The sequence below is a fragment of the Suncus etruscus genome, chromosome 5 (genome assembly GCF_024139225.1).
Source record: "Suncus etruscus isolate mSunEtr1 chromosome 5, mSunEtr1.pri.cur, whole genome shotgun sequence".
Lineage (NCBI taxonomy): Eukaryota > Metazoa > Chordata > Mammalia > Eulipotyphla > Soricidae > Suncus > Suncus etruscus.
In genome coordinates, this window is record NC_064852.1 from 73,566,038 (window position 1) to 73,710,216 (window position 144,179).

The window sequence follows — 144,179 nt, forward strand, 5'->3', positions numbered from 1 at the left end:
AAAAAAATTTAAAAGGCATGTGCTTTAACACTGCAGGTAGAGAGAGCTTGCCTTGCAAGTGACTGAACTTGGTTCAATCCACATCACCCTACATAATCCCCATAGCCTGCCAGGAGTGATTCTTGAATGCAGAACCGAGGAATAATTCCCAAGTACTGCTGGGTGTGGCCCAATATATATATAAAGTTACTGTAGTAACTTTTAATCTGTTTGGAAGTTTGGAACCATGAAATCAGAACAAAATTATCAACATAATAAAGTCAAAAGACTCTCCATCTGCCTAACTCAACTTCATAAAAGTCTGTGTTGACACCAGTCTTAATAAATTCTTCTTTCAGTGTAGTTATTATGAACAATGTTAATGTGGTTTAACAAATTCATTATTGAGTTGAATAGAGTATATGAACTGTTAGTAAAAGCACTAAATAGTGTAGTAATAAAGCACAGCAGACAAATATTGTACACTTATGTTAGTTACCATTTAAGCTCTATATGCGGTATTTATTATTTTATTTATATATTTATATGCAGTATTTAACAGTATTTATTTCAATAATTTTATCTTCATAAATTATAAGGGTTTACAATTATTTATCTTATTATAAAATCAAAGAGATGTTTATACATTTTATTCACAATTTCCCAAACTTGACAGCAACCAAAGTGTTCCTGAGTAGTTAGCTAAATCAGTAAGCTATGTTATATCATATAATTAAATATTATTCAGTATTTTGAAAAAAGTTTTAAACCTACTCAGGTTTGATTCCTAGCAGCCGGAGTGATTCCCTAAGCTCTGCCAAGAGTGGTCCCTGAGTATAGGGAGCTAGGAATTAAACCTAAGTAGGCTCCTTTATGGAAAACAATATAGAGAGTCCTCAAAAACTGGAAATTGAGCTACCATATGATCCAGCTATACCACTCCTAGGAATATATCCGAGAAACACAAATATGCCTTCTGAATACCTATACTCATTGAAATGCTATTTAAAATAACCAGAATCTGCAAGCAGCAGATGTGGTTTCAATCTTTTTCAATACTATAATAAGTTGTTATTAGAAGATTAAGCTAAATATGGTCCCATTATTGAATCTCAGTTAATATAATCCCTCCTTATAAATATTTTGAAGCAAATTTTATTGACTACTCCTTAATTAAATAAATCAAGGATTTTGAGTTACAACTGTTCAAAAAAAATAACCAGAATCTGGATACAACCCAGATGCCTTTCAACAGATGAATGGCTAAAGAGACTGTGGTACATATACATAATGGAATACTATCCAACTATCAGGAAAATAATGCCATGAAATTTTTCTATGCATGGATGGATGTGGTACATTCACATAATAGAACACTATGCAGCTAACTGGAAAAATAAAGTCATGAAATGTTTCTATACATGGATGGACAATGAAACTATGCTGAGTGAAAAAAGTCAGAGGGAGAAAGATAGATACAGAATAGTCTCACTCATCTGTGGGATTTAAGAAAAATAAAAAGACATTATTTTAATAATATCCAGAGACAATAAAGAAGAGAGCTGGAAGGATCGAGCCTCGATAAGAAGTTACCACAAAGAGTGGTGAGTGTAGAGAAATAACTACACTAACTATCATAACAATGGTAATGAGTGAGAGAATAGAATGCTTCTCTCTAAGACAGGTGGGACAGGGGAGAGATGGGAGGTATTGGTGGTGGAATGTTGCACTGGTGAAGGGAGATGTTCTTTTTATTACTGAAACCCAACTGCAAACATGTTTGTAATTATGTTGCTTAAATAAAGATACTATTAGAAAATAAAACCTGAGTAGGCTGCATGCAAGGCAAACACATTAAATACTGTATTATCTTTCTGGACCCACACAAAAATTATTTCTAACATATTACACAAGTTTATAGCAAAGTTCTATGTCACTTAACAAAAACCTCTACTTCTAAAAGCATTTGTACTGCATATAAAGCTTAAAATGTTTTGTAGATTTAGTTATTAGTATTAAAAAATTGTACAAGGTTCTCATGAAGAGCTAAGTCCCTAGAATAGCTAAAACAATCATTGGGAAAAAGAATATGGGAGGAATTACTTTCCCCAACTTTAAGCTGTACTACAAAGCAATAATTATCCAAACAGCATGGTATTGGAATAAAGACAGGCCCTCAGATCAGAGGAATAGACTTAAATACTCAGAGAATATTCTCCAGACGTACAATCACCTAATTTTTGATAAAGGAGCAAGAAATCCTAAATGGAGCAAATAAAGCCTCTTTAACAAGTGGTGTTGACACAACTGGCTAGCCACTTGCAAAAAATTGAACTTAGACCCCCAGCTAACATCATGTACGAAGGTAAAATCCAAATGGATTAAAGACCTCGATATCAGCCCCAAAACCATAAGATATATAGAACAACACATAGGCAAAACACTCCAGGACATTGAGACTACAGGCATATTCAAGGAGGAAACTGCACTCTCCAAGCAAGTGAAAGCAGAGATTAACAGATGAGAATATTTTAAATTGAGAAGCTTCTGCACCTGAAAGGAAATAGCACCCACGATACAAGAGGCACCCACTGAGTGGGAGAAACTATTCACCCAATACACATCAGATAAGGGGCTAATCTCCAAAATATACAAGGCACTGACAGAACTTTACAAGAAAAAAACATCTAATCTCATCAAAAAATGGGGAGAAAAAATGGACAGACACTTTGACAAAAAAGAAATACAAATGGCCAAAAGACACATGAAAAAATACTCCACATCACTAATCATCAGGGAGATGCAAATCAAAACAACTATGAGGTACCACCTCACACCACAGAGATTGGCACACATCACAAAGAATGAGAACAGTGTTGGCGGGGATGTGGAGAGAAAGGAACTCTTATCCACTGCTGGTGGGAATGCCCTCTAGTTCAACCTTTAGGAAAGCGATATGGAGATTCCTCCAAAAACTGGAAATCGAGTTCCCATACGACCCAGCTATACCACTCCTAGGAATATACCCTAGGAACACAAAAATACAATACAAAAATCCCTTCCTTACACCTATATTCATTGCAGCACTATTTACCATCATAGCAAGACTCTGGAAACAACCAAGATGCCCTTCAACAGACAAATGGCTAAAGAAACTGTGATACATATACACAATGGAATATTATGCAGCTGTCAGGAGAGATGAAGTCATGAAATTTTCCTATACATGGATGTACATGGAATTTATTATGCTGAGTGAAATAAGTAATAAAAATAACGCAATAAGTCACAAAAACGAGAAAACGCAAAATGGTCTCACTCATCTATGGGTGTTAAGAAAAATGAAAGACATTCTTGGGGCCGGGTGGTGGCGCTGGAGGTAAGGTGCTTGCCTTGCCTGCGCTAGCCTAGGACAGACCGCGGTTCAATCCCCGGGCGTACCATATGGTTCCCCAAGAAGCCAGGAGCAACTTCTGAGCACATAGCCAGGAGTAAACCCTGAGCGTCACAGGGTGTGGCCCAAAAACCAAAAAAAAAAAAAAAGAAAAAAAGAAAAATGAAAGACATTCTTGCAATAATAATTTTCAGATACAAAAGAGAGAAGGGCTGGAAGTTACAGCTCACCTCATGAAGCTCACCACAAACAGGGATGAGTTTAGTTAGAGAAAAAACTACATTTTGAACTATCCTAATAATGAGAACATATGAGGGAAATAGAAAGCCTGTCTAGAGTACAGGCGGGGGTTGGGTGGGGAGGAGGGAAACTTGGGACACTGGTGATGGCAATGTTGCACTGGTGATGGGTGGTGTTCTTTACATGACTGAAACCCAAACACAATCATGTATGTAATTAAGGTTTTTAAATAAAATATATAAAAAAATCAGTCAAAAAGAACCTGAACCAAAAACTCATGTGATACATAGACCTGAATATTTTCACAGCACTGGAGGAAATATAATTTCTCTTGCTACTATTTTTGGGGTATTTTTTGCTTATTAGCATCCTATAGAAACAATGTCATGATCTTGTTTCCACTACCTCTAAAGACTTTTATTTTCCCTGAAGTACCACCTGGTAGTTGTCACATGTCTCTGCTTTATTTCCGACTGAAACTTCCCAATCCTTTTGTCTTTCTCCATAGCTGTTATTCAATCTTTATTACTCATCCTTAGAATTATTTCCCTGACCTTTCCAAGCTAATCAGATATCCTTCTGTGTACTCCTATTAGCTGTGGTGTAAAACCTTCTAGAGCATCAATCATTTTCTGTGTTATAAATGCTGGTTTATTGGTCTCAGAAACTTTATTTTAAGAACTAGATTTTATAAATTTCTCTGATCTCATTACCAGCACAAAGCACCAAATGTATCACCTAATATTATGAAATAAATAGTTGATAAATTCATAATGTCTTATTTTATTATGTGTTTTATTACATTTTTGTCTAATTCGCAGTTATAAATGTAGGCAAATGAACATACATATATATATATATACACACATCAAAAGCTCATCGATTACCTACATATATTACCTACATATAAATTTTCAATCACCTGTTAATTATATGCATTCTAAGGAGTTTTGCATGCATTTCAGTCACCTGGGCTATATTCTTGAATCTTATACTTAAGATCTGTAGCCAATATAGTGTAGGATTAATAGACTTTATTTAACTTACTATATAGCAAATGTTGGGCCGAGTACTTAATATTTTATTGTTAACATTGCCACTGCTGCAGAGCCTACTCCATAATTCCATAAGTTAATATAAATGACAATCCTTTAACAAATTGTTTATTAAAATTTTAATATAAAATTTAAATTAAGCTAGCATTAATTGATATCCTAGATTTAGTAAGCATCTTGTGCCAGACACAAAGCTAGGAGACTTCCTCTTTCTTATATTCAACTTTTTCAAAAACTCTATCAAAAAAATTAACAAAGTCCACAGCTTGCACATGAGGAAACGGAATTCATAAATTCAGGAAGGAATCTGTTACATAAGTACCATCTCACAAAAATAATGAAAATGAAGTTTGAGCTTGAGTATTGATCTTCAACTGTCTGCTTTTGATTTTTATATCAAACCTTCTGCCTGCAGAATATTTCCTTTTATACATGTAGCTATTTATTTAATAATTTCTGATAAAATTTATTTATTTATTTACTTATTTATTATTTTATTTTATTTATTTATACTTATTTATTATTTAATTAAACCATTAGTATGTGGTACTAATGAACAATAAGAACGGAAGAAACAATAGAATCCAGGGTCATTCCTACACAAAAATACTCTGAATAAATCATTAGTACTTTAAATAGGCCAATTATTTAGCTACAAAAAGGTGATATATCGAATTCCTAATTTATATAAGACTTCTTCAGAAGCCAGTTAACAAAAATAAGTAAATAAATTTTTTCATAAATTAGAATTCTGAAAATATACCAGCAGAGAATGGGGTGCATACAAACATGAGAAAATAAAATTAAAGTATTGGAATTAGACATTATAATCATAATCACATCATCACTTTTGTTTAGATTTTTTTTAGGGGTCCATTTTCAATATAGTTGTGGATTTACTCCTGGCTCAGAAATCCCTACTGGTTGTGTTCAGGGGACCATATATGGAGTGTCAGATTTCAAACTAGGTCCACCAATGTACTATCTACTTGCTTCAACCCCATTTATCATTATTTTACAACTACAATATTATTTTGGGAAAGAGGCAAACCTGGCAGAGATTAGAGGTTAACTCCTGGCCCTGCACTTTATAAACTACTCCTAGAAGGCTCAGGAGACCATATGGGATGTCAGAAATCAAACCCAGTCAGCCATGTGCAAAGCAGATGCCCTAACTGCTGTGATATCACTCTGGTCACCTACAATTACAATATTATTTTAAGCATTTAATTAGTAGGCTATTTTAGAACACTTTCAGCTTCACCAAAAAAAATGATTGTATATATTATATTTATTCTTGAACTCAATTATCCACATTTTCCCCTGACATATCCATCCTCTTCATGGAAATTGTTGAGTACTAAAGCACCATGTTCTACTTTCTTTAAGACTGGTTAAAAGATACAGAAATTCTTATGTAGAGTAAACATATAGAGTAAGTCAAATAGTTCATTTCAGTCTCTTAGAAAAATATCAAGTTTAGCTTACATTTGGTTGATGTATTATTCATTGACTTTTTTTAAGCACATTACTTATATCAAGTACTATAATGCTTATTATAAATTGTGAACATGGGTGAGTATCCATGCTTTAAATTTCTAAATATAACTCCATTTTCTCTTTGTTTTTTGTGGCACCCATTACAGCTTACCTATTGCAGGTACTGATCAATAAATCTATTGATAAGAAATTAGAAAATATTTAGCATTTCTTACTTCAGATTCATAGAAAATAAAACAGACATACAATGAGGGATATCATTAACATGTTTATGTATTGTCATATATACTTGTCCCCTAGCTGCACAGATCACAAAAGGAAAGAAAGTTATTTAAATAGATAGAGCAAAATAAATAGAAAATATTGTTCATTATACCAATGTATACACTTTTATGAGGAATCTATCAAGCACGTAGTCAATCCAAATAACTCACTGCAGGCCAGACCAGAAAAACTCAATATTTATCATTTTATGTTTATTACTCCATATTTAAAAAATGTATTTGTTCTATTAATTTTATACTGCACAAAAATATATCTTGACCCAAAGCTTATATTTTCATGCAAAATGGTACAACCAGACTTCAAACTAAGATCATATTAGTGGTAGGTTTAATTAAATCATAATTTATTTATACCATAGAATATTCTGTACCTTTTTAAAAAACCTTAATTGATTAAGGTTCTAGAATTTTCAATACTGTTAATGATGGTTTCACATGTACATAACTCCAACACCACACCTATCACTATTTTGCCAATCTCCTCCCTCAAATACTCCTCTATTTTAATCCCCCTCTCCAAACTCAGGTCTGTTGATCACATGTTCATTGCTATGCTTTTGACCTTTTAATGCTGTCTTACTTGCTGTGTATTTTTAAGTTTAACATATGAGATATAATTTTGTGTCTATTCCTTTACTTATGACTGGAATCATTCAGCATAATATTCTCTATTTCCATTCATGTCATGGAAAATTGCTTGATTTTATTCTTTCTCTAAGAAAGCTCTAAACTGCACAGTATTCCACTATAAGTGTACCACAATTTCTTAACCCATTTACCCAGAGTTGGGAATTTGGGTTGTTTCTAAATCTTGGCTTATACAAAGCACTGCAATATATTTTTAAAATAACATTTTTGTTTTCTGGTGAATGTTAATAAACAGTATCAGTGGGTTGTATGAGATTTCTATTACAATTTTTGTCAGATCTCTGTTTTGCTTTCCATAGCGGTTGAACCAGATCACATTCCTATCAACAGTGAATGAGAGTTTCTTACCACAACCCCACCAACATTGACTGTTTCCAATTTTTTTATATGTGTCATTCTCACTGAAAAGATATGATAGCTCAATGGTTTTTTATTTGCATATTTATAATCGTGAGTGACAATTAGCACTTTTGTATGTGCCTATTGTCCATGTATATCTCCTTTGGTGAAGATTTGTCTGCTCAATCTCCTCTTACTACTTTTTGAGTGGAGTTATTAGATATTTTGTTGAGTTATTTCAGTGCTTTATGGATCTAAGTTATCAGTACATTATCTGATATATTGTGTGAAAATAATTTCTACTATTCAATAGGGAATTCTTTATTATAGTTTTATTTTCTTTTGCTGTGTAGAAACTTTCTAATTTTATATAGTTCCTTGTGTTGGTTTTCTTTTTTGTGTCTTTCCCTGTGTGATCATCTAATTGAAAACTCTTCTGCTGTCAATTTCCTAGAGTACTGAGAACATTTTCTTCAATGTATTTTATGAATTCTCTTCTGGTCATGAAGTCTTTAATCTTTTCGAGTTTACTCTTTTGAATGGTGTGAGATATTTACTATTTTATTTTTTACATATTCAAACAGAATCTTACTTTTTTCTTCAGTGGTTTTTATTGTCATGTAGAAAGGCTTAATATTTGATATAATGAAATTATCTCACACATTATAGGTCATTGAACATTTCTTCCCTTCTTCTGTCAAAATTCTGTCAAAATGTCAGAGGAGGTTCTTAAGCTTTGCAGCCATTAAAAGTGGTTGATTAACCCAGAACCCCTGGGCTTACCCTAGCATTAAACCACCTGGCCCCATTGGCCAAGTATAACTGGGAATTATGCCTAGACTTCCAGAGCACTTCTTCAGCAGTTTCCCTGCCACAATTTTTCCATAGTGATTTATTTTCATTAAAAGCATACATTTAAAATAACTCACATTATAGTGTTCTGCATGAAGACTTCAATCAATCAATCAATCAAAGATTGTCAAACATACTTTTTAAGCTGAGTGAGACTTGTCCTTTGCTGGATCTTTAAAGTCTCTGGGCCCACATCCTAGTGGAACACTTTTTTGGATTGCTGCTAAGCTTTGGACCCAGATAATAATCTCTATTCTGCAGTAATTTCTTATTTCTATTACAATATGATTGTTTCTAAATTGATTTTCAAACACTAACTTACATAAGAACTCATCTAGGTTAAAAATATTGAAGACTGGGGCCGGAGCGGTGGCACAAGCAGTAGGTTGTCTGCCTTGCATGTGCTAGCCTAGGATGGACCACATTTCGATCTCCCAGCATCCCATATGATTCCCCCAATCCAGGAGTGATCTCTGAGAGCATAGCCAGGAGTAACCCCTGAGCGTCACCGGGGTGGCCCAAAAACATATATAGAAGAATGGGGTTGGAATGATAGTGCGTGGGTAGGATATTTTCCTTGCACACAGCTGACCTGGTTTGATCCCTGGCATCCCATATGATCCCCCATGCCTGCCAAGAATAATTCCAGGGTGCAGATCCAGGAGTAATCCCTGAGCATCATCAGGTGTGCCCCAAAAACAAAATTTAAAAAATACTGAAAACTGGTTCTCTAGGTAATATAAAAGTTGAAAGCAGGTCTACACAAATCCTACACACATAGTATAAACTAATTCAAATAAAAATGCATATAGTTGCATTCTTCTACACAGTTTATCATTTGAAGTAAAAATAATAGCTCATGATTCAGATATTTTCTCCATCATTTTATTTTTACAATGTATATTGCTTTCACTTGATCCCTTACAGTTAGGAAGTTCAAGATTAGGCAAATAAGAAGAGAGAAGGAAAAGAGAGCAGACAACACAAAATAAAAGGTAATTTAAAAGAAAAGTAGCAAAAGCAGAAATCCAAGAAGATAATTAATTCTCTTTCGGAACAAAGAATGTTGAGTTAAGATACAGCTAAGTTACTGAATAAAATGAAAACAGTTAAAAAGTAAATTCATTATTGTATTTGCCTTGAAATGTATTTATTTATCTCAAAGAACTATTGAATCTGAAGATAGAGAAGGCTCAGCAAATGACTTCAGTCCAAACCCCCACCAGAGAGTGCCCCCTACAACTTTTGTGACAGATGGCCATACAGCCTCTGCCACATGTCATTTTAAAGAGCCGGCAAATCATTATCTACTTTTAGAAGGAATCCATGTCTCTTTTGTATAGTACTAATTGTTAGAAAGTCATTCTCATTTAGAACAGAAATCTGCTATGCTTTGGCCTCGTTTCTACCCTCTGGAACCATATGGAATGAGTTAAATTCTTCTTCCACATGATATCCTCCCACAATTATAATGAAGTAATTATATTTACTTATATTTACCTTTCCCCAAATTAATATATGCAAAACATATTATGCCCTCCCAAAAGCAGTGTACCTGGTAATAAAACAGAGATCCCAAACTCTACATTACTTCTTTTTTAATAGGATATTTTTCTTACAGAGCTCAAAATCAGCACATCTGGTGTGTATTTGTTTGGATGTTCTCTGTGAACTTCATCAATATATATGTGCATAAATATGAATATATGCACACAAACATAGATCTCACATGGGGTTGGTATGTTTACATATAAATATATAGACACATGTAAGCACATGTATAAAATAGGCACATCACTTTTCCTTTTTTTATCAAGTGCTCTTACATAGTGTGGCTTCAATTCAGTCTAACTACATAGGAAAATTAGTCTGTTTCTAGGAATATTTCATCACTCTAGAAATAAGTTGGGGAATTCGGAGCTGTATGCAATTTCTTATCCTAATCATGAGTTAAAGATGACATAAACTTATCCTGTGTGTCCAGTCTTGTTTATTGGTTAACCCTCAACTGCTAAGGAAAAGAAAAACCAACACACTCTACATATGAAAGACTAAATAACTATAAAAATACGTGATAATTTAAACAAAATTTATATTCTGTATAAACTGAAAACCTGACCAAGTTCTTTTATATATATTTCCAGTTAGTATTTCTTTATAGTTTCTCAGCTAGCTTATCACTTGTCCATTTCCAAAGAACGGGGGGAAGAGGGGCTAGAATTCCTTCTTTGATATTGAGAGAAATTACTAAAGGGTTCTGAGTTCAAGTTTTTCATTTTTCTCCCTCCAATTTGGTATTCTAACTCAATACTTTGGCAAGCCTCAGCTATGAGTTGTTTCCAAATTATGATAACATAACTGGATCCAAAGTCATTGACATTTCATCCCATAGAATGTTATTTTTATCTTTCTCCTGAGACTATGTTGATGAGGATGGTGAAGATATTTGAAATAGATTCCAGCTCTTTTCTAAAAGATTTTATTTCATCTCACATCTTCATAGAACATACAAAACATGTCCTCAAGTGCTCTCCATGGTGCATGCCATCTATCCCTCCCACAATATTTCTTTCTCATTTCTCTTCCCTTTGCTAAAAGGCAAAGGAGACTAGAGAAGAAGATTAAACAATATGAAAAGAATAGGACTGCTGATGGATTGAATATGTGTAAGGGTCTGAGTCCTGTAGCACCTAAAATAGCACAGAGGAGAAATCATCTTGGGAAGAAGGGCTGTTTTGGTGGTCAGGGACTAAGCACCTAGCAATCATTTCACTTCACTACAACCAAGCTCATCCAGGTTTTTTCTCTTGCAGATTAACTATCAGTATGTCACTGGAGCTTTAAATAAAATAGTATCAAAGAGCATCTAAGTTTATTTTTTAACTAAATTTTTTATTTAAACACCGTGATTACAAACATAATTGTAGTTGGGTTTTAGTCATAACATGAAACCCCCCCTTCACCCGTGCAACCTTCCCATCTCCTATTCCTCCATCTCTTCCCTCCCTCACCCCACAACTGTATTCAAGATAGGCTTTCTACATCCTTCACTCACTCACTGACATTGTTATGATAGTTCTCAGTGTAGTTATTTCTCTAACTGCACTCACCACTTTTATGGTGGTTTCATATCTTGAGCTGGTCCTTCTGGCCCTTAACTCTGAGAAATATTTTAATGTCTTTAATTTTTCTTAAAACCCATACATGAGTGAGACTATTCTGTGTGTGTCTCTCTCCCTCTGACTAATTTCACTCAGCATACTATTTCTAATGCATATAGTACAGAAAAACTTCATGATTTCATCTCTCCTGACAGCTGCATAATATTTCATTGTGTATATGTACCACAGTTTCTTTAACCATTCATCTGCCGAAGGTCATCTTGGTTGTTTCCAGAGTCTGGCTATTGTAAAAAGTGTTGCGATGAATTTAAGTGTGAGGAAGAGATTTTTGTATTGGATTTTTGTGTTCCTAGAGTATTTTCCTAGGAGTGGTAGAGCTAGATTAAATGGGAGCTCAATTTCCAGGGTTTTTTTTTTGTTTTTTTTTTTGAGAAATCTCCATTTTGTTTTCTACAAGGGCTGGACTAGATGACATTCCCACCAGCAGTGAATGAGAGTTCCTTTCTCTCCACATCCTTGCCAGCACTGATTGTTCTTGTTCTTTGTGATGTGTGCCAGTCTCTGTGATGTGAGATGATACCTCATTGTTGTTTTGAATTGCATCTCCATAATGATTAGTGAAGTGGAGCTTTTTTTTCCTTTTTTTTTCTTTTTCTTTTCTTCTTCTTCTTCTTCTTTTTTTTTTTTTTTTTTTTTTTTTTTTTTGCTTTTGAATCACATCCGGCAACACTCAGGGGTTACTCCGGCTCTATGCTCAGAAATTGCTCCTGCCAGCTGGGGGACCATATGGGATGCCAGGATTTGAACCACCGTCCTTCTTCATGCAAGGCAAATGCACTACCTCCATGCTATCTCTCCAGCCCCAGAGCATTTTTTCATGTGCCTTTTGGCCATTTGCATTTCTTCTTTGAGAAATTATTTTTTCATTTCTTCTCCCCATTTTTTGATGGGGTTAGATTTTTTTCTTGTTAAGTTCTGTCAGTGACTTGTATATCTTAGATATTAGCCCCTTACTGATGGGTATTGGGTGAATAGTTTCTCCCATTCTGTCGGTGGCTTTCATATCCTAGACATTATTTCTTTTGACGTGCCAAAGTTTCTCAGCTTAATATAGTCTCATTTGTGTATCTCTGCTTTGACTTGTTTAGATAGTGCTGTTTCTTCCTTGAAAATTCCTTTAGTTGTAATGTCCTGAAGTGTTTTACCTATGTGTTATTCTATATACCTTATGGTTTCAGGTCTATTATCAAGGCCTTTAATCCATTTGCATTTGGCCTTGGTGCATGGTGTTAGCTGGAGGTCTGAGTCCATTTTTTTTTTGCAAGATGCTGTCCAGTAATGCCAACACCACTTGTTGAAGAGGCTATCCTTGCTCCATTTTGTATTTCTTGTCCCTTTATCAAAGATTAATTGGTGGTATATTTGGAGAGCATTCTCTGAATACTTTAGTCTATTCCACTGATCTGAGGGTCTGTCTTTATTCCATTACCATGCTGTTTTAATGAATATTGCTCTGTAATACAACTCAAATATGGGAAAAGTCATGCCTCCCATATTCTTTTTCCCAAGGGTTGCTCAAGCTATTCTTGGGTGTTTCTTGTTCCAGATGAATTTCAAGAGTGTTTGATTACGTCTTTAAAGAATGTTATGGGTACCCTTAGAGGGATTACATTAAATCTGTACAATGCCTTGGGGTATATTGACATTTTGATAATGTTAATCCTCCCAATCTATGAGCAGGGTATAGAGCATCCAAGTTTAATCCAATTTTTTCCAGAAAGACAATAGAGGTTTTCATTATAGTAGTAATAGAATTTCAAAGGATAAAGCCTTCCTTCCATAAAAATGACAAAGGCCCTAGGGTTTAATTTCATTTCAAACCTATGGACAGTGAATTTGTGTTTTAAGATCTAATGTCATAGAAAGCACCCCATGGCATTCTTCTCCATATCACACTGGACAAACATCATCATTCCAAATCTCTTCTTCATCAATTTTTGTCAATCCACCTCTTGAAATCTGTGGCAATTGTCCACATCTCAATTCTGCTTTATTGCCTATCAATGTATTTTCTTCTGAATTAACAGCACTGGTGCAAATATCCTTAAGATTCTCAAATAATTCTGATTATTGTTTTAATTACCAGCATTCACTTTAATTTATAGCAACTGATTATGACCTTTATCAAGGAAATTGGTGGATCTTCAATTCCTTCAGTCCCTTCTATACCATCTGCCTATATTTGTGTAAAAACAATTAAAATCCACTAATAACAAACACTGTGAAATGTCTTTCATCACTACTCATCCTAAACTTCCTTAGAACATGAACAATTTCAAAATAAAATGTGCCTTTAGTCTTTCCTAAAATAATAATCTGTATTCTTAAACCTATTTCCTTTTGCAGTAGATCTTTATTATTATCTAACACATTATTCTATTATTTATCTTCTATGTAAAACTTGTATACTTCCTCTTACAATAACAATAAAAATAACTAGCATGACAATGTTAAAGAATGAGAGAATTAGAATGCCTGTATTGAATACAGTCAGGGCTAGGGGAGGAGGAGGAGCAGGGGTGGTGGGAATGTTGCACTGTTGTGTATGTGTGTGGGGTGTTCTGTTTATGACTGAAACCCCACTACAAACATACTTGTAATCATGGTGCTTAAAGATTTTATAATAAAAAACATTTGAAGTAAAGGAATAAAACTTGCAGGTATCCAATCATCCTCTTAACTACAAAGGCCTATAATAATGTCTTAATTTATTTATCTACAGAACCAAGTGAAGAATAAGATGGGAAGCCAGAGACTCTAGCTACAGTGATTACTAACAATATGTTTTAATGCCCTAATATTACCACGTATAAAATAACCTTTCAGGGACTGGAGCAGTGGTGCAAGTGGTAAGACGTCTGCCTTTCCGTGCTAGCCTAGGACAGACCAAGGCTCAATACTCCAGCGTCCCATATGGTTCCCCCAGCCAGGAGTGATTTCTGAACACATAGCCACGAGTAACCCCTGAGTGTCAATGGGTGTGGCACCAAAAAAATAAATAAATAAAAAGAAACAAATAAAATAACCCTTCAAACCTTTAAGCTTCTTTGTCCACAATGGTTCTTGGGAGAAAAAGCTAGAGAAAAAGCAAATGTTAAAAGTTAAAAAAAATTCAAAACTACTTTCTTTTTTACTTTTATCAGTGACTTATAATGGTGTGTGAATTTTGATTTATCTGTTTCAGTAAGTTTAATAATTTTTGTTATTTTTTATTTAAAGAAAAAGACATGTTGCTATATCTTCCACTTAAACATTTAAATATTATTATGTAATGATTAACTTTACTTCAATATTTTTGCTTCAAGAAAATTTTGCCCCAAGAAGAGGAGTAAAGAATGGTGAACTGGCTATTTTATTGGATTTTTTTTTTGTATTGTTGTGGTGTCTCAATTCCTTTTTCCCTTCCCTCTCTCAAACTGAGGTGGAGAGCCTCTAGAAGGATTCCCTCTGCCCATTTTCGGCTTATTTGAGTTTTACCCCATTTTATTGCTTTTCCTTTCTTCAACCAAAACCACATAACTTGAACTATCTAGTTCTGCCTCTCAAATAGAGGGGAAAATATTGGAGGGTACCAAGACCAAACAGTTGTTTGATCCCTAAGTAGTAAGCTAGACACAGAGGGAATCACTCATTCTAGTGGCCTAGGGAGAGGATGGGGGATATGGGATGCAGGATGGGAACGGGGATGGAGGGAGGTTAGGTTTGGTAATGGGAATTACCCTGATTCAATGTTAACATGTACCTAAAATATTACTGTAAAAGATGTGTAAGCCACTATGGTCAAAATAAAAATTATATACCGTATTTTCCAGCGTATAAGACGACTGGGAATATAAGATGACCCCCTAATTTTGCAGTTAAAACATAGGTTTAGACCTATATTCGCTGTATCAGACAGAACATTCCTATGCTGCAACTGTATGTACCCAGTGAGCCAATCACAACAAGCAAAGGTTCAAAGGTTATACTGTAATAGACTTCCTCTCTGACTCTGGCCAATCTGAGCAGGCTTTTTACAGTGTAGATTTGGGTCCAGAACATTGTCTAATTTGCATGCATAAAAAGCCTCCTTGGATTGGCTGAGCTAGAGAGGCGGTCCAAGCAGCCTTGCAGTGATTGGTGCAGGATCAAGTTGTAAAATTCTTTTTGTGGCAATATTCAGACAATTTTCGTTTAGCAGCATATTGAAAGATTTTTCGGGATATACTCTGCATATAAGATGATCCCCGATTTTTGGTTGACTTTTTTTTGTTTCGAAAGTCATCTTATATGCCGGAAAATATGGCATTAATTAAAAAAAAAAAGAATGGTGAATTGATGGTCAGTAGAATAATCAGAACATGGAAACATTGTTCTTCTTTCTTAAATAAACATATTTGTGCTATTCCAAGACAACAATTATAATAGTAACATTCATGACCACTAATGTTGATTACTATAGACAGGATAATAGCATAAAAAAGTTTGAAATGGCTGGAGGTGGTTGTACAGTGTAGTACACTTGCCTTGCATGTGACCCACATAAGTTAAAATACCGGCATCCTATAATAACTTCACCCCTATTATGAATGATCCCTGAAGTAAAGACAATGAGAAATAATCTATAAGAACCACCAATTAGGCCCCAAATGCCATCCTCCCATCAAAAAGTTTGAAAATTTTCAGGACCTATTACGAAGTAGAGGTTAAAATGTATGCTTTTTATCTATTTTAAAATGCCAAAAATAGATGTGGTTGATGTAAAATTGCTATACATCCTTAATTTGTTTTAAAAAAAATCTAGTTTAAAAGTTTACAAAATGGGGCCAGAGCAATAGTGCAGCAGGGCATTTGCCTTGCATGCAGCTGACCTAAATTCATTCCCTGTCATTCCTTATGGTTCCAAGAGCCTTCCAGGAGTAAATTCTGAGTGCAAAGTTAGGAGTGATCCGTGAGCACTGCCAGGTGTGGCCTTTCAAAAAAACCTACAAAATGAAGTGCAATAAATCAAGGTGCCTTTACACAAACAATGAAATATTATTTATTTATGACATAAAACAGATAAATTGTAATTATATAATTAAAATTTAAAGACATTATACTTTATGAAAGAAGAAATATAGTAAAGATCACATCTAGTATTATCCCAATTATGAACAGATATAAAAAATATAAAATTGGTTATCAAAGAAAACAAAAGTTTACAGAAATTAGAGGGAGGAAAACACAGAAAATAAGTATGAGTATAAGATTTCATTTGAGAAATCTTAGACAAGAAAGGTGATATATGTCATATAACATTGTGAATATACTGAATGATACCAAAAGGGTCACTTTCAAATAAGTGGTTTTATATAATCTGAAGTATGCCTCCATGAAAAAATTGTATTTAATGCAACTAAAAGAACTCTTCATGACAAATTATAACTAATGTTAGAATATTTTTTAATTTATAAGCATTATTAAATCCTGTTGAAACTTTCAACCACAGTGAGCCTTTTGTTTTGTCCTTATTCTGTTCCAATCTTCCTCTTTTCTCACTGTTTTTTCTCAGTCTTTTTTAAAAATATATATGACCTCTACCCTCTCATGTTAATTTCCCAGTCAATTTTTTTGTGTATGTCTGTAAATACTTCAAACTCTGGCTTCTTTCTTAAAATCAAGCCAATTATTTTTTTTAATTTTTATAATTTTTATTTTAATCATTGTAGCTTACATATCATTGACAATAATATTTTAGGTACATATTAACATAAAATCAGGAAAATTCCCATCACCAAATTGTCCTCCCTCCACCTCCATTCCCGTCCTGCTTCCCATATCCTCTACCCTCACCCCCTGGGCTGCTTGGATGAGTGGTCCCCTCTGTGCCTCGCTTACTACTTAGTGATCTTACACCTGTTTGGTCTTGGTACCACCCTTACGTCCTCCTCTAATTGGGAGGTGGGACTAGATAGTTCAAGTTACGTGGTTTTGTTTGAAGAAACGAAAAGTAATAAACTGGAGTAAAAGTCAAATACGCTGAAAATGGGCAGAGTCCTTCTAGAGGCTCTCGTCCTCAGTTTGAGAAAGGAAGGAAAAAGGAATGTGAAACACAACAGCAGTGCAAAAAAGAAGTGTTGAATTAAAAAATCCAGTGAGCACTCCAACAACAAAGATAAGCACCACATAAAAGTCATAGTCTTGAGATGAAAAACAGGTCTTAGTGCATAAAAGAAGAGAAAAGAAGAAAAATAAAATAAAATAAATAAATAAAAATGAGACAACAACTTCAGTAACCACACCAAAACAGAGAGATCAACAAATACTAGATAATTAAATATATATATAAAATAATAAAATAAAATAAAACGTTTTGTGCTTTTTGCCTTTTTTTCCCCCCTCCTGTACAGGCACAGTAAATATTGGGGTCATTCGAAAAGGAATTCCCTTGGCCTAAGAGCTACAGTGTTTCTCCCCTCTTGAAGTATACTGTCATGGACTCAATTATAGACTCCTTTCAGGTTCATTTAATCTCCCCTTGGTGCTTTTGTGGTGTATGGAAGACTTCTGCTTCATCCTGGGTGATAAAGTCAGACCTCTGTATCTAGAGTTCTAGGTATCTGCACCACAGGTCAAAGAGTGGAACTTATGATGAAGTCTTCGTGGTTCTAGAAGTTCTGCTTCCTCAGTGTCATTTTAATCCGTCTTCTGTGGTTGGTGGTCTTGGTCTTTGTGCTGATCCTAGGATGGAGCCTGGGGTCACCTCTTTCGTTATGTTATCAGAAGACCCATTCAGTTGCTATTGTCTCCGTCAGACCTCTGGAATTAGAGATCATGGATGTTGTCCAGGTCGTAGATCAAATCCTAGACTAGGGTTTTGGTTTTTTTTTTGGTCTCAGGATAAATACTGCCTGGTCATGGTTGTATCAGCCAGTCATCTGTAGATCGCGATCTTGGCTTTTGCACAGACCAACGGGTGACTAGTCTTCTCATTTTGTCTTATCGTTAGCAGGTGAGGTAGGATAACCTGCTCTTAGGTCACGTTGTTCCCAAGTTGTTCCCAAATTCCTCGTTGTCAGGATATCATATTAGAGCTGTCTCTTGTTGGAGTCCAAGCAGTGTTAAGGATGTTCCAGATGGGATGTTTTCTGTAGCTGTTGTGAAGAACTGTGTCATTTCTATGTCTGGGATCCAGGGTTCAAGGCTGGATGGTTGGTGTCTAATCACCTGGGGTATAAGTTGGGTCCACACGACATATTTTCAAGATGGGAGATGCCCCTGTATTGTAAACAAGTATGAGTTCTTATCCCTAGTAGATAAGAGCTTGTTTTTATATGTAAGATTTTCCCCTTTTTTAGTGTGCCTTTCCAGGGAGAAATGGTGCTAGATTATATTGCTGGTGCATTTGTGGGTGGAAAGAGAAAAAAAATAAAAACAGGTCATACCCTCAAAAAGGATAAAAATAGAGATAAAAATATATGTGCTCACATATATATAAAGAAAAATATTTAAAAATGAAATAAAAAAGTAATTAAAGAAAAAAAAGTGATGCAAGAGACTACCTTACATTTTGAGCAAAGCAGTTAAAGAGGTAGTGTAATACAGGGCTTGTACTTATGATGGGAGTTTAGGTTTCCCCGTTGTCTTTTGATATTTTCTTGTGGTGTGTGGGTTTCAGGGCGCCCTTTCATCACACATCCTGACCTTCTTGAGATTGGCAAAAGATTTGCAGCAGGGGGGTTTTGTAAGAGTTCTTGCCTTGGGGATCCTTTTAGAGCTAAGTCCGGTTTCAAGTAACAGTCCATGTTAGGAGGAGTTGGTAAGAAGGGCCACGTAGCATGAGTCAGCAGGGGAGTTGGTTGCCTTTTCTTGCTGGGGACAAGGTGTGGGTTGACTGGGTGTACCTTCGTTTGGGTGCTGGGTACTGGATCGTTGGGGTAGGAGGTCAGTCTTGATGCCTAGTGGATTAAGAACTGAGGGTGAAGAGTTTAATAAGGTGGGAAATATGGATGGGATTGAGGGGTGAAGGGATAGTCAAATTTCCAAAAAAGGGGGGAAAGTGGAAAGTGTATGGAATGATCAGGAAAGAAGAAAAGAGAAAATAAATAAATAAAAAAGTAGTGGGAAGAGAAGAGAAAAGAGCAAGGGAATGCTAGTTTGCTTGGCAGTGTTTGATGAGTAGAGCCTATATAGTATAAGTCTGTAGGTCACAGTTGCTGCTTCGGTGGTCTGGCTGGTCTTGCGCTTCAAATTCTAAGAAAAGGTATAACCTAGAGATAAAGGGTATGTTGAAGAGTTTTATCGGGACATTTTCGTGATGCAAGCTGGGTATGGAATCTCGTGTGACTGAGCTCTGAGATGCCATCTTAGTGTGTCTACCCTTTGTGGACAGAAAAGCTGAGAGGTTATTTTACAAATAGTAATATTAAGGCATTAAAACATATTGTTATGAGATGCTTCCATTGGATTCAGTAATTTCCCATGGTATTCTTTACCTGTAATCCTATATAAGATCCCTAAGGGAGTATTGTGGGCCTTTGTAATAAAAGACTGATTATGTACCTGTTCTCTCTATGCTGCTATTTCTGCTGTTGCTGGTTTCTTTGTGATATAATGTGTAGTCAAGAGTTTGTGTTGTTCCTTTTTGCTGTATTTTGGGTACTGCTCCCCGGTATATGTTGATTGTTACAGTGTTTGGAGTTTATACCCTGTTAAACCCTGTTATTTGATTGTTGAGTATTAGTTGTATATTAGGTTATGTTTTTGGTGCTTCAGAATAGTGCTATCATTCTGTGTTTATCTTTCATCTTCTTGCTTGCTTCATTTAACATACTATGTTCTAGGTCCATCCAAGTTGCTGTAAAGTCTGTGATTGTATCATTTCTGGCTGCCATGTAGTATTCCATTGTGTATAGATTCCACATCTTAATGATCCATTCATCTGTTGTTGGACACCGAGGTTGGTTCCAAGCTATTATACTGAATGCTGAGATAAATAGTGAGGTGCACACGTCCTTCCAACTTGGGGGTAGATACCTAGCAGAGCAATTGCTGGGTCAAATGGCAGCTCAATTCTGAGTTCTTTGAGCACTCTCCAGACTGTTCTCCATAGGTGTTGAGCTAGGGGGCATTCCCACCAGCAGTGGATGAGAGTGCCTTTCATACCGCATCTCCACCAACAGAGATCTTTCACATTATTTTTTATGTGAGCCGTCCTCACTGGTGTAAGGTGGGACCTCATTGTTGTCTTGATTTGGATTAATGATGAGTGAGGGTGAGCATGTTTCTATGTGTTTGTTGGCCATCCTTCTGTCTTCCTCAGAGAAGTGTCTATTCATTTCATCTCCAATTTTTTATGGCTTTATTTGGTTTTGGGGGACTCAGCTTTCTGAGTGCTTTGTATATTCTAGTATCAGCCCTTTATCTGGCGTTTTGAGTAAAAATATTTTTCCCATTCAGTTAACTGTCTTCTTGTGTTAAGTAGGGTTTCTTTCACAATGCAGAAGCTTTTTAGTTTGATGAAGTCCCATTTGTTTATGTTTGATGCTAAAGTTCTTGCCATTGGTGCTCCATCCTCAAAGACCTTTTTGATCTATAGGTCTTCAAATGTTCTGCCTTTTTTATTCTCAATAAACTTTATAGATTCGGGTCTGATTTCAAGGTCTTTGATCCATTTTGAGTTGACCTTTGTATAAGGAGTGAGGTATGGGTCAATTTTCACTTTCGTACATGTGGTTTTCCAGTTGTACCAACACCATTTGTTGAAGAGACTTTCTTTGTTCCATTTCAAGTTCTTGGCTCTTTTGTCAAATGTTAGTTGGCTGTATATCTGGGGGTTTATGTCTTGGAATTCTGTTCTGACCCACTGGTCTGAGGTCCTGTCTTTGTTCCAGTACCATGCTGTTTTGATCAGTATGGCTTTATAGTATAGTTTCAGTTTAGGTAAAGAGATGCCACCCCACTTCTTGTGTTTCAGTATGTGTTTGGCTATCCTGGGTATTTTGTGGTTCCAGATAAATTTTATTATTTATTTTTCTAATTCTTTAAAAAATGATGTCTAAATTTGGATAGGTATGACATCAAATCTATATAGTAGTTAGGGTAGGATGGTCATTTTGACTATATTGATTCTACCTTCCCATAAGCATGGGATGTTCTTCCATTTCTTTAGATCCTCTTCAATTTCTTTCTGAAGTGTTTTGAAGTTTTCCTGGTATAAGTCCTTCACTTCCTTTGTAAGGATGATTCCTAGGTACTTGATATTTTTTGGATACTATTTTAAATGGAATTGTACTTTTAATCTCTCCTCAATTTTATTATTTGTATAGAGAAATGCTACTGTCTTTTGTGTATTGACTTTGTATTCAGCCACTTTGCTGAATTGGTTAATTGCTTGTAGGAGTTTTACTGTGGATTCTTTAGGGTTTTCAATGTATATTATCATATCATCTGCAAATAGAGACAGTTTGAATTTCTCTTTCCCAATTTGGATTCCTTTGATTCCCTTCTTTTGTCAGATTTCTATTGCTAGGACTTCTAATGTTAAATTGAATAAGAGGGGAGAGAGTGGACAGCCTTGCCTAGTTCCTGACCTTAGTGGAAATGCTTTTAGTTTTTTGCCATTAAGGATAATGTTGGCTGTGGGCGTTTCAGTATGAAAGGGTGTTGGATTTTGTCAAAGGCCTTCTCTGCATCATTTGATATAATCATGAGATTCTTGTCTTTCTTGTTGTTGTTGTGATGTATGATGTTGATTGATTTGCATATGTTGAACCAACCTTGCATTCCTCGGATAAAACCCACTTGGTCATGGTGTATGATTTTTTTGATGAAGTACTGAATTCGGTTTGCTAAGATTTTGTTGAGTATCTTTGCATCTATGTTCATTAGTGAGATTGGTCTGTAGTTTTCTTTCTTGGTGGTGTCTTTGCCATCTTTGGGAATGAGTGTGATATTAGCTTCATAGAAGATGTTGAGGAGGGTTCCTGTTTTTTCAATGGTTTGGAAGCATCTATGGAAAAATGGTAGTAAGTCTTCCCGGAATGTTTGATAGAATTCACCTGTAAATCCAACTTGGCCTGGACTTTTGTTCTTAGAGTGTTTCTTAATTACATCTTCAATTTCCTTTGAAGTGATTGGTCTGTTTAGGCTTTCTAGGTCTTCCTTTTCCAGTCTTGGAGGATGGTATTTTTCCAGGAATCTGTCTATTTTTACTGGGTTCTCTAGTCTAGCTGAGTAGCGTTGTTCATAATATGATTTCATGATATGTTGTATTTCTTGGGGTTCTATTGTAATCTCTCCCCTTTTGTTTGTGATCCTATTGGTTTGGGTGTTTTCTCTCTTTTTTGGTGAGTTTTTCCAGTGGTTTGTCTATCTTGTTTATTTTTTTTTGAAAAACAAACTCCTGGTCTCATTGATTTATTGTATTGTTTTATTAGTTTCTATGTTGTGTATTTCTGCTCTGGTTTTTATTATTTCTTGCTTCTGGTTGTGGCTGGGTTTCTTTGCTGCTGTTGTTCCAATTCCTTGTGATGAACTTTTAAATTGTTGATTTTGTTATTTTCCTCTTTCTTGACATAGGCCTATATTGCTATGAGTTTCCCCCTAATTACTGCTTTTGCTGTGTCCCACATCATCTGTACCATCTGGCTAGTGACTCTTTTATTTCTTACACCATGGCTTGCATTTCCTTTCTCATGGCTTCTTTTAACCCTTCCTCTGTGGGGTCTGTGTGTTTTGGTGGGCTTGGAATTTGGTTAGGATTTCTCTCCAGGTCCTGCTTGTGTTGAAGTCTTCCTTAGTTTACCCATATTTCTTTTCATTTATTGGTTTGGCTTGGAGTGTAGCTTCTTCAGATTTCAGCTCACTTTTGAGTTGGGTGAGGTCAGTGAGGTTTGGCCCTGTCATGTCTTCTAGTGCAAGTGCAGCATCAAGTACCCTCTCCCTCTACCTGTGTAGTTCCACTCCTGGGCACAATGGATGAGGGCGCTGTTGAGCCTAACTCCCTCTGCTCCTTTTCTACCTAGGAGTCAATGGAGCTCCTCCCCTCTGGAAGGGCTAACACCTACCCTCCGCCCCTTGGGGTCCAAGCTCCAATTGAGGGTTCAGGAGGGCAAGCTATCTTTAGTGTACCCACAGTTTCCAGGTGGAGAGGCATGCACACGGGGTCGTGGGATGGGAGCAGACCCTCACTCAGCTGTATTGCCCGTCCACAAGTCCTGGTGGCTTGGCGACCAGGCTCAGAGAACTCAGGTACAAGCGCTCCCTGGTTCTGGGAGGGAGGGAAGAGGGGATGGCTCTCACCTGTCGGTCTGCAGGGTCCTAGGCAACCACTACGCAGCTGTCAGGAGAGATGAAGTCATGAAATTTTCCTATACATGGATGTACATGAAATCTATTATTCTGAGTGAAATAAGTCAGAGAGAGAGAGAGAAAGAAAGACACAGAATGGTCTCACTTATCTATGGATTTTAAGAAAAATGAAAGACATTCTTGCAATAATAACTTTCATACACAAAAGAGGAAAGAGCTGGAAGTTACAGCTCACGTCATGAAGCTCACCACAAACATGGATGAGTTTAGTTAGAGAAATAACTAAGTTTTGTACTATCCTAATAATGAGAATGTACGAGGGAACAAATATACAACAACATGTGTATATTTAATTTACTTCAAAGACTGTATCTGAACACTGGGCAAATAAACTTTCACAGAAAATAAAAACTAGGTAGGAGGCAAGTAGGAGAGACCAACAAATGTTATTGACAAGGAAGAAATTCATCCTGGTTGTAGCAACTCACAATTTGGAGAGGTCTTAGTCATAAACTTCTCCATGAGAGTAGCATGAAGGGTTGGCCCTTTACTAGGTACTTAACCTTTTGACCTATAAGTGCTTACTAGAAGAACCAAACAACTGTTGGCAATAAAGAACTCATCCTTAAAATGCACTTGCACCTGCAAAAACATACCTGAATCATAGGTGAAGAAACCTCACCTAACCATTCTAATAGTCTGCCTGAGAGGCAGGAATCTTTTAATCAGAAATTCTGGTGGGATCATATTAGAACCTTCCTTTTGCCAACTCAAGCATGTGAGTGCCTTTGCATTGTTCCTGGGTATTTAAAGATAGATGAGTTGCTTATAAACAACATCTATCAATCGCAGGGACTGTTATAGACTTAGCTGGATAAGGGCAGAGTACAGAATGATACTGAGAAGTAGGTAACTATTTTATGTATAACATAAGATTGTTTATATATATGTACACACACATCTATCTATCTATATATATATATATATATGTGCATACACACACACACACACACACACACACACTAAGGGCTATTTTGTAATTTAAGCCAGATCTAGCCAGACTTTATTTAAAAGACTTTGGATAATACTTTTCTCTTGGGGCCGGAGAGATAACATGGAGGTAAGGCATTTGTCTTTCATGCAGAAGGACGGTGGTTCGAATTCCGGCATTCCATATGGTCCCCTGTGCCTGCTCAGGAGTGACCCCTGAGCACTACCAGGTGTGACCCAAAATCAAAAAAAAAACAAAACAAAAAACAAAAAAAAAAACGAAAAACCGTTTCTCTTCTGTATCTTAATAGGGATTATATTGATATCACATTTTTTTTTTTTGGTTTTTGGGTCACACCCGGTAGCGCTCAGGGGTTCCTCCTGGCTCTACGCTCAGAAATCACTCCTGGCAGGCTGGGGGAACCATATGGGATGCCGGGATTCGAACCACCAACCTTCTGCATGCAAGGCAAGCACTTTACCTCCATGCTATCTCTCCCGGCCCCTGATATCACATTTTATCATGCAGTATCAAAGATCAAACATAGGATTTTGCACATACAGGCATGCACTTTAGGATTTTATTTATATCCTTTTGTACTTATGATATCTTATCCTCAGGTCTCAGTAAATAAAGGACAGGCACATAAATACTGACAACTAAATTGGAGTCGATGAATACTCAGAGTAATTATGTCAAAAATCTACTTGTTTTATTTACATTTTCAGTCTCATTTTGCAAGTAATTTGTGGTTATAGCTAGTGTGAAAGAGATATTTGAGAGGTATTTCCTTTGATATCAAATGAATATACAAGACTCACTATAATATTCAAGCAGTGTTTAAAAACTGCCAGACATAGTAGAGATATAACAAGTGTTAACTTCTAACAGGAGTGTGAGTAATTCCATCTGTCATTTGGGATAGGATTGTATTGGACAAGACAAATCTTGCAAGATATTTTAAATAATTTGTTTTTATGTTTAATATAACATGGGAATTCAAGAAATTTATTCCTCATACTAGAGGAATAGTTTCTGTTTCTATCAGACCATGAAACATAAATAGACACTTCTGTTCTGTATTGATAATGTTCTTCTAGGTAAAGGTTTAGGGTAATTAGAGATAAAAATATTACCTATTTTCGACCATGTAGTAAGTTCTGAGTGAAGAATTGTTTACTGATTAAAACTTAGAAAATGGTTGATCAAAAATATCAATAGATGTATAGGTTGTCAAAATCATATTTGATTGGCAAGGGAGCAATTGTACATGGTTTCCCATGTGTTTTCCCCTTTGTTCAAAAAATGTATCTTCAGTGGTTATTATGTGTAAGACACATTTAGTAAAACAGAACTTTGAATCTTTTTCTCTTACCTTCACATAAACTTGTCAGACAAAAGTTTTTATTGCTGAGTAAACACATAAAATCAACTAATTTGCAATTCTCAACCAAAGCAGAAAAAATGCTGGCTGAAAAGAAAATGCCTTTTAATTTTTGGTTTTGAACACTGCCTGTAATTTGTGAAATTCCTTCCCAGTCAGAGTCTCAGAATATGGTACAATCTCAGAATACATAATTTAGAATCTGTGTTACTTATATTCCTATATCTGTGTCCCTAATATGTCCTTCTATTCCTGCTCCTCAAAGTCTGAGCCAAGATTTGTGGTAATCTACAAATTGTATACTATAGATTGATGATGATATAAACTCTAAAACAGAAAGTGCTTCGTTTCATAACAAATGAACTTGATGTCTATTGAATTGAATCATAAAAATAGATTTACAATATTTTTAATTGACTTTGAAAACATTTGGATACCCTTCAAATAGTACTTTTGAATAATTAAACCCCCACTCCCTATGCAAGGGCTACATGAGGCACAATCTGAATCTATTAAATATTAAAGCAAACAATATAGACATTCCTTAAAAAGCCAGATATTGAGCTTTTATATGATCCAGCAATACCACTCCTAAGGATTTACCCTAGTAACACAAAAACACAATACAAAAATGCACTCTGCACAGAGCAGCACTCTTTACAATAGTCAGAATTTAGAAACAATCCAGGTGCCTGAAAATAAATGCATAGCTAAAGAAACTGGTACATTTACACAATGGAATATTATGCAGTCATTAGGAAAAATTAATTCATGAAATTTCCTTAGGCATAGATGAACATGGAAATTATATGCTGAGTGAAATAAGCCAGAGAGAAAGGTGTAGACAGAATAACCTCACTCTATGGGATATAAGAAAACAAGAGATAATATGGTGATAATATCCAGAGACAATAGGGATAAAGGTCAGGAGGTCTAGCCAAAGTAGAAAGCTTGCCACAAAGAGCAGTGAGTGCAGTTAAAGTAGAGATGGATCTACTAGGACAATGATAGTTGGAACTAATCACTCTAGACAAGAATTCTGTGATGAAGGGGGATAAAGTGATAAAGGCACCCCTCTATTAACAATAATGCAAAATACAGTGTCAAAAAAGAAGAGAGAGATGTAAGAGTGACAGAGACAGAAAAAGAGAAGCAAATCGTCTGCTTAAAGACAGGCGAGGTAAGGGGATAAGGAGTTGGAGAGAAACGGGAGATATTGGTGGCGGGAAGGGTGGGAAGTGTATACTAGTGAAGGATAGTGTGCATTTTATGACTGAATTCCAACAAGGAACAATTTTGTAACCACGGTGCTTAAATAAAGCAATTAAAACAATTGAAGCAGAAACATTAAGATCAATGATTAGTTGTACAGACAGATCCTTCAGAAACCTGGGTACCACAGGGTTAATGAGTAGGAATGGGGGTAGGTGGGGTTACAAACCAGGAACATATGCCCTCTAAGTTAAATAGCTTACTTTCCATTTAATTGCTCCTAAAACACACATGCTCTCACATAACACAGAAGGTGAGCGTTGGATGAAGTTTTCTGGGTAATGACTTGGAATGTTTTTCTGAGAAGCGGTGTTGAGTTACAGCTTTAGACCGGGAACTGGGAGGAGAGAAGCCACAGCTACAGTTCAGCGCCCCCACCTTTCCTGGGCTTGTAGAAGGTGAACATGGGCTCCCAGAGACAAGACCAGTGATTTGTTGAGTTGACTAGTGGTTTGAATGGACTGCTACTGGAGTGGCCTCTGGACAGTGTGTAGCAGGGCTTAGCCAGAGGCCAGCACAGCAGGCACAGATGCTGTGCTGTGAAATGCCACGCAGGCAAAGACTGACAAGCAGTAAGAGCTGAGCTTTCCCCCTTAGATTGCTGTTTCCTGCTGTGCTCAGGGGAGGACAAGGCGCTTTCTGGCAACTCTGCTGCTGCTGCTGCTGCTGCTCCTACTGCTCCTGCTACTTCAGTGCCCTCTCCATTTAAGGTAAGCTGACTCAACAGGAGGGCAGGCTGCAAGGGAAGTCTTTGTACCATGAGCAAAATCCGAAAGTTTTTTAGAGGAAGTGAGCGCATCCTGGCTTTCATATTTGTAACTTCTGTTATCTGGCTGCTCTTTGACATGGCAGCTCTCCGCCTCTCATTCAGTGAGATCAATACTCTCATCCTTAAGGAAGACATCATCAGGAGGGAGCAGACAAAATTTAGACATCAGCTCGACCAAATAGAGACAGAGACATTATACAGCAGCAAAAGAGAAGTGAAATTCCCAATGAGGGGCTACAAGAAGAGTGTGTGGGGCAAAAAGAACTTTAGAAAGGCTGAGAAGAGAATGATGAAGGTCGAAAATGATTTGTATCAGACCCAAAGGGAAAGATATAATCTGAAAAACCTAGGAAGGGGTCAATTTTCTCCATTGTGGTTTCCAACACAAGTGCCATCGCTCCCTGTAAGTTTCACCAGCAGGAAACCAGAGGAGCTAGTGAGCATCTCTCATCAAGGGGATCCAAAGAAAATAATTAGTCAGGGGGCTCAGAAACCGCCACTTGTGGCACCAAGAGGGACACCATTGGCCAGAATAACTGCACACACAGGATCTGAGGGAATAAGTCACAAGGCCCTCAAGAGTCCGCGACCCAAAAGTAACACATTAAAACAAACAGCTGAAAGGAACCAGGATGCCATTAAGAGTCCTCATGCTGACAGATCCAAGAAGCATTCACCGGTAAAGGCAAAAGCACAATTTCCTGCTAACTCTCCAATGTCAAAACCCAGGGCCACTATAGCCTTAAATAAAACTGAGACTCAGGGCAAAGACCTGCATACAAATAAACAAAATTTTAGTCAAAGCCTTCCTATTTCCAAGCCTGTTGCCAATTTAAATCACTTAAAGAAGCAATATTTTAATGAAACACAGATCAGAGACTTGCTGGAGAATGATGGAGCCAAAGTGGCTGGTGAAAAGAAATTCAATTTCTCTCAAAATCATGTTGTTATTATAACCAAAGAGAAGGACCTAAAGATGGGCTCCAAAGAAACCTCCAGTCTTAAAACTATATTTCCTATAACTCTGGATAAATTCCAAAGCAAACACGTTTTGGAAAATAGACGTGAGGTCTCTGTTCCTTCACTTACTCTACAAAGAACAGCAGTATTGCAAACCGAAACTGGTCGAGCCTTAGCTGGTGGGCAAAAGCCAACAAGAATCAACTTAACTGTCCAGAGCCAATCTATGGGATACAATCAAAATCTTATCAAAACATATTTATCAGAAGACCAAGGAATGCATCATGTTTTAAAAATAGATATGACACTCTCTCCAAGAGACCCCAAAGCTCCAGGACAATTTGGACACCCTGTGTTTGTTCCACCTGAAAAGAAGAAAGAAGCAGAAAAAAGATGGAAAGAAGGTAACTTCAATGTCTACCTTAGTGATCTGATCCCAATAGATAGAGCCATTGGAGACACAAGGCCTGCTGGGTAAGAACCACTTCCCTTCCTTTTTTTCTACATTGAGTATTTTGGCTCTAACAGAGATTTGTTTCTAGATAATATTCATCTGAATTTTTAACTTTAGAATCACAGCAACTTTTATTATTTGACATAGTTCAAAATATTCTACCATCTAATCAGAGAAACATTCTGATATTAGTGTATCACTTTTCTAAGACTTTGGATCTTATACCTATTTGCTTGTCTTCCATGTCCTTCACTCTATTGAAAACCTATTAAAATTATTAGATGAATTTAATTCTTAATATAATTTATTTTTAATTGAATCAAATGTAATCCCATTAAGATAGTCACAAAGAAGTGAATTCATCATTTTAAAACTTTTTATTATTAGCAAGTTTGTAAGGAACATATTTGGGAATGGACCATGTGAAAAAAAAATTTCTGGGCTTCTCAGAACTCATATCTTAACCATAATCCTGCATAATAGTAAGTATTGATCACCATAATCACAAGAGGAATATGACTTTACTCTCTAACATTTAATGTTCTTTGTTTAGTGAAGATAATAGACATTTCAGTTCAGTTATATAGGAATAATAATGTTAGAAGTTAATCAACAACTAATGTGCAGAGTTACAAAAATATGATAAAAAGTTCATATTTTTAGCTTTAATACATACAAAGAGCACACATATATAGTAGATGAGATTGATCGAAACTAGAAAAAAAGGCAGAAAATCTTATGGTTTCCAATTAACAGAGAAGGTTACTGAAAAGTTGTGTTACTTTACCAAGGTCACACCATTCCAAAGCTGTCTAATGAGCCTTTCATAAACTCGTTCTTCATAGAATTAAATTTCTGGGCTTTAATGATAACTCGGGAATCTGGGTACATAATTTTTATGATCAAGAACCAGAGACTACTGCCACTACATGACTTTTAACAGACATCCTAAGTTTGAATCCTAGGATCAACACCCAGAATTGATGTTGATCAACATATAAACAGCTCAAATCTTAGCATTTAAATGTCTTTCCTCATTGACTCAATCCGAGGCATTGCCAGGACAGGCTCTAGAATGTCCTGAGCAGTGCTTGGGGGATCTTCATTCAGAAACAAAGAATGAATTTATTTTCATAATGTTACCAGAAGGTAGCTAAGTTGTAAATATCTGATCTGATTCAAATATAGATTAGTGAAGATACTTTGTAACCATATGTTCACTATTTGTCAATTGATAAGACAGCCCATCTATACCTTGAAATTCAATTCCTGAGCCAATATTTGCCTGGAAATGGAAATTATGGGGTGTACAGTTCAGACTTATCATACATGGTATGAGAACAAAGGCTTTGTTTGGCCTCTGTAAAGAACTCTTATTTGTGATCTAAATAATATTTTAAGAAGTAGCAGATATCGAGGTATCTGCATTCATGTTAGTTTGAGCTCTTTGCTGTGATGTCAACTCCAGGGAAGCTATATCTTATATTGATAGCCATTGGCAAATAGCTCTTAATTGTTCTTAGATATAATTAAAAATTGTGTCACTCATGTTCTTCACCCCTTTGAAATGAAAGCTGTAGAAGCAAAAATTCACAATAAAGATGAAAAAATTGAAGCCCTCTGAAGTTAACTTGTCTTGATCTTAGAGTAGATAACTACAGAGAAATTATTGAAATCTATGTTCACAATTATGCAGTGCTATTTGTCTTTCACTTCTTCAGGGATTGATCCTAAATATTTATTTTAAAATTATGGATCAGCACTGATCTGAAATTCTTTAAAGCACATATCTTACACACACACACACGTGTGTGTGTGTGAGAGTGTGTGTGTGTGTTATTTATCAATCTTGAACACAAAATCCCGGGACTATAGTAGTAGTTAAAGCTGTTTGTTTCTAACATCCTGTGAGAGGCCTGACAGACTGTGAAAATGGAGGAATGCTGCACTGAGCAACCTACAGTTCTGAATCAGAGAAAAGGCAATTGTATGAGTTTCAAAACATCATGTTGTTATCATGTAGATGATTTATTAAGACTCCTAGAACTTGTTACTTTCTGAAATTTGATCTATGCAAGTTAATGGTTGCAGCCCCAGAAAGTTACAGGAAGGCTATCATATGAAGGAAACCTTCCAGACTGTAGGAGAAATGGACATGCTTGCTGGTGAGGATGAGTCATTCTGCTTAGGGCCAGGTTCCCTCCCTCTTATCATACAACCCACCTTGGCTAAATAAAGGCACTCTCAGCAATCAACTTCCTGATGCTCTTCTCTTCTAGTAGGGTGGATGTGATACTTTAACTGCCTAGTATCCTATGTTTTGGGTCCCCACAAATTATTTTCAGCCCTCTTATTACATCATTATTTGAAAGTGAATAATGAATTTATTTTTGCTTTTACCCAAACAAGTTTGATCTAATTAAAAGTATAGGGAAGTTTATGTATTTATGGTTATAAAAGTTATAAGATCACAAATAAAAATTATTTGATTAATCATGTTGCTAGGACTTGATTTTCTTTAAGTTTAGCTCCAAAAGGTGGCTTATAAAAATAGATGCAAGATTTTTTAAGATAATAATTTTAAAAAGTAAGCATGAGAGGGAAATTGTTAAAGAACATGATAAGAAAATGTGTGTATGTGAGAGAGAAAGTAAGAGGAAACTGGAAGGAAGGAAGGAAGGAAGGAAGGAAGGAAGGAAGGAAGGAAGGAAGGAAGGAAGGAAGGAAGGAAGGAAGGAAGGAAGGAAGGAAGGAAGGAAGGAAGGTAGGTATAATGAAATGAAGGAAGGGTAAGTGGGAGGGAGGGAGAAACAATAATCTATCCAAATAAAGGAGAACTGGAGGCTGGAGAAATAGTAATACCATGGATAGGGTGTTTGTCTTATTTATAGTTCAATTTGGTTAAATTCCTGGCAGTCAATATGGTCCCCTAAGCCCAGCAGGCATTATCCCTGGGTGCAGAGCCATTAATAAGACTTGTATATAGTTGGGTGAAGCCCCTAAAAAAGACATAGGAGAACTAGCCTTATATAAGTTACACTAGCAGCTTGCTGAAACCCTTAAATCATGAGCTCTAGGCATTGTCTCCCTTACAGTTTTTTCATTATACACCACCAAATTTATCACTAGATTTGAAAAGTCACTGGAATAATATAGCTTCCAACTGACAATTTATCAATAACAAAACCCTCACAAGTTTGTTAATACGCTGGTTTGGTTTCAATTTAATTCCTGAAGTTTGAGAGATAGTACAGGAAGATTGCTTGCCTTATAGGTGACTGATCCTAATTTAATCCCTCTGAATACAGTCAGGGGTCACCCCTGAGCACAGAGCCAGAAAGTCTGTGAGCAACCAGGGGTAGCCTTATTCCATAGATAATCTAACAAACAAATTTCATAAACAAACTAACAAAAAGTTCTGGTGATGTGACTCAAACAGTAAACCATGAGCCTTACATGTGGGAGAACTGAATTTAATTCCTATTGTATGGGGGGGGGAGGGGAGTGAAAAAGTGGAAGAAAAAAAAAGAAAAGTGAAAAAATGTATTTAATTTCATGAGTAAAAATAATAACTGGCTACTACTAGTTAATAAGTTCTAACTTCATAAGATTTTATTTTATGTCTTATCTTCCTTTACATTTCCTTTGTTACTATTGCAACAACTGGGGTCACACATATGATTACAGTGTGTAAGTCAGTGTATGCAATCAGTGTTGGGGTTAACACTCATAGAATCATGCTTACAAGGCAAATACTATAACACTGAGCCACCTATGTGTTCTGAGTATCTTCTTAAGAATGGCTTAACAGAAATCCTATGAGGATTTTGGCACTAAGGAAAGGAGATAAGTATTTTCCTTGTATAAGTTCACCTGTTCTGATTTTAAAGTCAAATGCTAGTTTCCGGACTTGCCTGTTCCTCCTTTTCCTCCAGTTTTCAAAGAACCATATCTTTGTTGAGGTGCTTACATTGCTTTTTTTTTTAAAGAGCAAACATTTTTCACAGCACAATAACTCATTTTTGTCATCTCCTTAGTCCCTCTGTTCTTTCAATATTTTCCCTGTTTCTGCCCTACTGTTATAGCTGTAAATTTCTCCTATGATATTGTTCCCAAGGTAGTTGATTCTTCTAAATAAGAAAATTTTGCCTTATTACCATTTTCTAGACAGTTTATTCCCATCAAGTGATGTTTGTTCTTTCCCACAACCTTCCACCATCCTCACCTGTGTGATCCTCATCCTTCTTCTCCCACATATCTTAATTCTTCATTGATCAATGACTAACTGTAGTATATCTTCATCTGGTCCATGAGTTTACTATGACCGATAAATTCTAAGGACCCTAATTCAGTGTTTCTGAAAAACTCCTATTGTATGTTTTTCACTAACTATAAGAAAAGATAAACTGTTATCCCCTCTGAGTGAAATTATATTTTGTAACTCCATTGGTATTGGCACAAGTTTGCACAATACTATTATAAAAGTTCTGCTTTTTTGAAATGATTTTGAAAGTTGATATTATGTAAATATTAAATGAGTATGAAACTTTCATACTTCAATAAAGCTTTCAATGAGTCATCTTATAAGAATGACTTCTGAATTTTTTTTTTTTTTTTTTTGGTTTTGGGCCACACCCTGTGATGCTCAGGGGTTACTCCTGGCTATGCGCTCAGAAGTTGCTCCTGGCTTCTTGGGGGACCATATGGGACGCCGGGGGATCGAACCGTGGTCCGTCCTAGGCTAGCGCAGGCACCTTACCTCCAGCGCCACCGCCCGGCCCCGACTTCTGAATTTTTTAATGTTACATATATGCAAAATTATATAGTTTAAGTACATGTATTAAGTATATAGGTTAAGGTACATGTATTCTATTCTACACTATGCTTTATATATTAATTTATGCTTTTTAGTTGATTGATATTTATGGTTGCTGATTGCTTTTTTATATTTTGACTTTCAAGAAAAGAAATTGTTTTTCTTTAATTACAAAATGTTTTATGTCAGAAAGTAAAATTCATATCATTTTGCTTGGGAATTTGCCTATAACATATGTTTTAAATAAATACTGTTACTAACAGTAACTTTAACATTTTATATTTAGTCTATATTTTAATGAAAATTAACTGTAGTCCTTACTGCAGTTGATCTTTATGTTAAAGTCTATTTCATTCAATCAATATATATACACAGAGGTCTTACTCAAACTTACTCAAAGCCTATCTAGTAAACTGCAGCTTGCAGTATGTGCTTGCAGCTAGAGTCTCACTCCAAAAATGAACTTATTTTTTTGTTTGTTTGTTTTTTTGGGGGTTTTTTTGGGCCACACCCGGCGGTGCTCAGGGGTTACTCCTGGCTGTCTGCTCAGAAATAGCTCCTGGCAGGCACAGGGGACCATAAGGGACACCGGGATTTGAACCAACTACCTTTGGTTCTGGATCGGCTGCTTGCAAGGCAAACGCTGATGTGCTATCTCTCCGGGCTCAAATGAACTTATTTTAAGAGTACACTTTCTGAATCTGTATTCATAAAATCAATAGAGTTAAACAACTTAAAGAAATTTTTGTGGACCACACCTAGTTTTGTGTGTGTTAGTAAAATTACAATATTTTTTAGTTGTATGGAAAAAAATGTAAGACTTTTGTTTTGACATGAATGAGAAGAACTTGAATAAAATCACTTTGTTTTTGCTTTTATTTATATGTATATAAAATCTTTACTTAAGCACCATGATTACAAGCAAGATTCACTAGGGATTCACACCTAGTTTTTGAAGCACAGTAAGAATTGCATGATTTTTTTTTTACCACTATGCTGTTATGATGTTGAATTTATTGCTTTATTTAATGCTTTGTTTTTTAAATTTGACAAATTTAAATTTAATTCCTCGATAAAGCAATTAAAATTATCTGCATTCTCTTAGACCTTTAGAACTTTCACGCAATAATTTAGTTCTTTCCTACACAACTAGAGAGTGCTTTTATTTATTTATTTTTGGCCATAAACAAAAGTAAAAGATAGCACCATATATTTGCCACTAACCAGACTAAATTACAGAGAGAAAAAGAAACAAAAATATTTTACTGAAAATAGCAGCAATAGAAGTAGATAGGAGAGAGTAAATGAACTGACTGCATAATCTTCCAAATTTTGGACATCTAGAAGTACGTAAGAGTGACAAAAAGAGAAACTTTGAAGTAAAATGAAGTTTGTGATTTTACTGTTACACAAAACAAGTATTTTAGTAGATGCAATGAAGTTGCTTTGAGACTAGGGGCAGGTGAAAAATACATAAATAGATTGAAGAGGGCTCCTTTCAACTTCTCCTTTCGGTTGAACACAATACAGTTTTGCCTTTGAAGTGTAAATGTATGTAATTGTTCTGCGTGCTCTCAAGTCTGTTCACTCAGACACTTGTAGAAACATTTGTGTGATTGTATGTGGTAAGAACACAGTTTGATTTCATTGAGAAACCATGAATGAAAGGAAGGATTAAAAAAGCAAAAATTTTAATAAACACAATAAAAATGGTTAATAATGGGCCAAAAGATAATCATGAAGCTTTAGATATTTTTATTTATCACACAATTTCTATATCTAGAAAAATAATGAGAAAGAATAGCTTACCTAAAACACATTTCTGCTACTAAATCAAAAGGTACAAAATAGTCAAGTACTGCCTAGTTAATAGAAAACTAAAAAATGTTAAAAACATATTAGGTATTCTTTCTCCTAAATATTGCCAAAGGCCTAGAAATGTTTCTAAAAGTAGGTAATTAGTACTTTCAGGAATTCAAAGATGTTTACTTACATTTTATACATCTAATCTAAGAGACCGCATTTAAAAATTAGCCTAATTTTATAAAATATTTGCCATAATGTTGTCCTGGATACTCTTGGCCAGAAAATTACTTCCTGCTCAACTCTTCAAAGCTGATCCATTCAGAATAGAACTTCTCAAGATGGAAATATATTTTTTCAAGGATATCAATAATATATAAAACACTGCTTTGTTGTTTACTTTCAAATAAAAGGTTTTGCATCCTCTCTAAATTTTAAATAGATATTTGTGTATATATTATTTTAAACTTAATTTTCTATAAATTAGTCTTGTTTCTAAGATGATGACACATGTATATGCATGCATAGGAATACAGTGGAACATTTATTTTATAAGGATATTTATTACTTGCCTTCTTCTTAAAGCTCATTCCTAAAGGCAGGTTCTATAGACCATCCAGCTTAACCTATAGAGTAATGGAAATAAAATGGAAACTAAGATTTCAGATTTTTGCAGATAATTCAGATGATGGCAATTGATTTCACTCTGTTTTCTAGGTGCTCGTGGTCTTTCATGAATACAGCATATGCCACAGAGCTGGGGTCTTTGATAGTTCACACTGTTTTCTTTGGTCCATAGGACAACTATGCTTAACTAACAAAAAATGTTAAGTCTCCTTATTAATAGAGGCAGAAAAAATATAGGCAAAGGCAGAGTCACTTCCTTAAGCTCTCCACAACTACTAATAAGTAACAGACATGGGGCTGAATAATTATCTTTGGATTCTCCTTCACTTAATAGTATTAATTCTACCATTATTACTGTTCTCTCCCTGGCCTCTACTGCTTTAGTGACTACCTTTACCTCCTTCTGGGCTTGTCAAAAATTTTTCTGAATAATGGAAATCTTTCATGGTGGTCTTGCCCAAAATAGTATATTTTGTTCTGAAAAATGATAGGGGGCGGGTTTGGTGTATGTTATATGTGTATCTGTGTTTTCATTTATAAGTCATGCTCAAAGCAAAACTATGAATGATCCACTACCACACAAATGTTTTACAGATAAGAAAGTGAAATAATAGAAAAATTAATGCTGCACCTGTAATCCTAGCTAGTCAGTAGCAGATTTAGAATTTAACAAAAATTGTCTGACTTCTATGTTCACTGCAACTTCAACCAGATAAAGTTTCTAATTCTTTTTTTCTTGTCATGTGACTTTGGTTGGAATTAAAAAATCTCTTTTTATACATGGACTATAAATGTATGATGAGTTACTTCATGGCAGATATCTTGTCAGATAAAAACATATATATATATATAAAGTCATTTTCTATAAACACTAAAAAAAGATGCTTCTTTAATATTGCTCAATAAACCCACCTCAACTGTACACAAAAAAATCAGAGCTTTTACTATGCCTTGTTACTTCAGAACATGGAACCTGCTTTGTTAGGCAAAATATGCCAATGCACAGGACACTTCTACTAGCATGAGGAAAATAAAGACCATACTTGGAGTGCTGAGATGTGACCTGATAGAGAGGGAATGAGAATGTGTGGGCAAAAGTTAGAAAAATAAAAGATCCCTTAGAAAATTAAAAAGAAAATTAAAAAAAAATTGAGGCAAGTTTTATTCAGGTTAATGGGGAGCTGTGAGGGTAAAAACATGGCTACTGAAGTTAGCAGAGTCCTTGTTAATATTCCTCTATCAGTGTGTAAACAGGAACAGTATAAAGTTATAGGAAGAACAACTTCATTTTCCTTTCTCTGAGGTGGTCTCATGACTCAAAAGGGTGTTCATGTGGGTAGATGAGGTTAAGGAATAGTTTAGAGAATCCCAAAATATAAACACCAGAGGAAGCTTCAAAAACTACCTGATCTGATCCCTCTGGACGATCATTCTCTGTTAGAGAAGGAAATTGACTTTCCCTTCAGGTTACACACTGAGATGGTATCTGAGCAAGAGTAGAGCAGGTAAGGTGCTTGATTGGCACATCGCAAGAAAAAAAAAAATAGTTTGATCTCCAGTACCCATATGTTTCCTCCAGCCCACCAGGAATGATCTCTGTACACAGAGTCAGGAATAAGCATAACCAGATGTGCTCCTGCAAAAAACAAAACAAAACAAAATAACCCTGTAATAAAAACTTACCCCTACAAAAACCCTAACTTCCATCTTGTATTTTTGTGACATTATACCACCTTCACCTCTCCTCCATCCATCCTAATTTCATTCTGACAGCTGCCTGCTCAAAATAGACAATTGTTAAAGTGGTGAATGTTGATGCTAGTGGTTTCTATTTCCTAGCATGAGTCCATTAGATTTGATTGGTTCTACTGTTACTTCAGCTGGCTGAAACCATTGGCATGCATGGAGGCTGTGAGTGACTGACCTTCTAAATTAGTAGCCAGGCAATTCTGACTGAATGTCAGGTGTCTATTCTAGAAAGAACAAAACATAAAAACTACATTTTTTATATAACTGTACCCTTTCATTAGTGGGAGGAAAAGAAGCACCAATAATTATAAGGTCTTAAAGAAAAGGATATAACTTTGGGCAAAGTATTTCAGCTAGAGGCTCTATTCTCCTTTTGATGTGCCTGAAGATACCAGCCTTTGGGGACTGACTGCTTCCGAAGACTCTTAAAGAGACCTTAGTTGAATTGCAAATAGAACTTGAGAAAATATTCTCCTCGACCTTCTGTTCAAACCTGAGGAGACTGAGACTTGACCCACATAGTACATTTTGACTGTCTTGGAGTAAAATGAAAAATTCATAGAAATGAGAGAATGTTATCATTCTCTCGATTTTCTGATTTGACATCTTCTTTATTTGATAGGCAACATTAAATCAGGGTACTGCTGAGCATTCAACTCACACAGCTAAGAAGTTGAAACATACCACTTCCTGAGTCTTTTGATAAAAGATGGGCCTTGATAGAATTGGATTTGAAGGGCTGCTTAGGCAAAGGGCAGAGATTCCTGTAAAATGTGTCTATTTTCATTGTGCTTTTATTCACATGCTTTTATCATGGAGCTTACAAAGTAATTTTATTATATCCAATAATTTACCAAATTATACTTTGTGATAAAGGTAACTTTTATCCTAAAAGTATGGGATCTGTGTTTTGGGTAAGTTGTATGATTTGTCCATGAACACACATCCAGTAATGCCAGAAAGGACACATGACTAATTACTCTGCAATCCTCTTTCAGCCCAGGGTTTTTCTTTTCGGCCGCAATAATATATTAACTCAGTGCAACATGATAAAATTCTAATGTTTGGGGTACAGAGTGATAGCACAGCAGAGAAGGCATTTGTCTTGCACGCAGCCAACCTGGGTGGCCAACATCTCATGTGGTACTTTGAGCACCACCAGGAGTGATTGCTGAGCATAGAGTCTGGAATAAACCCTGAGCACTGTCAGATGTGGCTGGCCCCAAAACAAACAAACAAAAATTTCAATGTTTGGGTCCCCATTCATTATAAGTACTTGAATTTGTTACAATAATCAAAATCTAGACCTCCTCCTAATAAATGATGCTGGGCTAGTTTTTAATGACAGGATGGGTCCTGCAGACTATAAACATATAAAGTGCGTAATGAATGCAAATATACAATAAAACTTTGAAAACTTAACTTCAAAAATTATTATAATTAAAGAAAATTTTTATTTAAAGTCTTTGGTTTTACTTACATCTATTTCCATAGAAAGAAATGTTTCCAATAGATATACTGGGGAAAAAGAAATTTGCTTCAATTGAGACAGCATACGATAAGTTGAAAAAATTTTATAACCTGTAAAAACTAGATGATTTGGGACATTGGTGGTGGGAATGTTGCACTGGTGAAGAGGGGTGTTCTTTACATGACTGAAACCTAATCACAATCATATTTGTAATCAAGGTGTTTAAAGATATTATAAAAAACGCCAAAAAACCTAGATGACTTTGTTTTGTTTTTTGGTTTTTATGCCACACCCGGTGATGATCAGGGGTTACTCCTGGCTCTGCGCTTAGAAATCGCTCTTGGCTCGGGGGACCATAGAGGGCGCCTGTTCCTTCATCAGCTGTGTGCAAGGCAAGCAAACCTATTGCTTCGCCACTGCTCCGATCCCCAAACTAGACGGCTTTTGAATAGTAAGAATGAATGGAAGAATTAACAACACTGAAATCTTATTTGGTCTGACTTACTAAAGAAAACAAAGTAAAGGAATTGAACAGCAGCTAAGATGTTTGCCTTGTACATGACAGACCAGTGTTTGCTTCCCAGCATCCGAAATGCCTCTGAGAATTCCAAGAGTAATTTCTGAGCACATAATCAAGAGTAACTCCTGAGCATCTCTGTGTGTGATACAAAAAAGAAAAGAAAGTAAACATGCTGGTAAACTTGTTTTACCTATTTAATAATACCAAATACCAAAGAATGGTAAAGTGGTATCTTATCTTGATCAACCGTGTTAAGGTTTACCTGAAACAATGAATTTTGAATTTTTTAATTTTTTCCTAATCTCTAGATAAAGCCATTATTGAATGTGATATTGTGTTATGATGTGTAATGGAATAATAATCAGATAATTTGTAAAATGAGGAATCTTTACCATTTCTCAGAGTGTATTACCCAGATATTCCTTCTATCCTAGTCAACTCAATTGCATTAGTAAATGATCTATTTTCCAGTGTGAGCTATGGATTCTTTCATTTCTTTCCCAAAACTCATAAATTTATTTGTACATACAATGCTTTTATTTTTCCTGTATCAAAATAAAGTTCACCATTTAAACTTTTGATTTAAGAACATTCCATCTTAAAAAGAACATTCCATCTTGATGAATTTATATATTTAATAGATACTTAACAGATATTTATTACACACAGCTATACTGGAAGCTTATAGCACTGGAGTAAGCAAGACATTTGTTCTACATTTAAGAAATTCTACATGCAGAAGATAAGGACATAAAATCATTAATGTCATGACAGAAAAACAGGTGGTGGTAATACTAGGATTAGCTATATTTTCATAGTTTAGTAATAGAAGGCTTTTCTGTGTGGCAATATTTGATCTAAGAATGAATTAAAGAAGGCAGCTATAAACTGCTCAAGGCTATGTGTTGTCAATTGAGTCAATATCATTAGGGAGATTAAAGCAAAAAAAGAGACTTTCTTCCACAAACCATTTTGTCAATGATCAAGTTTTTTCAAATCTCAACTCTATGTCTTCTCTGAAAAACCATAAATATAATTCTTCCCCTTTCTACACAAGAAAGATAAAAAAAGGTCCTGGAATAATAAATTTGTCACGTGTCCGCCTACATTTCCATGACTGTCAATTTTAGGACATCCTAAAATAGTGTCAAAAAGTGTTTCTAACCAACCCCATTATTCAATCTTTACTCTAAATTTGCTTTTATTCTACCTCCAAGCATTGCCCCCTTGGGTAACCTTAGTTTCATCTCTCTGATGCTCACCACCAAAGTTTATGAGAACTAGAATCGCCAAAAGACATTTTTCCTTGTGGAAACAAATAAAAACAACAGTTTGAAGTATTCAGTATCAAAATGGTCCTTCAAGTAGCTGGAGCAGATAGGGCATTTGTTTTGTATGCTGTTGACTTGGGTTCAGTCCTTGGCATTTCACATGGCCCCTAATCTTGCCAGGAGTAATTTTAGAGCACAGATCCAGGAGTAATCATTGAGTGCCACAGGTGTGACACCCCCCAAAAAAATAATCCTTCACTTGTGGTATTTTTAACTAAACAAATGTTACTGTAATATCATTTAATGATAAGGACTTCTTTTTCTTTTATTATTCAAGAAAATTTTTATGATCCAAATACATAATTTTCAAACTTCAGAGATACTGCAAATGTAATTTAATGATTTTTCTGTAATAATTCTGTTAACCTAAATATATTATTTGTATTAAAATAGGGAAGGTAATGAACTATTCAAAAACTACATTGTCTGTTTCTCTTTCCCAAACATCTATTTCTTGTGGGCATCGAGGGTCCTTGTCTTGCACACTGCCCACCCAGACTCAATCCATCACACTACATATGGTCCCCAGAACTTTGACAAGAGTGATCCCTGCATGCAGAGCTAGAAGTAAGCCTTGTGCACTGTCAGGTGTGCTCCAACCCCCCATAAAAGAGCCACAACATGTTTCTTAAAGTGTTGAAGTTTGGGAAAAGTAAATAAAAGGCTCCCCAAACATATATCCATTTATTTTTTTCCTTTTTGGGTCACACCCAGGAGCGTTCAGGGGTTCCTTCTGACTCTAAGCTCAGAAATCGCCCTTAGCAGGCTTGGAGTACCATATGAGATGCCCGGATTCGAACCAATGACCTTCCGCATGAAAGGAAAACGCCTTACCTCCATGCTATCTCTCCAGCCCCCATATATCTATTTTTAATCTGAAAAATTAGTGAACATGACAATATTAGTCATTCAGTTAATGACCTTAATATTTTTTTATTTGTTTTAGGAACCAGGAATTACAACACAGTTAATGATATGAGTTTCTGAATGAAATATTCTAGAGTCACCTCCACCACAGTGTCTTCTTCCTTCCACATATCCCAGTGTTCTCCATCTTATTCTGCCGCCCTCTTCTGCTCAGTAATCTTCCTACTGAACACCAGATCTCAGGTTCTGTTGCCTTTAGAAGTTTTCTATTTCCCTACTCTATTTCTTTATTTCCCCATTCAGAGAGATCATTCTTTATCTGATTCTCTCCCCCACTGTCTTCACTCATCACAATACTCTCCAGATCCAACCACATTTCAAAAAAATTCACGACAAACCTTTTCTTATAGCCAAGTAGTATTCCATGTGTAGATAAACTGTATTTCTTTTAAAATGTAGTCATCTGCTCTTAGACACTTGGATTGTTTCCAGATTTTGCTATTTTGAGTAATGCTGCAATAAATATAGTAGTACGCATATCTTTTCTACATAGAGTTTTTAAAGACATTGGGGTAGATGCCAAAATGTAGAATTGTTAGATCATATGGAAGTTTAATTTCTAAATTTTTACAAGTGTCCATGTTGTTTTTCAAAAAGGTTGGTCCAGTTGATATCCCACTAGCAGTGACCATGGATCCTTTATTCCCACAACCATGGCATTGTAATGTGTGCCAATCTCTTTGGTATGAAATGATATCCCACTGTTGTTTTGATTTGCATTTCTGTAATAAGTTATCTGTTCAGATAACTGTTGACAATATGTATGAATTCTTTAAGGGAGGTTTTTGTTTTATTCTTTTACCCCATTTTTTGGATGGGGTATAGTTGTTTTTAATTTGTAAGCTTTTTAAATTACTTTATTTAAACTCTGTGGTTACAAGGTCATTTATAATACTGTTTGATATTTTTTTCACAGTTTCAAAGTTGTTAATAATTGAATTTTAGTCATACAAAGTATGCCATCCTTCACCAGTACACATTTCCCCCACCAATATATGGAGTTTCCCTCTCGTACTGACCCCACCTTTAGGGCAGATATTTTTCTTCTCTCTCTCTCTCTCTCTCTCTCTCTCTCTCTCTCTCTCTCTCTCTCTCTTTCCACTCTCTCACCTCTCTGTCTCTCTCTTCTCTCTCTTTCTCCCTCTCTCTTCATTTTAGACAGTGTGGTTTGTAATATTGTTACTGAAGGGGTATCATGCATATCAGTTTATATCCTTTCAGCAACCAGTTCTTATCCAAAGTGATTATTTCAACTGTCATTGTTATAATAGTCTCTTCTCTGTCTTAACTGCATTATCCACTCTTTGTGGCAGGCTTCCTACCAAGGAGTAGTCTCCTGGCCCTTGTCTCTATGTTACCTATATATTATTACCATATTCTCTTTTTTACATACCCAAAATGAGTATGATTATTATATGTATATCCCTGTTCCTCTGACCCATTTTTCTCTGCATAATGTTAATATGTAAGCAAATTACATAGCTTCATTTTGAGGAACTGCATAGTATTCCATTCACTTGTTTACTCTGGTATAGATATACCACAGTTTCTTTTAGCCACTCATCTGTTTCTCTGGCACTTAGGTTGTTTCCAGTTTCTGGCTATTGTAAATAGTTCTGCGATGAAAATAGGCATGAAGAAGAATTTTATGAATTGTGTCTAGGTGCTCTTAGGGTATATTACTAGGAGTAGTATTTCTGAGTCACATGAAGCTCAATTTCTAGTTTTTGAGGAATAATCCATAATATTTTCCCAAAAAACTAGATCAAGTCTACATTCCTACAAGCAGTGAGAGTCCCTTTCTCACTGCTATCTGTTCGAGCACTGGTTTTTCTTGTTATTGTGATGTGTGTCAGTCCCTGTGGTATCAGAAAATATCTCACTGTTATTTTGATTTGCATCTTCTTGATGATTAATGATGTAGAGTATTTTTTCATGTGCATTTTGGCTATCTGGGTTATGTATTTTTTTCTCATGTTATCATTCATTGTAGTGGTATTTTTTAATGTGTACATAATTTTAAACTACTGAATCTCAATTAAATACATCAATTAAGGAAACCACTTCCCAAGTACCAGTAAGGCATTTTGATGCATACTATATGGAAATTTGATTTGTTACTCATTTTAATTTTTTTCTGTTGAACCATTGATTTAAATATTGCATCAGGATTTAGATGTGGTAAATATACCATAAATAGATTAGTACAAATGCCTTTGAGCTTTCCCTAAATATAGTTGACTTTAAATAGAAAAATAAAATACCAGTTTCAAACATAGTCAGAATGTGAGATCTCTACATTGATTATGTTTTTGCTTTGAGTTTTAAGGCTAATTTTGAGAATCTGATCAGAATCATAAATATATTTTCTGAGGCTAAGATTTTCTAAGGCTGGATAGGTTTTATAATAGACCACTTATTTAAATTATCACTGAAATTACAGGCTACTGCTGAATTTACTTACCCTTAAGTATATATATTAGTACCTTCTAATGTCAGGTATATATTAGATTAGCGTTATATAGTATTTTAATTTAATTATACAGTAAGAAGATTTTTAAACTTTGCTCTAAATTGACAAATTGAGATTCAAAGACAGTATACAACCTTTCCAAATCAATAACTAGAGCTACTTCTATTTGACCACATGTCTATTTGATTCTGAAACCCAAGTTTCTAGTATAGAAAAGTTAGCATAGAGCAATGCAATGAAACTTATCTGCTCACATTTACATATCCATACTTCTAGGGTAAACAATATTGGATAAGCTGTTTAACATTTTTTTTATCCAACACCCGGCAGCACTCCGGGGTTACTCCTGCTCTATGCTCAGAAATTGCTCTTGGCAGGCTTGGGGGACTGTATGAGAAGCTGAGAATTTGAACCTCAGTCCTTCTTCATGCAAGGCAAACGCCCTACTCTCATGCTATGTCTCCGGCGCTCAAGTTGTTTAACTTTTAAGCTTCAGTTAACTATTTGAAAACGAACTTACTATTTCCTCAACCATTGTTATAAAGATCAAATTTAGCTGTGTTTATGATATTTTAACCAACTGTAAAATCGCATGTACATGTGCTTCTACTGTGATTTTTTACTCTCATGTAATTTCTATAAAGCCTGCTCCCATGAAATGCTATAATATAATGTGAGCTGCTTTTATGTTGTGAATTTAAAACCAGATCCATAAATATGTTGGGAGCCAGACTGGATCAGAACTAGAATCCCCACTCTTTTGTTAACTAATAACATAATTGTAAACTAATTCCATATACCTTTTATTATTCATCTCTAAAAAGAGTAAGAGATGTTATAGGTTGAGATTAAAGCAATGGGGCCGGGTGGTGGCACTCAAGGTAAGGTTGCCTGCCTTACCTGCGCTAGCCTAGGAGACGACCGCGGTTCGATCCCCGGCGTCCCATATGGTCCCCCAAGCCAGGAGTGACTTCTGAGCGCATAGCCAGGGTAACCCCCTGAGCGTCACCGGTGTTGGTGGCCCAAAAACCAAAAAAAAAAAAAAAAAAAGAGATTAAAGCAAAAAGTTCAATGGGCTTATAAGACTGATGATCTTCAAAATTTAACTTTACATTTCTAACAATAGCTATATTAGAAGGATGGAAGTACTCTGTGAGGTCCCACAAGCACCATCCTGTGAAAAGCAACAAAAGCAGGAGAGGGAAGAATGCCAAATGTGAGGCAATATGTATTGCAGGGCATGGAAATACACCAAGGCCAAATACAACCCACACTGAATATCAACCCACAGTAGGCTTATCCCTTTTCCATGCCAGAAAAATGATTCCAAGTGTGTCTTATGAATCACTTCCGTGGCAGAGTATCCACAAAGACCCCCTTAAATAGTAAAGGTGAGGTTTAACCATTTTGATATATAGTGTGCCAAAAGACAGAGAGATAGAATGGGGGCCAGATGAGATAGCATGGAGGTAGGGTGTTAGCCTTGCATGCAGAAGGACGGTGGTTCGAATCCCAGCATCCCATATGGTCCCCTGAGCCTGCCAGGAGTGATTTCTGAGCATAGAGCCAGGAGTAACCCCTGAGTGCAGCCAGATGTGAGCGAAAAACAAAGACAAACAAACAAAAAAGACAGGTTTGTATGCAGACAGGAAGAAGACTATTTCCTTTGCCATCTCACAGGCTTGTTGGAGGGTCAGTGAAACTAATTTCAACACTAAATTTATATACTCTACACAGATAATAACTGCTACATAGTAAAACTCCCATCAGAAAATACTCTGGACATTTTACGAAACTCACGGAGGCATTGAGAAATTAACTTATCAATGAATAAATATCTGAGAAAATTAATGGTGAGATAGTACAATTATCTGCACAACCCATTTTTAAGTATAATTTGATTTGATACCTTCCTTCTCATGAAATTTTTCAAGATTTGAATTGAACTTCCATACATAAAAATACTGTTAATTGCCTGTTCCCCTGCTCTTTTACTTTTCTTACTCCCCTCTGCAAGAGCAAACACATAAAAAATGATCATAACAGATAAGCATAGGTGGTTGGTATACAAATAGATGGGTGGACATATAAATAGATGGTAGGTAGTAGACCAATAGATAACTGATAATGTAAGTGTATATGATAAATATATATAAATTACACTGAATTTTTATATATTTTATTTAAACACCTTGATAACCTACATGATTGCGTTTGGATTTCAGTCATGTAAAGAACACCACCAATCACCAGTGCAACGTTCTCATCACAAATGTCCCAAATCTCCCTCATCACACCACCCATCACCATGCAACGTTCTCATCACCAATGTCCCAAATCTCCCTCCTCCCCACCCGACCCCCACCTGTACTCTAGACAGGCTTTCCATTTCCCTCATACATTCTCATTATTAGGAAAGAAACTCATCCCTGTTTGTGGTGAGCTTCCTGAGGTGAGCTGTAACTTCCAGCTCTTTTCTCTTTTGAATTACACTGAATTTTAAAACTATCTTATTTATATAATTGGTATACTCTTTGTACTCTTCTTGTATTCTGACCCAGGTGTGCAGAGCAGCTAGTTCACAACACTCTCCCAAGCACAACTGTCATCATGTGCTTTGTGGATGAGGTGTGGTCCACTCTCCTTCGATCTGTCCATAGTGTTCTCAATCGCTCTCCTCCACACCTCATTAAAGAGATTCTTCTGGTGGATGACTTCAGCACCAAAGGTAAGAAAAAAAAAACTTCCTGGAAATGAGTGTGTGATGTGTGACAGTAGCAGTTCAGATGTTCAAAGAATCTCAGGGTAACTTGACGAAGCCAAGAACACTTATAAGGGCCCGGAGAGATAGCACAGCGGTGTTTGCCTTGCAAGCAGCCGATCCAGGACCAAAGGTGGTTGGTTTGAATCCCGGTGTCCCATATGGTTCCCCGTGCCTGCCAGGAGCTATTTCTGAGCAGACAGCCAGGAGTAACCCCTGAGCACCACCAGGTGTGGCCCCTCCAAAAAAAAAAAAAAAAAGAACACTTATAAATAAAAAGTAATTAGTTCATTTGGAACCTTACAAGCATAAATATGAAAATCTATGGGCCTAAATGCCAGTTCTGACTATCATCACTAACCATGTGTTGTTAGTGCCAGAGTTCACTTTATTTATAATTTCTCTTCCACGTAAAATGATTGTCTAATTATAGATCCTGAAGTATTAGTACATTGAATGTGTAGCTATCAGAAGATGTTTTCTGCAATTTTATCATATATAATAATACAATAAACAAATGCCCCATAATAGTTGAATGCTCTTTCTATGGATTATACCAGGATCAAACTTATACTCTGAGATATATGAAAACTTGTCCTCTTCCTCAAAATAGTATAATATGTTCAGTTAAGTATTTAAAAGACAATTTGCCAGTCAGAATCAAGAGAAAAGGTTACAACTGATTTCAAAGAACAATACAACATAGTTTATATTTATTTTGGTGTGCTACATTTTAGAAACTTCCTCTTTTAGTTGTCAAATAACTGTGTGCATGTAAATGACCCCATGTTAACTAGAGACCCCTTGCCACTATATATTATTAATTGGCAAAACTATAACCCACTTAAAAATCATAAACTAGTCAATTTAATAAAATTCATACAGAAGTTTTTCTCTCACCATGAACACAATTACAAAATGTCAAAAGAAAACTAGATTAAGCTTTGATGTTTGTAAAAGCATGAGCAAAAACAGAAGGTAGTTACTAATCACATATAAAAATATAATTTTTGTAATAAGTAAAGTTGCATTTTGTTTATGTCTGAAACTGAAATGATTTTAAAAGTCTTCCTTGAAATATGAACACAATATTAATAGGAAAGTTACCAGCAAAAATAGTCCTGAAAGTTGTTCTATGTGAAATATTTTTCAAGATATTCATTATATATAAAGATGAATATAAGGGGCCAGAGAGGTGCCGCTAGAGGTAAGGTGACTGCCTCGCAAGCGCTAGCATTGGACAGACCGCGGTTGGTCCCCCCAAGCCAGAAGCGATTTCTGAGTGCATAGCCGGGAGTAACCCCTGAGCATCAAATGGGTGTGCCCCCGCCCAAAAAAAAAGATGACTATAAGCTACATCAATGTAGCCCAGGGCCCCTATCCCTTATATGTAGAAACAATGTTCTTTAGCTGACTAATCTGCAATCAGTTAAGAATAGGGCAAATGTGGTGACTTAGCTGTTACAGTAACTTAGCCAATTTTTCAATTTTTACACTATAATTAGCCTCTTCCCAAGGACATTTGCAAGAGATGGAGTATTGTAAGAAAAATGGTGGGTTTTTTTTTTTCACTATACATTTTCTCCTGTCCAGATGAATATTCAGCAAAACTCTTCCCTCTTCTCTGTAACATTGTAACATTGAAAACAATGTTTTGGGGAACAGGAGATATTACGGGGGATAGTATCTTGCTTGCAGCTGACCCAAGTTTGAAACTCCAGAACCACGGTCTTTTGAGCACTATCTGGGTGGGATAACTCCTGAACACAGAGCCAGAAATGGTCCCTGAGCAATGCTTGGTGTGGCTCACTTCCCCCAAAAGAGAATGTTTTGAGATTTAAGACAACTTTGACATTAAACTAAATCCAAATTCTACAAAAGAAAATAGCATGAAAAAATAGAATCAGGATCAAAGTAATAAAACTTAGTGACTCTAGAATTGGAATTTCATAGTGAGGAGTTGTTAAAGTGTATCCTTATCTACCTTTATTTACTTACAGACTACCTAAAAGATAAGTTGGATAAATATATGTCTCAATTTCCAAAAGTCAGGATCCTTCACCTCAAGGAAAGACATGGCTTAATAAGAGCCAGGCTGGCAGGGGCACAGGAAGCAACAGGTAAGGTGTGTGTATGTGTGTGTTTATATGTAATGTATATATTTTTTAGGTTAATTTTACTCAAATGTAGAGCAAACTTGAAGTATGGTGAGAACCTACATAGCCCTCATTTAATTTCAGCAATTTTTATCTATTTGAAATATTACTTTATGACACTCATTCGCCAATATTTTATGCATGCCTGTAAGCTAGCACACAGAGACACTAATACACATCCTTGTTCATTGAAATAGAATTTACATACAACATATAGCTGTACACTTAACTATCTCATAGGAAACTTTGAGGAACAGACATTTTAAATAACCATAGCTTTCATCTATAAATGTCACCTGATATATCATCTAATATATACTCTTATTGAATTGCCTCTCAAGATATTTTAGTTGCGCATTTATTTTTAAGTCCGAGAACTGAATTTTATGCACTATGATTTCTTATTCACCTTAATCTCTCAGGCTGCAGTTGCAAAACCCAAACATCTTCATTTTTTTTATTTTTAACTATTTCCTTCCATCCTTGTTTTTGGGATGATTGGGCTTGGCTGTGGTGTCCATTTGGGGCTATATATCAATTTTCAGTTTATTTGCTCAACTTCAGGTCATCCTTGATTAAGCACCTGTAGTTAGTTAGCATGCTTTCCTACATGCTCTCTTAGCCTTATCCCCCTGAAGGTGGCTGCACATTTTTCAGCTGTGGTGCTTGCAGATACCTAGCTGCTATGTATACTTATCATACTCTATTGCAGAAGTGCTGGGTGCATAGAAAAGCATGTGTGTAGCACTTTGGATTCAAACTTGAGAGTTCACATTTGTAAGGCAGATACTGTTGTTACTGATTCATGAACTGATTTTTGCTAAGTACAAGTCATTCATTTGGTTTGTTTAACTGACGTTATTTGAAAATATTTTTACTACTTTCTCATAGAACATAAAGAAAGAATTGTTTTTTTTTTTACATAAAAGACCCTTAGAATTCCATTACTTGAGTTATAGGAATTCTATAGTTACTATTTCAATTTAAGCCACATGATGTCAGGGTGTCCATTGTTGGCATAATTGTTCCTACTGGTTCAGAAGACATCTACTGGAATTTTCCTTTGGGTGCTAGAACTGATTTCTGTGACAATATTTTTCTGATTCATGAAATGTCCTCTTTTCTTCACAACATTATATCTAATATGTTACCACCCATTGACTATTAAGCTGTAAATCAATTACTGCAATAGAGGTAAAATGATGTTTTTCTGATTGTATTAGTCTTTGTAAGATGGCATACACTGGCAAAAATTTTTCTCTTCTTCCCCCATACTTCCCTCCCTATTTTTCTCTCTCTTTCTTATCTTCCTCTTAGCTACCTATCTTTAACTTTATCTCTTCCCTTCTTACTCATTTGCTTTTATTCACCATCACTATAGATTTCTGACTTAGCAAGTTAATACAGGGTCAGGATACAGTGTGGGGGGGGGTTGTTAAGATGCTGTACATGACCCCTGAGCAATTCCAGCAATGAGCCCTGAATACAGAGCCAGGTACTCCCCATGAGCACCGCTGAGTATGGCCCAAATCCCACTCCACCATTAAATACGTGCATGGTCAGAGCTGTTTTAATTAATTATACATACTATTTAATTTAAAAATTAAATTTAAAAATGAATTCTCCCCAAATCCTTCCAGTTTAATGAGAATATTTAATTTTTCTCTTTCCTGATCTTTCATTTCCTTTATATCTTCTCAAAGAGCAATGAGCCTTCTTTTTCTCACGTCTTTGGAGTGCATAGGAATTGGTCAGTCGATGAGAAGAGGCAAATATTTGATAGCAATAAATGTTTCAAGAATTCAAAACTGTTATTAAATTATTTGGCTGATTTTTACATCTTTATGTGAAACAGCCCATACCCATATTAATAACTTGATGTTATATATTATGCCTCACTATAAATACTTACATTCTAACAAATTTAATATTCACAATCATTTGCTCATTTTAGATAAACAAATAAAGGCACAATGAGGTTAAAATTTGCCCAAGTTCTTCCAGCATATAAGTAGTAGATCCAGAATTAAAATGTAGAAGAATTTACTCCGGAATTATAACTGTTATTTACTATATTTTATTGCATGTGGATATTTAGACACTACTATTCTCATACAGACCTCTATATACTTTAGTTACAATACATTCTCATAATCTCAACTTCCTTTAATAGGATCCCTAATGTGGAATTCTCATAACCCTTTAATTTACAAATACATTTTCTATCTTTTTAATAAAATCAAAGTATAAAGTAGCATCACACACAAGTTATGAAAATTTGATTGCAGTGAAAAAGAAGATTGTTATGATAGACTGAATTCAGAAAAAAATAAACAAAATGTCATATTTGACCTGTTCTGGGAAATTAGCCACAAACAATGCAAAAGTAGTATACTCAATCAATAGTTCAAAAAGTCACTTTTTTTGTTTTATTTTATTTGGTAACCACACCTGGCTTTGCTCAGGGATTATTTCTGACTCAGAAACCAAGGATCTCTTCTAGCTGACTCAGGGGATGATGATATGAGGTGCAGAGAATCAAAACTGGCTCAGATATAAAAAAAATAAAGTATCTTTAGGCTGTACCATCTCTCCCTGCCAAGAAGATAACTTCTGAAGATATTGATGAAGAATACTCCTAAGCTAGTAGAGAAAAAAATTCTTTTTTTTTTTTTTTGGTTTTTGGGTCACACCTGGCAGCACTCAGGGTTTACTCTTGGCTCTATGCTCAGAAATCACTCCTGGCCGGCTCAGGGGACCATATGGGATGCCAGGATTCGAACTACTTACTGTCTGCATGCAAGGCAAACATGCCTTACCTCCATCTATCTCTCCAGCCCCAGAGGGTAATATTTTGATGCAGAAATATGCATAATATCTTTCAAGAAGTTTATAGTGTCTGTTGTGTGTAGATCATTGAGAGTGGTTGAAGATTTATTGGTGGTGGAAGAAAAGAAGAATTTTTTAACGCTTTTACATTGTTTCAGGAATGTAGTCACTACTTTTGATATACTATGAAATACTATAAACCAATGAATGACAACTTTAAAAAACTTTTAAAAAGTTTTTAAAAAAACTTTTTGAGCATGACAAAGTAACAGGGGTCACTTCTGGATCTGCATTCAGTAATAACTTTTTGGCAATAATGATGGATCATATGGGAAGCCAACCAAGGTTGGCCACATGCAAGGCAAGTTCCAGACCCACTATGCTAACACTCCAACCCCTGATATATATATTGAAAACTTAGTCTATCTCTAAAGAAGATAATGTATATTATTAGTTTATCAAGGATATAGGTAAATAAAGTAAGAGTTTATTAAAGTTGTGCAATCACTAGGTAGGTAAAAAGAGATGAAGAGAATAGTCATATTTAGAAAATACTCATATTGGGGGCATGATACCTATAATACTTGTCTTCATATATGATGTGAAGAGAAAAATGAGAGAAATCTTACCTGTCAAATAATAGGTAATTTGTTTATTGGTGGGGTCAAAGAAAGAAAAATGAACTTGGTATAGGAATTAAATGTTGACTTTATTTATGTATATTTGAGACTAAAGATAGAAATTTATATAAATATAACTAATGTGTGTAAGATTAAAAATGTTACTCCAGGGGCTGGAGAGATAGCACAGCTGTAGGGCATTTGCCTTGCATGCAGCCAATCCAAAATGGATGGTGGTTTGAATCCCGGCATCCCATATAGTCCCCTGTGTCTTCCAGGAGCGATTTCTGAACACAGAACCAGGAATTAACCCCTGAGCACCACTGGGTGTGACCCTCCCCCCCAAAAAAAACCCCAAAATTTTCTCTCTGTTTGCATGGAATAAAACACATGATAATTGTTTATATCCAAAATAGCACAAACTATTAGATATCATAGATTTCCTCAGATGCAATATAATATACTAATATATAGCTGTTGCTGCTTTGCCTGATTAAGCATATATAAATATAAACACAAAACTAGATAATTTCTTGAAAATCAAGGTTATAATAAAAATTTGCTTCTTGATGATTCCTTTACATCCTTGGTCATATTAGTCCAATTTTGATTTAGTTACTGTCAAATTACATTAATAACAATTCACACTAATAAATTTTATATTATGATCTGTGATAAATATAGGTGTATACTTATAGTTATATTTATTCTATACTTTAACTTCAGTAGTCATGTCACATAACACATATTTTTATATCTTAAATTTATTTTTCACAGTCTATTCAATACCACTAAATTGCTTTAATGACTTATTAAATTGTTACAGATTAGTTGGAAACATCTGTTTTATTAGTAACTTATTAAATTGTTCAGTTTTAATTTGAAAAAAAAATCTAGCTATGGGGCCGGGAGGTGGCGCTAGAGGTAAGGTGTCTGCCTTGCAAGTGCTAGCCAAGGAAGGAAGGACTGCGGTTCGATCCCCCGGCGTCCCATTGGTCCCCCCAAGCCAGGGGCAATTTCTGAGCCCTTAGCCAGGAGTAACCCCTGAGCATCAAACGGGTGTGGCCCGAAAAAACAAAAACAAAAAAAAAAAAGAAAATATATAGCTATCCACATATGAAGTATTTGTCATTTTCTGGAGAGTTGCTTTCAAATTATCATAGAATATTATTTAAAACAAATTATCTTATAAACTATAAAATACATTAATATCGTGCATATAAATAACTATATATACAGCTCAAATATGCATAATAACATGCTATATGTGTATGTATCTATTACATAGTCAATAGATGCATAAAAACAATTCATTCGGGGCCGGGCAGTGGCACTAGAGGTAAGATGCCTGCCTTGCCTGCGCTAGCCTTGGATAGACCACGGTTCGATCCCCCAGTGTCCCATATGGTCCCCCAAGCCAGGAGCAACTTCTGGGCGCATAGCCAGGAGTAACCCCTGAGCGTCACTGGGTGTGGCCCAAACACAAACAAAAAAATTCATTTTTGTAAATTGCTATAAAGTAGCAAAGCATTTTTTTTCTAAAATTCTATTTCAGGCCGGAGAGATAGCATGGAGGTAAGGCATTTGCCTTGAAAGCAGAAAGAAGGTCTTTGGTTCGAATCCGGCATCCCATATTGTCCCCTGAACCTGCCAGGAGTGATTTTTGAGCATAGAGCCAGGAGTAACCCCTGAGCGCTGCCAGGTGTGACCCAAAAACAAAAATACAAACAAAAAAATTCTGTTTCTTTCTCCTGTAAATGGTTGAGCCCATAGTTCATATTCTAGTGTTGGTGGAAGGCAGATGCTTGAGTTCTGAATAATAGAAAACTGTGTCTCGGGTCCAGAATGATGGTGCAAGCGGTAAGGAGTCTACCTTGCCTGCGCTAGCCTATGGCAGACCGAAGTTCAATCCCCCGGAGTCCCATATTGTCCCCCAAGCCAGTAGCGATTTCTGAGTGCATAGCCAGAAGTAATCCCTGAGCGTCACTGGGTGTGGCTGAACCCCTACCCCCCAAAACAACTGTGTCTCAAAAACTTTCATCCAAGGACACATTCTCTGTTCTGAAGAGCACTTAATACCTTTCAGGAATTCAAAAGGATTTAAGAACATTTAACAGCTTTACTGGAAGATATAATTCAGAAATCCTTTAGGCTCTAACACTGATCAGGGCTAGAAAGCCTGGTGAATCCTCACAGGCCAAGCCACCTCTCATTCTCTAGCTTTAAAAATTAGAGCAAATGCAAGAGACCCTCTAGACATAAAAAATAATCTATAATTATAATCCCTAAAACTAAGAAGTTAGATTGTTTCCAAGACCTTTAAGCCAAACACAGAGACAAAAAAAATCATTGATCATTTGGTAGATGATACTTCCCTTGGGTTGTAGGAACAAATAAAAGAAAGCTTTGGTAAAAATTAGATAGGCATATGAACATTTAGTCGAAATAAAAAAATGAGCAGACTTGAACACCAAAGCCAAAGTCAACGACAACAAAATCGATACCCAATCTACAACAAGTTGTACAAGAGGGGAACAGTTACACTAGCATTACAGGGCGTAAAGGAGAGAGATATGGGATGCATGCTGGGAACAGGGGTGGAGGGAGGACAACACTGGTGGTGGGAATGCCCCTCGTTCATTGTCACTATGTGCCTTAAATATTACTGTGAAAGATTTGTAATTCACTTTGACCACGATAGCAGGGAACAGCTGCAGTAGCATTAGGAGGGTAAGTGAGGGAGATATGGGATATATGCTGGGAACAGGGGTGGAGAGAGGACAACACTGGTGGTGGGAATGCCCCTCATCCATTGTTACTATGTGCCTCAAATATTACTGTGAAAGAATTGTAATTCACCTTGACCACAATAAAATTAAAAAAAAAAAAAGAATTTGAACCAGATGAAAAATTTGAAGAACCATCCATCTCTCAGTGAATACTGAGGATTTTAATTTCTTTGGCCCCATTATGTCTCTACTAGACAGAAGTCTTGTGGAGCTATCACTAAATTTAACCCTGGGACAGTAAGATAGGAACAATTATTTGTAATGCTGTAATACTGTAGTCTGTAATACTAGTGAAGTAGACACTTGATAGAGCATGATAATACACCATACTTGTATAGATAATCCCTGTGAGCAATAAGAAGGCTATCAAGAATATACCATTAGGATACAATGGCCTTTCAGTAGCTATAATTCCCTGAAGATAGGATTGCCTCGGAATAATGAGCAGACATAATTGTCAATTTGAAAATAAAGTACTTAGGGAAGGGGTACATAGGTAAGGAGCTTCTACATAGCACAGCTTGATTCTGTCTAAAGAAACTGCTTCAAAACACTTTCCTCCAAGGTTGCCCTTTATTTATTATTTTTTGTTTGATTTTTAGCCACACCCAGTGACACTCAGGGGTTACTCCTGACTATGAGCTCAAAAATCGCTTCTGGCTTGGGGGACCATATGGGATGCCAGGAGATAGAACTATGGTTCGTCCTAGGCTAGCACCCTCACTCCGGCCCCTGCCCTTTATTTGTAAGCAAAATTCCGCTGTTGACTAGGGCAGTGGATCCAGGTTAAATTCCCTGCACTGAGCCAGGAGTAACCCTCCATTGCTATCCACAGAACAAAACAAACAAGTATAAAAGACAAAAATATTCCACCACTGTTGAATAGGTAGCTATAAAACTACTGAATACCAATAACTGAGATGTATTTCATATATATACATATATATGTGTATATGTATGTATGTATGTATATATATATATATATATATATATATATATATCTCAAAGGAGGATAGAAAATACCTCTCACTTGGCCCAGGCGACTAAATCCACCTTATTCTTTGCCCACTATTATTTTTTACACCAAGCATTTTGATACTTAAAGGTCTATTTGTTTATCACTATATATTTTAGGAATATTATCAATAGATTACTTCATTTTCTTTCTAATATTATACTGCCTCTCAGTTACACAACTTTGGACATATTGCTGAAGTTCTTTGTCCCTCTTAAATGGGAATGAAAATTAGACTTAAGGTTTATAGTAAAGATCAAATATGATAAACATTATTTCATCTTATTATAGAACACATTCAATATAGAATTATAGAATCCTGAACTACAGTAATGATAAGACTATTATAACCACTTATCTAAATTGATTCCCCAAACTTTTAAATATAAAATATACACATTTAAATGTTGGGTTTTATTACTTGTTTTTTTTTTGTTTGTATTTTTTGTTTCTAGGTGATGTATTAACATTCTTAGATTCTCATGTGGAGTGTAATGTTGGTTGGTTGGAACCTCTTCTTGAGAGAGTTTACTTAAGTAGAAAAAAAGTAGCCTGCCCAGTAATTGAAGTTATCAATGATAAGGATATGAGGTAATATGTCTCGATAACATACTTCTAAAGTGACTCTTTAAACATCAGGTGCAAAAAGTGGTGGTAATTCTCCTAATATATATATTTTTTCAAAATTAATAAATCTATTTAAATAAATAAAAATATGTGATAGCTATATTGGAATCAGAACAGGCCTGCACAGCATTTTAACACCACTGCACTTTTTATTATTATCATTAAATTCTAATAAGCTTTATTTAGTTTTCTACCACTTTATTTTAAGCTAAATGCAAAAAAATCTATTTTACTTAAGTTTAGTTCTCCCCTCTGTTAAAAATATTATACATATACATATACATTATTGGTGTTTTATTCTCAAAAATGGTTAGAGCAATAGTATGAGAAAAGTGTAAGTTAAAATAAACATTGAATAGTCAATCACTATAGAAATATTGTACTTAATAATTTTCTTGAATGTTATTTTTAAAGTTGTTATGATCTAAAATCATATGCATACAATAATCTGTACCTGTTTTATTCAATAAAACAAGACATAGCTTTGAGTTGGTGAAGCATATAAAGATGTTCATAATCTCAGGACACACTTTTTCTTCCTACATTAGTTACATGACAGTGAACAACTTTCAAAGAGGCATCTTTGTGTGGCCCATGAACTTTGCTTGGAGAACAATTCCTCCAGATGTTGTTGCAAAAAACAATATTAAAGAAACAGATATAATAAGGTAAGCATTCAAAATTTAACAATAGAAAGTAGTTATATATCTTCTTATACATGTATAGAAAGCACCTCCACCATAAAATTTGTATCATCATTCAGCAAAGTATCAAGAATATAGTTATATGAAATAAATAACAAACAAAAAATAATTTTTCTGAAAACTGTTTCGCTCTAACAAAACTTATATAAAAGAACCAGCTGTAGATTATTCAGTCCTGAATTCAGAAAATCACTAACAATATTGTTTTCTCTGAAATTTAACCCTCAAATTGGTTGATGTGACACATTTTATATAAATATATATATAGTATTAAAATCCTATTAATAAGCTTTCTTATGGATTTTAGTATTGAACTATAAGATGTTAGATGAAGATGACATCAATAAAAATATTACGACATTAATAACTACTATTATACTTTTCTATTAGAGTCAAATTCTACTTTTTCTATTGGAGGGGAGTCAAAATCTGTAAATAGATTAAGAAATAGACATAGGACAAAATAGTTTAACAAATTGATCTTTATTGCCAGGAAAGCAAGAACAAAGAACAAAAATTGACCTTGTGCCTAATGGAAGTTTCCTAATACTTCCTCAAAATTCTAAGTCTGTGGAGCAAGCATGCAAATGGCTCCACTCTGAATAGCAGGAGTCTTGCTCAATAGGTAACTTGACTAGAAACAAGTAAACAACCAGAGATCATTCATTTGTAACAAAGTTTACCTGAATTTAGCTCACATAGATTATGATTTACCCATTACTATGAATTATTCTCTTTAGATTTGAAACTCCTAGAAAATAAACCATAGAGAGATGTGGAGGTCAGGCTTATGAATTAAGACATTTCCCAGGGTATGAGGTAGCAAAAGAAGGAATATGGGGCTTAGGAGGGGATGTTTAGACAATGGTTAAGGAAAGCAGACACTGGTAGAGAGTGTGGAATTAGAATGCCTTATGTAGGAAACCCTGTCAGAAAGATTATTGTGAATGATGGTAGGTCAAATTGAAATAATTTATTTTCTATTAAATCCATTGAAATTATTTACTTATATTCTAAAATAGTACCTAATGTTAGTTTCCTTTCAATTTTTAAGGAATGTTACTTTCTGATGATTTTGGAATATAGCATTAAAATTTTAATATTTAAATAGAAAACTCAGAATTCAAATTCATATCTGTCTTAATTGAATAATTCTATTCTAATACTATACCTAAGGACATACTTTGCTTTTTTATACTTACAAATATCAATGGTTGATTATTTTTATATTTTTATACAAGTTTTTATACTTATGAACGTAGAGGTTGAGTTTGAAAACTAAAGGATAAAATAATATTCATCTTTATCTTATTTTTGCTATACTTAATCATGTGCTTACCCAAGAATCAGGAAACTTTTCATTTATTTGCTATCTACATCTCCTATATAAGACTATTCCAGAATTGATAGCTATGTTGATATGCCTCAAAACCTCACACAGTTGTGCAGAAGCTCCACTTCAAAAGTTGATCTCCAGTGAGAAACAAGTTTTTTAAAGAAAATTTTTTTTCTGTAGGTGTCCCATCATGGCAGGTGGATTATTTTCTATTGACAAAAGTTACTTTTATGAACTTGGAACATATGACCCGGGGCTTGATGTTTGGGGTGGAGAAAATATGGAACTCTCATTCAAGGTATTTCTAAAATTCTCTTTACAATCAAGAATTTTATTTTTTTAATTTGTTAATGACCAACAAATGACAAACTAAAAATAAATATCTTACTAATAAAATAATTAATAACTTAAATTTAAATTTAGGGTTAAACCAATTAAATAAGTTAATTTTCCAGTATAATCACTACAAGGAACTTTCATAGAAATTGTCCTTTGGGTATTAATGTTTCTTTATCACAAACTGATTTTGTAGACGTGGTAGCTCTCATAAATTTTATTAGAGTTCACACACAATTTCTCATCTAAATGTGGGAGAAAACTAGGGAGTGACTCCCTTATAAATTCCATGCCTTGCATGCATGAAACCTGGGTTCAGTCCCCCAAGCACCAAAGAAAAAGGGTAAAGAGAAAGATAATAGCACATGGGGTTAATTAAGGTGCTTTCCTTACTTGCAAAGAATCATAATTTGATCTCTGAAAACACAGCAAGGATTCCCAGTGTTTTCTGTTAGTGTTAATTACACTTTTAATTATGTTCAATTATTTTAAATCAAATAATTTGTGGACATGTTATGTAATGGTTGTGTATTATTCAGACTGTTCCAGGTGTGGATGTGTGGTGGCGAGGTTGAGATTGTTCCCTGCTACCCGAGTGGGCCACACTTATTCAGAGATGATACATCCATATTCCTTCCCCAAAGACCCAGTGAAGACGGTGGAGCGGAACTTGATGCGGGTAGCTGAGGTTTGGCTCGATGAGTATAAAGAATTATTCTATGGCCACCGGGATCACCTCTTTAGATCAGGTGCCAGATGCTGGGGACCTCACGCAGCAACGGGAACTTCGGCAGAAACTCAAATGCAAAAGCTTCAAGTGGTACTTGGAAAATGTTTTTCCTGACTTGAAGGCGCCCCTCATGAGGGCTAGTGGTGTGGTAAGTTTCAGAAGCAATTTCAAATCTTATTCCATAACAATATACCAGAAAATATTTTCGATTATGTGCAAACAATAATAAATTATTACTTTATATAAACCTACTACACATGCAGACAGCTTAAAGGATGGTTGAGGATCAAATATAAGTAAATAGAAGGAAGTCTTAAGCTAAGCGTGGTAAATTCAGAGACAGGCAGTATTTTAGTTAGTCTCGATGCCTTATTTGTGGGAGATAATAATTTAGTAGAAAAGAAAAAATAGTAAACCATGTACAATTAAAAAAAAAAAAAGTATTCCCTGGAGAGCCTTCTCATTGAGGCAACTGACCACAATGGATACTGGATAGCTATATCCTGAGTGTTCTATTTGAAGAGAGAACATTGAAAGAAAGATTTGCAAATGAAATTTGCCTTCTATTTACAAAGAAAAATCAGTAGAAAGATTCCTTAAATTGTAAAGGAAAAAGTATGGGTAGGGTTTGAAGACACAAGAGTAGCTTAGATCATGCAGGTCGTTAAAGACAGAGTAAAGGTTTTGTTTTTGTTTTCCTCTGTCTATCTGTCTGTCTGCCTATCTGTCTTTCTCTATTTCTCTCATTTCACACACACATTTCTAAATGCAATGTGAACTTATTGAATAGGGTTAAACAATAAGTGACTCTGATTTAACTAGCTTGTTTTAAGTTTTAACAGGAGAATAACAAAAATAGACAATTACAAAGAAAATTTAAAAAATTCCAGAGTGCAGAGTACCATATCAAAAGAGAAGGAACCAAGCTAGCTAGGTTAGAGTACAAAACTGAGAGGAAAAAAAATCAGGAAGAAGAATCAACATGAAGGTCACTTTTAAGCCCATGTAAGAATGAAGATTTGAATAGGAGGCCAGACATGAGGACAGCGCCCAGAAAAGGGTTTCAGAAATGTTAAGGCAAGACTTGTCCTGCAGCTCTCTCCCTGTCACATATTAAAAAACTCTTTTTTTTTCTATACATGGATGCCGCATGGAATCTATTATACTGAGTGAAATAAGTCAGAGAGAGAGAGATAGACACAAAATAGTCTCACTTATCTATGGGTTTTAAGAAAAATAAAAGACATTATTTGAATAATGCCCAGAGACAATAGAGATGAGGGCTGGAAGGACTGGCTCACCATTTGAAGCTCACCCACAAAGAATGGTGAGTGCAGTCTAGAAAAATAACTACACTGACAACTATGGTGACAATGTTTATAATAAATGAGAAAAGTAGAATGCCTGTATCAAATAATGGGGATTAATTTTTATAACTGAAAACCAGCAGAAAAAGTAAAAAAAAAAAAAAAATAATACATAATAATAATAATAATAATAATAAACAGGTGAATACCTACATTGAAATAAATAAAAAAATTAAAACATGGCAAAAATTTACAGATTCCCCAAAAAATTAATATAAAAAATAAAATATATATCTTTTATTTTTAATTTCTTATTTAATATTTATGGAGAGAAATAGAGATAGACTGATTAATATGGAGCTAAAGATATTATTCCCTAATGACATATCATTTTATAAAATATTTTAAGAAAAATGTTTTTATTTTCATTCAAATATTTTTTATTTCTTCATAAGTGTTCACACCTATCCGTAACGTGTTCTTTTAGACTAAGTTTTTCTCATCCTGTCTAGAATGTGGATTTGTACAATATCAATGATTCTTTGTTACAACAAGTCCTCCAAAATACTAAAACTTAAAAAAAATCCATGATGATGTAGCAAGGAGTATAAGGAGAGGAAAACTGGTCTGAAAAAGACCCTTACTTTTATAATATTCATCTGACAAACATGAGCACCTTAACAAGGATATTATAAAATAATAAATGTAAAATAATATTAGTCACACTGATTATTTAACTGGTGTTTATCATAGGTAAGCTCATCAATCATAGTGAACTCATCAATCAGAATTACTCTCTGGACATTACATACTGTTAAAGTATGATATTGTTTTAAAAATTACAATTTTTAATTATATATCCTGTACAAAAAAAAAAAAAAAAAAAAGGAAAGGAAAAAGATCACCATACTAATTCATAGCAACTTTTATTCTTTCCCTAAACGCAGAATCAAGTGCATTACTAATTTTTTGTCAGCAGAGGGAACTAAAAAACTATCTTTTGATTTCTTGCAATGCAATTTCTTAAATAAAAAATTTAAAGAACTCTTGAAATGAAGTAGTCGGTATGCTTAAATCTGAATATTTTATTATCGACGTGCTTCTGCATGTTTCTCATTTTAGAAAATCATTTTAACAAATTCTATATATCCTCACTTTCTTAAACAAATGTTAACAAATGTTAACAGAAGATATAATTTACCAAAAGTAACCAGTAGGGAGCACTATACCCTTTTCTTAATAAATGGATCTTTCTGCAATTAAATGTTAATCTTATGATTAATCTTATAATTAATCCTAAACTTAATTATTTTCATTAGACAATCTAAAAAAAATCTAAGACTGTTAACTCCACAACTTATTATTGTTACTTCATATTTTTTCTCTTTCAAAGTATGTACTTAGGAATTTAAATCTTGTCAATGTTTTGTTCTAATGAGGGACAAATCATATTTAATTAAACCCAAAATATTGGAAACTAATAAAAGAAATTCACAAGTGATGTGCTCATGTGCGATTAAACTATTGGCAAATAACCTATAATTTATGTTTAATCATCTTTGATAAGATGAGGGGAATTAACACCTCCAAATTTTGAAAAGCAAAATAATTCAAGATATGTAATTTAAAATGTTTTCAAGTTCTGGTTGAAATCCATGCTTCTTTAAAAGCATGAAAATAAAAAATTATATTTAAAAATTCTTCATAAGTAAATAAAAATAAATGAAAATGAAATCATATTTAAAATTCTTCATCAGGGCCAGGAGATGGCTTAGGTCAGGGGTACATGCCTTGCTGTGGAAGACTCCAAAAGTGATCCTCAGCACTTCAGGGTCAGATCAGCTTCTAATAACCTGAACATTTATTGAACTTTTCTTCTCTCTTCCTTTCTGGGAAGTACTCCTCAGGTTGTTTGGGAGCTGCTTAAGTGGATCTCTCCAAATACATTTCTTTAATATAAAAAGAATATAATTTTTCTTACCACTTTATAGACTCTGACTAAATTCTTTAAAAAAGAAGTACCACATATGTCAGGAGTAATCCTCTGAGCACAGAATAGGAGTAAGTCCTGAGCACCTCTGGGGTGTGACCCTCAAAAAAAAAGGGAAAGAAAAGAAAAAGTAAGGAAAAGTAGAGTGTGTGTGTGTGTGTGTGTGTGTGTGAGAGAGAGAGAGAGAGAGAGAGAGAGAGAGAGACAGAGACAGAGAGAGACAGAGAGAGAGACAGAGAGAGAGAAGAGAGAGAGAGGAGTAGAGCAGGTAGGGACTCTTGCCTCCTTGCTTTGAATGCATCTAACTCAGGTTCAATCCCCAGCAAACCACATAGTCCCCCCAGCTCTGCTGGTAATGTTACTTGAGTACATTACTAAGCACAGCTGTTTGTGGCCCAGAAAGTAATAAAAATTTTAAATAATAAAATTGTTTAGAGTGGTATATGGGGGGGGGTGTAGGGTGTTTGCCTTGCATGGGATAAAATGAATTTAGTCTTTGGAATCCCATATTGTCCCAGAGCCTGGCAGAATTAATTCCTGAGTGCAGAGCTAGGAGTAAGCCTTGAGTACCACTGGGCATGGCCTCAAAACCAAAAATAATATAAAATAGGACAGAAAAGGGTCCTCTAGGACAATAATAGTTGAAAATTATCACTCTGGACTAGAACTAGGTGCTGAAAGAAGGTTGATAATGTATTATATCCTTCAGTAATAATATTGCAAATCACCGTGCCTAAAGGAAAAGAGAGAGTGAAAGAAAGAGAAAAAGAGAAAGAAGGAAAATACTCACCAAGATAAAACTGAGGACAATTGTGTTGGGGAATGTGCACTGGTGAAGGGACAGACGTTGGAACATAAAATGACTAAAGCCCAGTCATAGACCATCTTTGTAACTTGGTGTCATGTGGTGATTCATTAAAAAATTTCTTAATAAAATAAATAATAAAATAAGTGTCTTCTCTAATTTCTGGTAAGAGTAAAGGGAAGCCTCTTAAAATAAATGGGGGAAAAAGTAAAATACGAGGACATTTTTTTTCTAATAATTACTTTAGTGCCTTGAAGTAGAATAGTGAAAAATAAATACTAAAAATAGTTTCTTAGAGATTTCCAACACTATCCTTAGCTAAGTTCATATTTTTCTGCCCAGTAGGATAGAATGTCGATTCTAGTTGACAAACCTTGCACTAGAGCTTGTTAGACATCAACATACTGAAAGTTCTGAGACAGACAAATTAGGACACTCTATTGGAATGTGTTGGAAGAAGAATTTTCCAAATCCATTTCATAACAGAATATTTTTTCTTTAGTACACCAACATAGAAATTAATATGTATTTATATTAAATACACAAAAATAATAAAACACTATTTCCTGTTTTAAATAGTAGGAACATTCTATCTTTACACTTATCTATTAATTCTGTTCTATGAATCTATGTTTCTTCCCATAGTTGTCATTTTATATTTTAATTATCATTTTCTTCAAGAATTTCTGAGCAATTTTTTTTCTAGAAATTATTTTCCATACCAGGCACCTAGTTTTAAATCAGGTGTTATTTTTGCTTGATTGTTTACCTGTGGTCTGTGAAAGTTCTGTCCCCAATAAAAGTAGTATAAATTTGCATCTCTACTAAAAGAGCATGGTATACATTTTCAAATTGTCATTATTGTTATTATTCCTTGTGCTCTGGGTAAACTGTTCTCCTAGTAGCCCATTCCAATGAGAACTCTAACCAGTTTTCCAACATTTTGTGAAAACTTCAATTCCAACATTTTTATTTGCCTATGCTCTGGCTTTATCTTTTGTCCTTATATAGGAATTAAGTTCCACACTGCTGATTACCATTTGTAGTTTCCTCTTTTAGTTTTAATGGGTTCCTTCTACCCAATGTTTTTTTTTGGTCCCTGAAGATGAGTTTTACTTTCTTGCAAGCTAAGCTCTGTATCTAACAGTGAGGACCAGTCCACTCAGCATCCTGCTGTGGTTTTGCAGCTCTCTTTGCTATGCAGTCTATAGCACAAAGCATGCCAGTGTTAGAGGTTTTGAGGAGACGCCATGGAACAAGAAGGGAAGGCCACAAGCATCCCTGGCAACAAAGACTAATAGCTCCAAGCTCAGGAAACATTCCTGAGTGTAGACAGGGCTCTCTCTACACTACTCATTGTAGGCTCTCTCTACACTAGTCTTGTGGAACTCTGAGAAATTCTAAGTTGCACTATTAACCCACAGTCTCATTAGCCTGGCCCACAATGTCAAAGACGGAAAAGATCAGCATTTTTTCTGTATTAATGGTGACTTATAGAAAACTGCCTCCATAGTTGACCCTGCAGATCCATTAAAAACCTGGGGGACTGCCAGAAAGTGCCTTTAAACTTGGCTCAGTGTTAAGTTTTCGTGACTTTACTATAATGAATTGTAGTTTGCCTGACTCATTAGAAAGATTCTGACAGGGAATCAGTTGGAATCTGCTATTCTTTAAAGGGCTCAATTTATCTCTGATTCAGTGTCTAAAGCAGTCTAATAGCTTGGAGGGGTCAGCCAGAGAACAAAGCCAGTGACAGTTGGTTTGATTAAATTCAAAGTATGTGCATTGACTTTTAATACACATCAAACTTGAGACAAGAAGATAAATACTTTTCATACCACCTTTTGCTCACTCCCTATTCAATATTCCAGGCAAGGGTTAATTAAAAGCTTCTACTTGTTGGCTCTGTGACTGAATCACAGGCTAAATTGACAGATTGATGCTGTACTTTAGCAAGATTACATTATGTCTCTGTTAGAGATAGCAACCAATAAAATTGGGTAGTGCTAAGTAATGCTAAGCTATTAACTTAACTATCCTTTAACCTTATTATAGTTCTGTATTTTGTGCTTTCTGATAGTGTGTGCATGTCATATTCTCCTTCAATATATTTTAAAATGCATATTCCATACTTTGCTTTCTAGCTTGTTAATGAAGCCCTAGGGAAAATGCATTGCTATTGAAAAACTCTACGCTGTTTTGGAAAGCTGTGATGGGAGTAGCCAGGTATGTTAAATTGAGTTTTTTCTGTATAGAAGAAATAATCATTAGTTTAGAGATAGCGTGATGGGCATGGTAGACAGTATACACATTCGATCTCCACTTAGAAATTCATTTTTACTTGCAGAGATAATAATGAAACTTCTAAATAAGATTAGTGAGACTAAGGTCCCAAATACATATGAAGACAGTGAGTAAAGATGTGATTATTGAGTCTTCCATCTTCCAGAGATTCAGTTCTGAAGCAGGAAAAACAAAGCAAGTCTGCAGCACTGAAGGTTATGTGCAAGAGAGACAGGACAGCATGTGAGGTTCTTGCATTGCATGCAGTTTGTCCATCCTTAGCACAATATATGGTCACCTGAACCCCAGTAGGAGAGATTTTAGAACACAGAAGCAGGAGGAAACTCTTAAAACTTCCAGGCATGGCCCCAAAGCAAGCAAACAAAACAGTATTGAAGGTGAGTTCCAAATAATGGCACTTTACTCTCCATTCCAGCATAATGTAGACTTGTCAAGATTTCAATTTTATCTGATTTAGACATATGCTTTATAGGTACAGAATATCCCATCTCTACCTTTTATTGCACAACCACTAAAAGAAAAGGCATGTTTGCCGTCTCCATTGCTATCATTTGACTGAGGAGTCTAAATTTGAAGAGAACTAAATTTAAAAGCAAGAAAAAGATAAAAATGTCAAAAAAAATCTTTTGAAAGAAAATAACTCACATTAAAATTTCAGAGAAAAGTAGTCATAACTTGTAAAACAAAATCACAATGGGTTCAAAGTGATAGAAAAGTAATATATTAAATAATAGCGCTCATCATCGTATGAATTTGAACCTAATTTCCAGTGTTTATCTAAAAATTTCAAGTTCTTCCCTTAATAAACTATTGAATATTTCAAAGCTAGAGTTCAAGAAAAATATTATGGATAGCAGTCTCTGCTGTCCAAAAAATATTGATGTCCTCTTTTATCTTATTGCTCCATTTTACTTCTTGCATCTGTGATTTGGTTTGAGTAATATGAAATAACACCAGGAAGTTATTTTGGAAGTTAATGACACCTAATAATACTGATCCAGTGACTATAGTTTTCATTCAGAAAAAGTTTTCAAAAGAAGTCAATCTCTATACCTTATGGCAGTGGTCCTCAAACATTTAAAACAGGGGGGCCAGTTCAGCTGTCCTTCAGACTGTTGGAGGGCCAGATTATAGTAAAAAAATTATGAACAAATTTCTATGCACACTGCTTATATCTTATTTATAAGTGAAGAAACAAAATGGGAATAAATACAATATGTGGCCCGCGGCCGTAGTGATCTCACCCCATTCATCACTAGTGTCCTACTAAGTGCCTTCCATCTCCCCATGTAACAGTTATATAGGAAAAAATCCCTCAATTTTATTGATTTGGCCTTTGATGTTTCCTTAGGAAGTTTCTTATATCCTCACATATGAGAGATTTTTAAAAATTTATTATAAAGATGGCATTACCTACACACACATGGATATTAAAGCTAATATTTGCCTCTCAATTCCAATGCACGATTGGGGATTTTTTATGATACAGATTCTGATTCAATGGGGTCTGTTATAAACTGAAGATTCAACATTTTCAACTACTTGGGTGTTGTTTCTGCTATTGGTTCAAGGACACACTTTGATTGGTTGTGTTGAATATAAAGACACTCTAAGTAATCCAAGATAAATCTCATAATAAATGCAAATAGTTTCTTGGGTTAATAATTTACATAATGTTTACCAGTTCTATAATATAGTTTCTAAAATGTTAGCATTGATGCAAAACAACAAAGTTCCAATAAACTCAGGAATTATGAGTCAAGTGAACAGGATAAGAAAGTTTTTCCTAGCCCTCCCTCTTTATTGCCATTGTTTTTGTGATAATAATAGAGGTCACATGGGGTTTAGCTGTCATAATTGTAAACCTGGTTTTGATGTTCACCAGATATCACTGCAGTATATACATACAAGTTTAGGGATCACAGTTCTGTCCTTAGAGCTCCAACACCTTTTTAGTAGCGGTACTTGTCAGGAGTTTCACTTTTTCCTATTTTTTTTGTTTGTTTTGTTTGTTTTTTGGGGTCACACCTGGTGACGCTCAGGGATTACTCCTGGCTAAACTCTCAGATATAGGCCCCTGGCTTGGGGGACCAAATGGGGTTGCTGGGGGATCAAACTGTGGTCCGTCTAGGCTAGTGTGCGCAAGGGAGACATCTTAGGGCTTGTGCACTGCTACGGCCCCAGGAGTTTCACTCTTCCATTTGGTGCTCATACTGCAGGGCTGCTGTGAGCCATAGATTGTCAAAATTCCTAGACAGCAGAGCTGCCAGGGTGCTTGATTTATGTGAGTGGTACAAGGAATTAAACTCATGACTTCATGCTTGCAAGATGGTGACTTATAGCCACAGAGCTTCAAACCCAGCAAATAAAAAAATTTAATTGATTGAAAAATAGAGTAAAGGGATATGATAAGCCACCTTAACTAAGGAAGTATAATGATTTTGACCTCTCTACATGCCCCTTCAGGTAAATTAGGACGATGGCTTGAAATCCTGTAGTGCCACTAGCTTAATCATACAACAGGCTGAATGTTCCAAAACTTCAGTAGCGAGAGTTTCCTGGATTTCAGAATGCCTGAAGTGCTATTCATTTGCAGCTGTATTCTGGAAATGTCCTAAATCATTTATTATTTTTGAAACAAACATATTGAGGGTTTATCTGTGTGCTAAACATTTGACTGTCATTATCCCAGATCTCTCAAACACTACTGCTATGCAAATCTAATTTCTTTTAAAATAGAGTTTTAAGCAAGATTAATAACTTCCCTATACCATAAAATGAAGTGGGAAGTTTAGGGAGATTTAATCTCCCTAAAGAGATTTTTAATAGAATATTTTTAATATAATTTTAATATATATTCAGACCAGAGTGTCTATTTTCATAACCATCATTTAAAAAATGTTTGGCAAAAAAACCCTACCTGAGCTTGCTGCCAAGAATTGACCTTCTCCTTATTTGTTTTCTCTCACAGCTTCAACAATTTAATTACACCTGGTTAAAACTTATTAAACATGGAGAATGGTGCTTAGCTCCCATTCCTGATAAGGGTTCCCTGAGGCTGCACCCTTGTGATAACAGAAACAAAGGGCTGAAAATGGCTGCATAAATCAACATCATTCTCTCTCTTCCAGGACTGGTAAGCAAAATGTTGTTACCTGTTCTTTAACACAAATTCAACTTTCAATTAAATTGGACGTAAACCTGCTTTGTCAAGTCACTCAATCAGAAGCTTTAATGATTTTTTGACAATAGAGGTAGTTTAAAAGTTCATAAAGGAGCAATAAAGAGATTTTATGTAAAATGGGGAAAGTGTTTATTATTTCACAGGATTTATGTCAAGTAAGTTTTTGATTTGTTGTTTTCTAATAAAAGTCACCAAGTTTTTGGTTTATATTACTCTCATCACCTTTGTTCTAAAAATCATGAATCTTTGCTGGAGATATAATACAGGACTTAAGAAGCTTGTCTTGCTCTTAGTTCCATTATCAGACATTGCGGAAGTTCCCTTGACACTGCCAGAAGTCATTCCTGAGCACACAACCAGGAGTATTTCTTAGCATAGCAGGGCATGGTCCAAGCTCACCCTCTCCCTTCTAAAATGTCACTTGCCTTGTTCCAGTTGACTAAAAGTAAGTTAAAAATCAAGAGTAAAACTAATAGACTATAACTGGTCCTTATTTGTTATCAGAAAAACTTATATGAAGAATGACTAAGGTATGAAACTGATTTCTTATTTGGCCTTTTTTTTTTTTTAAACCAAGATACATTTCTCATACCCTCTGGTTTGCAAGCACCTAAAATCTTAGAAGCTAAAGGTAATTCTCTCTATTGCAGGAATGAATTGCACCTGTTATTTCCTATCTGTTTGGTTACCCTTATTTTACCTAAAACAAAGATCATTCCTGATCCCTTTTTAGGTTTGTTTACAATTTGGAATTATCCCAAAACAGAGATTGTCTTACTTGTAAAGCTGGGTGGGACAGGCTCAGGATAGCCCGAGTTATCTGTCCTTACTGCACTACCCAGAGGGGGATGTCAGTACTCAATAAAAACAGCATGTTCTGGCAGGCAGCTGTGGCGGAGATATGAGGAAGAAGAACTGCCAGGCTATATGTGCTTGACCCTCAGTCTGGTGTTAGATTATTACATTATAGCGAACCGATTGAGATTGTCCACCTGAGGTTGGAGATATGGTGTGCAGGGTGATTTTTACACATATCTCATGTTCAGTGATATGACACTGGGGTAGTTGGAAAACTGTTATTGACAAAAATATTTCACCCATGCTTGGCAAGTTTTTGTGATAGATCCAATTGTTAATATTACCAGACACTTTCACTATATTCTATTCACTTTCAAAGTTTCTTTCATTTTTTCAAATTCTATTATAACAGGATTCAGGGGAAATCTGATGCATTCAGAGTGTATGACCATAGATAATTTTCCTGTAAATCTTGGGTACAAGAATATTTAAGTCAACTTCAATTTTCTTCTCACTGAAAATAGATACAAGAAATTATTGTGGATTTTTTTTTCAGGATTAGGTCCAAAGCAAGTGTACTCTCCATCACTCCAAATGTTTCTAATCAGAGTGTGTGTATGTGTGTTGTGTGTGTGTGTGTGTGTGTGTGTGTGTGTGTGTGTGTAGTAGGAGACCCATGGTGCTTCAGACCCCATGGATTTGTGATCTGGAGTGCCGTCCTGCTAGTGCTCAGAAGACTATATGTAGTTTCCAAGGGCCTATTATAACAGTCAGGTCACATTCAAAGCAAATGTCTAAAACTATGGTACTATTGTCTTGTTCTAAACTTGTTCCTTTAATACTAGACTCAATGAATATCCCATCAAAATATATTTTTTAGGGCCTGACTCTACACTGGGTAGAGTGTATATCTTGCATGAAGGCACCCCTTGATTAAATGCCCACAATTCGTATGTTCCTCTGAGTCCTATTAGGAGTGATCCAGTAGGTACAGGAGCCAGGAGTAAGCAGGAGTAATACTGAAAGAAATCAAAAGCACAAAAAAAAATTTTCTTTCCCTTTTGGCTGAGAATAATTAATGTCCAGAATATCATATGTAGTGTTTGCTGTTATGCTTTAATTTATGCCAGACATTATTTCCTTTTAGTGGTTGATTTTATTATTACAAATAGTTAGAAAAATTAGAAAATATTAATTCTTAATGTGACTTTTGCATTGCACAGTGTTGGGGAACTATACAAGTCTCTATTAACCAGTTATGACTTACCCTCTTGGTTTTTTTAACCTGGGTTTCATTCAGAAAAAATGAGTGCAAGACTGAAAACACATTACTTCTCTCTAGAAGTGAGTCTCTTCCTGGAAATGATTTTCAGATTGGTTGTAAATACATAAGAGATGGCAGTCCATAAATCATTCAGAGCTTCTTTACAACCTGGATTAGCCCCAAGTTATAAACTAATTAAACTTTCATTAGTTAAAGATTTTTTTATTAACCAAAATTTTGCTTCCTCTAACTGACAAATCAATTTGTAAAGAAGATAATTTGACTCATAGTACAAAAGCAAGACAGCACAAAGAAATAGAGCACATACAAAGGATGTGGTAGTCTGGATCATAAGATACCATGGTAGTCCCCTGGCAGAATGGAAGTAATACCAGAGCACAAGGCAGAGGGTAGCCCTCGGACATGACTAGGATATCAAAACAAAACAAAAGGGTAATTTAAGATGGCAAAATTTATAAAACATTATCCTCATCTGTCTTTGACATTGCATCATGTTACCTAGTTGCTCTCTTTCCATTTTATGATTTCATTTTGTTAGATTTCATCAAAATAAGTATCGTTTTGTCTTGTTTTGTTGTTTGAACAATACCCAGTTACTCTCTACATTCTATACTCAGAGATCTGACTCTATCTGACTCTATCCCAGGGATTATTCTTGGGGGGAGGGGAGTTGGAGTTGGGAGTGATGAGCTGTGCAAGAGATCAAACTGGGAGTCAACCGTGTACAAGGCAAATGATTAACCAATATACTATCTATTTGGCCCTAAAAATAAGTTCTTGACAGTTGTTCTTTATTCCCTTTGGACTTTTGATAATTTATCATACTAAGCCCACTAAGTTCTTGAATAGTTTTAGGGCATTTAAATCTTAAAAAATAGAAGAAATGAAGCTTAAGAGGTTATACAAGAGTTACAATATTTACATTTCTCGCAGATAATGCATGTTTGATCTCCAGTACTTGATATTGTCTTGAACACAGTCAGGAGTGACTGTGGAAAAAATATCAGGAGCTGTAAACTCTTGAACACTGGGATGTATTGTTCATCCCACTCCTCTCCCCCAAAATAAAACTAAAATGGTGACTAGGTTCATAAATAACAAATTTCTCCCTTACACAAGCAATGAGGATTTAGAACAATGAGGATTTAGAATGGGAAAAGAAAAAAGTATTAATGATACTGGCTGTAGATTTTTATATTAAAATAATTAATCAAGCACTGGATTTCCAAGTCCAGACCATCATATAAAAGGTGTCCTTGACTTCACCTTTCCCCCCCAAATGCTCTGAATTGTTGTTTTCTAAAGAGAAGTATGAAAATGAAGCTGGTGAATTCAGATCCCAAGATATAGAAGTCACTGGATATAGAGGGAGGTCATATCCTGGCAAGTAGAATACTGACAAAGAAGCATAACACCCACCACTTCTGGAAAGTAACTCGGTATATTGTAGGTGAGAAATGGATAATTATATTAGGAAAATATAGGGTGTGGACTCTGTGTTAGCCAACCAGGTAGAATGTGATAGGGGATTAAAACAGGGTATGAGGGGCTAGAGAGATAGCATGGGGTAAGGCGTTTGCCCTTTCATGCAGAGGATTATTGGCATCCCATATGGTCCCCTGAGCCTGCCAGGAGCGATTTCTGAGAATGGAGACAGGAGTAACCCCTGAGCATGGCCGGGTGTGACCCAAAAAGCAAAACAAACAAACAAACAAAAACAGGGTATGAACTTCTATATTTAGGGAAGATGAGTAAATGGGATTAGGGAGAGTAGGGTGTGAGCTCTGGGTATTAAAACAGGATGTGTGCTTAAGGAGATTAGCTACAGAACTAATGTCAGGGGCGACTTTGAGGAGTTGGAACATGGAATTCCCTCCACCATTATTTCCCACTTCATTTGCTCCTTCTTTGGAAACAAATATTTCCCAAATATTTGAAAATACCTGGTATATCTTTGGTAACTACCAACAATGCAGGTAACCCAGATTGATTCTGTTTAAATTTGGTAGTTTCAACACAAGTATCTTTGATACAATCTTTAATTGTTGTTGTTGTTGTTATTGTTTTGAACCATACCCTGTGGTGCTTAGGGGTTACTCCTGGCTTCGGGAATTATTTCTGGCAAGCTCTGGGGACTATATCAATTTGCAGGATCCAGTATACAAGACAAATGCCCCACCTGCTGTGCAATCACTTTGACTTCTGCCACAGGCATTTTTGCTGTAGCTATTTTGCTCAATTGTTAGGAACAATTTTGAGGCAAAAGATGAAAACCAACTTGCAGCACTCAAAAGAATGTCATGAAACATTTTTATCTGTGTGTTTGCTCCTAGTGATAGTATACAAAAAAACCTTCTTTTTTAGGTCCGGAGAGATAAGAAAGCAGTGTAGCTAACTGGGGTTTGATTCCCCAGAATCATAGGTGAACCCCAGAGCCCATCTAGGAATGAATACAGAACCAGGTTTAAACTCTGAGCACAGCTACATATAGCCCCCAAAACAAAATAAACAAATTTTAAAAAGAATTTATTTACTTTTTTGGTTAAAAAGAAAAGAGGGGCACTCAAAGGGACATTAGAAAACATTAGAAATACAAAAATTTAAATATTAAATATGAATATATTACAAAATACAGGATATAATGTATTCAAATATATTATAAAGAGTATATAAAATATTCGAACATATTTTTGAGATAATTCTATATAAATGACTGATTTTATTTTCAGGTATGTACTTGTCTCCCAAGTCTCATTGTATTATATATTTATTTTTCTTTTAGGGGATCAAGTCTTTAAATTGCCAAATTACTTAACATAATGTCACATCCATACTACCAGACTAAAATACAATAAGATATCAGCTTGCAAAGAGAATGCCTCTTATTTAATCAGTAGGAAAAATAAAACAAGATTGTCATCCAGTTAATCCTCTTTTTCATCTACATAAAAAAAATCCTCGTGGTCACTTAGTTATGGTGCTATAATGTTTTTTTGCAAAAGTACATGTAATGAGATTACAACTTATGACTGACCTTACAATTATAAGCTGGAACTTAAATAAATTGACCATATTCAAGCATCATTTCCCAGGTATTCTAAGGGTTCTTGAAGGAGCATCTTTAAAATTGACTACCATATAATTTATAATAAAGTTTAAAATAAATTTAGTTTTTATTTAATGCTTTTGGTCCACATCCCACAATACTCAAGACTTAACCCTGGCTCTGCACTCAGATTTTTTCATGGCAGTCTCAAAGGATTTTAGATTATGGATCTACACAGACCAACATTGTTTGTGTTCAAGGCAACTGTACTTGTGTGTAATATACTATCAATCTGGCCCCCAAAATATTTTAAATTTAAAAAAATTCTACAATAAATGACTGATCTAATAAAATTTTGTATTTCAAAAAGAAACAAATGTAGAATAATAATCTTCTTAGTAATATATATTTGAGAATATTTTTAGGCAAAAACTTTGTAGGCACAGAAATAAATGGAGGAGAGGGAGGGATGAGTAAAAAGAGGAAAAGAGAGAAAGCGAGAGCAAGGAGAAAGAGAGAGAGAGAGAGAGAGAGAGACATTAGCAGGCTGACACCTAGCATTGCATGCAGCTTCTCCTGGGTTCAATCCCCAGCACCCTATATGATCCCATGATCTCAGTCAGAATTGATCCCTGAGGACAGTTCCATTAGTAAGCCCTGAGCATCTCCAGGTGTGGCTCAAAGACATATAAACAAAACATTTGTAAGGCTAGTGACAAGTTTGTATACAGTACATACATTTTTCTAGACTATCAATAAATATTAAGCAACAATAAATCACCCTAAACTTTTGGCTCTTTTTCTAATTACATTAAAAATTATGTCTTACTCCGATATGATCCAGCTATAGCACTCTTAGGGAAATACTCTAGGAACACAAAAAATGCAATATAAAAATCCCTTTCTCACACCTATATTCATAACAGCACAATTTACAATAGCCATACTCTGGAAACAGCCAATATTCCCTTCAACAAATGAATGACTAAAGAAACTGTGGTACATATACACAATAAAATATTATGCAGCTGTCAGGAGAGATGAAGTCATGAAATTTTTCTATACATGGATGGACATAGAAACTAGTATGCTGAGTGAAATAAGTCAGAGGGAGCGAGACCACGCAAAAATAGCTCACTTATTTATGGGTTTTCAAGAAAAATAAAAGACATTATTGTAATAATGCCCAGAGATAAGAGTTGGACAGGACTGGCTCATGATATGAAGCTCACCTCAAAGAGGGGTGAGTGCAAGTTAGAGAAATATACACTTAGAACTACCTGACAATGTTAATGGGTGAGAGAAGTAGAATGCTTGATCTGGAATATGTCTGAATACAGGCAGGGGGTGTGGGAGGAGGGTGATAGGGGGCATGATGGTGTGACTGCTGCACACCGGTGAAGGGGAGGAGTGTTCTTTTTGTGACTGAAACCCAAGTATAGTCATGTTTGTAATCACGGTGAAAAAAAATTATGACTTACCAGACATTGTGGAAAATAAAATACTTATTTTTTATTTAATTTTATTTTGTTTTAGAGATCATGATTTACACTTTCAACTACAAGGGTTTTCACACATAAAACATTCTCAACACACACACACCCCTTCACCTGGAGCTTTCACTTCCCTTTACCATTATCCTAGAATACCTCACTTTCACATTACTCTCGAATTCCTCTAGCATGGAAAGCTTCCTACAGAGAATAATTCTCATCACTTTGTGTTCTCACTATGCATTCCAAGATGTAGGGCTTAATTAAAATGTTAAGTTTTTCAGAGACAAAAGAGGAGAGGGCTGGACGTTATAGCCGACCTCGTGAACCTCAACCACAAAGAGTGATGGGTTCTAGTTAGAGAAATAACTACATTGTGAACTATCCCTAACAATGAGAATATATGAGGGAAATAGAAAGCCTGTCTAGAGTACAAGTGGGGGGCAGGGAGAGAGGGAGGGATATTTGGGTCATTGGTGATGGGAATGTTACACTGGTGATGAGAGGTGTCATCTTATACGACTGAAACCCAACCACAATCATGTTTGTAACCAAAGTGTTTATATAAAAATTATTATAAAAAATAAAGTATAATTGGGGCTGGAAAAAATGTTAACTAATTTACTTTTTAAAAATATGTATTTATCTTTCCACTGTAGTATATCATATATAGAAATTCCATCTAGGATTATGTTCTTTAAATTATGTATTTTCAACCAAATTATCAGATAGTTCACCTATAGTGATTTGAAAACTTGTATGTATTATAGTTTACAGATAAATAACAACTTAGTTTGAGGTAGAAACAATAGTCTCAAAAGCCTTTTTTTTTTTGTTTGTTTTGTCTTTCTTTGATATCAAGTGGTCAAATTCAAACTGTTGGTAAATTCCCAGATTTGTTTTCTCTCCAGGTGAATCACATTGTTTTTGACACCAATCATCAATTATTATGCTTGGAAGGGAATTTTTCCTCATAAGAGCATGAAAGTTGTAACTTGTGACCCAATGAAGCTTAATCAAAAATGGAAATTTGGAAAATATTATGAAGATTGAAGAGGAGTCGATGCTTTTATTTAGTAAGCCCATTAAATACACTGAAATGAGAATTAGCTTGGTATGTATTTGTACATAATAGTTCAAAGTTTCAAAATTAATTTGTTTGAGGTGACCTTTTGATGACCTGTTTCCTGACTTATGCCCACATGCAATCTTGCAAGTAAATGGAAATAAAATACAAAACTACTTGGGGAAGCACAATGACATTAATACTGACAAAGTAACTTGTTTTTCTTTCTGAGAAGATATGATCAATGCAAATCTCTTTATTTAATTGCCATCTTATAAAAATTAAAAATGAGTTTCTATGACTAGAAAATCTCAAACACATATCACCTTAGTAAAAACCTTCAACTACTATGTGTATTTATTTATAACTACTAATCTAAACACTTATTATTATAAAGCTTGCATGACAAGGTTTTGATCTTGATTATTGTATGATTTAGGTTGAAGTTTTGGTTTATATTGCTATACAGAACTATTAGAGAAAAATTCAAATAAGGAACTTAAATGCTTATTAAACTCTAGATATGGAAATGTAATATTCTGTGCATTAAAAATGACTTAAAGGTAAATGAAAAGAAATTGTGCACTAATGCAGGATGACAATAGGATTCTACTAGGAAGACTGAAACTAATAGAGAAGAAATAGAGAACTGAAAATATTACAGGATTGTGTATATAAAAATGATACATTTTATTTAGCAACATTCACAGAGAGTAAACATGCTAAATAGTTTAAAAAGCTTAAAAGTGGAAAATAAAATGACAGAAACATAATTAAAGGCAGAGGACTGAGGTAAGCAACCTTCTAAATGATAGTTAAGAAAACTTGCCCAAAATTTGGCCATAAAAGAAAGTGGATCTCATACTGTTTAGGAGAGGAAAACAAAACTTAGATATGGACTGAATAAAAGCATTGATTAACTTGAGAAGTAGTATTATCTAAATTGACTCTCTAATATTAGGAGCTCCAGTATGTTTGCATACAGAGAGAGACTGGTAGAAATCCTGAAATCTTTTATGCCCAGGACTGGGAGACAACAACAACATGAAAATGGACAGGTGTAAGTGGAATATGAATAATAAGGGACTGGACACTTTGTAGATAGGCACCTAAGAGCAACCTTCATTCACACATTGAAGCTCTTATATACTGTTAATCACTATGCAAGGCTTGTAGAATTGTTGCAAAGCCACAAATCGCCAAGAACTAACAGACGCAGCAAGCCAAGAATAAGGAAGTTGTCTTAGCGAGTGATCTGGGGTCAAAGCCTGGACAGAGCTTTCTCTGCCTTTTCAACTGTCCGATTGTGATCTGCAATCCAGCACCATTATCTAGTTCTTTGGCTACTCCTCACAGCTTAGGCGATGTGAGGGCTGGTGTGGGTATGAGCATTAGAGTTAAAAATAAAATAAAATAAAATAAAATAAAATAAAATAAAATAAAATAATCCTTTTAAAAAATAGAGCCATATGAGACATAAACTACAAATGAGTTGCCAAGGACTAATTGAATTGCTGAACAAACTTAATACACTGTGTATATTCACATCATTCATGTTGCCGATAAATACTTAAAAAGGTTTTTATTTAGGTTACCTTTTTTTATTTAAAAATAATTTTTAGCGGGGCTGGTACAATGGTGCAAGGGGTGCAGGGGCCGAGTGGTGCAGGGGCTGGAGTGGTGGTGTGGAGCGGTAAGATGCCTGCCTTGCCTGAGCTAGCCTAGGACAGACCGCAGTTCGATCCCCCGGCGTCCCATATGGTCTCCTAAGCCAGGAGCGATTTCTGAGTGCATAGCCAGGAGTAACTGCTGAGCGTCACCGGGTGTAGCCCAAAAAAAAACCAAAAAAATAAAATAATAATAATTTTTAGAATTCATGAGAAAACATAACAAACTTGGCCTATGCATTCAGGAATCCTAGATTCAATCCTAAGCACAACATTGTCCCGTGGGCACTACTAGGAGCAATCTCTAGACACCACCAGGTGTGACCTAAAACAAAGAAAGGAGAGTTATCACCAATAACATCAATTCTGTTTAATAAAATAAATTGTGTACCTGGATATCATTCTCAAATAAAATTTGTTTGGTTCAAAGAATGCTTTCTATGGTTTCCCTTTTGTATACTTATATAAGAATCTTTATTTGAATTATTCTGTCAACATAAAAATTAAATTATTTTTATGTATCACATGTCTGTTTTTATTTATTTATTTATTTATTTGGTTTTGGGGCCACACCTGGTGATGCTCAGGGGTTACTCTTGGCTATGCACTCAGAAATCCCTCCTGGTTTGAGGGACCATATGGGACACGGGAGAATGGAAATGCGGTCTGTCCTAAGCTAGCGACAGCAAGGCAGACACCTTACCGCTCCACACCACCACTCCAGCCCCTGCATGTCTGTTTTTAGATATTTTTCAGTAGAAAACTCGAGAAAAGAAAAGGAAAGGAGAGTAAGGTAATGAAGCTCCTAGATTATGGGAAAGGTTTCCTAAGGCAGGATTCCCTTAGGTAGATTTTTAAAAGTAATATTTAACATGCATTTGCTCATTTACTCTATGATGTAATTTACAAATCATCAATTAGGAAATGTATATGACTTTTCTTAAGATTACTGTTTTTGAAATCTGCTACCAACTTTTTAAAATAAGATCTATTAAGGTAAAGTCCAAATAGTATAGTAATTAAAGTGCTTGCCTTATATGTGGAAGACCCAACTTGATCTTTGGGCCCTGGTTCTCAAAACACCCCAGGAGTAATCCCTGAGTATAAAACTAAAATAAGCAGCGAAAGCAGACAGGTGTAACCAAAAAATAAAGATTGGGGACCAGAAACGTAGTACAAAGTAAAGGCATTTGTCTTGCATATGGCACTGCTTATAGCTCTCCCCTGGCACTGCATATGGTTCTCTGTGCCCTATAACGGATGATTCTGCAGCACAAAAGCAAGCCTCTGAGTATGGCTAGATGTAGCTCAAAGACAAAAAAGCCACTATCAAGTATAAATATTAATAGATTTATATATATATATATATAATATATATATATGTTTTTTGGGTCAACACCGGCAACTCTCAGGGGTTACTCACTGGCTCGCTCCTGGCAGGCTCAGGGAAACATATGGGATGCCTGGATTTTGAACCACTGTCCTTCTGAATGCAAGGAAAATTCCTTACCTCCATGCTATCTCTCTGGCCCCCAGAGTTCTATTATTTTTCTTTAAAAATGCCAATGCAATATACTATCTCGAACTTGTGTACTTTAAAAATATAAATTTTATAAGGCTTAATTTAAAAGTAACCAAATGGCCTGACTATTTCTGAGCTTTTCAGAAACATTGTGGTTATGAACAGCTCTTTTCTCTATTTCTATTTCTAGTTACCCTGACTCCCACCTAATTTTCCCCAATGGATGGCACAGCTGTTGTTGGAACAAACCATGTTTCATCACCACATCAATTTCATTCAATTCTGCTTGCCTGACATTTCAATCAGCTGTCTTCTCACAGGGCCCAAAAACCTGACATGTGACACAATCATAATGTATTGTTAGCTCTCAACATACCAATTTTAGAAATATTCTCTTAAATATTAAAACACCTTGATAACTAGAATTACCTTAGGGATTGTATGAGGAACAAAGGAATACCAATAATTGATAGTGTATAGGAATCCACTTTCCTCAATCAGCTCTTGATTTCCTCAAAATGGTTTTAAACATAATTTGTAAGAAGCTACAAAGCAAAAAAAATGGGGAGAATATCTTTATTTGTTAAACACCTTACTCTTTGCTGTCAAACACAAGAAAAAATTTATGCATCAAATGAATGCCCAAACATTTTGAATAATATTCAAGGAGCAAAAAGAAAGGTATGGGAATGAATCATTTTTATTTCCTCATCTAGAGCTGGACACTATTTATATCTCACCTAAATTCAGTAAGGTGGATATCTAGGATCTTTATTCTGTAGACTATGAGGAAAGCTGAAAGGAATCACCCCAACCACTGAAATAAAGGGACATCAGTTCATTAGTTTCTATTCTAACTGCTTAAAAACAGTCTTTCACTATATACTATGCTAGGATTATATTCTTTTGAAGTAGGATTGTGAAATGCATTAATTCAGTTAAATTCCTTTGAAGTGAAAACTCTATGGTTTCTTTTGTGGGTACTCAATATATAAAATATAGAGGACTGTGCCCTTTCTGTTAATCCACTTACTTACTAATAGTCATATCAGTAACAATTCTGAGATGCTTTGACTCCCCAGCTTCACTCAGGACACATTTTCCCCCCTCTAAAACAAATTATGAGGGAAACACATAGATTATGAAGATTTATAGCCAATCTCTTCTAATAAAATTACCAACTCTTCCATCCTTAACTATTTATCACAGTTGACAACTCAATTGGTAAAAATCTTGAAAGTGAAAAACTTTGAAGACTGAAGAAATTTAAATTGTTTTTTATTTCAAACAGAAAATAAGAGACTAACGAGATAGTATAAGTGAATAAGTTGGTTTCTTTGCATTAAGCCAACCCAGGCTCAATTTTTGGCACCACATATTGTTCTCCAGTTTCAGCCAGGAATGGTTTCTGAGCACAGAGCAAAGTAAGCCCTGGGAACTACCAAGTGTAACCCAAATTTCAAAAAATAAAATAAACAAATACAAAATAAGAATTTCAACTTTATCTTCATTATATAGATTGTAACCATAGTACTTAGATGACAACTTTTGCACAAGCTGTGCAACAAATTTGCTTACCACAAGCTAAACTATATATATAATACATACACACACATATATATATATACACATATATATTAATCTGCATCTGGCCCTTTGGATAAAAGTACCTCAGGATATCACAATTTTATTCTGAATATAGTATTCCAAACTTGAAAGAAGTATACAAACTCAATTATCATGATGCTAGTTGCTTGGTGTTTGATAATGAACAAGACTTTTTATTTCTCCCTTAAATATCTTCTCTGTTGTTGCCAGTTTCATACATATTCACATATGTATAACAAGTCATAACAACAAGTCAGACTAAGGCACCAGAATGATAGTGCAGCTGATAAGGTGCTTGCCTTGCATGTGGCAAACCCAAATGGTCCCCATGCAATATGAGAAGTGATTCCCGAGTACAGTGACAAGAGTAATGCCCGAGTATCGCTGGGTATGGCTCTAAAACAAGAAAAAACAAAAAGAAAATAACTAAAACAAGATCATGGCAATTCCGTGGTGCATATCTTTATTGCTGCAGTGCTCACTGGATATCTTATTTGATACTTCTTTTTGAACTGTTGTGGTGTTTCATCTTCTTTTTTCCCCTTCGTCTCTCAAACGAATGAGATGAGACCCTTCTAGAAGGACTCTGCCCATTGTCGGCGTAGTTGATCTTTACCCCATTTTATTACTTTTCTCTTCCTCAAACAAAACCACATAACTTGAACTATGAAGTCCAGCCTCCCAATTAAAGGGGGAAGTAATGGAGGTACCAAGACCAAACAGTTATAAGATCACTAAGTAATAAACTAGACACAGAAGGGACCACTCATTCTAGCAGCCCGTGGGGTGAGGGTGGAGGATATGGGAGGCAGGATGGGAACGGAAGTGGAGTAAGGACAATTTGGTGATGGGAATTCCCCTGATTCAATAATGTTAATATGTACCTGGAATATTACTGTGAATGATATGTAAGCCACTATGATTAAAATAAAAATTATATTAAAAAAATCAGGCTAAGATAAAGGTTAAAATAATATGTTGAAAACATATGTTAATAGAAGATCTCACTTAAGACTCTAAAGTAAAAAAGAATTAAAGTTACATTTTTAAGCAGTTTATTTATATATGTATTGGTTTTTGGGCCACACCGGCAATGCTCAGGGGTTACTCCTGTCTCTGTGCTCAAAAATTACTCCTGGCAAGTTTGGGGGACCATATGGGATGCTAGAAATTAAACTGGGTCTGTCCCAGGTCCACCGCATGCAAGGCAAATGCCTTACCACTGTGTTATCTCTCCAGTCCCTTAAAAATAATTGAATTGAAAGTATTAAAACATTTTAAAGCACTTTAATTTCTATAAAAGTGTGAAAGAAGTTATAAAGGATAAATTTAGTATTCAATTTTGTTTTCAAGTAAAAATTCTACTTCCAAAATCACTTCTAAATGCCTCCTAAGCTGTCTTTATTTGATTTTGTAGTTTTCCATGTATCTGAATAATTTCCACAGCTAATTGTTACCTGTGTACTGTATTTAGGATAATGATAAAGCCTAGTATCTTTATGTTCTTCATGAGCTGTCTACATTTTTAGTTCTCATATTTATTATGTTATTGTATTCTATTTTAATTTTGAAAATATTAGCTATAAATTTGATATCAGCTATTGCAATCATCTTGTTTCTATAGAGTAATCCAAGTTCAAACCTTAAAAGTTGTTGCCTTTCTCATATGATAAAATATATTTCTTACCTATGATGCTTGGATATTTTATATTTTCCATAATTTTATTATTACATTTAAACACATTTCCTCATCAGTTTAAAAACTAAATGCACATTCTCCATTTGAAAGCATGCCAAAAGTATATCCCCATGCAAATACAGTGAAATAATTTCTATAAAACTGTTAGCCTGATTAATATGTGTTGTCTTGATAACAACAAAGATAATGTTGGGACCTGAGAGATACAGCACAGCGGTAGGGCATTTGCCTTGCATGCAGCCAACCTGGGAGGGACCAGTCTGATTCCCAGCACCCCATATGATTCCCCAGCCTGCCAGGGGCGATTTTTGATTGCAGAGCCAGGGTAGCCACTGAATGCTGCTGGGTGTAGCGCAAAAACCAATAAATCAATCAATCAATCAATAAAGTTTAGAAAAATGATATGTTTTTCAAGCCATTAGAAATTAAAATTCGGGCCCAGAGAGATGGCACAGCGGCGTTTGCCTTGCAAGCAGCCGACCCAGGACCAAAGGTGATTGGTTCGAATCCCGGTGTCCCATATGGTTCCCCGTGCCTGCCAGGAGCTATTTCTGAGCAGGAGTGACCCCTGAGCATTGCTGGGTGTGCCCCCCCCCAAAAAAAAAACAAAAAAAAGGAAAAGAAATTAAAATTCATATGAAAATACTTTGTAACTATAAACTATGAAGTCATGAACATTACATATCAACTTAAAATAAAATTTTTTGCAGATTTAATAAAACAGTAAAAAACTTTTTAAAGTAATATAAATAGATTAAAACAAGGTGAAGTCAATTTTAGAAGTAGCACAACGAATATTGTTAATAGTAATAGATATGTAAGGCTTGTTTCTAAATTTTTGGGGGGAAGCCACACCCATTGACTCTCAGGGGTTACTCCTGGCTCTGGGGTCAGAAATCACTCCTGGCTCAGGAGACCATATGGGTCACCGGGATTGAACCCAAGTCTGTCCTAGGTCACTCAAGTGCAAATTCCCTATCACTGGGCTATTGCTAAAAGAGCCATAGGCTAGAGAGATTCTACAATGAACAGGCCACTTGATTTGTACTTGGCTGATCTGCGTTGGATCCTCAACACTCTATATGACGTATAGTCCCCCAAGTACCACTAGAAATGATCATTGAATGTAGAGCCTATGTCGTGAGCACCATGGGTGTACCTCCCCCCCCACCAAAATAAAATTTAGTTAATGAAAATAACATCTAGAAACCAAAAACAAAAACACAAATAGAGAACAAGTTAGACAGATAGCTCTTTATTTTTAGATAGATAGATAGATAGATAGATAGATAGATAGATAGATAGATAGATAGATAGATGATAAAGAAGAGAAAGAAAGAAAGAAAGAAAGAAGAAAGAAAGAAAGAAAGAAAAAGAAAGAAAGAAAGAAAGAAAGAAAGAAAAGAAAGAAAGAAGAAAGAAAAAGAAAGAAAGAAAGAAAGAAAGAAGAAAGAAAGAAAGAAAAAAGAAAGAAAGAAAGAAAGAAAGAAAGAAAGAAAGAAAGAAAGAAGAAAGAAAGAAGAGAGTCACATTTTATGAAAGTTAAGTTTTATTTGAGGAAAGAAATAGAACTGTTCTAGTTCTTGTTCACTCAGGACCTAAAAGAATAAAGTCACTTAAGTCAGAAATATCAGCATTCTCAGAAATAAAAAATTCATTTTTCTCCTATTACAATCCAGAACTTCAACTATCTGAAAATCTTGAATCACAAAAGTAGAAAACCTTCATGTAGACATGAATATTTGTTCTTATATTTTCCTAATTAAGTTTTAATATGTTAATGTCTCTTATGCCAGATACTTATCTTTTTTAAATTAAAAAGTTAGATAGCCACACATCACCATAATGATCACTAAACTGTGGCCTATGTGAAAAATGACAGCATATGAACACCAAAACCAATTTTCAGTACTTTATATAACAGCATTGCCTTATCCATAAGCACTATGCATTGAACATATTTTGAAATAATTTTTGTTGACATACTTTGATAATTGATTATTCATCTGAAGAATTTAGGAAGAGTTAAAAAGACAAGAGATCTATGCTGAGATCATATAAGAGCAAGTTACTTGACAATGTTGACCACCCACCATACCACAAGTTTAATATCTGTGCTAGAATAATTCTAGGATCCATTGATGATCTGGGTATATGTTCGTATCTAGATGGATAACACAATGAATAGCTACTTTAAAATTAAGTAGAAGTGCTTTAAAATTAAGTAGAAGTTTGTAGAGGTAATAACTAATCCAGAAAAGACAATAGATTATCTAGTAGAAGATTTATATGATCCATATAAACTTTAGGTTATCCCTATTCATCTGTCTTCTACTTAAGATTTTCAATAAAGGCATCCTTTCCTAATCTTATTCTGAAAGCTAGTATTGTCAAGAACAAAATCTATAAGTTCTAATATATAATATAACATGACTTTTGTATAGTCTGCTTAAAATCTATTTTAATATTTTTAAATAGAATAAAAGAAGCATTTTAATGTTGAATTCAACATTGAGTCTTGTTAATGCTAAAACACTATCTGATAATATAGAAATACAAGACCAGAAAGAATTAAATAAACTCATTAGAATGTGTGGGTTTTGTTACGCATAAATAAGCAATAATCGAAGAAGGGCTAGCCCTAGGTTTTCACAAAAGGAAAAAAGAAATAAACAAAAGATTGAATAGTACAATGAAGACTGTATTACATTCAGACAATAAGGGATTGTCTTTTTATTTTCAGCCCAGTAAAATATCTTTATCTATGGAGACAGAAAACTCTGGATAATTATATATATGAAAGCATAAAATAAAAAATTATGGAACTATCTAAAAATATAAATATGACTCTCCCCTTTCATAAATATTCAATACACTATTTGACACATTGGTTTGAGTGAAACTACACAAGCAAATTTTGAAGCATCTATCTTGATTCGGGCTGAAGTCCAGTAAATTATATATTCCCAACAAGTATCAGTTCCTTCTTACTAAAAATACATGCTCACACTCTACTTTGAAAAAATTTAAAATAATTACTCCCATCTTCATAGTAGTGAGTACAGTTATGATTAAAGTCCCAGGTTTCTTGGGAAAAAATTATTCTGAGATATTGTAAATAAGGCAAAGGGGGGGGTAATGAAGAAGATCTATTCTTAAAATAGTGTTAAAGCTGTCATTTTCATTTTAAGTGTGTCAGACGAGATTTCAAGTTCAGCCACAGAAATAAAACTGTCCAATATGACTTTTTAGACGACCGCGGACCAGTCTTCCAGCCTCTCCCTGATTCATCCTCACAATGGATTTAATTCATTACAAAAAACAAAGTCAACATTTAGAAAGCAGGACTATCATGACTGATAATTGTTCAGGCCCTTTCTCTGGTAAAAATAATTCAGTGAAGAAAACCTAAAGAAATTCACTCTTCTAGAAGCCAAAGGAAATTATTTAAACTTTTTTGAATGTAATAGAAAGGACAATGTATTTTGGAGAGTTTATTGCCAATGTCTATAAGAGAAGTTTAATAACAAACTTTCTATCAGCTTTAATGCACAGGAGGAAGAAAACACAAAAAGGAATATAGAAATTATTTAAAGTAGTTCTCTCCTTCATTTGACAACTACATTTGCCAGCATTACTACTATAAAGTCAAATGCCAGATTTCCCAGTGGGTCTGGATGTTTAGTGCTTATCACACATATTAGTGAATGCCTAGAAATGAATCTGAACATTTTTTGATTTGAGGTTACCAGATGAAATTTCATCTAGGGTTATGTTACATTATTCTATAGTTAAACAGCATCCACCGCATAAATGGGATGACTCAAATAAGGCATACAAGATGTATCTCAAGATAATAGAATTAGCTTGCTTTAGTGGGCATGAGTACTTCTCAGTCCATTTAGTTTATAAATTCATCATCGACTCAAACTCATCAATTCTTTGCTTTGTATTCCCCTTCCGGATTTTTCGATAGGATATTGTATTGTATCTTGAATAAGAATTTCTGGGGATATCACTTTTCTTCCCAAAAGTAGGCTGCTCATCCGGTGTCACGGATGGAGAACGAGGGCTAAGTGGGGAATTCTCATTTGCATCAACTACTGTAAAAGGAGAACTGGCTTCATTCTTTTTCTTGAATTCTATCTCTCGGACTATATCTTCTTCTTCATCATCATCACCACCACCATCATCATCATCGTTGTCATTTTCTTCATCCCAGACCTCTTGCTCTTCATCATGTTTAGAACGTATGATGTCAATCTGATGAGATTTCTGAAATCCCAGCCACTCAATTTCAGTTGCCTGGTCATCTTCTATCTTCTTCCTATCCTCATCTTCTCCCTCTTCTAGATGTTGTTCAGTAATTCTTTCCTTTTGTCTATTTATTTCCTGATTACTGCCAGTCAGAGGAATCTTCTCCCACTGAGGCCCTGTAGTAAAATCAATTGGAATTGAGTTGTGCAGGGATTCCATATTATCCAGTTGTTAGACTCCAAATCATTATTTTATAATTATTTACCAACCTGAGTTTTATCAAATGTTATTCTGTGGATTATAAATGTGCTTTAAGCAATAAAATGAGCTTCAATATAAAAAAACTTGAGAATACACTATTCTAAATGCAGTTAACCAAAGTTTCTCAGAATTCGTCCAACCCTCTAATATTAAAACAAATCATGTAAAACTCTAGGAAACTCAGCAACTCAACCTTAATCAACTATAAAAAGGTTTTTGATATCTCTAGTGAAACTAAAATTCCCTAAAACATAGTTTTCAAAACATCTTTTATAGATAATCTTTTTAATATATAAAGTAAGTTATTTGAACTTATTTCTTATATATACACATAAATAAACACATGTATACACTACACAAATAGTCTTGAAGAAGGAAAATTAGAAAAAACCTCACAGCATAAAAAAGTTTCTTCCCATAGAAACATGATAACTTCCAATATCTGTCCATGCACAGGGAAAGATATTTAGTCTATACCATAATGTTCCTCAGTTACACTATTGGGGAAAAAGGGACGAGCAGGCACTATGAATGGTCAGAAATCAGATCCTGGACCAAAAGAGACACCAAGGCATCAAAGCACACAATATAATCTAGGCTCTGTGATTTCAGAAAGGAATATTTTTAAATTATATTTAATATACTTTTAGTTGATGGGTTCATTTATCATTTTAGACTTATCCCTAAAGACAATTAATTCTCAAGTTGTTTGGAGATAGTCATTTCTGATGAAATTTGTAGTGATTTAAAAAAATTCTTGATTCTTCAAACTGATAATATCAACAATCCACCAGATTTCTTAAGTGCACTAAAAGTAACAATAAGAAGGTAAGTATTCTTTGGGCTTCTACCCCTAAAAAATATTTGTGGGAAGTTTCATTCTGTAGACAATGCAAAAATATTTTCTAGGTAATAGCCTTGACAAGTCAAGGTTTATTATTCAGTTACTAATATCTTTAAATAAGATGATAATATTGCACATTCATTTCCAAGATGTTCTGCTCTCATGGCCCCTGCGAAGATGTTTAATAATTATCTTCCATTCGAGAATTTTTTTCTCCTATCTTCCATTTTGTTATTTTATTTTCTCAGTTCTAGGAATCAAACTGTAATATTTTATAAAGAGAAAAAAATTAAAGAGAATTACTTCTAACTAGTTAGACCACTATTGCCCATTCAATATTTTTGTATTATACACCATATACATGAGCATACTTGCTTTCAGTTGTACTTCTTTTTTGTTTATACACCACAGGAGCCAAATAACTTGCTCTTTTTTTTCAGATTTATAAGTTAGAAGTGGAATTATCATGCATAATATTTCTCCATGAATTTAAATTGAAGTATTGTTTCTTTAAGCTTCAGAGTATCTTCTTTTTTTTTTTAACCCAGAAAAATTATCTAGATATAGTATTTCTGGATACTATCCCTTTTGTAAATAAAGATATGAAAGTGTGCACTGCTACCTTACAGGATAAAATAATCTGCACCACAATTCAGCAGGTTAATTCAGAGAACCTTTCATCTTGAGAACATCTACTTGGAACATACTTTTTTTTTCTCTTTTTTTATTTGGTCAAAATAAAAAATCCTAAAGAATTGTGTTCTGCAGTGGACTATTTGATTATAAATTTAAAAGATTCTCTAGATAAATGATTGAGATTCTACCTCTTAGACTTTTCTATGTTGGGAACAAAATGAATGGAGTAAAATTCATGCTGTGAGATTCTAGGTTATAAATTATCACTGATAATGTAAGAGCTTAATATGACTGTTGTTTATGGTCTTTTTTCCTTAAATTTCCAAAGTGGACCACTGCATTTGCACACTAGTTTAGAGATGTTCAGGTAAAACAAAAAAGTCCAACACGTTGTCAAGAAAATAGTCTTCCTTAGAATTTACTTTATATACTTTCAAATATTTCAAAGAATATCTTTAATAATTTTGTTTTAATATCCTATTGAATACCAGTCACTTGGGACTAAAAAGCTGGATTCAATTTTGACATGTTATGTGTGTAATCAAGAAAGTAAATATGTGATTAATTAATTTTAATCCTTTATTTATGAATTCCTTACTTAAACATATCTCCTTAATAAAACTTGAAGTTTCATACCTTTTAGTAATAAGTTTATTTAAAATATATAATAATTTAAAAACACTTTTTATTGTCTCCTTTTCTAAAAGCATGATTACTTTTATCATATGTGAACCTTCTTCAAAAAAGGTCTTATGCTCACATCAGAGGCTCAGCAGTTTCTTATGCAATTAATACACTTAAAAGATTATCTTACTCTGAATGTCAATAATAATATTCTAGGCATAAATTTATTCATTCAGACATTAACATTTCTTAAGGTGAATGATTAGAGACACTAAAAATAGTTAATTTAATGAACTAAATTATGGTCAGCTATATCATCAGGTCAAGGTATATCAATCTGCTACACCAAATTTATCATTCTCAATCTTGAATTGTTTAAAATACAAACTAAGGTGGAACTCACAGATAAATCAAAACTCCCTTTTCTACTTATAGCAGCTTTCTGCTTTGCAAAGCATTATCTACTAGGTTTTCTTTTTTCAACATCTCACTCACACAACATTCTGTATAAATATTGTGATCAATCTTCAGCCAAAATAGTTCTGTGCATAAAATGGGAGTCCCCCTTACCTTCTCTAAAAGGCCTTTCATCAACACCCATTTCTTGAAGAGAAAGATCTGTGATGGCCTTATGAACAATAAAGACATTCTCTTCAGGATTTTCTGGGGGGGAAAACCATAAGAATCATATTAAAATAGTTAAAGAGCTTAAAATTGGTAAATTTATACTCTAGATAGATTTATTTGATTTTTGAATGGAACCACTAAAATATTTACCACTTCCCATTAATTTTTATTAACTCATTTTTCTAGTAGCATATTGATAATATATGAAATCTTGTATTCAGATAATAGCAAGTAAAGTTTAGTAGGAAATTAGAAATTTTTAATTTCTTTTATTTAAATAACAATGGGTTATCTTTTAAAATAAAAAATTTTGATATTAAAGTAGTAGCAATCCTCACCAGCCTACAAATATAATAACTATTATTCTACCTTTTTTTAATGTGAAAACTAAAGATTTAGAAAACTAGAATAGTAGGCAAGAATCAGAGATTTCAAATAAATTTGGTTTCAGCAGAGGCAGTGGATTTATCCTTAAACATTATAGACCCAGTAGAATAAGGGCAGGGCAGAGGTTGGGAAAAATAAAGTTTCTTTTTTCTAATAGCAGTTTATCAAAAAAAAAAAAAAAGCTATGCATTCACAACTAAAATTTAGCAAACTGAAGAGACTGAAAATGCTTTACCTTCTAGAATCTTCTCCTCCATGGACATATTAAGATGCATATTGTCTTGTAAATTTTCAATTTCCTCCTGATTTTCCTCTGTGTGTAAATCTTCTGGATTTGGGTCTACCTTGTAGTATGGTGGGCTGCCATCCATGTCACTTGTTTCTTCATTGATTTTAGTTAGTGTTTGTTGACTGCTTTCAGGTGATGTATCCCCATTACATTCAGCTGGACTGAATGTCCCTGGAATATCCGTCATGATGTCCAGTTGAGATGGATTTGGAGAGAGCTTTGGAAAAATTGAAAAGACCCAATTCCAGCTCCCAATCTAGGAATAAAAAATATTTACTTTAATACATAATAACAAGCTTCTTTTCCTAAATGTGTCCTGATAGATCTTAGTACAAAAACATTAAGGTTTGTCAGATTTGCCACCAGACCATGGACAAGAATCTGGCCAATCACTGCCTTCTTTGTTGTTTAGCAGGCTCACTTGCAAAATTAATGGCTGCCTTTGGGTTCACATAAACAATTGAGGCAATCAGGCTTTTGTGTTGCCCTGTACAGGGGGACTTTCACTAGTCAGTCCCCCTCTGGGAACAGAGATTTTTGTCCCTTTGCATAAAGGCTCTTTGTCATTTTCCTTGTAACAGGAGTCACAATTGTTCCTCAGCTTTAATCCAGAGAGAATGACCACCTTGAGGCATATTAGATCTGCATAACCAGCTTAACATTTCCAAACAGATTTTGTTCAAGTAAAACCTCAGCTATTTTGTATGGAACAATAGCATTGTTTCTTATTTACTAAGGAATAAAAACAGCTTATCAAAAACCTGTATTTAGGACAACTTCATTGTAAGTAGTTCTGACTGCAGCTTTCGTACTATTCTTTCTGGAGTCCAGAAAACTGAACTAAGAAATTTTTTTCTAATATCTTTCTAATTCCAAAAGTTTTATCATTTCAGCTATAGCTTTCTTTCTATCCACTGGTTTACTTGTGTATATCAAAGTCCAATTCCCATTTTAAAACCCTAAAATGTCTTCCATGAATTGTCCCCACCCATATTTAGAATTATTCTCTAATTTCCCTCTTTTTTGTCAAATTATATAACACCAATAAAACCTTAAAGAAAATGTCGGGATTTATACTTAAAAAATTTGACATTAGATCTAGGGATGTAGTTCAAGAGTACATTCCTTCTCTTGCTCTTGTGAGTACTAGAAATAATCTAAGTACTACTAATAATAACAACAAATATTATCTCTTACTAAAACTCACTTTCTTCTTAAGGAATGATATTAATTGTGGTTTTTCTTTGTGAATATCACATAGTGCTGAATAATTTCAGACCCTTTATCTTGCTTCCTCTGCTTAAATATCCATTACTTCCACAGTGCCAGACCCTTACTCTAATCAACCAATCTATATCCATCCATAAGCTAAAATACATATTTTTAGTCAAGCAAAGCAGCTTTCATTTAAAATAAATACTTAGAGAAGTATAAGAGAGAATTAAAATATATGTGTTCAAGAGAGAACATATTTTTTTTCCATAATGGAAAAAGCCTAAAGTATAATCTCTTTAAGGATACTTTCCCTGACTCTCAGAATTAGAGCCGGTGTCCAGTTACAGATTATTTTGTCCTCCAGTGTAATTATCACAGTTGTTATTTAGTAAGTATACAGTTGTCTGACACTACTTCTTTTACTATGAAAAAGATAGGCTTAATCTGTGCAGGGACTGTGTTTAATTTACTAGTACACATTCCCAGCCATTAGTATTTGCTTTTTAGATAGGAATTCAATATTTTAAAAATTGTATCTTCAAATGATATAATAGAATATAACACATTTCAGATCTTTTCCAAAGGAAAGTAGGGGTAAGAAAGTAAATGTAAGTGTATCTTTACATGTGATCTTAGGGATGATCCCTAGAATCTATGGTGAATATATGATATTTTGTTTGTTTGGGTTTTTTTTGTTTGTTTGTTTTGGGCCATACCCTTTGGTAGTCAGGTGTTGCTCCTGGCTCTGCACTCAGAAATTACTCCTGGTAGGCTTAGGGGACCATATGAGATGTTGGGGATCTAACCTGGATCAGCCACATGCAAGGCAAGTTCCCCTACTGCTGTGCCCCTTAACACATGACATTTTGGACTAATATCTACTCTCATATACTTGAAAGAGATCTCTAATGGACCCTATAACATTTCCTTTAGCATCATTACCTCTTCTCTTCCAAGTATATTAATATGTTTGATTAAGTGAGTAAAGTATTTTTTCTATGAACTTGAGTTCTTCCTTAGACTCCTTTAACTAAACAATTTAGCAAAAAAAAAAAAAAAGAAACAGAAAGAAAAGAAACAAGTTAACAGGCATACTTTAAATACATACAGAAAGAGTCACTCATAGAAACAGCAACCATCAGCTCTAAGCCAGCAACTTCAATATAGTCTTTAGCTAAAGACAGTAAAAGCAAAGATACACTGGGATCATAGTTTTTAAAAGGTCAAGAACAGCTTTTCATTTGAGTAGCACCCCCACTACACTCCCTTACTCCAGCATTGTTGGATATGCCTCCCCCAAATAGAGTTAGGGAATAGTATTAAAGTAATAAATTACAAAAATTTATAAGCAAAAATCACAGAAAATAAGAATAAGACTAGGATCTGTAGGCTTCTTCATTCATAAAAATGTCTCAAAATATTTGGGGGCCAGAGCGGTGGCACAAGTGGTAAGGCATCTGCCTTGCCTGTGCTAGCCTAGGACAGACCGCGGTTTGATCCCCCAGAATCCCATATGGTCCCCCAAGCCAGGAGTGATTTCTGAGCACATAGCCAGGGGTAACCCCTGATCATCACCAGGTGTGGCCCAAAAAACCAAACAAACAAACAAAAGAATGTCTTGTAACTTAGTCATTCTTCTATTCCTTGTATAGATAGAAGACACACAAATGGAGACTTGCCTTTTAAATACCACATAACCTTTTCAAAGGTAATTTTGTGACTAATTTTCTAATTAAAGGGACAATTCAATTTCTACTCTTTTTTAAGATCTTCTTGGCAGTGTCTTCTATTTCTCAAAACAACAACAACAACAACAACAACTTAAAATCATTTTATGTCAAAGAAGCATATTTTGAGGCTGCATATTTTTCTACTCTTCCTTAGTTTCTCACTTATTAACAAGCACAACTAGAGCAGAGTCTATGTCCCAGATCCTGGTCTTATTCCTTCACTTAATAGTACATTTAATCTTCATAACAACACTGCAGGTTGGTGCTAGTACTTTCATTTTGCATGTTAGGACAATGAAGCTCTGTCAGAATGATTAAAGAGCTTTCAATGAGCCTACTGTTGAGAATTTACAGCATAAATGAAGACAAGTGCTATCCCTGGTTAGTGGGTTCTAGTCCTGGGGCCAGAGTTTAGCCTAAAGAAATTTATACTTTGATAGAAAAATGAAATCTTGTCAGCAGAGTACAGCATATATGTTATCCAGGATCTGAGGTGGTATGAAGGCATTCCCCAGACAACGTCTTTGTTAAGGATACTGTTTGCAGAAACAATCCAAGACTGTTGTCTGACCTAGGCTAAAAGGACTATTAATAAACTCAAAAGTCAAAAATTAAAATAGTCAAAAATTTTGAGTAATAAAATATTGAATGGAATTAAATGTCAAACCAAGACCTTAGTTATATGGTGAACACAATAAATCTTGAAGTCACATAAAATGGGACTAGTAATTCAATTGAACATTCATTTCCACTTTAAAGACCTGTCTTTATTCATTCAAATCCCTTAAAGCTATCACTTCCAGTCAGAAGTATGGCTGGCCTTAAAATATAGTTCATCTTAACAATACCTTGATTTCTATAACTCTGTAGAACTTTAATTTTATTCTTTTTATTTTTTTTGCGAGAGAAAGAGAGAGATGGACCACCTTAACAATGCTCAGGATATTTATCAGTGTCCTCAGTCAATCTTTTGCACCAGAAGATTCAAAGCTAAAGTCCTGAGATGTAGCTGTAGTACCCCAATGGTACTGGGGGGCACAATCAGGATTAAATTCAGCAGTGTCAGCAAGTTAGGTGGTGCTAGGGATCAAACTTGGAGTGCCCAGAAAGAGCTTTATTCCTTTGATTCACATCCCCAGCCACTTGCATCTCTGGCCATATTAATCAATTAATTAATAATTTCATAATAATAAATTAGCATTTATTAAAACCAATTAATCAATATTATCTTTTCACATCTTTTGACTTCAGAAATACCTTATATATAGGAAGATATAATAATAATTCAGAGTTGTTCATTCTCTCAGCCTTGTTCACTCTATAAAAAATCATTGGTTTTATACTGTCCTACAGAAGAAATACAGTAAATGGTTTATAAGTTGTATTATGTTTCCTTCAAGTAGACATGATACAAAAGACATTTAACATCAAGGCAAATCTATCCAATGACCAAATAAAACAGGGAATTTTATCCATAAACAATTAAGTTCTCATACAGTTTATAATAACATGAGATATAATTAGAATTTTCAGAAGTTATTTTTCTAGTTTAATAGAGAAATAGTTCATGTATCACTGTATAATTTTAAGTCTTATAAATTCATGATTTGTTTGTATATTGATAAATGATTATTTATTTGGTTTAGTAAAGTCCAACTTCTCTTAAAGATGCAATAAAATTGAAGGAAATAAAAAAGAACTTTTAATTTTTTTCCTTAAATGTGAACTCTTGGCATACACTCTCATAACATTTATATAACAAAATATTTCAGTGTTAGCCAGAGAGTGGGGCATTATAGTCAACATGTTATATAGTATCTCTAAGATTTAGTGATTTAATAACTAGCACTATGTGCCATTTGACTTCCAATTTCTTTTCTCTATCTCCCATTACTGTATCCATAAATCTGATCTCTTTTTTAATGAATTTTAGATTTGATGGGATGAGGTGATTCCACATATGAGAGTTCATGGACTATTTTTTCATTTTCTGATCGATTTTATTTAACATAATTTTTTAAAGATTCATCAATGTTGTTTCAAATTAAGGTATTTCTTTAGTTTATGATTAATAATACATATATATATTCTTATGTATTAATGGACACAGGTTTTTTTCTAAGCATTGGCTAATGATTATTATAAATAATTCTGAAATTTTATATAATCCAATTTTTCTTTTTTTTTGTTTGTTTGTTTCTGGGTCACACCCAGCAGTGCTCAGGGGTTACTGCTGGCTCTGCACTCAGAAATCATTTCTGGCAGGGACTGGGACCATATGGGATGCCAGGATTCGAACCATCAACCTTCTACATGCAAGGCAAACGCCTTACCTCCATGCTATCTCTCCGGCCCCCAATTTTTTAATTTTTAAAGAAATTCCATATATTCTAGTTCCTAATAGTATCCTCTATTATATTACAATCAGAACATTATTTTCACTATGTATTATCACAGTATAGTATATACTATAATACTATTCAATCCACATTTTCACAAATATTACACAGGACTCTTTTTTCTCTATCTCCAGAAAAGCAGTTATTTCTTGTCTTTTTATAATGCCTATTCTAATAGATTTCAAATAATAGCTGATTGTCATTTTAATTTGTATTTACTAATAACTAGTTATTACACCTTCTCATAAAATAGACCTTTTGCATAACTTCTTTGAAAAAACTGTCTATTCAATCCTTTGTTCATTTTTAAATTAAGATTTAAAAAAGCTCGGCGTGGTGGTGCGCGCCTGTAGTCCCAGCTACTCGGGAGGCTGAGGCTGGAGGATCCCTTGAGTCTAAGAGTTCTGGGCTGCAGTGCGCTATGCCTATCGGGTGTCCGCACTAAGTTCGGCATCAATATGGTGACCCCCCGGGAGCGAGGGACCACCAGGTTGCCTAAGGTGGGGCCAACCGGCCCAGGTCGGAACGGAGCAGGTCAAAGCTCCCGTGCTGATCAGTAGTGGGATTGCGCCTGTGATCTACATAGCCACTGCACTCTGGCTTGGGCAACATAGCGAGACCCTGTCTCTCTCTCTCTTTTTTTTTGGGGGGGGGGCACACCTGTTTGATGCTCAGGGGTTACTTCTGGCTAAGCGCTCAGAAATCGCCCCTGGCTTGGGGGGACCATATGGAACGCAGGGTGATCGAACCACGGTCCTTCGTTGGCTAGCGCTTGCAAGGCAGACACCTTACCTCTAGCGCCACCTCAGTGGCCGAGAGAGAGAGAGAGAGAGAGAGAGAGAGAGAGAGAGAGAGAGAGAGAGAGAGAGAGAGAGAGAGAGAGAGAGAGAGAGAGAGAGAGAGAGAGAGAGAGAGAGAGAGAGAGAGAGAGAGAGAGAGAGAGAGAGAGAGAGAGAGAGAGAGAGAGAGAGACCCTGTCTCTTAAAAAGGAAAGAAGAAAAATAAAGATTTAAAAAAATATTTTTTCTAGTTTTTTTCATGTATTTCAAGATATTAACATCTTACCAGCTTATATATTTACTTGGCATATGTTTATTTCTATTCCACAGGTCTTATTTTCTCATTTTATTATTTTTTTGCTATGCAAATGATTTTAACTTGATGCAGTCATATATCATTGTATTTATGTTAATTAATATCCAAAATATTATTACTAAGATTCATGTCGAGACTTATCCCTATGATTTCATATTAAGTATTTATGGTTTAACTTTTTTTCTTTTTTTGTTTGTTTGTTTGTTTGTTTTGGGGCCTCATCAGGCGAGGCTGAGGTTTACTTCCTTCTTTTTTTTTTTTTTTTTTTTTTTTTTGGGTTTTGGGTCACACACAGCAGCACTCAGGGTTTCTCCTGGCTCTCCACTCAGAAATGCCCCTGGCAGGCACCAGGGACCATATGGGATGTCAGGATTCGAACCACCGTCCTTCTGCAATCAAGGCAAATGCCCTACCTCCATGCTATCTCTCCGGCCCTGACGGTTACTTCTGGCTCTGCTCTTAGAAATTATTCCTGGCAGGCTTGGGGGACCATATAGGATGCCGGGATTGAACCCAGGTCCATCCTGGGTTGGCCCCGTGCAAGGCAATGCCCTACTGGTGTGCTATCTCTCAGGCCCCTGTGGTTTAACTTTCTGTATTTAAGGACTGTTCTGGTACCCCCACTTAGATTAAATAAAAAATAAATATATGTCCATTGAAATATTTACTCTATTTGAGTTGATTTTTGTGAGTAGCATATTGATCTAATTTAATTTTTCTACTTGTGACTATCCAAGTATTACAGGATATTTATTGAAGTCAGTCTTTTCTTCATTGAGTGAATTGGGCTCCCATGTCAAACATTACTTAACTATATATATGTGTGTGTGTGTGTGTGTGTGTGTGTGTGTGTGTGTGTGTGTGTGTGTGTGTGTGTGTGTGTGTGCTTGTGTTTATTTATGAACTCTTTACTTGGGGGTGGCACACTCAGGTATACTCAGGTTTTACTCCTGAATCTGAGCTCAGGTAAGACTTCTAGTGGGGCTTGAGGAACTACATGAGATGCCAGGAATTGAACTCAGATTGACCATGTGCAAGGTAAGTGCCCTACTTGCTGTGCTATAACAATAGCAGCTATAAAAATTCTAGCTCCTATTTCCAGACTCTTGAATCTGCCTATTCTATCTATTTGTTTCTCACAGTGCTAATACATATTTGGATGACTTTAGCTTTATAGTTTAACTTGAAAATTAGAAATATGATTCCGCTTGAATAGTTGTCATTTTTCTCAGGATTTCATTGACTAGAGATTTTGATGGTTCTAGATAAACTTTAGGTTTGTCTTTCTACTACTCAATAAATGTTACTGAAATCTTCCACTCTCTCCCAACCCCCAATTCTCACCAATAACCCAGATATTTATTCTCTAGAAAACAGAATAATGCCTCAGGAAATGTTTACCTCTGGAAGAACTTGAGTACCCAGGACAATATCAATTGTTCATTTAAGGGATTAACATTCCAGTTAAAGTAATAGCCCAGCTAAAATGTACTGTACGCCTGAGTAGGTCAAGGCCTACTATCCTATAATACAGGATATGCAAGTGAGAGCCCCAAACTCTTGAACCTCTCCAACAGAGGCACTTATTCCCTTCCTCCCAGAGCAAAACTATGAGTATCTTCTAAACAAAAATAAAAACAAATAACATTAACAGTTGCAGAAATGAATGATATTATAGTATGATAAAAATGTCAATCTTCCTATATTTGTCTTCATAAACAATAATTACCTAACATAATAAGATTAAGATGATCAAAGGACAAGTCAAGATGAACAAATAGTCAGTTCCTTTACTAACATTTTCCTGGTATTGTGCTGAAATAGACACCAAAACTTGAGTAATGACAGAAAAATGTCTGAGCATTTTTGTCACGTGAGAGCAGAGCTCCTTGTCAAGGAACAGAGTCAGAGGGAGTCTATAAGCAAGAAACCTTGAAACCTCTTTCAAAACAATAACCAGGCCAAAGGAAACTGTAAAGGTCAGAACCCCACACAGAATAACAGGCCTCATTCTGAAGGTACCATTCTAAGGTACACCATAATGCAGGGTGGAATTGATCTTTCAGTACCCTGGTACTCAACTTTACATTTTTTTTTTTATAATACCATGTAAGGAATCTAGAGACTAGGTTAAATGTAGGGCTCAGAATCAGTGACAAAAATCATCTTAGAGGCCTTTCACATCCCTGCCAGGGAGACTTGTTCAGCCTAGCCAGATCATACCTAACTCCTTTCAGTGCACAGCATACTGTCAGCACCTAGAGTATGCTGCCAATGCATAGCCATTTAAAAAAAAAGGTGGGGGGGACTCTTGCCTATTGGGTTTTTATTCACCCCAGAGGGGAATATTCTGTGACTGAATACCCACCAATCCTTTAAACCTGCCACATCACCCAGACCTGTGTAACCAAGCAGAGAATCCTGTTCTGGACAGGAACTGTCAGGCTCTGGATGCCTTGAATCCCAGCTTGAGCTGACACTCAAGTCCTCTCAATATTGCTGTCCAGATGTCTCACAGTCTTGAAACCCAGGTGACACCCCCCCTCAAGGCTGAACAAACTTGTTATATTCTGGCTCAAGCACTTATAAACATAAATTACTGATCACTTCTACCTCAGTCCTTGAATCTTGTAGCAAAGGAACCAACTGCTACACTCAAATTTTGTTTGAACTTGTTATTGCACACCTGTGATTACCATCCAATTCTAATCAAACATGTTCACAGGTGCTTTGGGGCACCTATAGTTTTGAACAGTTGGTGGCAGCTTAGGCCTACTCAAAATTTGTGCTATAGACGTTATCAAGCACTCATAGTATCACACTACAGGATGTTCACAAATAAGTTAAACTTTGACATTCCAGTTGAAGTGAGGTGCTGGCCAGTGAAAAACTATCTGTTTCATAGCAATAAGTTGAGTTCAGTGCAGCAGTTACTATCTAGAATTCTTAACTATAATTTCGTTTAACTACCCATGTTAATTGGACTTTGACACCATAGTCATGACTAGGCACCAGTGACTTTGCATCTTGGCTCATAATCTAGGCCAGTTAACATGGTACTATAATGGCTACCTGGCACTCATGACTACAAATTCCCAGTGTTTACCTATGTATAGACAAACATAGAGTTATAGTCACTGTCCAGAATTTATGAATAAAAAACTCCTAATCATTCTCCAAATTCTTCTTGAATTTAGACACTTAACCTTAACCCTCATATAGAACCTTTGATAATTTTAAAAATAATAATAATTTACCTACATTGGTGAGTGAATATCAAAGCCTGTGAAAGATCTCAGACACATGAGAACTTTCTAAAAAACTAAAGAAGTATTCAAAGTAATGGTTATAATTACTGAAACCAGGAAATCAGTGGAAGAAAACATTAATAAAGACTGTGAAAGTATGATAGAAAATAAGAGAATCAAACTAATTGCTGAACTTAAAAATATAGAAGCTCACCACAAAGAGTGATGAGTGCTGTTAGATAAATAACTACATTGAGAACTATCCTAAAACTAACAATGTGAATGAATGAGGGAAGAATAAAGCCTATCTAGAGTACAGGCAGGGGTGGGGTGGGGAGGAGGGAGATTTAGGACATTGGTGATGGGAATGTTGCACTGGTGAAGGGGGTGTTCTTTACATGACTAAAACCCAAGTACAATCATATTTCTAATAACAGTGTTTAAATAAAGATACTAAAATTAAAATAAAAAAGAATATAGCAGCTGAGGCTGGAGCAATAGCACAGTGATAAGGCATTTGCCTTGCAAACAGCCAACACAGGACAGACCCTGGTTAAAATCCCGGCATCCCATATGGTCCTCCAAGCCTGCTAGGAGTGATTTCTGAGTGCAGAGCCTGAAGTAACTCCTGAATGCCGCCAGGTGTGACCCCAAAACAAAAGAATATAGCATCTGAATTAAGAATCATAATAGACATCTATTGTAATTTACCTTTATTCTGATTTTTTGTAAGTTGAACTCCCAAATAAAATTTGAGTAGAATTTAAGTTGAAATGATTTTTCTCTTTTTCTCTAATTACATATATGCATTTATATATGTGTAATACTTATTACCTGATCATCTTTCAGTCCTTAAATTTATAGCATTCTATGACTTACACGAAGTGCTCAATAAGTGTTTATTTGATAAAGATAAATATTCAAATAATATTTAGATTTCATTTAAAGAACAGTAATGAAACTCATTTTCAGAAGAAATTTCATTTTATTGATAATTTATTTAAATGCTGTATTTACTTGCCCATCTACCTGAGCATATATAATTTATTGAAAACAATAAAACAATAAAGCATAATGTTTAAAAAATAACAATAGAGGTATACAACAACAGAATAGAAGAAATTCAAGGCTGAATCACTATGATAAAGAATAATGAAAGGCAAACCATATATGAAAAATAACAGCAAAAATAAAAAGACTTTATTACTTGTTTTGGGACCATATCCAGCAGTACTCAGGGCTTAGTCCTGGCTCTGCATTCAGAGATTACTCCTGATGGGATGTGGGGAGCCTTATGTGGAACTCAGGCAAGTACCAGTTCCACAGGGCAAGCCAAGTATCCCACCTACTATGATAATATCTAGCTAACCAGACTAATTTTTAAATAGATAAAGCATAATAATTTTATGGATCAGTCTCAGGTGAAACAGTATTTGCATCATAAGGCCTCTAGAGAAAGAAAAATAAAAAGAGTGAGAATTGTTGTTTGAATATATGATAGCTTAGAACATCCACAATCTGAGGGTGGAAAAATATCCTTAGACTCAAGAAGTTTAAAGAATCGCAAATAGATGAACACTTGGATATATATGTCCAGATACTCTTGTATTCATTATAATTTGTATCCAGAAATTATTTTATTTCTTCTTGTATTTACTCCAATCCTTTTACTGAAGATCTAAATGGCAAATAGCTCAGCCAAGGCCTTAATTATTGAAGTTTAACCTCAAGAACTGAAAAATACAAATTATGTGGTTTGATGTCACTATATGTGAGGTGATTTACTACATTAATTATAGGAAGCTAATTACTAAACCTTTCTGTCTTCAATTTTACTAACCACAGGCAAAATTTTCTGTTTTTCTTTTCCTTTCTTTTTTATTTTTTGATTCTGGTTCTTGGGTCACACTCGGTGACACACTGGTTACTTCTAGCTATGCACTCAGAAATTGCTCCTGGCTTAGGGGATTGTATGGGACACCGGGGGATCAAACCAAGGTTTGTCCTGGGTCAGCTGTGTGCAAGGCAAACGCCCTACCACTATGCAATAGCTCCAGCCCCAACATTCATGGGGCTAGAGAGTAAGTAGATTAATATAGATATATGTACATATTTAAGTATGTACATATTGCAGTCTGAGCAATCTTGAATTTCTCCTTATTGGACAAAAATATTTCTCATAAAAAGGTATATTTTCTTATTATTTTCTTTTTCCAATGGTACAAGTTTGTCTAAAACTTATTGCAGTTTATTAAAAGCTATGGGAAAAATGCAAGCATTCAGGTATCTTAACATATTATATTTGTCTCTGAAGAGTCAGTTTTTACTAGTAAAAAGGAAATCATCTAATAAAAATACCTTAAGGACAATTTACAGTTATTTACAGTTTCATAATCAGGAAGATGCCAATTCTCAGTTTTTTTCTAATGATCCAACCATTTTTTAGATCAATAACTAAGATAACCCCTCCTATTATTCGACACTATCCTTTTCCTCCTTCTTTTCCTATGCTTTTTTTTTTATTTCTTTTCTCTTCTACTTTCATTTATATTTAACTATTTTTTCAAGCACACTCATTCGAGGTCAAAACAAATATTTTGCTGTCCAGACCTAAGCTCACATGATCAAGATAATTAGTAACATTGATAAACAAAGAGTATTTCTTTTTATATTAATTAGAACAAAAACTTCTGAGATAACTGTTACTGGAGTAGACTAATCTTCCTTCCTATTTGTGGAATGGTGATATAATCTTTGAGGTATAACAGAAGGATGTTGAGAACAACACACTAAACCCACCATTATTGACCCAGAGTAAGGGCCCATGAAAATTTTAACAGATTTTATTGTTATGTAAAAAGAAATGCTTACTTTGCTAGTATTAAATAAAGGACGGAACTAAATATACAAGCCATAGAGTTAACAACAACAAAATCATGAGACCCAAACTTTGACAATCAAAATTTAAAAGTGCCTACTTTGATAATAAGCTGGGGCTGGGGTGGTGGTATAGAATGGATTCTGGAAACATTAGTGAAACCTGCCAGGAGCGATCTCTGAGCGTAGAGCCAGGAGTAACACCTGAATGATATCAGGTGTGGCCCCAAAACCAGAAAAAATATATTTGGCTTTTATGACATTGAGGTCAGATTTCAAAAGATGTATTTTTATAACAGTAGGAGATGGGATTGGCTAGAATGCTCTATGTACTAGTATTTCAATGTGATTTTAGTCCTACCCTTTCTGTAGTGTTATAGTTACTTGCACCTTTTACAACTTTTACAATGGCTTGATATAGAGAACAATTGCCAAAAAATGTGTTATCATCCATCACACACCAAATTGAACACTATGATTGTTTTTCTGAAATTAAAACGTTTTGTGAGCACTTGTCTATGATCCTAAAAAAATGAAGAAATCAAGAGAAGAACAAGAACAAGAAGAACAAGAACAAGAAGAACAAGAAGGAAGAAGGAGAAGGAAGGAGGAGGTGGAGGAGGAGGGAGGGAGAAATATCCATTAAATGTATTTCTTTCTCTTGCACATACAGTCATGAGTACATGTCTGAAATGCATTCAAGAATATTCTTAACAGTTGAAATCTCCAGAGCATTTAATTTGGCAATTATAATTCTCTTACAAACAGTGGTATTTTTAAATTCATTTTAAGAGAAATAAGGTGTCTCTATTATGGAAATGCTATAGTATTATTTGGATAAAAATGCAAATTGTGCAGGTATTTATAAAACCAAAGAAATAAAAATTTAAGCTACATATGCATAGTCACTCTTTGGTAGTTTGAAAGCATTTTATAATCCTCCTGGGGGTTCTGAGCCATATGAAAGTAATATCACTGTCAGCAATTTCCCTCCAAAGCTATTTTGAATGTCATTAGGAGTTTCAGACAATGTTTTGTTATTTAGAGAAAATAGGCATCAAAATAATTAAACACATTTTCCTTAAGAAAAATAAACATTGTAAGTCTTTGCTTTTGTAGCAAGATAGTGCTGTGACCAAGAATAAATATAATTTATTCCCAAATGTGTCTTGTAATTTAGTAGAATATACTTTTATTCAAAAAATCCATTTTCAACAAGCAAAATAAATCTATGGTTCTTATATAAACTCCAGTAAAACTATTGTGTTGACTCCAAGAAAGAAATATTGGATTACTCTGCAAGCTCTTTCCTTTAGAAAGTAAAACAATAATTTTATAACTTCATATGTAGTTAGCTTGCTCACTGCCAATAACTAGAAGTTAGATAGGAAATAAACTTTAGGAAACTGTCAATTCAAAGACACTTAAGAAGGAGGAAGAGCAACATTCTCATCTTTTGGGGTCTATACAATAAATAATTGTAGGTTCTCAGAGAACTTCATCTGGTTTATGGTGATAGACTTCTAATTGGTCGTCCACTTCCAATCCTTTGATTCCACCCTCTGTGTTGAGATACTATAAATTTCACAGTACATTATCTGATTAACAGTAGATATTCAATTAATATTTTAAATTTAGAATATTATTTTCCATAATCTAAGACAGACTGGCATCATTTACTGATTGCTCTTTATTTGTAATATTAAGTACAAATTATTTATAAAATGATCCAACTACTTTTTGTATTTCTCATCCAAAGTTGTCCCATTATTTTGTACAGAAAAAAAATTCCATGTTACCAAAAATGATTTATCTTTATTTTTCTTAGCTCATTAATTTCTAAACATCTGCCACTTCCTCCCATTCCTGGTATCTCAGGATGCTCTCTACTGAAGCTAAAAACCATGTTTCAAAGCCCCTGTTAAACACTACAGCTTATCCAAATATTTTGACATTTTCACCTAAAAGCTCAACTTGTATATTTCTTAAAAATCCCCTTACAAATTTATATTTATGTTGTTTTAATTACTTAGTCTTTTAACATTTTCATTATTTTGTATCACTGGATTGCTTAACTACAGAAAAGTTTATAATTAAAAGAATGTCATTTAGGGGCTGGAGCAATAGCACAATGATAGGGCTTTTGCTCTGCATGCTGCTGACCCAGGACAGATCCTGGTTTAATACCCCAGCATCCCATATAGTCCCTCAAGACTGCCAGGAACGATTTCTGAGCACAGAGCCAGGAGTAACCCCTAAATGCCACCAGGTGTAGCCCAAAAACAAATAACAAAATAATTAAAGAATGTAATTTAACTCTTTCTTCTGACACTGTAAAACTACATGGACTTAGTAAAGTACTTAATTTTCAAGATTTTACTGCAGGATAAATGTGCATTTCATGGATATATTTTAAAGATTAAATTATATTAGCAAATTAAAATAACAAAATATCTGAGAACACCTTGCATAGTGTCTGAAATGTAGTAGGAGATGAATAATAATTAGATATCAGATATTTATTAATATCAAGTACTTGTGGGCTTTTGTGAGTCATTTGTATTTTTGTACACAGATTCATAACACATGATTCATGGCCTATGTTATATACATAGGCCTTGAATGTGCAAATCACTAGAGATTCCTATATTATAATATAATAGTAAAAATTATGTGAACAGAACTACAACACAAATTTTCATATTGCTTGATAAAATCTATTTTCATCTTTTAGTTTAATGTTTTTCACACTTTGATATTTATTATTTTGCATAACTTATTTTATTTTTTTGCAGTTACAAATTTGTTCATGATTGAGTTTCAGTCATACAATGTACCACACTCATCCTTTCACCAGTGCACATTCCCTGCCACCAATGTCCCCATTTCCCTCCAATCCTCCCCTGCTCTCTCCTCTGCCTGCTTCTATGGCATAACTTTTTCTTCCTTTTATTCTTTTTAGACACTGTGGTTTGTAGTAATGTTACTAAAGAGGCATCATGAAAATCACTTTACCTCCTTTCAGCACCCAGTTCTTATCTTTGAATTTGATCAATCTATGTCTATAACATCACAGAGACTGGTACACATCAAAAGAAACAAGAACAATCAGTTCTTATATGGATGCAGGAAGAAAGTGACTCTCATTTACTGCTGGTGGGAATGTTGTCTGGTTCAGTCTTTTAAGAAAACAATATGGACATTTCTAAAACAAACAAACAAACAAAAAAAACTAGAAATTGATCTTCCATATGATTCAGCAATTTTATTAATAGGAATATACCCTAAGGGCCCAAAAGCACAATGTATAAAGCCCTTTGCATCCTCCGTTCATTGCAGTACTATTCACAAAGCAGAAACTGGAAACAACCGGAGAACAGACGTGTGAGTAAATAAACATTATACATCAACAACATATGGAATACTATTCAGCTGTTATGAATAAATAAATGTAAATATAATATATAATAAATATAAATAAATAATAGATAAATATAAATAAAATAAAGTTATGGAGTAAATATAGTATATAATAAATAATAATAACTATAAATAAAGTTATAAAATTTTCTTATGCATGGATGGATATGAAGAGTTTTATGTTAACAAACTGAGTCAGAGGGGGAAGGATAGACTTAAATATGACTGAGGTGTAAATTCAGAGCATGCCATCTACTGGCAGTAGGCAGAATTCAAGATACAACATGATAGGAATAGCATGACTAGGAGAAGGGAATTCTAAAAGCCTCCTCATTCTTTCCCGCCTTCTGTTTTGAACTGACTCTCTCAGTAGGTGATAATAAGCTAGGCCAACCCTCACAGGGATGTTTCTAATCAACCTTGAAAAGTAGTGGATGTTCAGAGTCAGATTTCCCAGAGCACATGTCTCAGCAGAAGAGGAACCTGTGAATAAACAGGAGGCGATTTGCTTGACAACAAATTTAGGTGACATAGAACCTACCCTATTCTTTCATGTCTCTTCTAGAAACAAATCTTTGGAAAATTACTTAACCCTGAAAAACTGCAACTCCTGATCTGAAAAACTAATTTTCTGATAGTCCAAGTCGTCAATGGTTTTGTGATGTTTAAATAAGGTTCAGCACAGATAGTTAGGTAGGAAGGGTTTAAGATAAGTTCTAGAATTGAACCTGCTGCTTTGAGTATATGAAAGAAGATTATGCTTTTTTTATTTAGCAATATTTCTACATTAATGTGCCTTGAAATATTCTGTGCACTTCACTCAAATCAGAATTCAATATCTTTTTTGGATAAATCCAGAATATGCATCACAAACAAAACACCTGGAAGATTCATATTCACTTTATTATCTGCAACACACACTAAAAATAAAATGCCATCAATTTCTTGGTAAATGAACTATTCTTTTTCTCATTCAACTCATTTATAAACTTTAAACCAAGGGACTAGAGAGATAGCATAGCAGGTAGGGTGCTTGCCTTGCATAAGGATGATCCTTGCATACTCAATCCCCAGCATCTCTATGGTCCCCAAAACACTGTCAGTAGTATTTCTTAAATGCAAATATAAGAGTAACCACTGAGCATTGCCAGGTATGGCAAAAAAAGAAAAACTAAAATATATATATAAATTAAAAAAAGAAGAAGAACTTAAGGCCTAGGGACAAATAAACCAGGCATCTCAATGAGTTGGCCTACTTAATAAAAATGAGAGTAAAGAGTCAGGAGTCAAGAAGTCAAGAGGGAGATTTGGGACATTGGTGATGGGAATGTTGCATCAGTGAAGGGGGGTGTTCTTTACATGACTGAAATCCAACTACAATCACATTTGTAATCAATGTGTTTAAATAAAGATATTAATTTAAAAAAAAGAGTCAGGATCTGAACCTGGGTAGTCTGGCTGCAGAGCATATGCTCTTAAATAAAAACTAACGCTTTACTAAGAATGTAAAAATATTAGGGGGCCGGGCGGTGGCGCTAAAGGTAAGGTGCCTGCCTTGCCTGCGCTAGCCTTGGACGGACCGCAGTTCTATCCCCCAGTGTCCCATATGGTCCCCCAAGCCAGGAGCAACTTCTGAGCACATAGCCAGGAGTAACCCCTGAGCGTTACGGGGTGTGGCCCAAAAACCAAAAAAAAAAAAAAAAAGAATGTAAAAATATTTACTACTGTATCAAAACAAAGGAACTAAATGATTCTTCCAAACAATGGCCAAGTTTACTACAGTACTTTTCTATCTAATGAAAGTTCCTTGGGAAGTTACATAATTTCCCAGCATATAAGATGACTTTTTAACCCATGAAAAACTTCTTAAAAGTCAGGGGTAGTCTTATACATCAGTATAAGGCATGCAGGAACTTACTCCAGCTTCAGGGATGAATGATCCACCCCCTTCTTATTGCCACATCCCATCCAGCTGACAGGCATCATCACTCAGTCCTCTGCTTGTCCTGATTCATCCTTCAGGACACACAAAGAAGCTGAGTTACGGAGCCCTGCATCCCATCCAGCCGCCGAGTGTCATCACTGGTATGCGGCTTTCAGGTGCTCAGTCCTCTATTCAACTTTTATGGGACACAGAGGAAGTACTCTGTCTCCCTTTAGCTTTTCTATTAATCACTGCACCCCAACCAGCTGCTCTTGGAAAAGCCCACTCTCCCTACAATTTAAAAAATCAGTCACTTGTTACAAATGACAAATGCAAAATGACCGTTGGCACTCCAAAGTCAAGCTTTATTAAACATTTACTATTAACTTTTGAGAGTTCTGGTCTTTTTCTCTTACGGTTTTTAATTTTCATTTGGTGTATGTTAAAACAGAGGTAGTTTTATATGGCAATTATAGCCCAAACCCTATATTTTAACAGGAAAAGTAGGGGGTCATCTTATATGCCCAGTCTTCTTATATGCTGGAAAATATGGTATTACAGATGTCTAATACTGAGTCATGGTCAATCTGTTATAATATGCTACTATCATGCATTTATTGGTCATAGTTCTTCTTAATTAGGTCTTCACTTTTAATTTATATTGAATGACCATTCCTAACGTTTTTAGTCTAATATTCAAGAATATACTTATAACTCTCTTTGCTTTATTTACATTTGTGTTTAATTGAATTCTAATGTAAAAGATTTCCTAATAAAGACAACCCATCATTACTAAAAGTCAAGGTAAAAGAGATTAAAGAAAGGATTAGTTCTAGGTAAACTTTTTAAAATAGTTTTGAACAAAAAGCAAATACTGGGACTGGAGAGATAACATGGAGGTAGTGCATTTGCCTTGCATGCAGAAGGACAGTGGTCCAAATCCTGGCATCCCAGATGGTTCCCCCCGAGCCTGCCAGGAGCTATTTCTGAGCTTAGAGCCAGGAGCAACCCCTGAGCGCTGCCGGATGTGATCCAAAAACCAAAAAAAAAAAAATAAAAATAAAATAAAATGCTCACTTAAAAGCCAAAAGGTTATCATTCCTCTTTTTTTTTGTTTTTTTTTTGTTTGTTTGTTTGTTTGTTTTTTGTTTTTGGGCCACACCTGTTTGATGCTCAGGGGTTACTCCTGGCTATGCGCTCAGAAATCACCTCTTGCTTGGGGGACCATATGGGACAACGGGGATCGAGCCATGGTCCGTCCTACGCTAGCGCTTGCAAGGCAGACACCTTACCTCTAGCACCACCTTCCCGGCCCCTATCATTCCTCTTTTCACATCTATTGTAAAGACATAATCGAATGAGTAACGTCTCCATTGCTATGTTCTCACATTCTATGACTTAGACTATGTCTGCCAATGACTGACTTTAGTAATCAATTTTAAGGAACAATTGCCACTCCCATCTAAAAATCCCAAGGAAAAGAGAGAATGAGTAAGAGAATGAAATGAATCAGAACTCATAGACATCTGAAGAAGAAAATTGGGGGTCATTTGACAGTGATTTGTTTTTTTTCTCACCTTGAATATTTGAACTCTTATGCAAAGGCTTCTGGATAGTAATATGTATACAGAAATATTTCTAGAGTTCACAGTCATTCATCAGATGGAATTGATATAAACCATTTCAAGTTCAACTATGAAGTGAGTTTTTGTTTATTTGTTTGATATTTTGTTTTGTGTTTTTTTTCCAAAGAATTACTGGAAGTCCAGTATCACAGATATTTCATGTGATTGATATTACATGGGTTTAATGAACATGAAGGTGACTTAAGACTGACCATTTGTGCATCAAAAAAATGGCTAGCACAATATGTATTAGATTCAGAAATATCTGTTGATGGAAGAAACAGAATATCTTATCCAAATTCCTCTTTTTATAAGTAAAAATCTTAAAAGCAAGAAGTTATGAAACATAGAATAAAATATGAGATCAGTAAAGAAGTCATAAATAAAAGGCATCCTTTTTTTTGCCAATTTCACAATCTCTTCTTTTTTTCCTTTCTTATCCCTCTGTGTATGTCTTTGAGATTGCTTGTTAATGAGATTCATGGGAATTAATATAACTAAACCCTGTTATGTAAATTAATTTAATAAAAAATAAAATATGAATAAGATCAATAGTACAGCAGGTAGGGTGCTACCTTGCACACCGTTCATCTGGATTAGCTTCCTGATACCACATATGGTTCCTAGAGCTAACCCAAAAGTAAGCCCTAATTATGCCAGATGTTATCCAAAAACCACCACCATCCCCCAAAATTAAAATTAAATAAAAATAATTCTTGAGGGGTTGGGATAGGTTCTTGTTTAAACTGTAGGCCGTACTAAAGGTTATGAGTTATATTCCCAATGCAATTCACTTTCATCAAACATGACCCTGACGTTCACACCTAGCAGTTTTACCTGTGACACCAGAGTCTGAAGTAATTTCTGGCCACACTGTAGTCAGATGTGTGTAAGTACCTCAAATTAAAAGTACAAATCCTGGCTAGCACCAAACTGAAAAAAGAAATGAGCACCATACTCTGGTGTGACACTACTACCAAAGAATTTAAGCATTGTCTAGCTCTACAGTCAAAATGATTGTAACACCACTAAAGAATGTAAAAGTTGGGGCCCGGAGAGATAGCACAGCGGTGTTTGCCTTGCAAGCAGCTGATCCAGGACCTAAGGTGGTTGGTTCGAATCCCGGAGTCCCATATGGTCCCCCGTGCCTGCCAAGTGCTATTTCTGAACAGACAGCCAGGAGTAACCCCTGAGCAATGCCGGGTGTGGCCCAAAAACAAACAAACAAACAAAATGTAAAAGTTGATGACCACAGTGCAAAGGTCACATCCAAAGGACTTCAAACCTGGAATGTATGCTACCTCTCAGAGTATATCACAAGCTCTGTGTTGGAGCAACACAACCAAGGCTTAAGGCTCACAAAATCCCTGTGAGCCCTTGTCACTGCAACAACAGCAGAGGGAAGAGCTGGAAGATGCTCCTTAAAATATAAGAATCTTAATTAGGTTTGAATTGTTCTGTTTTTCTCTTTGAAAGTGAACTGCTTTTATGTGTCTCTTTAGGTTAGAAGACCTCAAGGGCAAAGAGGAGCACTATTCATAGCTTACTTAACAGCTACTTATCTTGTTAATAAACATATGCAGCTGTCAACTCTCATTACTAGGAGTCTAAACCAAAGAGTAAAATTGACATTATAAATAAAAGCAGATTGAGAAAATTCAAGAATTTCTGTTGAAAATCGATGCTTTTAGTCATAGAGCCAAAGATGTTCATAGAGGCAGAGAATTGTGATGGGAAAGTTGCACTGGTGAAGGGGTGTGTGCATTTTACAAACATGTTTGTAACCATGGTGATTAATAAAATATTAAAAATAAATAAATACAAGGAGCAACTACTAAATTTTTTTTTATTTTATATCTACTCTAAAATAACCTGTGATCATCTCCAGGGAGTGTGGCCTGGACTGTGGCCCCAAACCAAGACTCAAACAACCAAAGATCCATTTTAAGAATTTTCCTATTTTCTTTACCTTTGAATATCTTTAAATAAAGAAGAATTCAGCACTTTATGGGCATAGTCATATTGTTGCCTTCTCTGAGTTATCCTTGTGGGGCCAGAGAGATAGCATGGAGATAGGGCGTTTGCCTTGCATGCAGAAGGACAGTGGTTCAAATTCCAGCATCCCATATGGTCCCCCGAGCCTGCCAGGAGCCATTTCTGAGCACAAAGCCAGCGGTAATCCCTGAGCGATGCTGGGTGTGACCCAAAAACAAAATCAACAAAACAACAACAACAAAAAACTTATCCTTGTGTGGAATTGAACTTTCATATTCTAAAGCTTTCAGTTTTTTTGATTAAACTCTTTTGAGTCACACAGAACAAGTTTAGTGTCTTTAGCACTATAATATTTGTTAGCTATTTGAAGACAATTATTTTTTAGTATCTTTGAATTGGTAAGTATTGAATATTCTCTCTGCTTATGAACAAGGTTCACAGAGAACAGCTATTTTCTCATACAGACACTCTACATTTTGAATTATTTAAATAGTTATTTGATAATTGATTTTAAAAATTCACTATAAGTTTATCCCTGAATGTATGTGCTTTGCAGCTCTCTTTCTTTATCACCTGAAACTCTCACAATATGCCTACAACAATTAACTGTCTTAGGACTATCTTATGCTTTCTTTGTGCTCAATGGTCACTCCTGCAGTTTTCAGAGGGCTTTTTATATAAAGTGGGGACCAAACTGGGATCAAATACATGCAAGGCAAGCACCTTAATACAAAATCTCTCCAGACCCAGTAGTCAAAATTTTTCTAAAAATAAAAACAAACCAAGAAACACAAATCTAGGAACATCAGAGAATACCAACCAGGACAAAACAAAACAGCAAAACAAAACCCCAGTCATAAAATAGGAAACTTTTTTTTTACGAAGTTCTAATACAAAATAAAAATTATGAACAAAGTCAAAGGAGCCTAAATACCTTACTTGTACAGAAAAAAAGATTAAGATTTGCCACAAATTATTATAAACCATTTAAGCAAGTAAAGAGTGAACTACTTATATTATTTTAGAAGAAAAAAGTCTACCAGCCCAGATTCTACTCATGACATTATCCTTTAAAAGATATGAGGAAAGAAAAAACTACCAATAATTCAAACATATATACAAAGCTATATTTATAGTATGATTGTGGCAAATAGTATGATTGTGGCATAAAATCATATACAAGGATCAATGAAGCAATTAATAGCTAAGGAATATACTCATGCATATAAATACACATAATCAATTAATTTCTAACAAATGGATCAAGAAATATGATGTAAATAAATAGCTTTTCAAAAAAGACTTTGGGAAAACAGTCACATGAAAAAGTAAAATTGGATCATATATTACACTAAATTAAAAAATAACTCAAAATGTATTAAATATTTGAACACAAAAATAGAAAATATAGAAGTCCTTAAGAAAGTGTAGGTGGGGCCCGGAGAGATAGCACAGCGGTGTTTGCCTTGCAAGCAGCCAATCCAGGACCTAAGGTGGTTGGTTCGAATTCCGGTGTCCCATATGGTACCCCGTGCCTGCCAGGAGCTATTTCTGAGCAGACAGCCAGGAGTAACCCTTGAGCATCGCCGGGTGTGGCCCAAAAACCAAAAAAAAAAAAAGTGTAGGCAATCAATCTCTTGGCATACTTTTAATATTTTAAATTTAATGAGCTGGAGCAATAGTACAGCATGTAAGGTGTTTGCCTTGCATATATAGTTGACCCAGATTTGATGCCCAGCAACCCATATAATCCTCTTAGCACTGCCAGGAGTAATTTCTAAAGGCAGAGCCAGGAGTAAGATCTGTGCATCACTGGGTGTAGCCCCAAAACAAAAACTTTCCTTAAAACCAAAAGTAAAAATAAACAACTGTGTCTACCTATGGCTAAGTTCTTTAGTGCAGTAGAAAAAATAAAATTAAAAACAACTTTTGAAAGTAAGTTATACTTTCAAATGATATACAATGAAGGGTACCTCACTCAAGATACCTAAAGAAATTATCTAGCTTAATTGTCAAATAACTTTTAAAAATTTACCTGAGATTTTAATTAAACAGTTTCTAACATACATATGAACAAAATGTTCTCTATTTATGACAAGTAATATTGGTTTCCAATTTTCTAATTCTGTTTTAAAAATAAGTAATATGTTTATTTGTTCTAACTATTAAATAAAAAACAAAACCATAATCTTGGTACCAAAATTATATTATAATGTAATATGAACTTTTATTTTGTATTATGTTGACATTATCAATAAAGTGGTAGTCTTATTCTTTATTACTAAGAAAAATAATTTTTAAATAATTGGTTTAAATTTTCAGTCCAAAAACTAGTTAGCCAGAAAAATAATTCTTTAAATAATTGGTTTAAATTCTCAGCCCAAAAACAAGTTAGCCAGGATTGGTTTTTAACTTATCAATTAATAATAAAAGTGTCTCTAGCATTTGATACCTGATAAATTAGTAAAGACAAAGGAAGTCTTTATCTCTCTTATTTTAAGGTGGTAATAACATCATAAGTAAATATCCAAATGTGTTAAACTGACACATATAATATGAAGAAAACTTAGTCTGAGCTATCAATGCTTGCAAGTCTCCTCAAGTACAACATATGTTAACTATCATGATAATTTCCATTCCTAATTCTCACTTTCAACTTTGAAGTTAAAATGTAATGCAGTGATGAAAGAATCCTGAGTCACAGAATCTTTAACTATCTATTGATATAATAATTTCTGCAAGTAAGCAGTTTGTGATATCCAGATCTAGAAGAATGAACTATGTTTTCATGTATGATTTATGTCTACTTAACCTTTTAAAAATCTGATACACCTTCACTACTTTTTTTTTTTCATTTAAACCCACCACACCCATATATTACCTGGCAATACATGCTTCTAAAGAAAGCTTTTATCTCAATGTCATACAAGACCTTTTTCCTCATGGATCTCATCCATTTCCATATTCTCTGCTTCTGGTCTACTGAGATTTTAATGTGTAAGTACTAAATAAGCAACCCATGTAAAAAGAAATCATGCCTTGACATTTTATCACATCAAAGTCCTAGATCAAAAAGGAATGCAAAATATTTCTAGGATATTTATCCAAAGTATTTAATTGTTCATGAAAATTATTATTCACCATTAAATTATCTTTAAAAAAAGTCTGTAGAAGTGGATATCCAGGGACAGAGTAATAATCTTTTGCTCTTAAAACCCCAAATAGGCATCATTTGATGCTGGGGATCAACTTGGACCTCCTACTTGCAAGGTATCTGATCCATATCAGTGAGCTATCTCCCTGCCCAGAAATGACTTATAATATTAAAAGTAGCATTTATTTTTATCACATACAATATTAGGTTATCATTTACCTTAAGAAGAAACTAGTCTTTCTATTTGTTCAAACAAAATTCATCTCTCTTGGCTGAAAAAAATATAGAATAGAATTTAAATAAGATATAGCACAAGGGTTTAGATGCTTGCCATGCATGTGGCTGACCCCAGTTTGTTCTCGGGCACAGGGTATAGTCCTCTGAGCACTGCCATAATTTAACCCTGAGCAAAACTGGGTGCGGTCAAAAACAAAAAATATTTAAAAAAATAAAATAATTCATTCCTCAACAGATATTTAATATCCTTTCTGGAAACTTGATGATAAAGTAACTCTGTCTTAATTATGTTTCTAGAAACTTTATATATATAATTATAATATTTTATGCACTATCATTTACTTTTTAAAATCATGAAAAATCACTGTATTGCTCTCAATGTATAAATGAGGAATATGAAGCCTACTATCTGGCCCAAGAACTTTGTTCCAATTATGAACTTACTTGACTTTAGGTTCATTTCTATAAACTTTATATTGCTTGTAATTATTAATAATTAATTCATTATTGTAATTCCTATAAAACTTTTATATATCAAAGCAAGGTTCCTAGAATATTGAGAAGAAATAAATTTCTAATAAAAATAAAAACAGAAAGCTATAGAGACAGTAAAACAGCTATGATATGTGCCTTACTTAAGGTCATCCCAGTTAATCCCCATCATTGCCTGTGGTCTCAGAGCACTGCCAGGAGCAACTCCTTAACAAAGGCTATATTGGTAGTATACAGTGAGTAGCTACTAAGTACTTTTCTAATGTGGCCCACAAAAAAGAACCATGAAGAAAACAAAAAGTAAAGGTATAGTATTTTTCCTTTTGTTCCCTAATTTCCCCCAGAGTCTTCAGGGTTAGTTCCATCTCTTTGGAGTTCAATTTCTGACAAATAAACCAGACATATATTTTCAGGCTCTGATTCCTGCTCCAGACTCCTTGACTCCTTGACAGGTTCCAATCAGTGACAACATTTGTCCTCCAAGGATTATGGTCATGGATCCCCTCCCATGGTCATCTCTGAGCTATCTTACTTTCAGTTCTTCCAAAACCCTTATGACAAATAACTTGAAATAACTTGTCTGGGTTCATAGTTATTTTTATATTTCTGGTTGAACCTTGATTTATATAATAACACAATTAAATAGGAAGGAAGTTTATAACTTAGACAGTGTCTCTTAGTCCCATATGCCTACCACCAAAAAATAAAGGGTACATTCATGGATGTAAGGAACTTTCTGCCATGTTATATCTGTGTTATCTGTGACTAGCTGGAGTTTAGCATAGTACTGCATTTCATTTTAGAAGTAATTCTAAATACAGGGATTAAGGCACTTGACTTACATGTGGAGAATTCCAGTTCAATTCCCTGTACTATATGTGATTCTCCAGTCACTACCTGGAGCCACAACTGTAACAGAGCTAAGAGTTGCCCCGAGCACTGTCGATGTGTCTCTCTAAAAAAAAAAACAAAAAACAAACTAGTCATTACAGTCCATTGTTCTCTTACAGATGAAAAATTAGAGGTCCAGAATTATTCTTATACATTCAAAAAAAAACAAAACAAAAAACAATATAGAAAGTGGCATAATCATAACATGAACACAAATTTTTGTACCACATAAAATAAACTGATTTTATGAACCCATTTATTTTATAAACAGAACAATCATGCAACTTGTCTTAAGAGGGATACACAATATGGCCTTTTTAAAATGGATGTGTATGCAAATTACGGAAAACATTATTATGTATGGGTGGAGAAGATTAAGTATTAGAGTGTCACTTCCAATTTTAGACTACAAAATTAATACATAGCAGTGATTGATACACATGTCTATTAATGAGAATAAAATTTGAAGATTAAGACAGGCTTTGTAAAAATGATTTTTATTTAAGCACCGTGGTTACAAAATTGTGATTGGGTTTCAATCATTATCAAATGTAGTGTAACTTTCCTGCCACCAATGTTCACCATTTTCCTCATACCCCATCCCTGCCTGTCTTCAAGACAGGCATTCTATTTCTCTCTCACTATAATTGTCATGGTAGTTATTTGTTTAGTTATTTCTCTCATTGCACTTATGTTCTTTGTGGTAAGCTTCATATCATAGGCTAGTACTTCTGGCCTGCATCTCTATTGTCTCTGGGTGTTATTAGAATACGGTCTTTTATTTTTCTTAAATCTTACAGATGAGCTCTTCTATTCTGTGTGACTCTATTCTCCCTGACTCATTTTACTCATCATTGTACTCTATGTCCAACTATGTGTAGGCAAATTTCTTGACTTCATTTTCTTAACAGCTATATAGTATTATTTTATGTAGATGTAGCATACTTTTTAGTCTTTCAATTTTTTTATCAGGAATCTGGGTGGTTTTAATATTCTAGCTATTGTAAATAGTTTTGCAATGAACATAGGAGTGCTGAGAATATTTTTGTATTGTGCTTTTGTGTTCATAGAGTGGACAACTTCCAGTTTTTTGAGAAATAGCCATATTGTTTTTCAAAAAGGCTGAACTAGATGGCATTTCCACCAGCAGTGCTGGCATCCATGCCAGCACTGGTTGCTCTGATTCTTTGTGATGTGTACCAGTATCTGTGGCATAAAATGATTGTTGTTTTGATTTACATCACCCTGATGATTTGTGATGTGGAGCATTTTTTCATGTGTCTTTTAGTCATCTGTATTTCTTCTTTGAGGAAATGTCTGTTTATTTCTTCTCCCCATTTTTGATGGGGTTAGATGATTTTTTTTTCTTGATAAGTTTTTCCAATACCTTATATATCTTAGATGTTAGTCCATTTTCTGATAGGTATTGGGTGAATAGTTTTTCTCATTTTGTAGGTGGTGTCTCTATCATAGTCATTGATTCCTTTGAACTTCAGAAGCTTCTCAGTTTAAAGTAGTCCCATTTGTTTATCTCTACTTCCGCTTATTTAGACAGTGGTGTTTCCTCCTTGAAGATGTCTTTAGTCTCAACATCATGGAGTGTTTTATCTACATATTTTTCTATATGCCTTATAGATTTATGTCTGGTATCAAGATTTTAATCTATTTTGATTTGACCTTTGTGAATGGTATTAAGAGTTCTGAGTTTGCTCTTTTTGCATGTGGCTGACCAGTTGTCCCAACACCACTTAAAGATGCTTTCCTCGCTTCATTTACATTTCTTTTCCTTTTTTCAAAGATTAATTGATTGTATGTCTGGGGTCATTCTCTGAATTCTAAAGTCTATTTCATTGATCTGAGGGTCTTTTTTCCAATATCATGCTGTTTTGTTTGTAGTACAATTTAAAGTTGGAGAAAGTGATGCATACCATCTTTTGTTTCCTAAGGGTTGCTTTAGCTATTTGTGGGCATTTTATTGTTCCAAATAAATTTTAGGAGTGTTTGATCCACTTCTTTAATGTCATTGGTGTTCTTAAAGGAATTGCATTAAATCTGCATAATGCTTTGGGGAGTGTTGCATTTTAATTATGTTAATCTTCCCAAAATGAATAGGGTATGTATCTAAATTTCCTGTGTCCTCTTTTATTTCTTCAACCAGTGTTTGGTAGTTTTCTTTGTAATGGTCCTTCCCCCTTCAGTTAAGTTGACTCCATGATATTTGAGTTTCTGTGGCACTGTTGTGAATGGGATTATTTTCTTCTCATGTCTATTTCTTTCTTATCATTATTTATGTACAAGAAGGCTATTAATTTTTGTATGTTAATTTTGTAGTCTTCCTTTGTTTGGATCTTTTTTAGCTGGTACTCCTTGGGCATGCAGGATATGATTGCTTGTACTCTTTAGCTCTGGGACTTTCTTTGCAAAGATGCCCTTGACTGTTGATTCTTTATGGGGATTTTCTTCCTGGGTTTCTGGGTCTCAAATAATTCTTATATTATTTCTGTTAAATTTATCAAAGACTTCTATTTTCATTTTTTCATATTTTTGACCATTTTTTTCATTGTATGATCATTTGTTTTAAGGCTCTTTCTAACTTCTTCTGTTGTATGGAGTCATTCATTATATATCTCATCTTCCAGATCACTGATTCTGTCCTCAGCCACTGTTATTCTGTTTGAGAGAATGAGGGTTTCATTTTGCCTACCAAATTATTCAGTCCTGTTATTTCAGTTTGGAGTTTTCTCATTTCTACTTTCATATCCTCTTGATTCTTATTTGTGGTTTGTTCAGTTTATTCCATGCTTTTTTTTTTTTTTTTTGAGTTCTATAAGCATCCTCCATCTTGCATCTCTAAAGTCCTTATCTAATAGGAAAAATAGATGGTTGGTATTTTTCAGGTCATCAGAGCTACCATTTTCATTCTCTAAACATGGTGGAGACCTGCTCTGTTTCCCCCATTGTCACATTTGCAGTGTGGTGTTTTCTATGTACTGTGATGGGGTTCATTTACTAGGATAAGTGCAAAATTGCTGAGTGGAGCTGCTGCTTACCTTTGGCTCTGTTCCTCAGGGTGGGGTAATGTGCTTTTCAGGTGCCTCCAGAGGAGGAGCAGGCTCGACTCCTTAAGACTGGGTCTACTCACTAGAGGTGTCAAGCGACCACTGTAAAATAAATCCACATGCTGTATTTATAACCCCGGGTCAGCTGGTCTGAAGCAGGGTCTCCAAGTGAATTAGTAAACCAAACCACAGAGGAGAGAATCATGGAGTCTTGTGGCTTCTCACATCATGGTTTCTTCTTAAGAAACCATAGACTTTCTTTTTACGTTAAGAAATAATCCTTTTTTTGAAGTCATAATAAACAGTACAGGACATGAAAGTATTCAGATACTGATTTCCCATACAAGCTTCAGTTCCATCCATTAGCAACAAACAAGAGGCAAACACAAAGAAAATCATAACATAATTTTTTCTAGATTAAGATTTATCAGAAATAAGTTGAAATTTAAATCATGAAATGAAATTGCTTCTCACGTCATGGTTTCTCTGGGCCCACCAAACAGAAACCTCTTAATTGAACAGTTCAAATTCAAGCTGGAAGTTAAGAGTCACATGATAGACAAAGGTACTTTTCCAGGTGAACTTTTTAAGTAAATGGGTTTAGTGAAAAGAAAGAGTAAGTTGGGAAATGCCTTTGTTTTGGGTAAAAAAAGGAGGTGTTCCAACACTCCTTTGGCCATTCATTGACTTATTTACATTAAAGGCCTTGTTCCTTGCTGGGCCACTCCATATCACAGCTAAAAGAAGTGAGGTCTTTTCTCAGATTCCTCTAGAAACTTGGGGTTCAGAAGACTTGTGGAGAGTGAGAAGAGGAAATATGGAGGATAGTGTGCTATATAAAAAGAGAATCCACAAAAACAGATGTCTCAAGTATGATCCTAACCTTTATCTCTCTTATTTTTTGTTTCTTTTATTACTTTCCCTTATGAAAAATTTAGAGTATATAATACTTAAGTAAAATATTTCAAACATTAGCTCTGATTATGTTGATATTTAACTCTGACTTCAAATAATTACTTTATCCAAACCACTATTCATTTCAGTAGGCTAAAGCTTGATGTCTGATTTAGTGATTGAATTGAGACCATCTAGAAAAGTGTAAACCCCAGTTTCTTTTAAAGTTCTTATAAGTAAGGTGACTATGATGCAAAACATGATGACAAACTAAAACAAGAAAAACTGTGGCAATATTTTCCCCTCCCCCACCCCAGCCTCAATTTGTGGCAATTTTATTGCCTATAAAGAGGGCAGTTAAAGTGTATATGTCTGATACTGGAGGAAATCTTGAATAAAATTCTGACAGAGAACCAGATTGACAATGAAATTAAAAGTTCTGCTCTTATGTCATGTGTTGTCACTGAGGATTTGAGGTTATTTTAACTGGTATTTGGTTGGAGGTTTGAAGTTGCTAATTTGTGGTAGGTGTTTTCCATAGTTAGCAGATTGTCCTAAAGATAATAGCACAGACATTGTTGGTGTTTTCTTGAAGTCCTAAGATGGTACTAATAAATTATACTTATGTGGAATTAAGCTTAATTTAATATAATTAAGGCTATAAAAGTTATCATAAGATAATAAACTGATGAAAGATTAGTGAAATCCAAAGATCTGTTAGATTGTCTCTTAGGGTGTCTAAGGAACAGAGGCATTTTTTCAAACTCTCACATAAAGGGATTCACTTTAAAAATTCTTTAGTGAAAAAGGTTGTCTCATGAATCTCATAATTCGTTTTTTTAAAGAGTATTTCATTTTGCTGATGTTCAGAATTCAGCAACATTTTGAATTGCCAAAGGCCTTCATGTTATCTCCCGATTGTGCTCTCATTATGCTACCCTCCCCCCCACATGACTCACATAGCTCATTTGTATGTTAAATAACTTCTTCTAGTCAAAGATTCTGTGCTTCAACAAAGAAGAATCTCCCCTATGTCTTGCCCTCACTAGTTTCTTTGTTTTGCTTCTGACATCTTAACCATGATAATTTTCATTTTTACTTTGGAACCTATAAAAACATTTTCTGAGTTTGCCCATCAGACTCATAGTACTTCAGTTATATTCTATTCCTGGAACACCTCATGGATTGTTGTCTCCAAATAACTGCCTAAGGGACGTATACTCAGCTATGACCACTCAACATGATTGCTTGAAGTGAACAAGATAATGTGATCACTTAACAGCAAATTCTGGATCCTGTATTGAAAGCACCTCTTTGTATGTGTTTAGTGTTTGGATAATAGCTGCTGATGCTCAGGGACTACTCATATCTCTGTGATTAGGGTTTGCTCCCACAGTGCTTGGGTTGGGGATCATGAGAGACCCAGTATAAAACTATGTTACTGCATGGCAAGGCAAGTGCCTTAGACTGTGTACTGTAACACTGAAAATGAAAAACGATTGTAAGAGGGAATATAAGTAATTTAGAACATTTGTCTTATATCTATTAGCCATCTATATGTATTCTTGGAAAATGTATGTATTTATCCCAGTCCCTGGTTATTAAATAGGGTTTCTTTTTTGTCATTGCTGTTTCATAACTTTTATATATGTTATATATTAACCATTTTTCAAATGAGTAATAGATAAATATTTTATCCTAGTTTGTGGGGAGTTTTTACCTTTTGTTGTTGTTTTTTTTCTTTTAGTACACAAGTTTCTTAATTTGATATAGTCTCATTTATTTCTGTTTGCTCCAAGTTGCTTGGCCAGTGGCATTGATTCATTGAAAATGACTCTAGATTCAAAGTTTAAAGTATACTGCTATGTTTTCATCAATGTAGTTTATGGATTTGTATTTTATATTAAGATTTTTCATACATTTGAATTGACTTTTAGATAAGGTGTGACATAGGGACAGGGGTATGAGAAAAAAAATCTCTGTATCTTTTATCTTCATAGAAATGAAAATCAAAACAGTAAGATAGCATCTTACACCAGTGAGAATGACAAACAATATCCTCCTTAGAAAACAATATGGACACATCTCAGAAAACTAAAAATTAAGTTTCTATAGGACTCAGCAATTTCACTTTTGAGGCTACTGTAAAGTCCCCCAGATATATTTTTAAAAAGAAATTTGTACTTCTGGTTGTTTTTGTTATGTTTTGCAGTATTCTTCACAATAGGTTAAAAACTAGAAACCATCTAGGTGTCCAAGAAAGGGTGACCGGATAAAGAAACAATGAACAAAGAACTACAAATCAGCTATATGAAAAGATGAAAACATTCAATTTACTGTTACATGAATGTACCTAGAGTATTGTGCTGAATGAAGTTGGTAAAAGAAAAAAAAAATAATAAAAAAGAGAACAGAAAAAATTAAAGATTTGTCTTATAATGGGATATAAAGAACTATTATATAAAATATAGGAAATACAAAATGTCAACAGGACATGAAAATTGGTCTACAAAACTGAGTTTACCATGATGGCAGGACCCTGACAATAGTGGAGGGAAGCACTTTATTGGGGTGTGTAGTGTTGAAACATTTTTTGTATGAAATCGTTTTAGTAAAACTATTGTAAATCAAATTGTCTCAATAAAAATTATGAAACAAAAGAGGAAATAGAAATGGTACATTTTAAATGGTCTAACAACATGAACCTTTCATAGAAATGCAGTAGAGTGCTCGCTTCGGCAGCACATATACTAAAATTGGAACGATACAGAGAAGATTAGCATGGCCCCTGCGCAAGGATGACACGCAAATTCGTGAAGCGTTCCATATTTAAAAAAAAAAAGAAAAAAAAAGAAAAAAAAAAAGAAATGCAGTAGAGGTGTTTCTATTTAAATGAGAAATTAAAATTTTCCTTCATAGGAACCGGAGCGATAGAACAGTCATAGGGCATTTGCCTTGCATGCAGCTATCCAGAATGAACTTTGGTTCAACCCCTGGTATCTCATATGGTCCTCCAGTCAGGAGCGATTTCTGAGTACATAGCCAGGAGTAGCCCCTATGCATCATCATGCGTGGCTCCCAAAAGCAAACAAAAAATAACCAAAAAATTTTTCTTTATAATTCTTTGCTATCAATATTCTATTATGGTATAGTTCTAAGTAATTACTACTCCTCATGCTGATGAACTGTAATTTATGTCCTATGAATAAAGTAAATTTAATGGCACCCCATTTAATGGAAAAAATAATTAAGTACAATATTAATTTATTTAACAGATGCCTCTATTCACAAAATATTAATGAAACAAAGAGAAAAACAAGAATAATATAGAAATGTAAGCACAAGTATAGTGTTTTCAATGTTCTGCCCTGAATTTTATATACTAAATTTAATTTTTCTAAGAGTTAATTTTTCTAAGACTCCATTTTCTGATTAAAATGTAATGCTTTCACTTAACTTTCAGGAACATAGCAAAATCTCATAAGTATGATAATTTTTTTTTTTTTTATAAATTCTTGGCTTCTGTGCACTGGGATCACTTCAGGCAGTGCTCAGGAAACCAAATAAGGTACTGGGGATCAAACTTGAGTGAATTGTTTTAAAGGTAAGTGCCTTAAACCTCAGAACAATTCCTCCAGCCTCTACCAATTTTAACTTTGGCCTGAAATTAACTGCAGTCACAAGATTTTGCTTACTTCAGAATTGCCAGTTAGTGAAGTAGTTTGTTTCCAAAAACTGTCCTGTGTACTATTAAGAAGAAATATGGACAACCAGAATTTTCAAAAGGACAAAAACTTCACACATTCTTCTATGTGATAGATTTTGGAACAGCCTGTCATTGGACCTGAGTCACACCAATTCCTTCTCCATAATGCCAGCATTTTATTTCCATTCATAATTAATATGTAAGTATAGAGTTATCAATTATTCTACTTTTTGTGTTAACCTCTGTGTGCCAACCTGACTTATAACCTAGATAATAGCTCCCAGATATATATATGAAAAAGGCAGTAGTGACACATTTTTTGTTTTCTAGCATAAGAACAAAATTATATTATAATGTATCACTCTAAAAATAGATATTCTATATATTCTTTGTCATTTTTCTCATATATATATATATATAAGTTTTCTTTTTTTTTTTTTCTTTTTTTTTTTTTTTTGGTTTTTGGGTCACACCCGGCAGTGCTCAGGGGTTACTCCTGGCTTCATGCTCAGAAATTGCTCCTGGCAGGCACGGGGGACCATATGGGACGCCGGGATTTGAACCGATGACCTTCTGCATGAAAGGCAAACGCCTTAATGTTTATCTTATGTGTTATACATTTGCCTCTGTTAAACATTTAATAGATTCATAGGGAAGCTGCAGTAAATTGTTAGTACTAAAATAACTAATAGATGTGTTATTTTATTGGCTTTGTGTTCATAAAAATAAATTTTGAGTCCAATATTTCTATTGTGGCTAGCTCAGAACTCAAAGCCTACATTGGCAATGCCATACCTTTTCTTTGTCTAAGGCTCTTACTCTTGAATGTTTATATATTTTATTTTATTATAGAAGTTTTAGGTATACAACTTTGTATTTCAGTATAAACTTATCATATTATAACTACTGAAAGTTTACTTTCTTTCTGCCAGCACATAGTTAGTCCCTTTATCTTTATTTTATCTACCTTTCCTTGCACCCTTCTAATCTCTTAACCACTATTATATATGTAAATGCATTTAGATATTTATTAATTCTGCAAACTTAACATCTACATTTTGATGTTTTTATAACCAAAAGTACTGCAGTAGTCAGCAAGGAAAATGACTATCTTCCTCTTACACATTTTTAATTATGTTTTAGTAGGCACTTAGTGAATAAATTAATAATCTAGATAAAGGAAAATTTATAAAGAAAACTAACTGGGCAACAGAATAAAGAAAGCAAACAGAAAAGATCTTATTCAGACTGGCAGACTCTGGGAAGTAAGGAATTAAATGATGGCAATCCAGGCAATCATATAGAGGAAAGAAAAAATAATCAGAGTAGAGATGATCTCCACAAAGCATGACATGTTTAGAGAAAAGAGGTCAGAGTGGTTGAAGCACAAGAATCAGAATGCAATTGAGGATGTGGTTATTGCAATAGGCAAGATCCAGATTCTTCAAAGGCTACAGGGTAAGTTAGTATTTAATCCAAATTCAATAGGAAGCAATTGGAGATATTTGTGCAATGAGATAATAGGGTCTTATTTACATTTTAAGAACGTAATCTAGTAATTTGGCATATGAAAACGGAAAATATATATATGAATATATAATACAGTAATACAGAAAAATAACTGCTGCATGTGAGTGGGGAGTAATGATGGCTATTAGAGATAGATTCTATTTGAGAGGGAAAGTCAAAAGGTATGTTGTTGTCAGCATCACAAGAGTATTAAAGAGGAGTTGAGTAACAACTTCCACATTCATCCCTAAGAAATTGTAATTTTATAATATACATGTTTAAAAAAAGGATTAAGGCATTAATGTGCCTCTATAAAACAAGAGTTTCCATTAATGATAAAAAGAAACTATGCATATAAGTGGGTAAAACAATTTAGTAAGAGGAAAAATATGAAAAGCAAGACCACACATTATAGACTACTCATGAATTTATGCTCCATTATTGAAAAGATACATGATTTTGCTCAGGGTATGCAGAATATTTAATAAGAAGAATGTAAGAATCCACACACCATACTTATCACCCAGGTGAACTTGAACCAATTATTTCACTTTTACATCCTTCTTTTTACCTGTAAATTGAAGGCTAAAAATTAATTTTACAGAACATTACCTTAATGGTAGAGTAAATAATATCCAGTATCTGTACACACAATAAACAAGTTAAATCACAAACCAATTTCTATTAAAAGTAAATCAACATCTATTTGAAAAATAAGAATTTTAATTAGTAATTTTATTTTCCTTAAAATTGCAAAACTTTCTCTATAATTATTTCTATATTCTTTATTGGTGACAATAAATTATTCACCTCTTTATACAGATATATTTTGTTCTCTTACTTTAAAAAATCAGAGAAGACAATAAGGAAATAAACTAAGAAATATAAGATCACTATTTTTATCTCTCTCAAAAGTACTTTTTTATAGAAGGAATCAACATTTCTATAGTGACACACTGACTGTGTATTTACTTATGAGGAGTTTTGATAGCTTAAAAATAATCATCTAAGTTACAGAAATTCAAGGGAAAATATTTTAAAGAGAAAGTCTAGAACCAAATAAAATAATTTGTCAAATTTTATCTCTCAAAAGATTTGAGGATATAGATGCCAAGTATATGACAGTTTTAAAACAATATATACATATATAACATCTTCATTATGAACCAAGTACAATACTATCTCATTTAATCATTACTAAAAACTATAGTGTAATAAAATATTGATCATTTTAAATATAATCAAATAAAAAATTAGAGAATGCTATTGGCATCTTATTCATGGCTCAAACTCTCAACTAGTTTACTCAACATTTTCATAATAAAACTTACAGCATGTTCTGTTTGAATTTCCATTTACCAGGAACACTACTGGTGGTCGGTTTTTGTGTGTCAGTTTATTTTATTTTATTTTTTTGGTTTTTGGGTCAGGGTTTCCTCCTGGCTCTACACTAAGAAATTGCTTCTGGCAGGCTCAGGGGACCATATGAGATGCTGGGATTCAAACCAATGACTTTCTGCATGCAAGGCAAATGCGCTACCTCCATGCTATCTCTTCGGCCCCTAGTTTATTTTTAATGAACTAATCTACACCAATGTGAAAATAAGTTTAGGGTGATTAAAGTGTAATTAGGACTAAATGGTTTTTTATATAGAAATATTTAGTCAAAAGCACACATACAACTTTTTTATGCCTGTTACATTATACTTATCCACTCCCCCAATTTTTATTGATGCACTATGTTTTATAATACTATTGATAATAGTGGTTTATACATAAATGTTCCAATCCACAACAACAATCAGAGTATCAGCTTCTCTTCATCAATGTCTTAAGGTACCTTTATATCCAACCTTCCTGCTGTTTTGTATCCACAGACTATAAGCCAATTTCAAGTTCCGTTGTCTTTAATCATCTGTTATTACCTTTGTTTCTGTTTATCCCATATATTAAAAAGATCATTCTTTCTCTTTATGTCTGACTTTCCTCAAGATGATGACCTCTAGTTTTATGCAGCAATGGAAAATTGCATGATTTCAAATTTTCTATATCTTAGAATTTTCCAATTGTGTATATCAGCAAGGATTTCTTTAGTATTTATCTGTTCTTGTTCACTTGTGTTTTTTTTCAGTAGTGAGGCTATTGAGAATAGTGCTTCAATGAACATAGAAGCACAATTGTGTCTTTGGTTTTTGTTTTGTTTTGGGGGGCCACTCCCGATGAAGCTCAGGGGTTACTCTTGGCTGTGCACTCAGAAATCGCTCCTGACTTGGAGGAACATATGGGACACCGGGGGATCAAACTGCGGTCTGTCTTAGGCTAGAGTGGGCAAGGCAGATACTTTACTGCTTGTGCCACCTATCCGACCTCTCCATATTGCTTTTCATAGTTACTTGACCAGTCAACATTTGAATCAACAGTTCTTGATGTTCCATTTTTCCCCACAGCCACGCTAGCATTAAAGGTTTCTATTTTTTGTATACTGTTGTGAGTTATATATAATTTTATTTTATTTGCATTTTCGTTATGATAATGATAAAGTGTACATTTTCATATTCCTACTGGTCACCTGAATATCTTTCTTAAGGAACTTTCTTCTCCCTACTTTTTGATGTTCTTCTTAAGTTTTGTGATTTATATATCACATATATCACTTTCTTGTCAAATGAGAGATGAGAAAATATTTTTTCTTGTTAGCAGGATGTCTTTTTTTACTCTAATCATAAGTATTTTGCAGTGCATAGATTTCTTGACTTTCTGCAATCGTTATTTTTTCTATATTCTTGAGAATTGACATTATGTCATTGAAAATGATTTTAGAGTCAATGTCATGAAGATATCTATCTTAGTTTTCCTGAATTATTGATTCAGGGATGCTACCAAGGTCTTTAGTTCACTTATCTTTTCTGTATGGTATATTATAGTAGTATAAAATTGGCATACTTTAAACAAGAGATAAATTTTTCAAAAAATGAGCATAATGTTGGGTGATCATTTTTTATCATTATTTCTAAATGAGCCATTAGATTCTTCATAGTAAAACTTCTATCTTTTAATGATTTAATTTTTCTTCCTATGACATAATTAAGTATTAAATTCATTAAAATTATTATCAGAATAATTTATAAGGATTACTTCTTATTTAACTTCATGCTTTCAATGAAATATGTATTATTTGTTAGTATCTACTGAAAAAATACTATGTATACTGATTATTCTTATTAAGCTCTAAATACCTCAATTTCATTCAACAGTTGCAAGTATCTATAGGTAAATAGGACTAGTATCTCCCTTATATGACTAAGGAAACTGAAGGTGAAAGTAATGACTTATTCAAAATCTCAAAGCAAGAAAAGAGTAGGAAGAGGATTTGTCCCCAGTTTAAATCTACAAATGTAAAATGTAAACTTCTAATAATTGGATTAATGTCATATTGGATCATCTCAATGTACACTGGTTTGCTTTTTGGGAAGGGAAAGAGTTGGTACATCTGGTATTTAGAGCTTATTTCTGGATCTGCACCTGGAGATCACTGCTGATAGCATTCTGGGGAACATATATGATGTAGAGATCAAATTAAGACTAGCCACATAAAAGTTAAGTACATTAACCCTCGTACTATCACTTCAGCCTTTCAGTGTATTTTCAGTGAGACATAAAGCCTCAAAAAGATACAATCTCCTCACATTAAATCTGGGCTCTCAGAGTTAGTCGATCCTTATGAGATAATTCATATATAGAAGTTTTAAGAGTATCAGAGCATATAAATATGAAAGTTATATGACTTCTTGCTAAAGTTTTAATTTTATCCATAAATGTTCTTTAGCCATAAATGAGAAACTTCAAATATGTTTTGATTTATATGTTTCCAGTAAATTTTAAGCTACAAGAATGACAGGGCACAGGTTTTCCAGAAAGTTCTCAACTTGATCATGTACTGTTAAAATAGTTGATACTGGTTGATACTTGTGCAACTGGCTTTAACTTACCATTAGGTTTTTTAAATACATTTCAATTTTTTATCATTATAACTAAGATACTATGGCTACAGTAGCATCAATATTTACAATAGCATCATTTTGGGTATAAAATGCTACTCAATCACTTTCTTCTTTTCTTTAGACAATAGTGACAATATCTTTATTATTTTCTTAAATGCATGCTACTTCCATGCTTTTATTTATGCTGTACCTTGCCACCAAGAGAGTTCCAAAGTTTCTCCTCCATTATCCAGAGGTTTCTTTCCTCTTCCATTTTCAAAGTTCACTTTAACATCTTCAGATCACAGTATTTCTGAATTTATCTCAGGGTTTGTTTCCACTAGAAATCATCTAATTTCTTGCTGCACTTTTTTCATAATCTCACAGGAAGAGATTAGATTATCTGAACTAGATTATTAGTCTACATCAGATGAGTGAGATAATATTTTTTTTCTTTTTTGACTCACATCATTTAGCATGACTTCCTGTAATTACATTAGAGTTGCAGCAAACTGTAATATTGCCTTTTTTTCTCATGGCAGAGTATTTTATTGTGCATATATAAAACAATCTCTATCCATGCATTTATTGTTTGAAAATTGGGTTGTTTTCAGATTTTACCTATTATTACTAAAGGTGAGAAATTGTGCACCTGTCTTTTGAGATTAATATTTCTGGTTTTGTGTAGCTCCCAAGATTGGAAATTTTAATGTTATATTGCAGTTCTAGTCTTACTTTTTTAGAAGTATGCAAACTATTCTCCAAGAAGGTTGAATTAAGCAACTGTTCTCATAGCAGTGAACAAGAGTATTTTTTCTCCAGATCATTTATTGTTTATAGCTCTCTTGATGTAGGCCTTCTTGCCACTATGAAGCTATATCTCTGTGCCCATTAATTTGATCTGTATTTCCATGATAATTAGTCATGGTTAACATTTTTTTCATACAACTGTCAGCTTTTATGTCATCTTAGACATCTTGTCTGCTCATTTCCTCTCAAAAAATAAATTTCTTTTTGTTTTTGGGTCACACCCAGCAGCGCTCAGGGGTTACTCCTGGCTCTATGCTCAGAAATCGCTCCTGGCAGACTCAGGGGACCATATGGGATGCCAGGAATTGAACCACCGAACTTTTGCATAAAAGGCAAACACCTTACCTCCATGCTATCTCTCCGGCCCTCAAAATTTTTTGATAGTTTTATATTTGTTTTTGTTGTTGAACTTTTGGTTTGAATTTTTGTTTTTGATGTTGAATATTCTTTATATAACATGAGTATTAGACTTTTATCTGATGTGGCATACGCAATTTTTCTTCCAATTAGTGGGGTCTTATTTTAGGTCTCATTTCTTTGGCAGTGCAGATGCTTTTTATTTTGATATAGTTTTATTTATTTATTTATTTTTTTTTTTTTTTTGGGTCACACCCGGCAGTGCTCAGGGGTTATTCCTGGCTCCAGGCTCAGAAATTGCTCCTGGCAGGCACAGGGGACCATATGGGACGCCGGGATTCGAACCGATGACCTCCTGCATGAAAGGCAAACGCCTTACCTCCATACTATCTCTCCGGCCCCTATTTATTTATTTTTTATTTTTATTTTTTTATTCTATTTTATTTATTTATTTATTTATTTATTTATTTATTTATTTATTTATTTATTTTGGTTTTTCAGTCACACCTGGAGACGCTCTGGGGTTACTCCTGACTCTGTGATCAGAAGTCACTCCTGGCAGGCTCAGAGAACCATATGTGATGCCGGGATTCAAACCAGGATCTGCCCTGTATTGGCTGTGTGCAAGGCACAGGCCTTAGCGCCTGCTATCGCTCCAGCCCCTGATGTATTCTTTCTTCTTTAATTTTTGCTTCTGCTATTATTTTCTTTGAAAATGAGCTCATTTTATTGCAAACTCCGAGGTATAGATTTTAGAGAGTCCTGCCTCCTGTCGTCAATCGATTTTATAGGGTTGATATAAAACAATTTAATCCTGGGCCAGAGTAGTCGCACAGCGGTAGGCATTTACCTTGCACGCGGCTGACCCAGGACAGAAATGGGTTTGATCCGCAGCATTCCATAAGGTCCCCCGAGCCAGGAGCTACTTCTGAGCGTAGAGCCAGGAATAACCCTTGAGAGCCACTGGGTGTGGCCCCAAAACAAAAGTTTTTAATCCATTTTTAACTGCTGTGTACAGTTGAAATAGGAGACATTGTGTTACTCAACTGTAAACTATATTAGAAGACTATACTAATTAAAGCAAGTGATGCTGGGGTGAAGCAGTTATTTGAGCCTTAAAATAGGAATATAAAACCAATTACAAAATAGTTGGAATGGGGATAAGTAAGCAACGAAAGATAAGCAAACTAGGAGAGACATAAAGAGAATGGTAGAGGATCTTAGGCACTGTAGTGATAGGGGAGTGCAGTGGTTTTATCTAATGTTGCAGAGATTTTAACATATGATTTCCTAAGTTATAACAAAAATGTTGTAATTATAGTTAATTTTAAATTAAAAATTAAAAGCAGACATTAAATACAATGAAAAATAATTGAGATTTTATAAACTAATTCTGTTACAATGAGTTAATTTATATCCAAGGTGTCAATAGTATATAAGGAAAATCTTTCATCAAACAGCATTTAGAAATGTGACTAGCATGTACAAAAATAAAAAACAAATTAAACCATTGCATCACAACACAACAACACTTAACTCTACATGGATTAAAGGTCATAACTATTTGACACATATTCTTAAAAACACAAGAAACCATAAAAATAAAGGAAAAACACCTCATGCAATGAACTTCATATGTATGTTGATTGATTAGACAATATTGGCAAGAAAAGAAAAGCAAAAATAAGCACAAGATCTACAACAAACTAAAAAGATAAGACATACTACTAAAATAAAAAAAAAATACATCCACACTATAAAGTGGTTAAATGCAAGATACATAAAACATGCACAAGGTCAGAGATAGAACAGAAAGATAGTAGGGATTTTTTTTTTTTTTTTGCCTTGCATGCAGCTGACCCAGTTTCAATAACCAGTATCAGATACAGTCTCCATAGCCCACCAGTACTTAGTCCTCAGCACAGAGCCAGGAGTAAGCCCTGTATATTGCTGGTTGTGGCGCAAAACCCTCACCTTTCCACACACACAAAAAAGCACTCATAATATCGAGCAACAAAATCACACATGCCCATCAGAAAATAGGGAGAAATAGATGCTCTCCAAATTGATGGTTTATACACATATTTTAAAATTCTCATTAATCACTGATTGTCTGTAGAAATGCAAATAAAAGTGGCAAGTAGATAGTATATTCTTCGAGAATGACCTGTATTCATATAAAAGGTCAAAAACAACAATTGATGGTAGCTATAGAGAAAAAGGATATCTCATGCATTGTTGGTGCAAATCTAAACTGATTTTGCTTCTATGAAAAACTTACTTATGGAGATTTTTCAAAAAATGTGATATAGCACTATCAGGTGACCCAGCAATACTACTTTACCAAGAACATATACACTTATTCAAAAAGATAGATGAATACATGCAAATGATGATTACAAAGCAGGCCCACATTAAATGGCTGAGAGGAATAAATGAGTTATTGTTTGTAAGTCCTCATAGATAATTAAGTATTGGCATATTGTATTTGTTCTGTAGACATGTCCCCTGTGTGCAAATTGTGTTATTTCATAACTGTAGTTTTTCATAACTATTTATGATTTTTGAAATTAATTTTTATTACTTGAGGTACACCACAAAAAGATTTTTCTGTTTTTATTATTATTTCTATGTTATAACAACCATCATACTTTTAAAATAACTTTTTAATTAAATATTTATTGAATGATTTCTTCCTAATATAACATATATTTTCTCCTATAGTTCCCAATAATTAGATTATATTAGGTTCATCTTGAAAAAAATGTTCATTTTAGGCCTATTTATAATAGCCTAGCTCTGGAAACAATTTAAATATCCAACAAAAGATAAGTGGATAGATACAAAATGGTGGTGGTGGGAGAACACATTTTGCAGCAACATGAATAGAGCTAGAAGGTGTTATATGAACTAAGTCAAAAGGGTTAAATAAATAACTATGATCTCACTGTGGGTAGAATAATAAGCAAACAAGGCAGCACACATTAACAATAGACAACAGACAAACACACTAGAAACAGTCTAATTAAAAAATATTTTGATGATATGTCAGAAGTTACCAAAGAAGGCAGCAAAGTTGATGGGAATTATTCTTTACAAAGGGGTGGAGGCATATTGACCCTTTAGTATGTTATGATAGAAGTGTACTCCTAAAATTTGTAGGTCTTTACACTCTTGTAAACTAGAATAAATACAATGAATACAATTTTAAAGAATTATTTTCTGAAATTAAGACTTGAAATTCCATCAGACCCAAAAATTGCACTCCTGAACTCCAAGAAAACAAAATTATTTTTATTTAGATGAACATATCATTCTTGAAACAGGGAGTTCTCTGTTTATCATGTTTATCATGTTGGAGGCCCAGATCTGATCTCCAACATCATCTGGTCACCTTAACAGTGGCCAGAAAAACCTTTGAGCAAATAGTCAGATGTAACCCATTAAAAGTGTCTTTGACTTTTATCACTCAAACTTTATATTTTCCAAAATATATCCTAATTTTTCTTCAGATTTATTATATGAATAGCACTATTATAGACATATCTATTGAAATAGAAAGAGAATAGATTCTGTATATGCTCATCGCTATGTTTTTTACAATATCCAAGATGTTGAAACTAGCCAAGTGCCCAAGAACAGAGGAATAGATAAAGAAATCATGTTTTACACACACAATGGAATACTGTTTTCCATGAGAAAAGAGGAAATCTTACCATTTTCTTAGATCTGTATAGAATTGGAGGTAGTAATACTAAGTGAAGTGAGGAAAAAAACAGACGATCTTACTCATATAAAGAGTAAAAAAGAAATGCAGTGATAGATTAGATAACTCCCAATGAAAACAACCCTGAGTAGATCAGTAGACTTGTGATAGGTAGGGTTTATAAGAATTGTGGAATCTGGTGAAAGAATTCTGACACTCTGGTGGTGGGCATGGTGTAATAACACTGTAAGCAAATAACAATCGTATAGATACTATTGCAAAAAAAAAAAAAAAACAATAACAATGATTTTGGGGGACAAAGCTAACAACATGTATACCATTTTGTAAAGTAGGTTTTATTAATTTACAACACCCTATAATTTCAATAGAACAGCTACATTCCTTCATAGATATATAAGCCTCACCACACCTAGCACTAAAATTTAATAGTGTCATTACACTATAAAATTTATTCTCTCTGCACATTTATCCTCTCCTTCCTGGTAATTAACTTACTTGTTACATAGTCTGAAATTTGTATGTGTCTTCTTTGTTTTCTTGCTTTAATATTTAAAAGAGCTACACCCATTTTACTTCCATTTTCTACTTCATATAATCATACTCTCCATTCATGTTTTCATAGGAAACAATTTTACCTTTATTAATGAATTTTATTACATTACACTAATTTGTTTTATCTAAATCTCCATTCATGGCATTTAGCGGAATACTATGTTTTGATTATTGTGAATAGTGTAGTTATAATTTTCTGTTGCATATATACCTTTGACTTGTGTTTTTCCACCCTTTAGATAATTGCTTTTGATTGACATGGTATTGCCATTTTCAATATTTTAAAGAAATCTCCAAACCACTTTTCATAGAGGCTGGGCAATGTACATGCCCTCCAACTTTGTAACAGAATTCCTTTTTTGATTATCAGAAACCCTTGTTATCTTAAGCAATTTTATACAGATTTTTTCACAGACTATTCTTCATTGAAGTAGCTATTCAACTATTTTGCCATTTTTGTTATTGCTATTTAAATGGGTGATTAATCTTTAATTTTCTTTTTATATTAACATTTTATGGAAACTATAGTGAACAAATATCCTTTCCCTTCTTGTTTCCATCCTATTTTTCTCAAGGAATAAAAACTTAAAATTTTGTGGACTGGAGCAAGAGCACAATGCATAATTTGTCCAATCCATCTGTCTTTCCTGAGCATGCAAAATGGTATCTTGATCCTACTAGGATTGAGGACTATTGATTGTGACTTCAAAACAAGCAAAAAAAAATGCTTTTAACTTTGATTTTTTTTCTGTATGCTTATTTTTAAGTTTACTTTCAGTGTCTTTGGAATTTTTATGTTTCCAAATATATCTCTGACATCAACCTTCAAAATGTATCTCCTAAGATTTTTAATTTATTTTATGATTTTTTAGGCTCATCTACAGAATTTTATTAATTTGGTAATAATGTACAATATGTTAGAGATACAGTTTTCTTTGTCCTTTTCTTTTTTTCTTCTTCTGTTGTTCTTCTGATATTGATTTAGATTAGGGTAATGTTGACCCTGTAAAATATATTTTGCTGATTTTACTACTTTTCTAAATTTTTAAGTGTAGATTTTACGTTAATACAGTTTGCAGTTTACAATACTTTAACTAATAGGGCTTCATACAAAATACATTCCAACACCATACTATCCAACAGTTTCCACTTCTCTCCACCATTGTTCCAGTACCTTTTTCTCATCCTATCTTCCTCTTCCCTCTCTATGATATTATTCCCCTGAAGATTAATTCTCAATTTATATTGCTGTTAGAAATTTGTTATTCACTTACATTGTTCCTTTATATACAAGTATAAGAGATTAATTCTGTGCCCATCCCGCTTCTCTAATTTTACCCAGAATGATACTCCCCAATTCCATCAAAATTGTGGCAAATTGCATGATTTCGTTCAATTTTATAGTAGAGTAGTATTCCATTATAAATATGTACCAACTTATTGATCCTATCATCTATTCTTGGACATTTAGGTTATTTTTCAGATTTGGATTATTGTAATAGTATTTGTTTTTTTGGTTGTTTGTTTGTTTGTTTGTTTGTTTTGGCCACATCTGGTGACACTTGGGGATTACTCCTGGCTATGCTCTCAGAAATATCTCCTGGCTCAGGATTGAAGCAGTGGAGTGGAGCGATAAGGTGTCTGCCTTGCCAGTGCTAGCCTAGAACAGACCATAATTCAATCCCCTGGCATCACATATGGTCCCCCAAGCCGGGAGCAATTTCTGAGCGCATAGCCAGGAATAACCCCTGAGCGTCACAGGGTGTGGCTCCCAAAAGAATCCAAAAAACAAACTAAGAAATCACTCCTTCCTGATGTGGGGGACCATATGGGACGCTGGGGCTCGAACCGCAGTCAGTTCTGGGTCATCCCTGGGTCAGCCGCATGCAATTCAAATGCCCTAGCACTGCAACCATTGCCTCTGGCCCCTGTAATAGTACTTTTTTTTTTTTATCATTTTTTAAATTTATTAAAACAAAATAAATTTCAACTTCACATAACTGATCATAATATATTTGTTTCAGGATGACAGAAAGTGAAGTTATTCAAACATAGAAAGAAAATAGAGAATTAAAAAAAAAAGATGGGGGGCCGGTGAGATAGCATGGAGGTAAGGCATTTGCCTTCCATGCAGAAGGATGGTGGTTCGAATCCCAGCATCCCATATGGTCCCCCGTGCCTGCCAGGGGTGATTTCTGAGCTTAGAGCCATGAGTAACCCATGAGCGCTGCCGGGTGTGACCCAAAACAAACAAACAAACAAACAAAAGATGGATAAAGAAGGGGAGAGAGTTCCCCTTCTTAGCAATTATATTTGTGAAAATTATTGAATCACCGATAAAGTATTAATACAATATCCAAAGGTTCAGTACACTCCCATTCCTAAAGAAAAAAAAAAAGGGAGTGGGAGTGTACTGAACCTTTGGATATAAATATACCCAAATATAAATACACTAAAAAAAAAGTGTGTGTGTGTGTGTGTGTGTGTGTGTGTGTATGTGTGTGTGGCAGGTGTCGTCTGCATAGGCACAGCAAAATATGGAAGGAATCAAAAGGAAAGACCTTTGGCCTAAAACACAGGAAGATCTTGCTCCTTAGGTATTTTGGCATAAGACCAACTCAAGGCTCCCAGCATACTAGGTTGCCCAACCCCATAGTCATTCTTGGTGGTCAGCTCTTCACCATCACAATTGTTGCTGTCAGGTAACTGCTGTAATAGTACAAATTTTAAAGAGTTTGAGAATATGTCCTCTATCTTCTGACCTGATTCTCTTTATTTCACCAATACCCTAAACTTTTAAGTACCCACATTAAAAAGTATAGGTATGTAGATTGATTGTTCATATTCTAACAATAAGCTTGTTTTTTTAAGTGAATCATTTTTGGAAGAGTATATTATGCAAAGTTTTATTAATATACCTTGTGTTTGCACTATTTCTTTGCCTTGTTGTTCAAGTTTTTCACCTTGCTGCTAATATCACATAGCACGTTACATTATTGGATTCTCTTGCATATTTATATCAGAAGTAAAATAACTCATATTTAATTCTGTCATTTTGAAATTGATTGGTTAGGAGTTTCTTGGAAATATGCTATGTTAAAGACATTGTTATTATAAACACTTTATTGCAATTTAGCAAAAGTATCCCCAAATCCCCCCAGATTATAGAGATAAGCATACAAATTTTACAATTTCAATTAAATGAAAATGAAGGCAGTTATATATCTTAAGACATAGTATATTTAAAAACACTTTCAATGAAATTTTATGTAAAATATAAAGGAATCAGGTCATGACCAATTTACAAATAAATTAAAATATAGCCCTAAGTAAAGCAAAACAAACTATGCAAATAGCATACAAGAAGCTTCTACTGAGGGTGGGGTATTTGATCTCTAAGAACCATCTGGCGGTAACCTAAGGTGGTGAATAATTAGAGGAGAATAAAGAACTTGTTTTCAATAAAAGACAAATGCATCTGTGCAGAAACAAATTCACCAGGATCACTTCTAAAACTGCTGTAAAACAAGAGACTGTACTGAAATCCAAGATGAGTTTTGACAATTCACCTGTTCACCTTGAGAGCAAACTTGCAATAGATTCTAAAACAATGTTGGTTGTTCTTGTTCTTTCTGATGTGTGCCAGTCTTTGTGGTGTAAGATGGTATCTCATTGTTGTTTTGATTTGCATCTCTCTGATGATTAGTGATGTGGAGAAGTTTTTCACGTGTTTTTTGGCTATCTACATTTCTTCTCCCCATTTTTGAATGGGGCTAGATTTTTATTTTGCTAAATTCTATCAGTGCCTTGTATATCCTCATTGTATATATCCTTGTATATCTCATTGTTGTTTTGATTTGCATCTCTCTGATGATTAGTGATGTGGAGAAGTTTTTCACGTGTTTTTTGGCTATCTACATTTCTTCTCCCCCATTTTTGATGGGGCTAGATTTTTATTTTGCTAAATTCTATCAGTGCCTTGTATATCCTCATTGTATATATCCTTGTATATCTCATTGTTGTTTTGATTTGCATCTCTCTGATGATTAGTGATGTGGAGAAGTTTTTCACGTGTTTTTTTGGCTATCTACATTTCTTCTCCCCATTTTTGAATGGGGCTAGATTTTTATTTTGCTAAATTCTATCAGTGCCTTGTATATCCTGCATAGTAATACCATATCTGATGGGCATTTGGTGAATAGTTTCTCCCATTCTGTGGGTAGCCTTTGTATCCTACTCACCATTTCCTTTGAAGTGCAGAACCTTTCCTGTTTAATGTAGTCCCATATGTTTATCTTTGCTACTGTTGTGTATGTAAATATTTTGGGGGATTACTATGTTGCTCACCCTAATCTGATTAGGTGATTGTGCCCTACCCTAGGGTGTGACCTGGCATTCTGCCCCCACCCTAGGGTAGGACCTGATTCTGCTTCCACCATTGGTTGGTATCTGATCCCACCATTGGGTGGGACCTGACTCTGGACTATAAGAGCAAGGGTCTGTGGAAGGCGAGGGCCTTTTGCTGGCTTGAACTGAATCTGAGTCTTTGGACTTCAGTTTTGTCCATCCGAATAAAGCAAATATTTCCACGAGCCTGATTGTCTGCGAGCTGTTTACCCGCCGTTTCACCTCAGAATCGTGGGCTAGACAGGGTGGCAGACGCGTGCTCCGAGCTGGAAGAAAAGGGCCTCATTCTCCACCCCACCATCAGTCAACCTCTTCAGGGGCTGACCTGCTACATAATGACGCCCGGACAGGGACCTGAACCCTGGACCCTCAGAACTGTAAGTGAAATATTTCATTGGAAATTTCCTATGCTGACCATCAAATGGTTTCTGTGGTTAGTCATGTGGATTTTACCACCCTTAGTCTTATGCATTGGTGCTCTAGTATACAAGTGGATCATTCCATTTTGTTTAAAACTAATTGGTTTTGATCTAAGGACAATCACTGCAGTTGGATGGTTGTGGTCTATATTTCAAATGAAAAGTGTAGTGTCTCTAGCCATCATAGTTTGTGGAATTTCTGTGTTGACTAACGTTATTATTATGAGCATAGTTATTTGCTGTTATTTCTATTTAGGAAATAGAAAGTGTAGAAATGGTGAGGCTAAAACCAGTATAGATAATAAGGAAATTTATCTGACGAAAACTCAGACCAAGGTGCAGGCTGACGAATCCAGCCCCACCATCAACAATATAGAAATTTTTGCTGGAAGAAAAACAACTCAGAATGTTAAGCCTGATTCTAGTGAATTGCTTGACAGTAGTGACTCAGATAATGATCTACCTCCAGTGCTAACTCCACGAAGTATGCCTCCTTCTAGTCACAAAATTGAATCGCAGAGCAGAGCAGATTCAAACGATGAACCACATGCTCGGTCTCAGAGCTCTATTTAGAGTAATTTTGCTAATCAGGCCTTATCCCCTATAGACGGGGTAAATGTTTCTAACTATGTACCCTATCAGATGGAAGAATTAGATCGGTTTAAAAGATCATGTAAAGAAAATGGGCCAAAATCGCCATACAGTGTGGAGTTATTAAGACTTTGGAGTCATAACTCATCTTGGACTTTGTATGATTTTAAAAGAATCGCTGAAATATGCCTGTCGTCTAAACAGCGAACTGAATGGGAAATGTACTATTCAGAAGGCGTAAAAGCTAAATTATATAGTCCGGATGGTATGAAAAAGCAAGTGGCAGGTGTTACTCTATCGTATGAATTATTGATGGCAGAAAATCAATTTGCAAATATTCAGACACAAGCAGCTTTACCTAAGGAAATCTTAAATTTAATCAGGGAGATTGCATTGTCAGCATGGGAAAAAATTGATTCTAACAGCATTGGTAGAGGAAACTTTTTAAAAATTACCCAAGGCCCTTATGAGTCATTTGCAGAGTTTGTAGGTAAGATTAAAGATGCTCTGAAGTTACAGGTGGAAGATGAGGAGATTAGAAACTTCCTAGTAAAATCTTTGGCCTATCATAATGCAAATTCAGCCTGTAGATTAGTATTGAATATATTAAATGAAAAGTCAGATCTGAATGATTACCTTTATGCCTGCCAGAATGTCTATGTGGAACCCCAACCCCCACCCCACTCAGACTCAGTACAAACCTTCCCAGTTACCAAGGGAACAATGCCTTACTCCCCTCGGGGACAGAACACTTTCCAGAAACCAGGTCTTTGCCCAAAATGCAAAAGGGGTCGCCACTGGGCGAAAGATTGCAGATCCAGAAACCTCATTAATAATAACCTAAGTAGAGGTTTCAACACATTCCCCAGGAGGCAAATCACCTGCTACCATTGTGGAAAACAGGGACATGTCAAAAGAAATTGTCGTCTCCTTATAAATTCAGCTCCCCAAGAACACACATACAAGATGCA

At 34.8% G+C, this 144,179-nt stretch overlaps 2 protein-coding genes and 1 non-coding gene across 3 annotated transcripts; 2 read left to right on the top strand and 1 right to left on the bottom strand.

Moving 5' to 3' along the window:
• Positions 1-28,151: 28,151 nt before the first annotated feature.
• Positions 28,152-78,461, top strand: GALNT5 (polypeptide N-acetylgalactosaminyltransferase 5). The gene is given in 16 exon segments (XM_049773103.1): positions 28,152-29,596; positions 47,855-48,021; positions 50,055-50,174; positions 57,919-58,054; positions 58,639-58,758; positions 60,311-60,428; positions 61,016-61,087; positions 61,089-61,205; positions 61,207-61,344; positions 65,663-65,686; positions 67,462-67,524; positions 70,574-70,693; positions 70,695-70,714; positions 71,871-71,892; positions 78,320-78,379; positions 78,381-78,461. Coding segments are annotated over 16 exon segments (2,823 nt in total).
• Positions 78,462-88,487: 10,026 nt separating this feature from the next.
• On the bottom strand, positions 88,488-93,309 carry ERMN (ermin). Its single transcript, XM_049773130.1, has 3 exons — positions 92,842-93,309; positions 92,163-92,255; positions 88,488-89,403 (listed from the first exon to the last, which is right to left on the bottom strand). Exons 1-3 carry the CDS (start codon positions 93,080-93,082, stop codon positions 88,877-88,879), a joined length of 861 nt encoding a protein of 286 aa, XP_049629087.1. The 5' UTR covers positions 93,083-93,309; the 3' UTR covers positions 88,488-88,876.
• Positions 93,310-125,876: 32,567 nt separating this feature from the next.
• LOC126010459 (U6 spliceosomal RNA) lies at positions 125,877-125,983 on the top strand. Its single transcript, XR_007496488.1, has one exon. It is a non-coding gene; the product is annotated as a U6 spliceosomal RNA (small nuclear RNA).
• Positions 125,984-144,179: the final 18,196 nt, after the last annotated feature.

What these genes read in the sequence shown, in the direction of transcription:
- ERMN (XM_049773130.1), bottom strand. Translation starts at nt 93,082, where the DNA reads ATGACGGATATTCCAGGGACATTCAGTCCAGCTGAATGTAATGGGGAT. An exon ending in GGAGGAGAAGATTCTAGAAG is followed by an intron (nt 92,256 to 92,841) that starts GTAAAGCATTTT and finishes TTTCCCCCCCAG; the next exon opens with AAAATCCTGAAGAGAATGTC. An exon ending in TGAAAGGCCTTTTAGAGAAG is followed by an intron (nt 89,404 to 92,162) that starts GTAAGGGGGACT and finishes ATTTTACTACAG; the next exon opens with GGCCTCAGTGGGAGAAGATT.